This window comes from Chenopodium quinoa, unplaced genomic scaffold, assembly GCF_001683475.1.
Source record: "Chenopodium quinoa cultivar QQ74 unplaced genomic scaffold, ASM168347v1, whole genome shotgun sequence".
Taxonomy (NCBI): Eukaryota; Viridiplantae; Streptophyta; class Magnoliopsida; order Caryophyllales; family Amaranthaceae; genus Chenopodium; species Chenopodium quinoa.
In genome coordinates, this window is record NW_018745540.1 from 1,286,443 (window position 1) to 1,430,621 (window position 144,179).

At 37.0% G+C, this 144,179-nt stretch overlaps 9 protein-coding genes across 12 annotated transcripts in view; 6 read left to right on the forward strand and 3 right to left on the reverse strand.

Moving 5' to 3' along the window:
* Positions 1-1,596: 1,596 nt before the first annotated feature.
* Positions 1,597-15,875, reverse strand: LOC110716051. Of its 2 annotated transcripts, XR_002510370.1 has the most exons (9): positions 14,882-15,875; positions 13,050-13,190; positions 12,777-12,872; positions 12,545-12,671; positions 11,646-11,755; positions 9,688-9,768; positions 6,647-6,729; positions 6,208-6,484; positions 1,597-2,236 (listed from the first exon to the last, which is right to left on the reverse strand). XR_002510370.1 is itself a non-coding variant. In XM_021894686.1 (8 exons), the coding sequence occupies exons 1-8, from the start codon at positions 15,254-15,256 to the stop codon at positions 6,268-6,270; spliced, it is 1,230 nt and encodes a 409-aa protein (XP_021750378.1). In that variant the 5' UTR covers positions 15,257-15,875; the 3' UTR covers positions 5,869-6,267. The 2 variants fall into 2 exon arrangements, 1 of the variants encoding a protein (XP_021750378.1); XM_021894686.1 differs by lacking the exon at positions 1,597-2,236 and having other exon boundaries at positions 5,869-6,484.
* Positions 15,876-19,013: 3,138 nt separating this feature from the next.
* Positions 19,014-20,378, forward strand: LOC110716080. The gene is made up of 4 exons (XM_021894715.1): positions 19,014-19,439; positions 19,552-19,806; positions 19,887-20,238; positions 20,320-20,378. Exons 1-4 carry the CDS (start codon positions 19,014-19,016, stop codon positions 20,376-20,378), a joined length of 1,092 nt encoding a protein of 363 aa, XP_021750407.1.
* A 5,532-nt stretch (positions 20,379-25,910) lies between these two features.
* On the forward strand, positions 25,911-32,155 carry LOC110716038 (protein trichome birefringence-like 10). Its single transcript, XM_021894672.1, has 4 exons — positions 25,911-27,126; positions 28,866-29,255; positions 30,858-31,016; positions 31,431-32,155. The coding sequence occupies exons 1-4, from the start codon at positions 26,642-26,644 to the stop codon at positions 31,804-31,806; spliced, it is 1,410 nt and encodes a 469-aa protein (XP_021750364.1). The 5' UTR covers positions 25,911-26,641; the 3' UTR covers positions 31,807-32,155.
* A 10,256-nt stretch (positions 32,156-42,411) lies between these two features.
* LOC110716029 (NEDD8-activating enzyme E1 catalytic subunit-like) lies at positions 42,412-56,823 on the forward strand. The gene is made up of 9 exons (XM_021894662.1): positions 42,412-42,799; positions 42,955-43,118; positions 50,022-50,224; positions 51,348-51,580; positions 51,671-51,733; positions 51,812-51,868; positions 52,371-52,492; positions 52,590-52,707; positions 56,149-56,823. Exons 1-9 carry the CDS (start codon positions 42,638-42,640, stop codon positions 56,428-56,430), a joined length of 1,404 nt encoding a protein of 467 aa, XP_021750354.1. The 5' UTR covers positions 42,412-42,637; the 3' UTR covers positions 56,431-56,823.
* A 1,881-nt stretch (positions 56,824-58,704) lies between these two features.
* Positions 58,705-60,611, forward strand: LOC110716031. The gene is made up of 2 exons (XM_021894665.1): positions 58,705-59,298; positions 59,968-60,611. The coding sequence occupies exons 1-2, from the start codon at positions 59,161-59,163 to the stop codon at positions 60,256-60,258; spliced, it is 429 nt and encodes a 142-aa protein (XP_021750357.1). The 5' UTR covers positions 58,705-59,160; the 3' UTR covers positions 60,259-60,611.
* A 1,521-nt stretch (positions 60,612-62,132) lies between these two features.
* Positions 62,133-78,681, reverse strand: LOC110716030. Of its 3 annotated transcripts, XM_021894664.1 has the most exons (3): positions 77,818-78,681; positions 75,108-75,403; positions 62,133-62,535 (listed from the first exon to the last, which is right to left on the reverse strand). In XM_021894664.1, the coding sequence occupies exons 1-3, from the start codon at positions 77,865-77,867 to the stop codon at positions 62,501-62,503; spliced, it is 381 nt and encodes a 126-aa protein (XP_021750356.1). In that variant the 5' UTR covers positions 77,868-78,681; the 3' UTR covers positions 62,133-62,500. The 3 variants fall into 3 exon arrangements, 2 of the variants coding, with proteins under 2 accessions (XP_021750356.1, XP_021750355.1); XR_002510367.1 differs by lacking the exon at positions 62,133-62,535 and having other exon boundaries at positions 73,806-75,403; positions 77,805-78,681; XM_021894663.1 differs by lacking the exon at positions 62,133-62,535 and having other exon boundaries at positions 73,806-75,403.
* A 1,321-nt stretch (positions 78,682-80,002) lies between these two features.
* LOC110716081 lies at positions 80,003-83,283 on the forward strand. Its single transcript, XM_021894716.1, has 7 exons — positions 80,003-80,006; positions 80,233-80,295; positions 80,343-80,599; positions 80,765-81,279; positions 82,196-82,254; positions 82,479-82,709; positions 82,811-83,283. Exons 1-7 carry the CDS (start codon positions 80,003-80,005, stop codon positions 83,281-83,283), a joined length of 1,602 nt encoding a protein of 533 aa, XP_021750408.1.
* Positions 83,284-129,412: 46,129 nt separating this feature from the next.
* On the reverse strand, positions 129,413-130,575 carry LOC110716082 (peptidyl-prolyl cis-trans isomerase CPR6-like). Its single transcript, XM_021894717.1, has 2 exons — positions 130,197-130,575; positions 129,413-129,615 (listed from the first exon to the last, which is right to left on the reverse strand). The coding sequence occupies exons 1-2, from the start codon at positions 130,573-130,575 to the stop codon at positions 129,413-129,415; spliced, it is 582 nt and encodes a 193-aa protein (XP_021750409.1).
* A 9,179-nt stretch (positions 130,576-139,754) lies between these two features.
* The window catches only part of LOC110716024 (peroxiredoxin-2F, mitochondrial-like), a 7,530-nt gene continuing 3,105 nt past the window's right edge, over positions 139,755-144,179 (forward strand). The window contains exons 1-3 of the mRNA XM_021894657.1: positions 139,755-140,083; positions 140,164-140,193; positions 143,766-143,924. Coding sequence (XP_021750349.1) covers positions 139,874-140,083; positions 140,164-140,193; positions 143,766-143,924 — 399 coding nt within the window. The 5' untranslated portion in view covers positions 139,755-139,873. The remainder of the gene's footprint in view (positions 140,084-140,163; positions 140,194-143,765; positions 143,925-144,179) is intronic.

Below are 144,179 nucleotides of genomic sequence, written 5' to 3' on the forward strand. Positions count from 1 at the left end.
CCAAACTATCCTTGTCACCCATTATCTACCCACCAGTGAAAAACATATAAAACATATTAAAAGCCATGTAACTATACATGCACAATACGAATAAACAAATCCATCACAGCCACACAAACAAACACATAAAAAAATTGAAAATAAACATATACAAGCCAATGTAGGTGCTCAGTAACATAAATTAATCAACAAACCACACTTGCTAGTTTAATTAACAATAAACCACCTTAATTAATCTCTACTTTCAATTACGAAATCCAATTAACCTAAGTCGCATAGTCAGTTACAGAAATTGATTTATCAAGGCTTTCCTACTGTGGTCCCAAAATTTACCCTAATTACCCAATTATTGCAAGGTTTACAGCAATGAAGCACCAGTAATTGACGAAATTGCTATCAAAGGAGAGCAATTTTACCTTATTTTCTGTGAATTTCAAGCGGCTTTCGCACTTTTGTAGTTGAAGAAGATGATGAAGAAACCCTCCTGAGCTTATCTTCTCCAACGTTGACACCACCCTACACTCCACTTCTCAGCCAAGATCTCCTTTGGTTCAAAAGCGAAATCAATGAAGGTTCAGAAAGAATTCAATGCAGAAGGTTGCTGCGAATTCAATGAAGAAAGAAGTTTCGTGTTTTGCTGGGTGAAAATTGAAGTTCAAGCCAATTTGTGGGACCCACGTTAAATTTCCGTGACGGAAATCGTTAACTGGTGTTAACTTCCAACTTTTATATTTTTGGGAGGTGTTAAAATAAAAGTTTTTTTTTCGGGGGTGTTAAAAAACATTTTCAGCCTTTTGTAAGGTGTTAAAATCCAAAATATCCTTTATATAATTTTACCAGCCACAGAACACAAATTTTTAGATTTCACCAACTAGTAATTATTAGTTCCATTTTTTTTAAATATCAATTTTACGCCAAACTTGCTATATTATGGTTTTGGAGTGATTTTGGTCTTTTGGAATTGATTTGAGGTTAGAATTTAAATAATTTATATGAAAATGTCTCGTTTTATGTGCTGAGAATTACCAAGATTTGCGAGACATACATAAAATGAGACATTTTCGATACTTAGCTGTTTTGACCTCAAGTCGGATCCAAAGGGTCAAAATGATCCCCCCAAATCCCTATTAGAGTAAATTAGGCACCAAAATCGATGATTTTTGGTTAAGAGGTGGCGAAATCTAACTTCACTAGTAGAAAAGCACATTCGTAATGGCAAAAAGGGGATATCCGTAACGAGAATTGGTCGTTACGTACGCGGCGGTTTTGAATAACCTCTGTACGTAACGATTACGTATAAGGGGTTATTAGGAACACTATTTGTAACGGACAGATATCCTGACAATTACTCCCTTCATGTTTTAATAAGTGTTACACTTACCAAATGTGGTCGTGTTTTAATAAGTATTACATTTGTTTTTTTTGGCAAAAAGCTACATTTTATTGTTACATCTCTCTCCTCTCTCCTCTCATGATCCTTACCCAAACCTACTACTACTTTTTTTTATTATTTATTTCCTCTCACATTCATTACTTATCAATAAACTATTAATCTCACTATCTTTCTTTTACAATTTTTTAATACTCTAACTACTCCACTTATCTCTTATTTTATTTTAGTCAATTAAATTACCTAAAACTATGTGTCAGTCGAAGTGTAACACTTACTCCGTATTAAAACACAGAGCGAGTACAAATAACGAGGTTATTCGAACAGACAAAACATGTGCCTGTTACAATTAACCCCGTTATTTGTAATCGTTAGGATATTTACCCGTTACAAATAGTGTTTGCCCCAATTTTCTTAAAAAAAATTCCAGCATATGCTGGACAGCTAGTTAGCACAATCATTTTATCAATTAATGATAGAAAATTATATTTTATACAAGTACAATATACACTTAACTCCACTTCATATACAAGCAGCAAAAGCTTGCATTCATAAATTCAATTACCTAATAACTAAAAAACTACAAAAAAAAAAAAAAAAAAAAAAAAAAAAAAAAGGAAATCTCAATTATTATAATAATAAAAGTTGACTAAGACTACGATTAAGATTAGTTTTAAATGATTTTCCGCAAAATCATATTGAATAATTTATATCTTCCACCATTTTTCTGAGTTGTTGCAATTTTGATCTCAATTCCGAGGATGCCTTAGGAACATGCAACACCCACTACACACCTTAGCACATAGGAACACTCAATTTAAATTTTGTGTTAATGGCTTTCTAAACCTGCAAAGTGCAAACAAACAGGGCTTAACACCATCTTTCAATTTCGAATAGATTGCTAAGGAACATTTAACTTAGAATTAGTCAATATACCTAAACAAAATAGCCCAAACAATTTCATATCCAATTATTACATGCCTATCCAATGATAGGCTGCCAACTTTACAAAAATTGAATTAGTAATTCTTAAGAAATTGACATAGGTTCGGATAGTATTCGGTCCATAGTAGAAAAGCCCAACCTCATCATTTGTAAAACCAAAAATCCAACCATAATGAATGCCTACCAAGAGCTTAAGAGAGAACTATGTATGCCTGGTACTTCAAGCATAATCATCACTCTGATTTTAACATCATTGGCAACCCATGCATTACCATGTCAAGGTCTACATCTAGGGCAAATCAGCCACACATCACCAATTCATCCATGCCACCAAAGTAACAATTCCAAATTCCCCGCGAAAATTTTTAACTATATCAAAAATAATGGTCACGATATAGTGCCTAACCATATTGTTCAGGCTTCAGAACATGAACTAATCAAGAAGAGGAAATATCCAATAGCATGTATCAACAAACTAATTCATCCAAGATATGATGTGCAGACTGCTTTAAGAAAACGAAAAAAAAAAAAGAAAGAGAGAAGACAGTGCATTGACAACAGCCACTATATTGTTGAACAGTTATCAAGAATTAACTAGAGGAACAAAGACAACAGCCCCAGCACATCCATTGATACATACTCAGCTTCAAAAGACATAATCATCAAGAGAGAGAAAAGAGGGGTTCTCATGGAGGTGTAGCACAAAGGTCAATGACCAAAAACTCTATCCGAGGCACTAAATACATCCCTGGATCAGTGGATCAGGAAGTGATATTGTCAAACAGCTAATATATCATGCAAGAAAATTACCAAAATACAACAATGAACACCAAGCAAGCTATAGTGTGTAAGCAGACTCAAAACTAATAACAAGATACAGAGTTTAAGAGTTAAGACACTAATTTGGTTATGATAATAGGCAGACTCAGAAACAGGCAAAGCAATAGTGTTGACTGTTGAGCCTTTTTTGGACGGCACAGATTACTCTGCGATTTACAATGGGTGTTTTACACTTAATTACACAATGCCCACAAAGTGTTCGTATAAAACCTCAATGAGAAAAGGAAACAATTATAGAGCCAGACATTGATTAACCCTAGGAGAGACGAAAAAAAAAAAAGAAGAATAATAAGAGCATGTCACATAAAAAGATAAGGCTGTCCAACTCCAGACTAAACTTATTGGACTGCTGCAAGACTTGTTTCAAATTTATTTGACTTATTATTCTCCCTAATCTATCCACATTAGTTAACAATAGTGCATCTGTTGGCTCCATGAACTGCTTACTGATATATTAATAAGATATTTAATTTATCATGTTAATTAATTATTGTAAACTATGGATAACAAATGATCAAAGTCATATCACCTATGCAGCTCCTCTAAAGCACAGGAAATTTGCTGAATCCTAATTGTACATTTTGTTAATTGCTATGTTACTCGGACATTGATTAAGTGTCTACTTGGATACGAGTGTCCAAGTATCGGACTCGGCCATTTTGTAGAAAAAAATCTAGTTTTTAGTTAAAAATGAAGTATCCAAGTAGAGTGTCGTGTCAGATACGACACGATACGACACTCGATTTTTGAGATAAATGAGGGTGTCGAAGTAACAGTGGTTAATTGTATACATGGATTAAATAACACTGAATAATTTATTATTCTGCAAATAGAAGGCTTTTTCACATGATCAAAAACATGATATGCATATCTAGATAAGACATTACACTCGATCTTCTATCAAAGATACTTGTATTTGAAAGGCGCTTTAATCTTTATTCTTTTATTAAACTGCTTCTGTAATTTTACGTTAGATAGGACTTGTGAAAAGAGTTACTAAATGAAACTAATTTAATACATAAGTGATTTTTTTATGAATGACGGGGAAGTGTTTAAACTGCAAGTCTTTTCTTTTACATTCACTTATTCTTTCTTGTTAACCCACCTTCTGAAAATATGTCCCTTCTATAAAAATAAATCTCACGTCTTACTGTGCCATTACCCTATTGGAAAGTAAATTGATAATACTAACATTCTATACTCCGTAGTAATAAAATTCTCACATCACAAATTTTTTTATAGAAATCGGCACAATTGGGTGAATGTTCTTTTGATTTTGAGACTTAAATCTGAGCCTATAGATCTTAAACATGCTAGCATATCATGTTTTTTTACAATCAAATCATTTAAAATTCAACGAAATCAGGTTTAATCAATCCATCGTAACAAAATCATGCTACAACTTTATTTCAATCAAAGAAATGAGACGACATGATTGAACATCACATTAATCAACATCTTAGTGCATCTTCAATAGTATACAAATAGGGATTTGCTTGCAAATTAATTAAAATTGCAAGCATGTAGCTTATCATTGGAGTGAAAAATTAATGTAGCTAGATCTAGCAACCCTGCTCAAACAAGCTACGTTGCTTGATTTTTCAAATATAACATCACCCACTTAAAATATGACATGTGTATAATAAAAACTATTTTATTTATTTATTTGTCTTCCAAGCTACAATATGCTGCAATTAATCATTGGAGCACTTTGTAGCTACAAAATATACTAGCTTGAATGTTTGATGTAGCAAGGTAAGCTACAAGGTATTGTAGCTTACCATTGGAGATGCTCTAAGAGTTTGAAAGCTCAAATATACGAATATATAAATTTAACAGCTTTGATCTGAAAGCTCACACTCCGATGAATTACATACGATCTTGAGTATTTCACCTCCACAGATTAAAGAGCACACCAAATCTAGATGCAGCGTGGTGCGGCGCGCATTTAATAGTCCAGAATTTTGTTTTCTAATTATTTTCACGATCTTTTGCCAATTTTAAGGTGGTTTTTTTTTTAATGCTAAAATCTATGTGGATAAATTCCTCGTTGATAAAAGTCATAAAACGAAATAAATATATACCATAATTATGAAAATCAAAACAAGATCATGGGTTAGGAAAAAGAAAAGCACATCAATCATGCACATGTAATCAAGTAATCACAAATGAGGCAAGGAAGTTCGCAACCTATATTTTTGGTTCTAAGTTCATACTAATGGTCGGTTTGATAGTGTGTCAAAAGGGTCCATGGTTTAGAGTTTAGGTGCACAACAAGGTGGCCTCCCATGAGGGCGTATGCATACGGACTAGAGGTGATCATTGGGCGGGCCGTGTCGGGTTCGGGCCGGGCCAAAGCTAAAAAATTATGCCTATTTCTTGGGGCGGGCCGGGACAAGTTTCGGGCCGGAAATTTTGTGCCCAAACCCGCCCAAAATGGTCGGGCCGGGCCTAAAAAAATCAACTAAATATGCATTAAAACGCATTCCCAAACCCGCCCAAAAAAAAAAATTTCAGGCCGGGTCCAACCCGATTTCAGGCCAAAAATTCTACCCAAAATCGGGCCGGGCTAACTTTGATCACCTCTAATACGGACGGCTCCGCGAGTTCATGATGAATCGAACACGACTCCATGGTTTGGTGAACTTAAAATCTTAGACGTACCCGTATTCTATAGGCGGATCTAGATTACTAAGTTTGGAGGGGCATTTAGTAAATAATAATTATGCAAACATAGCCTTTTATATCATCAATATAACTTAATTTTAAACCAAAAAAAAGAAACTAAAATATTTTTGGTGGGCCTCGTGCCACCAAGGCACGCATCTAGGTCCGCCATTGCCCGTATTACCACAAGCTTTTGGGTAGGTAAAGCATAAATCCCCATACAAAACACTATGAGACTGTTATTCAGAAAAATTAGTAATTGAACTGTCTAGATCTGAATTATTGACCTTCAATAATAAAGTATGTAGTCGCAATATATTCAAGCAAGTTACAACTATACAAGTATACAACAAGTTTGAGAATACCTTGACTAATGATGATTCCTGCAACATTCTGGGAAACAACTGTCAATAGCATAGTCAATTTTAACAGACATAGCCACTCCTCATTTTGCGCGTAATGGACCTGCCCATTCGAAGGCGCCGAGTAGTAAGAGCCTCTAGCAAAACATCCAAAGTATCTTCTATAGCTTCACCCTGTTTATCGAGACAATATGAACTGAATTGAGGAATAAGCTGTAATTCAGATAGAAGGCCAGCAGCTGCTGCTGCTGTGCAAGTGCGATCCCATGATGGTTGGGGCCTGCACTCAAGACAAAAGGACCAGTCAGAAAAAGAAACAAGATACCCTATGAGGTAGTTAGTTACAAGTACATACAAAAAATTTTCTTAGAGAAATTAAGGAAAGAATCAGAAGGCAATAATGTGGTGGGGTAAAAGCATAAATCAAGAGTTTACAACTCACCTAAGTCTGTGCATTGCTGAAGCACCTGTTGCAACCGATATGCAAGTTATGCCATCCTCTCCCCACTCAAGTTTTGCTCGCTCCTGGATGATTACATAGTTATTACTTATTGCATATACTTTTAAAATTAATGAAAAGATTCATAAATCATAAACATACAGGAAGCTCAAGGATCTGTACAATGAAAGAAAAAACAGATTCATCAAAATTCAAGTGTAATTAGAATATGAACTGTTTACAACTTTACATTATGAAAATTTAAGCTAAATCAGAAATACATATATTAATGCTCAAGGGCTTGGAGTTTTGACAGTGTAGCCACTTAATAAAATTGCATTCATGGTGTTAATAACAGTTGCTGATCATTAAAGTTGTATTCCCAAGTGATTACAACCATTGCAACAGAGGATATAAGATTTTGATTAATCCGGGTGATCCAAATCTAAATTTATTTTCAAAAGCTGCACTTTATATGGACCTCTGAAACTTCCCTAATTAGGTGACAACATAGGGTCTATATATAATGAAGCTGATAGAATCACAATTATATAGCTTTGAATTATGATAAACTGCCTTTATTATGAATCATACTCACTCTGTTTTATAAAGATGTTATACTCTGCATTTTACACGGTCTCAAATGCATACCTTTCACCTTCAATATCTATCTTTTAATATTATTAGTTAAAATCATGAAAAATGTACATTACAAAAGTACACATTGCAACAAATCTATCAAGATCTCCCATAATAATATTTAAATTGGTGAATTATAAACTCCGGACAAAGTTTTATAAGCTTGACCACATGAATAATGTTGTAGCTTCTTTATGCAACAAAGGTATATAAAATTCAGAAACACATAAAATGATTAGGATCTTGGAGTATAGTCTTCTTTCCTACAATTATAGAGCTGGGGTGTCAAATGTCTAATGAAAACAACTTCTTTCAAATTTGCAATTGTAAAGCTGTTTAGGTGGTCAGGTGTCTACTTGTTATCGCTAGATCAAGGATAAAAATATTCTTTTAATGAATCTGAAGCCAAGCAAAGATGCATACAGGAGACCTTTCAAGACCCTTAAAGCCAAGTAAAGCTGCATATAAGAAACCTTTCAAGACCCTGCTAGGACCCTTGTATACTAGGTGCTTGTTTGTTTGATATGGAAATTTACTTCCCATAGGAATTTGTATTTCATAGGAATTAAATACTTACATCAAATTCCTAAGAATTGCCTAAAGTTGTTTGGTTGGTATGAAGGAAGTTGCAAATCATGTGAATTTTGACTTACCAAGGGGGGATTGGGTAATTAACTTCCCATTTTTGTTGGGAAGTCACAATTCCCATGAATTTGCAATTCCTACATTTACACTTCTTATTGTCAACCAAACTACTCATCCATTTTCAAATTCCCAAGATTTTCCACTTTCCTCATTTTCTTTGTGCAACAAAACAAGCCCTAGGAACAAACTTTATTTCCATGTTCTTTTATTTAAGGTTGTGTATGTCCAACAGGCAACAACACCCTTAGGTATTGAAGTCTCATCAAAGGCATCCTGGTGATAATTTTAATGTTGATAAATTAGGTATTTAGGCTACAATTTAGTGTTGGAATAATTGACAATAACAATCCCACGTTTCCTCTATCTTCTCTAAACATTCCCATCTTTTGATTAATTAAAAATAATCCAATATAGAGTTTGGTGCACATACAAAGCCCAAGATGGTTCCTTACCAAAACGATGGGTATGGAAAGAGTAACTCCTATGCTTATAAAGTGGTTCATCATCTCCTCTTTCTCCAATGTGGGACAACTTAGAAGTGCATACATATGGGTTCCACCCTCATCTCACTTGTGAGTGTCCTTTAAATCCAGAGCTAAGTGGAAAGGTAATCACAAACATTTCTCTTAGAAGCTAGACATCCCGTTGAAGTATATCCTTATCTAGTTGCACCAAAGACCCAGTTTAGAAGAGACCCACAACTTGGGCTCTAATACCATGATAACGAAGGGTTCAACATCTTCTCATATGGTAAGTTTTGACTAGCAACCTCCGTGATTTTGATCCATCTCTGTGTTCTCACTCTATTTCTAGATTGTTACCCATATATGTCAGCCATTACTACCACGACATGTATGTCATCATATCATAACACCGCCATGGCCCATTGCTATTTCAATCCTAATCAATTTATATTTTACAACACTGTTTTCTAGCTTCTGCTTTTGCCTAGTTTTATCTACCACTTCCCCTTTTAATACTAGGGGCATGAGCTCCAATCGTCTAATTGAGCTTAAAGATGAAGAAATTAGAAATATTTTTTGTATAATAACTCCATGATTGTTGGCGGCTAAAATCAATAAAACCCTCAGTCTTCTCATCAAAATGGAATAATATTATCTGGGTTGCAATGGCCATGTATATTAGGTGGCTACTGCTTTCAGAGTTCTTATTATCTCTTTTTTTATTATTCACATCCATTTCAAACTTAGACCATCTTTTATGACTTGCACGTAAGAAAAAATGTATTGATGAGGATTCACTCATCACACTTAGACCATCCTTTATGACTTGCACGTAAGAAAAAATGTAGTCATGCGAGATCTTATTTGATTTGTTTCAATATATAGACTATAGATCATAAATACCTGATTCTTATGATTTATACAAATGCATTACTAAGTTATAAATGGTTAAAAATGTGTCTCAGCAAATGTGAAAAGTAAAATATTGCAACTAAAATAATGGAGGAAATACATTAAATTTGGTCTTGGAAACCAACAGCAATACACCCAACATTCATCCAATCACAAAACTTTCAGCACATTTAGAGACAAGATAGACCATTTTAAACATAACAATATGTTTTACTTAATTTAAAGGGGAAAGATGAAGCTCATAGGTAAGAGAGAAACTTCCTCATAAAAAAAATAAAACAACCTCACAATAGTTGGTTCGTCTTCTCGAATTAAAGGACATTCAACAATGAATAATTTATTCTCTTAATGAATGATAATGATGAGTAACGAAGACGGTGCTACCTTTAACCGCTTGAACATTGCCGTAGAATTGCTCCATGTTCCATCTATAAGAATGAAATTCAAGATATTATCTCCACTTGTCTGTGGAGCAGCAAAAACATGGACAAATAAATTAGCGTGGTGGATTCAAACGAATAAGTGATATCCACAATATAGGGGAAGGCTCGTGAGAATTTCTCCTTTATGTGAGAACCCTTTCTTATATGAGAACACTCTTTATGTTTTAAATTTTTACTCAGGTGCTCTAAATTAGTACTCATATGTTCTAAACCATAAATTAGTTAAGTTAGATGTTATAAATTTTAAATAACTTGTTCCAGAATTTTAACTTACATGTTCTAAATTTTAAAACGTGTGCTCTAAGATTTTTAATCATATGTTCTAGATTTTAAGGCATATGTTCTAATTTTTATTTCTATGTTCTAAATTTTTACTTACATTTTCTATATTTTATATCAGGTGTTCTAAATTTTTATTCACATGTTTTAAATCTTAAATCAAATGTTCTGATTTTTACTCATATATTCTAATATTTTATAAAGCAGATTTTCTAAATATTTACTCACATGTTCAATTCTTAAATCAGATGTTCTAAATTATTACTCACACAGATGTTCTAAATTATTACTCATATGTTCTAAATTTAAATTTGAGTCACGTGTTCTAAATTTTTATTCTACTCGTATGTTCTAAACTTTTACTCACATGTTCTGAATTTTAGATCAGTTTGTCATATAAGTATGGGTTCTCACATATGAACCTATTCTCACCGGATCCCTCCCCTATATATAAATACTAAATAAAAAAATTTAAAATAAAATAAAACAAAAATTACTAAGATTGAGCATTTTGTTTTGATTTAGGAACCGTACACGGAAGAATATAATGTTAACATTTAGGAACATGTGCCCCTAAACGGTAACTATCTAATGTTCCCACTTTTTTCAACTTACCACCTTATGAAAATTATTATTTATTTTACCGCCTTATATCTGCATACACCCTATAAATTACCACCTTGTAATGAAAACTGTTAAAAAATTTCCGTTTGTAGGACCCAGTTATGGTCCTATAACTTCTGTATTCCCTCTTCCACAATAAAATTCAGCTTTAAAAAAAAACACAAAATAAACATAAACACAAATGATATTTTCTTATTTGGCTTGGATGGATAGAAGGTTGGGATAACAAGGATCTGCGGAGAGGTAGGGGGAGACCAAAGATTACTTGGATGGAAAGAGTTCAAAAGGACATGGTGAGGATGGGTATACAATCTTATTTGGCAGAAGAAGGAATACTATGGAAGACTATATGAGATGAGTACTGGTTCATACAGCGGACCCCATATTTTTGTGATTAAGGCTTTGATTATGATGATGATGATGATGACAAATGATAATTTCATAACGAAGTCGATTACAAGGTGGTGATTTGTTAGGTTTATACAAAAATAAGGTGGTAAAATAATTACATGTTTTCATAAGGTGGTAAGTTGAAAAGGTGGAAACATTAGGTGGTTAAGCCGTTAAGGACAAACTTTCCTAAAAAAATACTCCTTTTGTTCTTTGCACACTATTTACAGCAAATGGAGAAACCATTGACAATATATTCTCATAGATATATAAGAAATAACAAAGAGGTTTAAAAACAATATTTTAGGGGTAAAAAAAAACTATTATTGAGTGGATGGCAAGTTAGCAACGGGTCAGATTGGAATGGATTATGCACCATAATCCGACACCGACTTTGACTTGTAGTTGATGTCCAATTTCGTATGAATCCAACATTAGACTCCCCTCACCAATGTATGATTCTACCCTCTTAATTCAAACATCACTCCTCCCTTCCCTCCCTATAAGAATCTATAACGTGTACCAAGAAACAATCCATCATTCGCCACCATATACAATAGATTTTATAAAACATGAAGATATTAAAGCATAAGTATGCATAAGTACCTTGTCCAAATTGCTATCTTCAATACTTGGCGTATCACATAAGAAGTAATCCTTTACGGACTTGGGAATTCCAGGCTTACTAGGATACATGCACCACACCATGTTTTTTCCTGAATGTGTTTTATCAGCTCAACTGCTCAATAACCTGACTAAAACAAAAACTAATAGACTAGAACAATTTCCACACACCAAACTTTAACAAGACAGGCAACAGTCAAGTTTCCTTTTCGTATATTACAATTTATTTAGATTACTAATAGCTAGTCATTTTGCATCATCAACAAAAGATTGCAAAGCAGTTCCAACATCAATATAACAATTAACTAAGCTATTGCATAACCGTAACAGCACATTATAAATAAACAAAGGAAGTAGGTCAAAAGTCATTATAGTACAGCAAGCCTAATCAAAATCATAATGAATGGAGACTATGGAAGCCATTTGCTACTAGTTGAGTTCCTAGCTACCACTTGGAGGTTGGAGCTAAACTGCGGGATGGAGAGAACGGAAAATATTACTTCTTAATTCAGTCCCATTACCCATGATAAGGATCAGCTGGAAGATATGTGAAAATTTAAGCAACAAAAAAGCAAAACATACAAGTAGAATAAAAGATATGGAAATGGCTGTTCTAAACATGGCATGTTGGCAATGAACAAGCTATATGAGAAGCAAGATGTTGGTTCCACGTAATTTATGAATTTGTTTGCAGCAAGAGCAATTGGAAACACAGGAGGCATGGCAACATAGAAAACAATTTTACAGAGTTGCACACACAATTAATATGAGACAAATATCTGGGTTGGGCACCAAACTAACACAACTCTATAAAGTCAAAAACCAATCATTAAGTTACAAAAGATGAACAATTACCCTAGAAGATGCCATTAAAAATAAACCTGCTTTCTTAAATTCATTCCACATTATGTCTTCATGTTCAGCAATACCATAGAGGCACAATGTTGCTGCCTGCACACCAAACACTTGCCATAACACCTTTCCTGTGTTGTTTTGCCGCAAAAAATCCTAGGAAAATAAGGTAAAAGACAATTAATCATAGATATATTCCATCTGCTATTGCACAGTTACTGAGGCATGTTCATATAATGAAACAGAAAAAGAAACACAAACCTTAGGATGCATGTACAACCAAAATCGTATCCCATGCCAAAGTGGGCTAGGTTTGACTTTCAAGCACATGCAATCTTCTTCATATGGAAGCCAGCACTGGAAGCAGGGTAGACGTCAATAACTAGGTAAAATGATTTGATAATGCCAAAAAGGATTACCTAACATTACTTATACGGAAAAATAAAGAGGTAGACCCAAAAGAAAGTATCTAATAAGTACAAACTAGCATTCAAAAATTACAATAAATGCTAATAAGTTACAGAAATCAAGTACCTTCTGACAAAGGTATCCACGACTGCCAAGTAAACGACAAGCTATCTGTCGTGCTGAGAAAAACTGAAGCTTCATTTCTGAGTCACTCAATGCCTTATAGGCTGCTCTATGCTTCTTATCCTCTTTAATTTTGAATTCACCCTGAAACATACATGAATGAACAACTCAATAAACCCAAAAATCAAACATAAAACAACCCTCCTTTTTGTCTCTGTCATGATTAGTGCAAAAAAGATAGGAAAGGTCAATTCTCAATAATCTATTTTTCACACCAATGATTTATGTAACAACTACTTTATTGACATACTTGCAATGTATTCAATGTGTTGCCTTTTTGAGGTCAATCCAGAACATTTATTATTTGTAATTTTCTTTTACAATGCAGAAGCAAATTTTGAGAGCAATAAACAGATGGCGGGAAAAGTAGTGTTGTAAAAAAAAATGTGTGAATACCAAAGTAATTAAGCTCTAAATAGAAAGGGAAGATAATAGTCAAGAATGTTTCCATTATTAAGAAAGGGCAAAGGCGTACTTGTGACATAATGACATTGGTATAGCAATGCTCTTTTTGATGTAGTTTCCCTAAAATCTATCTTAATGATGTAGCTCAAAAACAAAGCTAAGACCTCCAATTTGGATTAGAATCAAATTTATTTACTGAAATGCCATACACGGATCAGAAGCACCTTATTAGAAATCACTACTTAAAGGAAGAAATCACACCCACGATTTATGATGTACTTTGCAATTAAGGATTGAATCACTATAAGAGCAATTGAAGTCTTCGGACTTTCTACCTTTTTCAATAAGATAAATTCTAAACAAGAAACAAATTAAGACAGCCACATGAAGTAGCTATTCTGGTCTGACTAGTTGATGAATTGACTTTGTGATAAACCAAATTATCAATTCTAAAAAATCCACTAGCCACTTTGGGCTAGCATGAACCATATATCTAGCAATGGCAATTAGTTGGACTTGGGTTAGATTCAACAAATTACATATCATATTCGGAATCCACTTCACATATCAGGATCAGGCTCTAGTTAGATGTGCCAAATAAAGTTTTATAGGGCAAACAAAAGCATCATATTGTTTGTTATTTAATTCAATTTGTTGATGACTTAATAGTAGTAATTGGATTCAAATAGGGTCATTCATAGGATTCAATTCAGACTTCACATTTTCAGCTTCTAGGAAATATCATTCAACATAACCTAAAAAATATTTTAGAATGAACCATACAATCGCCAAGAATAAACCTAGTTAAATTACACAAAGCGCCCTAGAAGATGAAACAAATACTCCCTAGTAGAAAATACTACAACAGTACAACACCTCAAGTTCACCAAAAGTATGTCACAATCTCAATTTCTATATTTGATTGACGTCACAATCGTAACTCGACTCTTATCAAGTTATCATACACAAGGACGATTTACCATTTAGGCTCTATCCTAGTTTCTTTCATAATCAACAAAACTGTCACTACCCCAAACTACAAATTAGTCAATCAGGCTCACCCAACACACCCCACCCTTTTCTCCCACACCCATGTTCCATAATTCCACCCCCACCAAAAAAATGAAATAGGGGTTTTATCCCCACCATTCAAATTGACAAAGCTATTACAGAACAAATTTAAAATCCAATTACAGAACAAACTGAAAACCCAACTACAGAATAAAATGAGCAAACAATTACATAAAAAGACATTAAAAATTTATATCACCCAATTCAATACATAATTACCACAACAACAAATGATAATGAAACAGAAATCTGAAAAATTCAGAAAAAACACAAGAAATGAGAAAGCAAGAATAACATACAGTGAGTCGGCCACCATTGCCACCAAAATCCATCTGAACATCAGTTTCTGTTTCCAAAGCCTTCAAGTAATGAATGGCATCAATAACAGAAGCAGGAACAGGGGAATTAGTGCCCCAATTCTGCCACTCTTGCAATGTGAGAACCCCATCAATGGGGTCTCTTGTTGAAGGTGGAAGAGAGAGTGACCTTGTTGTTGATGACCTTGAGAAGGAAGTGATAATGGAGGTTTGACTTTTGGTTCTACTAAGAGTTCTTCTAGTGATTCTGTGAGAACGGTTCATTGGAATCATAATCAGGGTTTTGAATGTGGAAAAAGCAGAGGAGAAGAAGGGAAGACTGCATTTCTGTGACAAGGGTCTGGTTTGTGACCACATTGGCTAGGCTAGGGTTTGGCTTGTGTTTTGTTTTCTCACTGTAGGGCGCACTCTCTGCTAATCCTAAAGAAAAAAATAAGGGTCATGGTGGCGTGGGTCGTATCAGTGTCATGATTGGTGGTGGTTGACTTGGTTGTTTTAAAAGTGGTGGATGGACTAAAGTTAGAGAAAGAAAATAGGGAAAAAATTTTGTAAGGGTAAGGATATCTCTTTGCTTAAAATGATGGCAATTTGATAATTTGTTATGGCAGTATTTAGCAATCTATAAAAATAAATCAAATCTCATGTGGGATGGTCTGATGTGAGCTTGGTGGCCAAACCGTTCTTGTAAAACTTTACTTGCAAGTTGCAATATAGGTTAGGAAGTAGTGTACTGAAATTCTCCTCAATGTACGTACAGTTTTATGGGGCGTTTGGTTTAGATGGGGTAAAGGGAATGAAATCAAGAAAGTGAAAGGGTGAGGAAGGAAAGTGATACCCTTTGATGTATTGTGTTGTTTGAGTGGTACGTAGTATCCTTAATGAATCGCTATATACCGTTGACATTATTTATCAAACCGCCAACATTTCATGTAAACAGAAGCTATACGCTTACTAAACCCCACTTAGCTTTCTCTCTCCTAAGTAAATCAAACCACCACCATAGCAACCATTAACCACCACAAAAGCAACAACCACCACCCATACCACAACAACGACCACCACCACCACGTTCACCACCACCGTAGCCGAATTGTCGGCAACCTACTAGAAGGAAAATGGATGGGGACGAAGCTGGTTCGAACCGCAACATAAAAAACTATATGTTGCTATTCTTTGGAAAACCCGCTGCATATACTCTTTATCAATTTTGTTTTAAAAAAACATGCACTATATGTTGTGGGTCCCAAAGGCCTGCTGAAAATATAGTGCTGCATTTGTCTAGTAAGTTTCGTTCAATTGATTTTCACTTATTTAAATTGGTAATTATTATCAAAATTTATTTTTTCCTGAATTAAACTTATTTAAACTTAACAAAATTTATTAGACATAAGATAAGTGAATATAAAGTGAACAAAAATACACTCTTACTTTCATTAATTTCCAACAACAAATTTCCGTCTATACTCTATATTCTATACCCCATCTTAATTACCAAATTTCCATTCCCACGTACCAAACACCCTGTAATATTTATTCCAAAAAAACAATCCAATATTATTAACTTACTTTGCATTTTACTACCTTTTAAAAAGTTCTAGCAAACATTTATGATTAGTGTGCGTATATTTGTCCTTAATGATGTTAACTGCCTCTTTTATTAACTCTATGATCGATGTATGGATATTTATACTCAGTCGTCCAGGGGTTACTCGATCAAGGGTTCCCGGTCAGTGTTTTGATGTGTGTCAGTTGGCCACACAGTGTAGTCAACCGTACAAAAAATGTGCTGAACTTATTAAACATATTAAACTTATTGGAACTTATTAGAACTTATCTTATTTTAATAGACTTGAAACATTTTTTTAAGGTGAAGAGAACACGCCCTAAGCCGAAGGAATTTTGCAAGTCATATAAAAAAGAGCAAATAAGATCATAGAATCATGAAGAATCAGACCTGAAACTTATTCTTTTGGGAAATTCTCTTTGGTAACACTATGGTTTTTATTTTTCTCAATGGTGAATTGCAAAAAAGTTATTATCTTTGGTAAACTCCAATTAATTAAACTAAGCCGTTGGTAACATTAATGATGGTTATTAGGGATTTTTTAACCATGGTTAACATTTTTAAGTTAAAAAAATGTTGTGATGCCTAAAATACCCCCATTTAATTTGCCCAACCACAAATGTCTAATCAGTCATTAAAATTGGAGGGTTTAAACGATCGAGCTTTCTCATTCATCACCCTTTGAAATTTTCAGTGAGATTATCTCACAATTGCAATTCAATTTTTTGCGTGGAAATTCTAGGGCTAGTTGCATCTTAGATCTGGGAATATTACTTGAAGTTGGTTGAGTGCTAATTGAAGACAGTTTGAGTGCGTCATTGAGGGAATTTGTTCGGGAATTCTGGGTAATTGAAGTCGTGTGTGGGGTGAAATTTGATCGATGCTACTACATCGGCATTAAAGTTCAGACTTTTGGGGAAGTATACAATCAATGAGTTTGAATTGAACCAGGTATGTGATTCTTTGTGCTTTTTTGGGTTTCTTGGGGTTGGATATGAAATGTTGTTGATGACATTGTTATTTTTGTGTGATTGATGATGTTAATTGTTAACGTTGTCATTTTTATTGTTTAGTTGTCTGATTATTAGGTTAATGTTGTTTATTATTGGATTGTTATGCTATTTCACGGCAGATTCTTATGCATGTGTGTATTGGTTGTTCATTTGTGTGTTTGATGCAGAATGGGTGACAAAATTGTGCTACAGTTTCAGTATAGGGGTAGAGATGTGTCTGTTATGGTTGATGATGTTGATAAGGTTAACTTGATAGACCTTATTGTAGAGTATTGGGAAAAGGCTAAGGAGAACAATGTTAAAACAGCCCAAAACCCCACATTTCAGTATGTGAATAAAATGAAGCATGTTAAACTTGAAAGTGATGCTGATTTGATGAAGATGTTTGCAAATTTGGCTGATAAAATGGAGATATACATATGGGTTGGGGATGGTCTTAAGGATAGTAAGGTTGTAGCAGCAGCAAGATCACTTATGAAAGGAAAGCAACCAGTTAATGAACCTGAGGTAGTTAACACTAGGAAAAAACTCACACCTAGGAAGAAAAGACAACCTGAGTTGGTGGAAGTTGATGTTGTTAGTAAGGTTGATTTTGATAGACATGTTCAGGCATTAGGTAAATCAACTAATGTGCCTGAACCTAAGATTATTACTTATGACCTAGATGAAACCTTGGATAATATTCTAGCAGATAGGGAAGCAAACCCTCTAACTAAGGGTAGAGGGAGAGGGCGTGGTTCAGTAAGAAGGAGAGGGAGTGGTTCAGCAAGAAGGAGAGGGAGATCTTTTGAGAGAGGGAGAGGTGCTGCTAGAAGTAGAGGTTGAGGTCTTGGTAGAGGGAGAGGGAGGGGAAGAGGGAATGCCTTGGAGAATTGGTTACTCCGTGGCAAACTAACCAACCTAATCAACCTGATGAACCTGACCAACCTGTCTCTAAAATGAATACCATATGCCTCCTAACATCCTCACACAAGACATCCAAGCCAACCATCTACCCAATCATTGATACCTCCTTTGCAAAACATTGGTGAGTTTGGTACTAGGAATAATTCTGGTGAGAATAATTCTTCTAAGTCCTCTAGAGTCTCAGCCTTTTTTCAAAGGAGATTGCCTAGGACAACTGCTAAGAGAAAAGGGATTTGATTAGCACTAGTGCACGTGGGGGGGGGGGAGAGTGAACATCAAACTAGGATCATAATAGGAGAAGGATTGTGTCTGTTAGCTTAAGTGAAGATAATGTGGGTACAAGTATTATTTGATGCAGTGGATGACAGTGAAGATGTTGGCTACAATCCTACTGCAAGGTCTATTAAAGAAATAAGTGAGGAGTCAGAAGATGAGAGTTTAGAGGATGAAGATGACTTGCCTAAGGATGATTGTGGGCCAATGATTGAAGACTCTTATGACCCTTTTGAGGATGAACAATTTTGAGTGTGAGAATGAACAGGACACTTATCTAACCAAGTTATATAACAATGGAGAAGTATATAAGGATGAGGGATTTGGGAAAATAGATTTGAAGCCATGGCAGTTGTTCATGGACAAGCAACACCTTAGGGATGTGGTGAGGGATTACTGCATCCAGTGTGGATTTGCGGTAGTTATAGACTATGCTAGCAATATTAGGTATTGTGCTAGATGTTTAGATGTGAACTGTGGCTGGAGATTGCATGCATCTGTGCTTCCAGATGGAATAACTTGGGCAATTAAAAGCATACAAAACCCAGAGCATACATGCCAAGGACTTGAGACCAAAAACAGTATGGTGAATGTGAAGTGGGCTATGAGGGTGTTACTTGAAGATATGAGGGCAAATAATGACATTCCTGCCAAGTCTCTGAATGATAAATTATGGAAGAGATATGGAGTTACCATGGCACAAAGCACTCTGTACAGGGTCAGGACTAAGGCTTTGGTGGATATTCATAGTGGGCATGATGTTTCGTACAAGGGAATTGCATATGTATTGTGATGTTATTAGAGAGCTAAACCCTAACTCACTAGCTTTCTGTGCTTGGAGAAATGTTGGTCTGGACAGGCCCTTGATGTTTAGTAGCATATTCATATCTTTTAAGGCTGCATTAGATGGGTTGAGTGCTGGACGCATAAGTCTAATTAGTGTGGTTGGAGCTCATCTCAAGGGAAATTATGGTGGGTTGTTACTGTCTGCAGTTGCTCTTGATGGAAATAATGAGATATTTCCTGTAGCATGGGCAATAGTTGGAGCTGAAGATGTTGAAAGCTGGAAGTTCTTTGTGTGGCACTTGAAGAATGCTTTACAACCAAGTGGCAAGGGTGATGAGTGGTGCATAATTTCTAACAAGCAAAAGGTATAAAGTAATGTCATTACCTTATTTTTCTTCCTTGTATACAACTATGTCAGTACCTTATGATTTCTTTATTTGTGTAGGGTATTGATGTTGCCTTTAATGACTTGTGGCCAAAAGTAGGCAGAAGGTACTGCTGCAAGCATTTGGTGAAGAACTTTAAGAGTTCTTTTCCTAGTTTATTGATGTTCCAATTATTCTGGAAGGCTGCTGGAGCATTCAATCCATTCACCTTCAAAAAGGCAATGGTGGCTTTACAAAAGGCTAATCCCCTAGCTCTTGTTTGGCTCTCAAAGCTTGGACCACAATCAAGATGGTCAAAGCATGCTTTCAATCCAGCTGTGAAGTGTGACACCAACAAATCAAATTTTGTTGAAAGCTTCAATGCTACCATGGGCATTGATAGATGCATACTAGTGCTGACTCTGCTTGAAGGTAAATAACTTGCCTTTACCAGTTTAAGTTAGTGTTAATTTTTAGTCCCAATGCTTATCTTTGTCATCACTGTTACTGCAGGGATTAGAAGACTAACTATGGTTAGAATGGCAACCAGAAGGGAGGCATGTGAGAGCTAGAGAGATGATATTTTCCCTAATATCATGAAAAGGCTGCAAGTTATTAGCCATGAATCAAGGACATGTAAGTGTTTGAAGTCTAGAGATGGAGAATTTGAAGTGTTGGATGGGAAATTTGTACTTCCTATCAACCTAAGGGAAAAGACATGTGTATTTAATGCTTGCCAACTGACTGGATTGCCTTGCAAACATGCTATGAGGGCCATCTTGCACTCAAATGAAGACCGCAGGACCTACATCAGTGAGTGGTACTCAGTCAGAAGGTACAAACTAACTTATGCCAACTCTATCAAGTCCATACCAGATGTGGAGCAATGGCCTGACAGTCATTATCCAGTGATTGACCCACCAACAATGAAAAGAGGAATAGGGAGACCTGCTAGGAATAGGAGGAGGGAAGAGGGTGAGCAAGCCAAAGGAAAGAGGTCAAGGACTGTCAAATGCAGCAAACGCCAACAATTTGGGCATAACTCACAAACATGCCAAGGTGGCTTGACTAGAAAACAAAAGGCTGCCTTAGGTGAAACCTCAGCTGGTCAGATAAAAAAAAAATGCCACCAAAGCAGAAAAAAGGAGTATCTATAAGCCAACCAGAACCATCAATAGTGGCATCATCATCACAACCACTAAGAGTCTCACCAAGGTCAAAAAGAGCCAAAGGAGGTGTCTCAACGTCACATCCTGCATCTTAGTGTCTTAGAACTAGTTGTCAAAACAGTGCATGGGTTTTAAGTATTCAGACAATTATTTTGCTTCTTAGTTAACTGTATGTGTCATACATTAATATTATGTGTTTTTGCTTGTCAAATGCTGTTTTTTGGACAAACCAATGAGCTTATGGGTTAATGTAATGTTTTGCTTTTGACAAATCAATGATATATTAGCATTATTATGAAGTAAAAACATAGCAAACACTAATATATTGTGCCAAACAGTAGTAGTAACAATTTTATTCATTAATTAAGATAACCAAAGTACATCAGTTTTCATTCATTCCCCTAATACATAACCTTCAACATCATGAAAGGAATGGTGTCCTTCCAACTAGTGTATTATTCCGATAGAGGGTTTGAGATTATTAGAAAGCTAATTCTTCAGTGAGGTTAAGTGATCGGAATGCCTAGGTGGAGGCTGCTTCCGATCAGTAATATTAATGCATAATTAATATTATAGCTTAATCTTGACTGAACCCTTCGAGTCACACCCCAATCGAGTAACCGATCCGAGGCGACGAATCAATCCGTAGGATTAGATGAGTCATAAGAGTATTATGAACAAAGACGTCGGATATCGAGCTTAGAGCATCGTAAGTCGAGTCGAATTTAGAATTCGACGAGACGAGAAATCAAGCAAACAACAAGTTCTAGCTGAGCCGTAGCCTCGCATTGGCCTAGCCATGCGAGTTCTAGGCTAGCACAGGGCACTAACCGCATCGCATGGCTATGCCGCAAGCCAAGCATGCATTTGCGTGCTAGGCTCGCTGGCCGAGCATGCTTGCGGGGTTGGTGCGCCTAGTCGCACCTACGCTAGCTCCAGCATCCATGGCTAGGCTAGTCAAGGCCTTGGCAAAGGCATCAAGGCCAGTTCAAGCATCCATGGCTGGGCTAGTTAAGGGCCTTGGCGAAAGCATCAAGGGCTTGGAAAAGACATCAAGGCCTTGGCGTAGGCATCAAGGCAGGCTGCCAGCTAGCTCATGCGTGTGCCAGCTCTTGCGTGCGTGCGGGAGCTTGGTTGAGGGTTGCTTGGGGAGCAAGGGGTGGATGGTCCCCTCTTGTGGTCCTCACCTAACCCCTTGCTCACCTCTTGACACTTGGCGTTTGTTGATTCACTTGCATTTTCAATTTGATTTTTGAATTAAAATAAATTGAATAAAGTGCATTTTTTACCATTCTCCCACATTGATGGGAGATTGGAATTCAAGGCTCCCTTCCCTATAAATACCCATCATTTGGGATTGGGAAGGGACACTTGAGTTGTGAATTTTAAGGGATCTCCAAGAAGAGAATACCTTAATTCTGATACTCTAAGTTTCTTGGTCTAGCCCCGTCTAACCTTCGGGGTAGAGACCGTTCGGGTCAGGTCTCGAGGATGTGAGCCGTCGGAGGCTCATGCGCTTACGGAGCTAGCGCATTCAAGTACGAGCTCTAAAGGAGCGAAGCACGTGTCGAGGGTGAGATCCACTATTAGAAAACAGGCAAATTCCGACGGACTGGTTCCGACGGACTTTTACTCCGTCGGAATATATGTGCTTTCCGACAGAATTTTCCGTCGGAATTTACAATTTTCGACCGAAATATTGTCCGTCGGAAAATTCCGTCGGAATTTAATTAAAAAAAATATATTAAAACCCTAAGATCCGGGTTCCTCTCTTTCCCTCACCGCCTCTTCCCTTCTCTTTCTCTCTCCTTTTTCCCCTTTCTCTTTCCCTCACCGCCTCTTCCCTTCTCTTTCTCTCTCCTTTTTCCCCTTTCTCTTTCCCTCACCGCCTCTTCTCTTTCCCCTTTATCTTTCTCTTTCCTCTTCTCTTTCCCCTCTCTCCTCTCAACAACATCAACAACCACAATTGCAATCGCAACAACCAGCCACGCCATGCGTCGCTTCTCCTCTGTCAACCAGCCACGCCACGCGTCGCCTCACCTCTGTCCACCTGCCACGCATCACCTTCAATAACCAGCCGCCGCGTCAAGCACCGTCGTCCACCGTCAAGCACCGTAGAAGGCCAAAAATATAGGTTAAATATTGGTTAGTTTGTAGATCTAGGTTTATTTTTCACAAAATTTATGATTATAATTATTTTTTTGATGAAATTGTAATGTAAGTTTATAAATTATTTTTTTGATGAAATTGTAATGTAAGTTTGTAGATCTGGTTTTTCGGATTTTTGGACTATGTAATGTATAAATTGTTTTTTTTCGATTTTTTGGTTTTTGTTTCGATTTAGTTTTTACGATTTGGGTGTTCTGGATTTTTTTTCGTTTTTTTCGATTTGGTTTGTTGTGGTGGTGGTGGGAAGGGGTTGGTAGATCTGGGTTGTGGGGGTGGTGAGGTGGAGATACGGGTTAGGTGGCGAGGTGAATCTGGGCTAGGTGGCTGATTTGGGTTAGTTTTGATTAGGGTTCGGTGGTTGTCGTTGGTGAATCTGGGCTAGGTGGCTGGTTTGGCTGATTTGGGTTAGTTTTCCATTAGGGTTCGGTGGTGGTGATACGCCGTGCCGGTGGTGGCACGACGTTTTTTTTAATCTCTAAAAATCAGTTTCCGACGGAAATTCCGTCGGAATTTTCTGGCGGAACAGTATCCGTCAGAAATTTCCGACACATTTTTTCAGTGCCGGATTCTCTTCCGACGGAATTTCAGTTGGAAAAGTGCTTTCGATGGAAATTCCGTCGGAAATGGTCATTTTTCCTACGAATGGTTTTCCGACAACCAGTTCCGATGGAATTTCCGTCGAAAATGTGTTTTCTGACGGAATTCAGGGTGATTCTGACGGAATTTTTCTGTCGGAAATGGCCTGTTTTCTAGTAATGATCGTCTTTTCTCTCTCTTAGTTAATTAATTATGTGATTATTAATTAATTTTCATGTTAAGTTACATTAATTTGTGTGCGGGTCTTAGGAGGGTTTCATTCCGCGTAGTGTCGGACACTACGAAACTCATCACATCAACATTCTAATTCACCATACTGAACCTAATTAATTCATCACTTGGTACAACAAATAACATAACAAAGTACATAATCAGAGCCATCTTCACAATTAATTTGATGAAATTCACCAATTCATCCAGCCTTGAATTAATAGCAACAATACCACCTTGTTCAACCTCCAATTCATCACCGACCCTGATTATATCCTCCTTCTTCAACCAAGCGAAATAATCGCAGCCCCTACACTTGAAAAATAATCTTCTACAGTTCTTCGTGGTCTCTGAAATCTTCACCGCAGCTACTTGGGGGGAACACAATCATAGCGCCCATGCTTAACCCAAGCAATCTAATCATCCAAGGTGATTGGCTTAACTGAGGAAGATGAACGAGTGTTTTTCATTGTCAACAGAGAGAAATTGGGGAAAATAGTGTAAATTAGGGTTTATATGAAAACGGGGAAATCGATTAGGGGATATAAGAAGGGGGAAATATATTTGGAAGGAAAGTCAGGTTTGTCATTAGGGAAAAATTAGGGTCAAATTTGTCATTAGGTCATTAGTTAACCATAGTTAAGCTTAAAATCCCTAATAACCATCATTAATGTTACCAATGGCTTAGTTTAATTAATTGGAGTTTACCAAGGATAATAACTTTTTTTGCAACTCATCATTGAGAAAAATAAAAACCATAGTGTTACCAAAGAGATTTTCCTTATTTTTTTTAGCGGCTATTTCACAAAATGCCACTGAGTACTTAAAAAATTCACCAAATGCCATCGCGTTTTTCAGAATTCACCAAATGCCACAGAGGTTTAGTATAATATCACCAAATGCCATTTTCGTTAGTTGACCGTCACTGTCAGTTAGTTGACCGTTAATTGACCCCACCACTTGCCACGTGTCACCTTCTGATTGGTCCGTTTTTAAAAAAAAATAGTTATACAAAAATTAAAAAAAAAAAACAAAAAAATTTAAAAAATAATAATAATAAAAAAAACCCAAACCCCAACCACCACCCCAGCAGCCACCAGCCCAGCCATCCCTTGCCGCCGAAGCCAGCACCGAAAGGCACGCCGGCGGACCCCGACCCCGACCCCTCTCCTCGTCGCGCCACCCACCCTAGCCCAAACCCTTAACCCGCGAAACCCCACCCCCCTTCCTCCACCACCCCGAAACCCCACCCCCCTTCCTCCACCACCCCGAAACCCCACCCCCCTTCCTCTCCCTTTTCGATTTCCGGCCACCCCACCTAAAACACCCTTCCCCTCCCCTTTTCGTTTTCGGCCACCCACCCACACAACCGAAACCCCTTTTCGATTCGTGGGTGCTCGTTTTTTGGCTCGAATTCCGCTGGTTTTCTTTGCAATTTGCGTGTATTTCTTCTTCTCATTGCAATGTAAGTATTTCCATGTATAATCCTTGCTTCATTGTCGAATTTCATGCAAATTTGTGAAAAATTCGAAAACCCCCTTTGAAATATCGATTTGGGGCTTTCTTGTGTGATGCTTGTTTGATAAAATTGTTTGTCCCTTGTTATTGCATTTTTTATTGTGAGCATTTTGATGGTAATTTTGTAGAAAATAGTGAAGAAATGAGCATGTTGTGTTCTTGCCTTCGAGCTTGAACGTGGGTTTTAATGATGGTGGAAAGATGGCGGAGAGGGAGTGAGGAAGGGGCGGGGCCGCCGGCACGCCTGCCGGTGAGGGACGCTGGCGGCAGGGGCTTCGGTCTTCGGCGACAGGGAGGGGTTTAGGGTGGGGTGGACGGCCTGCTGATGAGGGTGGTAGAAGGGGTGGTGGCTGGGGTTTGGGTTTTTATTTTTTATTTTTATTTTTTTTTGTTGTTACTTTTTAATTTTTTTAAATATTTTTGATTTTTTTTCTTTAATATTTGTATAATTTTTATTTTTTAAAAACGGACCAATCAGAAGGTGACATGTGGCAAGTGGTGGGGTCAACTAACTGACAGTGACGGTCAACTAACGGAAATGACATTTGGTGATATTATACTAAACCTCAGTGGCATTTGGTGAATTATGAAAAACGCGATGACATTTGGTGAAATTTTTAAGTATTAAGTGACATTTTGTGATATAGCCATTTTTTTAATGTAAAAAGAACACTCCATTGTCCATTAGCCGAAGAAGAGCAAATAAGATCATAGGAATGATAGGATCATTGGATCATAGAGAATGAGAGAGTATAAAGTCACATAGATCATCATCATTGACAAAGTTTATTTAAATAACGACCGACGAAGTCTCTTTTGAAACAAAAACTCAAACAATCGCACAATTTCCATTCTTTTCATTCCACTCACAAACCCCAAAACTAATGATTTCGTAACCAAACACTTATCTCCCTCCCACTCCTTTTAAAACCCCCCAAAAAGGGCAAGTTCAGTAACCGCCATGAATACTACTTTGCTTTGCTAATACCCATGTCTTTTTTTCTCTCTCTCCTAACTCCCATACTCATACTCTATTCTACCTTCCTACTTAATCCTTCTCCACTACTTTTATTTCCCCCATTTTTTCTTATTTTCCTTCATTTAAACTCCAGTAATGCAGCTTTCTTCCAATAACCCACTTCCCAAAATCACCTTATTTCACCCTTTTAACAATGTCTAAGATTCAATCTCAAGAACAAATTAACACCCACCAAATTAATACCATTAATCACCCAAATAACATGGACAATTTCTCAAAAAAGTTGAAACGTTTCAGATTCTTTGAGCCTTCATTAAGCATTACTGGGTTCTTATTTGTAACAGTGGGTGCTATTATATGTTGTTACTATTACTTAGATTACAGAGTTTTTGAAAGAGGGTTGAATTTTCCATTTAAATCACAGAGGTTTCAATGGCTGCAATATGATGAATTTGCTGGTGTTTCTGCTGGTATTAAGAAAAAGGTTGAGTTTTTGAGTGAAATGGGTGATGAATGTGACGTGTTTGATGGTGATTGGGTGTGGGATGAGAGTTATCCATTGTATGAATCAAAAAATTGCGAGTTTATGGATTTTGGGTTTAGGTGTTCTGAGAGTGGTCGACCTGATAATTTTTATACCAAGTGGCGTTGGCAGCCTAAACTTTGCAATTTACCAAGGTATATCTTTTGTTCCTGTTGGGTTGTGTATAACCTTACGTTTGCTGCTTTTTTAATGAAAACTGATTTTGGTACACCATTTTTTATATTGACCTTCATGTGAAAGGGGTATAGAATATTGTGCTCTAGGTGTGTCTAAATCACTTTTTGTTATGTCAAAATCATTTCCCCTTTTTAATGGTTGGTTTCAATATGTGTTGCGTGCTTGTATTTTTAAAATATCTAGTATGCAACGGGTGTATTGTATGAAGGTTGGTCCTTGTAAATTTGCGAGAAAAATATGGAGAGACCGTATGTGACTTAAGGGTGATTGGGTGCAATATACTCGTTATATGCACATTTATTTGTCATTTCTGTATTTCGAGACATTTGGTATACAATGTTGCACTAACACGGGTGACTTTTATTTAATTTGAGGTGACTAAGCTTAATACACTCGTATAGTTATATACAATTTTTTGCGTTGTGTTTTTTTTTCAATGAAAATGTTGTATTTAATATTGACGGTTAAAGTTGAGCACCATGAGGGGAAACGTTGAACTACGAAAATCAATTTGTTTTAGTTAGATTAAATTTTCTTTAATTTTGTTATTATCTTTAAGTTGGTCCTTAAACAACCACCAATAATATAGGAAATGCTTAAATTGCCTAATTTGGGTCAGTTGGTGTATTTTGCTGGGATAAAAAAGTGTGTACTCTCTACTTTTTATATGTTTCTTTTACTACGATTTAATCTCACTAACTACCATAATGGCTCCTTATTAATGTCTTTGTTTCTTATTGTGTTGCTTTTATTGTTTGTAGGATATATACTTCTATTTTTATGGCAAGTTTATAGAGATTGATTTTTGATATTTTGCCAGTAGTTTCCTTGTAGTTGGATGTACTTGAGTGAAAGTGTATGCAATAAAGAGTTTTTTTTTTTTTTTTTTTTCGGCACATAGTTATAAGATATTGTTGGTTAAAAGTTGGTAAAATGTCAAATATTTATATAGGTGTACATTGAAATGGATTAAATTTAGCATTGCCTATTAATTTCAATATTATCCTCCCTAGTGAACTTAGGCTACTATACTTTTTATCTCTCTCAATTTTGACAAATTCTCTAACTATTTTTTTGCTCACGAGCCACATTCAATTTTTTTTATCCACAACTAATATGCAAAATGCCCTTGCTTTTTTTTCTTAAAATTCGTGTCTAAGAGGGGTTAGTTTTCTTTATGTAATTTGATTATTAGACATTTAGATGGTGTATATTACTAAATTAAGTAGTGTTCACTTTACTTGAATTTTACTCATCTTATCTTAATTTATTAGCTCTAAATTTTTAGTCTATTATCTAAACTTATTTGAATCTACTAGTCCTAACTTTATTGCATATGGACTTTTTTTATATTATTATTATAACTTCTTAAACCCAAGATAAATGAAAATAAAGTTGGGAAGGGATTGGGGAGGGGAAGAAGGGTTGAGCTTATATAAATTATTATAGATTTGAACTTGTAAGCTGAACAAATTTTATCAAAACTTGTTAACCCTAAACTCATATTGTTTGAACTTATTAGATCTAAAATAAGTGAAAATAAGATTGGTTATCTATCCTGCATTGAACTGAACTTTATCAATGGTGATTAAGTTCCAGATTTCCAGTGCTTTCACATTTCTACTCTCCTTTTTTGCTGTTATATATGGAATTGAATTCTGATCACTAACTTCTCTTGGCGTATCACCATTATCAGATTCGATGCAATATTGATGTTGGAAAAATTAAGGAACAAACGCGTTGTATTTGTGGGAGACTCTATTGGAAGGAACCAATGGGAATCGCTTCTTTGTATGCTTGCTTCTGCTGTTTCTGATCAGAAATCAATATATGAAGTGAATGGAAATCCTATTACAAAGCACAAAGGCTTTTTGATTTTCAAGTTTGAAGACTATAATTGCACAGTGGAGTATTATCGGTCTCCATTTCTCGTATTGCAAGGACGTCCCCCTGCAGGAACACCAGAAAAGGTCAGGTCCACTTTAAAATTAGATCAAATGGACTGGAATGCTGGGAGGTGGAAGGGTGCTGATGTTCTTGTCTTCAATACAGGACATTGGTGGAACTATGAGAAGACTATTAGAGGGTAATTTGATAACTCATGATTATTAGATATCTTACCTTGCATTCGAGTTTTGCTTTGCTAGTTTTACGTCTGCTCTGCCTGTCTAGCTTCACAGTTATCCATTTTTGTTTCGTTTCGTTTCGTTTCCTTTTTTTTGTTTTTTAACATTTGGCAACTCAATGTTTATGTTACTGAATTCAAGTTTACACTTCCCCTGCATCACATGGCCTTAAAATGTATCAACAGGAATAGGTAAAGTAATATCTTAGCACCAAAAATCCAAAAGCTAGAACAAGTACTTCTATTTCTGGAACTGAATGTCTCATTGTCTTATACCCTCATATTCTTTTTAATAATAGTAGTGTCCTTCCAATATTTCATTTTGAAACAGGATTATTTCAAATTAGTAAATCAAAATCAGTGACAATTATATTTGAACTGATAATATTTTGTAAAAATAATTTCGTAAAGATTTCAGCCGTTTTAATCCATCTTCTAACAACTTATATCTTGTCTGCTGCTACCCTGCATCGTCTCTTGACATCTTTTGTATCTTCCCCCTGATACCCCCTTTCCCGTCCCAATTTATACTTTATAATCACCTTTCTTTCACATGTGACTGTTTTAGTTGTATTTATTACTTATGAAAATCGAGTATTTCGATGAGACTCCTTATAATTCTTTATTATCTTAAAGTAGTAGTAGTATATAGTAGGAATAAAATGTCAGTGAATCTTTTTGAATTGCTAGTATAGTTTAGTAATCTCTGTATTCTAGAACCGCTGTTTGCTGTAAATATTACTTTAATTTTTTTCGTTCTTTTTCCTCCCTATACTCTTTATTACTTTTCCTTTGACATTTCAACCAAACTCAAACCAGTGAAGTAGTATTTGATATCGGCTTCATGCAAAAAGCCTTAAACACAATTTTCTTTTTTTTTCTTTTGTAATATTGTTTATTATTTAAAACGATTTCTGGAGAGCCACCTCTATATAATATATATGGGCATGATAATTCCAATAAATAATTTGTCAAGGAATGGACAGAATCTGTATCTGGTTTATAATATTAATGTGTTGCTCAGACCACATGCATTGCTTTTCTGGAATATTTGGCGCCACATTGTGTTTGTGCCTCTGCCAGTCATAGACTGATGACATTGAGCTGCTTTCTAACGGCTTTGTAACTCCTAGTACTATGGTCGGCAAGGGGTTTATCGGTTTCACCAATTGGACGCTTGCTTAATTAGGATGAACTAGTGAGTTCATGTATATATCTTGGTCCAATTTTGTTATATAGCTCAATGGGAGTATTTATGAAGATGTGAACAGCTACTTAATTATTAGTGGTATCTGAATAAGTTGCTTCACCCTATGTAGCAATTTTGAAACTTTTGAACTACGTGAAAATGGAATCATTTATTTCCGTGCAGCAAGCTGAAGGAAAGCAATTAAATTATTGTATTATGAGATATATTTTTTTCATTTTTAACCTTTTTTTTTTTTTTTTTTTTATTATTATTATTATTTTCCTACTATACTTGTGAAGCTCTCAAGATTACATATTTTCTGAAATTACTTATATGCAAGAGCTGACCATTGGAATTGTATTTTTGTCGGGCAGGGGTTGTTACTTTCAAATTGGGTTAGAGGTAAATATGAATATCACAGAAGATGACGCATACCGCAGATCCCTGGAGACTGTTCTTGACTGGATAGACAGGGAGGTAGATACAAGAAAGACACAGGTCTTCTTTCGCACCTATGCCCCTGTACATTTCAGGTTTGTTATTTCTGTTCGATCTTCTTTGAAACCATTATATTATTATGCTGCTCAAACTGCAGTTAAACAAGCTCTGACTTTGGGTATAATTTATGTTTGATCCACTCCTTCCATTGTATCCTCTAACTCTCGAGTACCTTTAGATGAACATGTTAAGCTTAAAGTTGATTCTTATAATTGAAGCATTATTATTGGTTCAATTAACTTGGTATCTTCATGTTAAAGAAAGGCCTTATATCATTTTGTGATCTTTTTGCTTAGGATATGTTGTATCCTTTAGCTTTACCCCCAAATACTTCACAAGTACTCTACTCGTGTCATTTATAATAATACCCTGAGATTGTCCATGTTACCTTAATACTGCACACAGTCGATCACTATACTTATGATGTTGATGACATTTGTGGTTGGCAGAGGTGGTGATTGGAGAAGTGGCGGAAGCTGTCACATGGAAAACCTCCCAGAGCTCGGGGAGTCTCTGGTCTCATCTCAAACATGGTCAAAACTCAACATAGCTGCAGAGGTATTGGGATCTCACAGTAACAATCCGAAACTTAGGGACATAAGCATGTTGAACATTACAGTTATGTCCTCTCGCAGAAAGGATGGTCACTTGTCGTTGTACTACCTGGGTCCTGGTGCTGGTCCAGCATCAATCCATCGGCAGGATTGCAGTCATTGGTGCCTACCTGGGATTCCTGACTCTTGGAATGAGCTGCTTTTTGCTTTGCTAATTAGACGTAGTGTCTCTAAGACATCAAATTCGACTTCTCAAACACAGGCCGTTTGAAATGTGATTGGTTTGTGCAGACTTTGATAGTAAAAATTACAGCTAAAATAATGCATATTGTGTAGGAGGTTCTTTGCAGGAAATTACAATCAGTGAGTGGTAGATGCAAAGAAGACTTGTCATTTTAAAGGGTAATCTGATTTGTGAATATATGGTTAATTATACAGAACGAAGGAAACAACTCATCTTCTATTTCATGTTTTGTGGATTTGGAGGAGAGCAAAAGGTGCTTCCATTTGCAAATGCCATTTATATATAGCATAATTTTATGTAATATTTATAGGACATTTCCTCCCAATTCCAAAGTTCCAAGTTTAAGTAATCTAATAATTTTTATTATTCTTTGTTATTTTTATATTATTTTTTTTCCCTTCGATTGATTATGTTTTACAATAATAAAGGGTTTGTTTGGCCAAGCTTATATAAAACAATTGTATTCATAAATGTGATTTTTCTAGAAATCGTTTCTAGTGAATCATTTATTAAAAAAGAAATAGGTTAAATGAATTGTGTTTATAAATGTGACTTTCTAGAAACTGTTTCTAGTGAATCATTAATTGAAAAACGAATAGTGTTAAATTTTTGAGATAATATGAAATGGGCCTAAGTAACCCGAATTAGGAGGAGAGTTTGGTTCACAAACAAAGCTTAGTTGATTTCATACTAAAACCAATTGGCAATAGGAGAAACTAATCTACCTTATGAAGTGAAACTATCTCTACTCTTTTTGAGAGTGAAGGATAGTTTAAGTGGTTAGAGTTTCCTTCCCGATTCTAGGAGATCTTAGGATCGATTTTCATCACCCGCTCTTATGGCTCTCTAAGCACCAAAAATAAAATATCTCCTCTTTATCCAATGTGGGACACTCACAAGTGGGCTACAATGGGTTTCAACACTCCCCTTCACTTGTGAGTGTCATTAGAATTAGAGCACACTAGAAGGTACAATATAATCCTCATTGGGAATGAACATCCAATAGAGGCCCCTTAACCAGTAGCAATTGATTACACCAGAGCACACCAGAAGGCTCATTGTTTATTGATCAAGGTTTTTAGACAATTAATTACACATAAAGGACATGCTTGGACTTGAGTAGTGTATTTAGGAGTTATAAAATCAACAATATGCTATATGTAGCCCTTAGACTAAGAATAAACATTGAACATCTTTCCTAATTTGGTATTAATTTAGAAATGTATGATAAAATCACATACTAATTATTGTAATTAATGTTGTCTTTTCATTTATGTATTCTATTTTGAGTTTTATATATATAACCCTTAGAACTATGTATAACATTTTTCTAAAGGAAAAATTGATTTAAATAATCAAACCTTTGTTCCATTTAAATATAATATTCCAACCTTTCGATTATTCATTAATAATCCAAATTTTAGGGGGTCTTCAATTTTATTAGGCCAAACGATCGGATTTTTTTCCAAAGTAAGCTTTATTACAAAACTATTTTGTAATGTAGACTTGTGGCCAAACTATTTACCAAACTAAACTTCTAGGGTAAAACGCTGTCTCGGACAGCGTTTTATACCCTGGTTTTTTAAAAAAAAAAATTCCATGTATAAAACGCTGTCTCAGACAGCGTTTTACATGTTGACTCTTTTTTTTTTTTTTTTTTTTAAATTTCGTAATTTTTTATTTTAAAATAAAAAAATAAAAATAAAAAATTTAGTGAGTCAGCGTTTTTAGTGTAAATATATTTTTTTTCTTAAAATTCTTATTTTATGATCTTGAGACCACTGCTTCCCTCAAATCTTGATTGTGGGGGGTCTCTATCAAGATATCAGAGTTTTTGATGAAGGTACGAACCTTCAAAGAAGAGTGTGTGTAGGAGTGATACAGATACAACTTCTTTCGTTTTGATAATTTGGCCATATCTTCTCGAGAAATTTTCATGCGCATGTTTGGTTTTCTTTTATTGACAAAGGTAGCTTTCCCTATCTGTTGTACTCTGTGATATGGGTTGTTTGAACTCGACTCCTGCACATTATCGAGCTCCATACTCTCTTTGGTTCCTTCTTCCAACAACTCTTCTTCATTACCACAACTTCTAGATGAGCTTCCAAACCTTTTGTTAATATTGTTAGTAAGTTCCGAGGCTTGAGGCTTGGTGTTCAATTGCTTCCCTTCTACTTGATTACCATGATCTTCAGCATCGAATTTTTTCTCCGTTGAAGTGATACTCATCAAAGTTGATAACTCCTTTTCTAATTCTTTATGTTTTTGGTTCTAATGACCTTAGCTTGCCTTCTCTAACCTTCATAAGCCTTATCAAACTTCCTTGATTTCACTAAAGCCTTAGACATTTCTCTTACCAATTCCCAACACCATAGAGCAGTAGACAATAGCTATATTAAAGTCATGAAGTTTTATCTCACAAGCAGCAATATTCAAATGCAGAGCTATCACTAAATCCTTGAGTAATGGGTATTTTTTTTTTTTTTTTATAATAAAAAATTACGAAATTTTTTTTTAAAAAAAATTCAACATGTAGAACGCTGTCTAAGACAGCGTTTTACACATTGATTTTTTTTTTTTTTTTTTTTTAAATCAGGGTATAAAACGCTGTCTGAGACAACGTTTTACCCTAGAAGCTTAGTTTGGTAAATAGTTTGACCACGAGTCTACTTTACAAAATAGTTTTGTAATAAAGCTTACTTTGGAAAAAAATCCCAAACTATCACCAACATAGAATATCAGGTCGCCATGTCACATGTCACATTCTGATTCGTCCAAGTTTAATTTTTACATTTTAATTTTTTTTTTTTTACCTTTCCACTTTTCATTTGCTTTCCCAAACCCAACGCCACCTCCGTTGAAGCAACCCCCCCTTCCCCTCCCATTTTCGACTGCCCCCTCTTTTTCCATTTCATTTTCCGGCCACCCCCCTCCCCATGAAACCCCCAACTCGAAACTAACAACCCTGAGACCCAAACAAAACATAACCTCAAAACTTGCTACCCCTAAAACAAAATTAAATCAAATAGGGGATTGTTATGGGGGATTATTAGTGGTGGCTAATGTGGGCATCTAACGAGTTTTGGTTGGTGCAGTGGTGAGGAGGCTCGCAACTGGCGATGGTGCGGCTGCAGTTGGTGTTGGGGGTGTTCTGGGCGATTTTAGCATAGGTAAAAAGTTATTTCATAGAGAAGAAAAACCATTTTCCTTATATAAAGAAGCTCTGTCACAAGTTTTTCATGACTCCTAATTATTTCCATGGGCAGATCCACGGTGGATTCAAGTGGGTTCATTGAACCCACCAATTTTTGAAAAAACATCGATAATTTTCTTTAAAAAATAGGGTTAGAACTAATATTCATGTACAACTGTACATTATGTAAAGATATGACAGTGTAGCTCAATGGCATTTTTGACCTTTCGTCATAACTTTTATTGGCCTCCTGAGATTAGGGGTGTTAAAAAAAACCCGACCCGCTTAACTCAACCCAATGACCCGCAAAAATTCTTATCGATCTTCCTATCTCTTTTTGGGGACACACACTTCTAACCGCGGCACTAACACTAAATCGAGCTTCGTCAAAAGCTGTTGAAAAGACTCCATATGAATTATGGACAAAGAAACCTCCACGGTTGTCTTTTCTTAAGATTTGGGGTTGTGAAGCATATGTCAAGAGACTTATATCTAACAAGCTTTCACCAAAATCTGACAAATGTTTCTTTGTTGGGTATCCAAAAGAAACAAAGGGGTATTACATCTACAATCAATCTGAGAACAAAGTGTTTGTTGCTCGAGATGGTGTCTTTTTGGAAAAGGAGCATCTTTCTAAAATGACAAGTGGGAGGAAAATCGAACTTAATGAAGTTCGAGTAGATAAGCAACAAAGTCAATCTGACAAAACTGACAATCAAAGGGCTTTTAAAGCAGCTATTGATAATAGTCAAAATCAAACCGACAATGTTCAAATTCAAACCGACAATGTAAATGCTTAATCTATTACCCTGCGTAGGTCGCAAAGGCCAAGATCTCAACTGGACAGATACCTCGGTGTCGTCTTAATCGAGAATCAAGACATCTAGTCATGGATGAAGATGAGCCGGCGACATATAAGCAAGCTATGACGAGTCCCGACTCTGCTAAATGGCTAGAAGCCATGAAATCCGAGATGGACTCCATGTTAGAAAATCAAGTATGGGACTTGGTTTATTTGCCCGAAGGTTATACACCTATCGGTTGCAAATGGATTTTCAAGTTGAAAACCGACAAAGATGGAAATGTATATGTATACAAAGCAAGACTGGTGGCAAAAGGTTACAGGTAACGACATTGATTATGATGAAACCTTTTCGCTAGTCGCCATGCTTAAGTCCGTCCGGATTATCCTAGCAATTGATGCATATTACGATTATGAAATATGGAAAATGGACGTCAAAACCGCCTTCCTTAATGGGATTTTGGAAGCAACTGTGTACATGACACAGCCCGAAGGTTTTATAGATCCAAACAATGCTGGGAAGGTATGCAAGCTTAAGAAATCCATTTATGGATTAAAGCGGGCTAGCAGGAGTTGGAATCTGCGATTCGATGAAGCCATCAACAAATTTGGCTTTATCAAGAATCCAGATGAGTCTTGTGTATACAAGAAGGTTAGTGGGAGTGACATTGCATTCCTTGTCTTATATGTCGATGACATATTGCTCATTGGAAACAGCATTCCAATGCTGGAGTCTGTAAAGACTTGGCTTGGAAAGTGTTTTTCAATGAAGGACTTGGGAGAGGCACAGTACATATTGGGCATCAAGATATATAGGGATAGATCCAAGAGGATGATTGGATTGAGCCAAAGTACTTATATTAATAAGGTATTAGCACGATTTAATATGGTGGAAGCCAAGAGAGGCCACCTACCCATGTCTCATGGCATAACTCTCAGCAAGAAACAGTGTCCGAAGATACCTGATGAGCTAGAGAGAATGAATTAGATTCCATATGGTTCGCTTATTGGATCAATCATGTACGCCATGATATGTACAAGGTCGGATGTATAGTACGCCTTGAGTGCTACGAGCCGATACCCATCAGACCCAAGAGAGGCGCATTGGATTGCGGCCAAGAATATCCTAAAATACCTGAAAAGGAACAAGGATAAATTTCTGGTCTACGGTGGAAGTAAGGACTTGGTTGTTGAAGGTTATACCGACGCAAGCTTCTAGACTGACAGAGACGACTTCAAGTCGTAATCAGGATACATGTTCAGTCTAAATGGAGGAGCGTTCAGTTGGAAGAGTGCTAAGCAAAGCAGGACTGCAGATTCTACAACTGAAGCCGAATAGTTGGCAGTTTCAGAAGCAGCTAAGGAGGCAGTTTGGATTCGTAAGTTCGTTGGTGAACTTGGTGTTGTGCCCTCAATAAAGGGACTAATACATCTCTATTGTGATAACAGTGGGGCTATTGCAAAGGCCAGAGAGCTAAGGGAACATCAGAAAGTTAAACATGTCATGAGGCGATTTCACATGATAAGGGAATGGAAAACCGAAGGTGAAATTAGAATTTCCAAGAGTGGAACAGGCGACAATGTAGCCGATCAACTCACTAAACCTTTGCCTTAAGTGAAACACAAGAAGCACATTGAGGCAATGGGAATTAGGCATGTTGGAGATTGGCTTTAATTTCCTTGTTTATGTGTTTTAATTAAGTTTTGGAGATCTTAATGTAAAACACTAAGTTAACCATTCATATATGGAGTAATTTTAATTTTTCGCAAATTATTATTCCATTTGTATTTAATTGTAGTTTAGAATTAAATAATGAGTCCATTCGATTTGAGTATATTTAAAATAGGGTATTAAGACAATGTCTTGGATATAGAAACACCTATTAAGTGAACATTGAATATCATATCAAAACTATCCCTTTGAAAGTTTGATATCTAATGACCACGCGAGATTAATGTGTAGTATGATTTCTAGCACCATTTCTTGTGCTACAAGGACAAGATTGTCATAAATCATTTGCACGGGTATTAGTTTGGAACTATACCGGATCGACCTATGAGAATACTTTAAGAGATTTAACAATCGTCATAAGTATATCACTCATTATGGCTATCGAAACCTCTTTCCTCAACCATGAGTATTGTTAGTTCTCTTGTTTGAGTACTAGTCTGTTTTGATGTTGTCAAACGTCTGCCGTACAAGGGGATTATAAAGGCAACACTCAGGCGGCTAGGGCCTCCTAGTAAGGGAAGCTAACAATGCAAGATTGGGAATGTCCCCCTATTAACAGTAGGGAACATGTCTTTGTTGTTTACAAGGCCTCTTGAAGAGCGAGACTGTGAAAATGCATGGCCGTGCTCAGATGGATTTTAGAAATCATTTGCTTATTGACAGTTGAACTCGGAAATCGAGAAACACTTTTGGACGTAATAAGGATGACGATGAATCTTACCTTATAGTTCACGAAGAGGCATTAAAAGGGCTATACGTATACAACACACTTGTTCGGAAGGACAAGTGGGAGATTGAAAGTAATGGTGTCCTTTGAACAAGTGTATTATTCCGATAGAGGGTTCGGAATTACTTAGGAAAGCTAATTATTCAGTGAGGTCAAGTGATTGGAATGTCTAGCTGGAGGCCGCTTCCGATCAGCAATATTAATGTATAATTAATATTACAGCTTGCTCTTGATTGAACCCTTCGGGTCACACCCAATCGTGTAACCGAACAAAGGCGACGAATTAATCCGAAGGATTGAATAAGTCGATAGAGATTTTACGAACAAAGACGTCGAATTCCGAGCTTAGAGCGTTGAAGCCGAGCGTCAAGCGTCGAGGGTTGATTTTAGGAGTCGACGAGACAAGAAATTAGTCAAACAACGAGTCAAGGATAAGTCGTAGCCTCGCATTGGAATAGCCATGCGAGGGCTAGGCTAGCCAAGCCCACCAGCCGCAAGGCATGGCTGTGCCGCAAGCCAGCATGCATGTGCGTGCTAGGCCTGCTAGCCGACATGCTTTCGTGCTCGTGCGCCTAACAGCTCGCGTGCCAAGCACCAGCACGCATCAATGCGTTGTTGGGCTGGCAGGCCTTGCCGCAAGCAAGTAGCTCGTAGTAGCTTACCAGTGCGCAGGCTTGCTTGCGAGCAATGGGTCTTGTTAGCGGGGCTACTGCCGCGTGGGCCGGCTGGCAGGCTAGCCAAGGCACCAGGCGCCAGCAAGGCAGCCCGCCAGCTGGCGCGTGCTCATTAGGGCTGGTTGGTGGGAGGGTTTGCCTTGGGGAGCAAGGGAGGAGTGGTCCTCCCCTTGTGGTCCTCACCTACCCTCCCTCTCCTCTTGCCACTTGTTGTTTGCTAATTAATTTATGTATTTAATTTAATTTGGAATTAAATAAATTACTTATTTTTCTCAGCTTATCATTTCTCCCACATGGAAAGATGATTGGGGTTTTTGAGAGCCTTTGCCTATAAATACCAACCTTGGGAAATGGGATTATTCACTTGAGTTGAACTCAATAAGGTATCTCCCAAAAGAGTGAGAAAGCCTTTAAGTTCGTAATACTCTAGTTTCTTTTGGTCTAGCCTTGTTTAAGTTATGAGGTAGGGACCCGTTCGGGCACGAGGGTGTGTAACGGAGGAGGGCTTGCATTTGTGGGTCTAGGGTTTTCCACGTTCGTGCTCGGGGTTCGTGAGAAGCACGCGTCAAAGGTGAGCTAGTCTTATCCTTACTTTCTCTTCTTCCCTTTATGTGTTTATGCTTTTAATAATTGCATGATTAAGTTGTTTAGTTGTATTAATTATGCATGCGATCCTTTGTCGGTTTTGTTTCCGCGCGGTGTCGGACACCGCAAAACCTAACAGTTTTACAGCGCCTCGAGAATTGGGCCCTTGAGGGTCGCCATTTTCCTAATGATAGGCGATGCCACGTGTTAGCTGCTGAGTGGTCCCATTGGGATAACTCCTGAGTTGACACGTGTCACCTTTTGATTGGTCCATGTGGCTAGGGTATTTTTACCCTAATCAATATTGTTTTTCTTTTAGATCCATCATTCTCTTATTTTATAAGTTTTTTCTTTATGTGTAGCGAAGCCGCCTAAATTTTTTGGTAGAATATATGGGCATTATTAATAATTTAACTTTTCAAATGAAAAATGAAGGTAAATATATAGCAAGGAAATGGCAGGCGATATTCTTAAGCATAGTTATAAAAAATAAAAAAAAAAGTGGAAAAAAATAGCTATATATCAAAATGTTTGATCAAGGATTCGATCCATTAACCTTAGGTCCTAAAAGAGCTACTATTACCATGTAGTATGACCAATCAGGCTAAGGAGAATTGCATTTATTGTTGCTGAATAAAACAATTACATATAAAAACAATGGGTTCCAGCTTAGATAACAAAACAACCTACGAATTTAGGGGGTGAGTTTCGGGGTGAGTTTCAAGGGTGGGGGGTTAATGGTGGTTTTGGTGTGGGGTGCGTGTTTGAGTCATAGAGGTTTTGGGGGGTGGGGGTGTTTTCAAGGGCTAGGGTTTAGTGTTATGGGCGGTTTCGATGGTGGGGATGGGGAGGGGGGTCGTTTCCGGTTGGGTGTCTGGGGTGAAGGGGGTGGTTTGGGGGGTGCGGCAGGGGGTTGGGGTGGCGGTTGGGGATGGAAGGGGTGGCTACCTGAATTTTTCTTTTTTCTTTTTAATTTTTTTTAAATATTTTTAGACCGCCACTCACATGCCGATACGGCGACCTATAATAACAGGTTCTTGACTAGCTTTGGGATTGTTAGAAAAAACCGGAGGTGAAAGTTGGTATTATTGCAGAATAACTGAAAATTGAGATTATTCAAATTAAATTGGGTTAATCAAAGTAAATTGGGCAAAGTTGAAATTATTAAAATAAATTTATCCAAATTATTTATACTTTCTCCGTTTTTTAGATATATCACTTTTTATATACAGAAGTTTCATTTAGGTACAACATGTTTCTTTTCAATTACACGGAAGTTGAGATTAATTGATTTTATTAATCCCAACTATGAGCCATTTACTATTAATGATCCTAATTTTCGATTATTTTAAATAATCCCAACTTTAGAGGGCATTTTCTTTTAACAGGTCAAATAACCGGTGACTTGATTAAATTGTTACTTTTTTATTTTATTTTTTCTTAAATGTCACGTGTCTTATTTTAATTAGTCAAAAAAAAAAAAAAAAAAACTAAACTGAAACCAGCACCAGCCCCATCCCCTCCTCCCACCGGAAACACTCCCCACCCCTTCCTTTCCCCCAGCTGGAAAACACCCTACCTTCTTCTTGCCCTTCCCTTGACCCATAGAAAACGTTGACTAGCCTTTCCTCGACCTCGTGAAATGCCCCCTCCCTTCCCCCCCACCCCGTAATACGAGGCACTGCCCCAACTTTACCCTGTTTTCGAAGGGGGTGGTTGGCGTGAGTCAAATTTTTAAAGGGGGTGGCTAGTTGGGGTCAGATTTTCGAAGTGGTAAGCGGTGTGTGGGTCGAATTTTCAAACGGGTTTGACGGTGTGGGTCGAATTTTCGAAGGGGGTGGGCGGTTATTGGGCTAGCGTGGTTGGATTTAGGTGGAAAGGTGGTTGATTTTGGTGGTTTCGAGCTAGATGTGTTGTTTTGTGGTAGGTTTTCGGCGATGGGAGGGTAGGTCGGTGGGAAGGGGGTGGGGTGTTTACCGTCGGGGGGGAGGGGGAGGGGTGGGGGCTGGTGGTGATTTGTTTTTTTGTTTTTCATTTTAAAGAAAAATTTGTTAATTATCACCTCAAAAATGGCGTCTTGCAAATTACTACCCGTAAAAATAAAAATTGTTAATTACTAACTTAACAGTAAATATGTTGTAAATTACAACTTATAAAAATGATAAAATTGACAATTAATACTTTTAGCCATTTTTCGGCAAATTATCCCACTTATGACGTCACTTATTATCTTAAATGTAAGTTTATGACATTCTAGTCCCATCTTTGTGACCTATTAGTCACCTTATTAGCCAAAAATGTAATGTATGACGTCACTGTTTAGCAAAAATATGTAATTATGCCTATTTTAATATATTTTAATCACTTATCAATGGTTTTCCCTTGATAGTTTTGATGTAAATTAGAGTTAATAAGGTGATAAGTGACGTAAATATTGGGCTAACGCTGAAAAATGACTAGAGAAAGTAATCATACAAATGAATCACTTTTTAAGGTAGTAATTAACAATTTTATTTTTTAAGGGTAGTAATTGATGAAGCTTCCTTTTTAATGTGATAATTGACAAATTTTCCTTTTTTAATAAAATTTTTACAAAATTGTTTATAATTTTTTTATATTTGGACCAATCAGGGCTGCCGGTTTGATTAATATTCCGATCAAAAACTTTATTTCTTAAAAGGAATTAATCCTTAACATATGTCAAGTAACTTGTTATAATAAGTCGTTGACTTCTGTTGACTGGTCATGACTTATGAGAAGAAAACGACCCCAAAATTGAAATTATTTCAAAATAATTGATAAATGAGATTAATAAAAATAAATAACCCAAAATTGTGATTAATATTACAAATTTTTTCTATAAAATATAGAAGAATTAAAAAAAAAAATGTAATATATTGGATTAGGTGTTTTTAACGAAGGCACAGGTTCGGAATTTACCCCATTGACAACCACAATTCGACAAGGAGCTGCCGGAAAAATACAGAGTATCCCACTGCATTTTCCAACAGTACAATCGAGATGAAAAAAAAGTGATTTTTCTGAAAACCCACAAAATAAAATACTCTGTAAAAACAAACAGAAAAACCCTCAAAAGCGTATAAACCAAGCCAATTATAATTCTTCGACAATCCAACCCAAATTTATGCATACTGATTCAGATATTCTTCAACTCGAGGACGCTCAGCAAGCTTGCACTGACGTTCCAATGGCGGAATCTACTGTCAACAGCCGCACCAGAGACCTCGACCGCCTTCTGCTGCGCGCCGGCCATCTCGTCGATCCTAACTTCCAACCCAGTATTGAGGTCTGTTTCTCTCTCACCCCTTTTGGTTTTGTGATCGATCAGTTTTGATTTTTGTTTAGGCATTTTTACAAACAGTTGGTGTGCGTAAAGGTTTTGACTTTGTTTTGTTTGATGGGGTTGGTTTAATTTTTGTGGGTTTTGATTGAATTTTGCAGTTGAAGGATTATATTCAGGATTATGCTAGAGTTTTGGTGGTTGGTGCTGGTGGGTTAGGATGTGAATTGTTAAAGGACTTGGCTTTATCGGGGTTTAAGAACCTTGATGTTATTGATATGGACCGTATTGAAGTTACCAATCTCAATCGTCAATTTTTATTCAGGTTTATGTTCTTATTCATAATTCTCAACTTTATTTGATGTTCTAATTTCGATTCTATTGTGGATTTTGCTATAAGTTTCGTTGGAATTAGAATGCTTTCTTTTGAGTGCATTAGTTGTGTTGGAATTAATATTTACTGGGCAGGTTTTGGTGTTAGACTACTATTAGGAAATGATAGGTTCGTAGTTCGTAGAGTTGGGAAGATAACAAACTATACACTTCTTGCTGAAAATTGAGGTTTATTGGTCTTTGGTGCCATTGCCATTTGCATCAACACATCTTCATTTGAGTTCCATGATAGTGAAAAAGCTTCAGTGTCTGATACAGGGATCAACTGAATCCCGTGATTCTTAGTTTGCATAATTGCTCACAGTAGGCTTTTGATGTATGATTATGCTACCAATGACAAATTCAAACTTATATCTTCCATATTAGTCAGAAGCTCCTGCCCCTTTCAAGGTAGAAGAATGTGTAATGACTTTTATTGCTGGAGCGAAAAGTTATCTTGTTTCCTGAATAGGCGATACATTAAAGGTGTTAAACCGCCAAAAATTAAGCTTATTTTCTCAATTGGTTTTGAATTACATGACTAGGTATGGTTAAAATCCTGGGATTGTGAATTATATGACTAGGTATAGTTAAACTCTTGGGATATCAATGAGATTCAGTAAATCATTGGATGTTGTGTGTGGATACTTGTTTAGATTTAAGTGAACTTAGAGTCCTTACAGTTAAGGCACACATTTAGCTCTAGGGTACAAGGTTTCTCAACCTCAAAATATGCAATAAAGTCTATTGGTGGTTGTGTAGAAACCTAGTTTCTTTCTTTCTACAAACTGTAGTTTGGGTACACAACAAACCTTAATGACCAAATCACTAGATTGACATTTGAAGGAGGGGGCGGTCACATCGATAATGAATATACTTTGACAACAAATTCACATATAAAATAGGCATGAATATCTATTTAACCAAAAAATTGGTCAGCAATTGGTTATTGAGATCCATGTATAGCACTTTTTGCCCTTTTATTTTTATTCTTATATATATTTTTTATATTCACACCTTTTTTTTTTCCCCCTGTGTACAGCACTCACTCTCTTACTTTCCCTTTGTCTTACTCTCATCTCGACATTTGGTGTGGAGTAAATGGCTTGGATTTTGGATGAAAGAGGTAGTTATGAAAATTGTATTAATGGAATCATTGGTGTAATGAGTTAAAGTTAGAAGAATGGATGTTATAACAAAAGATAGGTTTACTAAAGTTGTGCTCTATTGTCTTATATCCAAACAAATTTTGTTTCATTCTTCATCATATCTTAGTGAATTAACAATATGCTAACCTTTATATATATAATAAAAGAACAAAGGTTTCGTATATATATATATATATATATATATATATATATATATATATATATATATATATATATATATATATATATATATATACATATATATATTGCAACAATTGCATGTGGATGGCTGCACAAATTTAAAAAAGAGTTAAAGGGGAAGTTTCGGATAAAAAGACCCATGTGATTGATAAAGAGAAGAGAAGTACAAGTGGTTTTGGGTAAGGTCGTAAGGACAAACCTGTAAGTTATATTGTGAACACATACCAAAAGTAGAATTGTTGCCATAGTTTTGAAACTTCCTAAAATAAATAAGTTGCAATGATAAAAGAATAGAGGAAGTATATATGTTAAAAGTTTTTAGAGGCAACTCAAATCTTCACAATCTCTCTAATTAATCAATTTGCAAGGTGGTAAGAGAGATTTCGTATTTCCTAGGTATCTTGGCAATCCTTCTTGGTGAAAAATGCTCTATTGCAGTTTTCTAGGACTTGTTATGTTATACAAGTATTGTTTATAGTGCAAATTGTAGCTTATCTATCTCTGCATACACGCTGTGATTATCATCTTGTTGTAGCCATGTCAACACCACTGACAAAGCATGTACATGTAATACGGGGTGGATTCCTTGAGGAGAAAGAAGCTTCAGTTATGTAGAAGGCAGAGAGATACCTAGGAGTGAACGATTGCAGAAGAAAGGCAGTTTTTCCATAAAAAAAAGGCCAGCTGAGGGTCAGTCTGCCCTTAATTAGGGTCATGTGCTAACAAATAAGTCTCTACTTATCTCTTGTTTTCTTAACCTTTTGCTTTTGTCTGAGAGCTGATTCCATTACCCTTTATAGTCATATACTCATTTATTTATTTTTCCCTTTGAAATGAGTTGTGACCTACTAACTAGTTTTCTTTATTTCCCCTTACATAAATAACCCTATGTGAGATTTTCTTTTTCTTATAATTTCACTTAAAAAAAAAATATCATTCTTGTCTCTGAAGTCCAAATGTAAAATTTTGATACTTCTCAAAAGTGTGTTTGCGTTCTTAAATTTTCTTTCCCGTATTCAATACTTAACCTGTATTTGAGTTTGAGTATCATAGCATACACATGCTCCATGATCGTGTGTCTACTCCACCCTCCGTTTTAAGAGGTTAACTTGAAAAGATACTAGTTATTCAAAAGCAAGGGATGAAAAAAAAGACGTAATAATAAAAATAAAAAAAAAAAGTATATGGAGACCGTGAAAGGAGAGATGTAATTAAAAAACAATAGAAAATTTTTCAATAAAAGGAAGAGATGCACTTAATAAATGGTTAACTAGAGAGAGTACTCTTTTTACCCTCCCATTGTGCCCCACATTACTTTGGGTTCTTTGTTCTGAATTTAGTCTTAGATAGCGGGTAACCTAAGGGGCTATGTTACTGGGACCCAAATTGAGTTAGACATGGGTATGAATTTAATGGATGTTTGTTTAATGCATAATGGGCTACTAGATACAACATACGGATATTTTTATACGATTTTGGTCCAAAATGAAGTGCCAAATGTCCATATAATGTTGGAGCGTTGAGGATGTAAAATATCTTTGAGGTGGAATAAAGAGTTCAAGTGACATAGATGGTGGATAGGCAAAAACTAGTCTATAACTTCTTGGTGCATAAACCTAGTTAGATGAAATAATGTACTTTTGATTTTCTTCCCTCTAGTTTGTTGGTTATAGATTATTCTAGGTTGAAGTCATAGACTAAGGCCCTATTTTTTTCCCATTATTTTCACATATTAGAGGAAAAATAAGTTTCTATTGAATTAAATAAGCTAATATAAATTAAACTCAGAAAAGTGAATTTAGGTGAATACTGAATAATTAATTTTAGAAAGCGCGAAAATTGCACCCGCTTTTGGATATATGGCGTGTATCAAATCTCAAAAAACCACAATAATCACAATCTGTTTTTGAAACAACATACTTAATATATAATTAATGTTTTGACAAAAGGAAGCACGATTTATTACCAACCTCGAAGTGAAAAAAAGTACTTATTATCGACTTAAAGTGAGAAACAAATCTTACGATCAAAATGAATAATAATTAGAGAGAAAAGCAAACATTGTAGCTCTTCAAACTTGTTAGGCGATCTACTAAAACATCAGTAATTTATATGATGAATATTATCATTAGCACAATTTGTTCACGATAGATAAAGTTATAAGCTTAGTGGCTTTACCAACCCACTTCATGTCAAGTCCTCACCATCATACACAAAATCATCATCATTGTCACCTATTCTCCCAATTAGCCACTTAATAGAATGGGATCAATGGTGTCTTTTCTTGTGTATCGGCACAGCAAAGCTGTCATAAAGACCATGTCATCAAATCGACTTTGTGACAAATTGGTTTGTCTTCTTTATGTTGTGAAAAATAAAGATTCTAAGTTACATCACCCATGAAATATTATCATATGTTTAAGTAAATTGACATCAGGCTACTTACAAGCTTAAAAACTCCTCTATTTTTCCCACAACCAGTAGTTCTCCAAGTCCTAAGAACCTTTGTGACAAAACTTTCGAGGTTGGGACTTGAAGATCTATAGCAAGACCACCACTCTGATATTGAAAGTATAGTAAAAGGTTAACCTTTATGTACCTTTTGAGATAGAAAACTTCGATTTCCTTTTTAAAATTGTAACAGTTATTACCTGATGATTTGGTGTTCATTTGTGTAATAGACTAGGATTGATTGAACAAGCTTGCTATATAATTAAGAGAAGGATGGATAATTCGTTGATTGATTAAGTGAAAGGATTACAAAAGCAGTAGCTTGAGGCTACCAATCTCCTAGCAATTTGACGTTACAACTCTCTAATGTATTCTTACTCAATTTCTGGATACTCTCCTTGTTGCACATACTACCATACTTATTCTAGGATTACTAATGGTCAAAGTTGACCTTAAGGCTAACATGTGACTACTTAACATAAATAGAAAAACCATAAGAAACATAATAGAAACAGATTGCTTTCTTTTCTTTTCTTCTTAATTAATTTTGTCCTCTACTTAATTGGAGTTGTCTTGACGCCTTGAAATGCTCTTGCTGTTGCTGCCCTTTACTGTTGCTCTTGTTGCTTGACCTTCCTTCTAGCATATACCCGAGTAGGCTGTGGTTGACCCGGATCCATCACAATTTGTCTTATTGTCATATAATAGCCAAAGAGAGTGGGGGAACTTTAGAATGAATTCAACTTTAAAAGTATCTTGTCTTAGTGTTTCCACATTCAGAACAACCTTGCAATGCAATCATACAAACCTTTCTCAACTTCCTCACAACCTACTTGATTGGGATTGTCACACCGCAGTGCACTTCCACTTTGATCATGGTCTTTGGAGCTAGAGTTTAATTGAGTAAGTTATTGTATAGATGGGATCTGTTAGGAATTTTTAAAAATGAGAAAAAAAATGAGAAAAAATGGCAGGTTTAAAGTTCTTTTAATGATTAGAGATGTGAGAGGAAAGTGATAGTAAAGTAAGAGTGGGTGGTAGGAGAGAAATATAATAAATACCAATAGAAGATTTCTAAAAAAGAAGCGATTGCTTTAAAAAGGTCAATGCACCTTATAAAACGTAGAGAGTATAGAATTCTGGATTTAGATAATATCCGACTTGTGCAAAGATTGATGAAGTAGATAATTTTAGCCTTTGACTAATGTAAAGATTTGGGCAAGCTAAATTTGACTATGAGTTCATTGGTAGTGTCATGTAAGTACCAACTATCAAACTCTGATGAAATAGAACTTGCTTCTCTTCTCAAGAATCACTTAGTTTTCATTTAGAGCACTCCTCAAGCTACTTTTGTAAAGGCCCCTAGTTATTCATAGAGATACTAGAAGTCTTTAATTGTGAATTTTTATTTTAAATTATTTTTTTGTAATGTAGTTAGGCTCTCCTCTTCACTTGAAATTTTTTTAAGTTGATTGAACATTTAAACATAAATCTTTTTTGGACTTGTTTGAACATTTTCGGTTTTCTCTTAGAGTGATCCTACTGAATCTATATGAACTCATAACTTATTTGAATGTTTACTATTCTTGAACTTTTAAAGAAAACTTAAAATTTTGGTAGAAAAGATGAACGAAATTCAATTGAATTTTGCATGCTTATGTGTGTCTGACTTTTTAGTTTTAGTAAGCAAGCAAAATATCACGGCTAGGGTCCTAATCAACAAGGGCACATAGGCTGTCTACCTCAATAGTCCCTTAAGAACTTGATGATGTTGACACTAATATAACGCTCTTTATAACAATCTATATGAAAGTTGAGAAATCCTTGATAGAATGGTTTTGAGAAGTGAAATAGACTGTAAATATATTGGATGGGGAGAGAGGCATGTATTTTTTTGGACAATGGAGAGAGAAGCATAGTAACACATTGACATCTTCTAATGGGCATTTCTTTAATGTCCGTGCATTTTTTTAGTATAATATTAGAATTCATGTTTGTCTATTGTGGTAGATGTCGTTGAGAAAGAGACTATAGCTATTCTCCCTCTCCAGTGGCCGAAAACCTTCTCTTTGCTTCTCAGCCATGGCCCCATGAATATAAACCTTAAATAATCACTTGGAAAACTGAACCTGATTAGAGATGGGCTTCATGCATAATAATGAAACAAAATGACAGAGAGGCCATTATAAAATAGTTTACCTATGTATGTGGAATTTATAGGAGACAATGCAGTTTTATTACACTATTTCACTACTTAGTGACATGAAATTTTGCTTATATAGTGCTTTGACCCTTTATATTCCTTCGTTACTTAATTTTCCTAATCTGTAATATTCTTAAGACACATTCTCTTATATAGTGCTTTGATCCTTTATATTCATTCGCTACTTAATTTTCCTAATCTGTAATATTCTTAAGCCATCCTTGTTTTTTGGGGGCTAGGGCTGGTTAATAAGCTTACATTGATCTACATTAATATTACCATGTTTGGTAACTTTAGCTGACCAGTCTGTTGTTAGTTAATTGATTGCAATTTTATGCTTATATGTGGCACTTTAATAAATACAATTACATATAGGATAAATGGATAATAACAAAACATATGACTCTTAACATAGAATTGTATGTAGCTTTATATTACATGTTAACTTTGGAGCAGAACTAGTAGATAAAGTGAATTGCAGCTCGGGATTCTTTTATTTGCTGAAAGTCAATCCTGTATATTTGGTTAGAATTGCACAACCAAGTTGGCAGACTCAGCAACTTTTTCCTGTCCAGATAGAATAACAGCGATGGAAAATATTTGAGTTTTAGCATTCAGGCTGAAATTTGCTGGAAATAATTGTACAATATTATCTCTTCCTAATGCTTCTCCTAAAGCTGCTTTTGTTTTGCTTATTATCTTATGATGATAACTGAATTACGTCCAATCTCTGTTCTAGGAGGGGGCAATACAGATGTTTACAAGGCCTTATTTTAATACTGCACCTGTTATAACACTCAAGTCTATGAATTCTGTCGAACTAAAATATTTAATTCATCTCTTTTCTACTCAGGCTTGAAGATGTGGGGAAGCCGAAGGCTGAGGTTGCTGCAAAACGTGTAATGGAAAGAGTTAGTGGTGTCAAAATTGTTCCACACTTTTGTCGGATAGAGGATAAGAATATTGATTTCTACAATGATTTCATCATAATTGTTCTTGGGCTAGACTCTGTTGAAGCAAGGAGCTATATAAATTCAGTAGCTTGCAGTTTTCTAGGTATGTCCCTTTCATCTTTGTAATTTTTATCTGCTCACAGAAGATTTAACAGCTACCTTGCTATGCTGACCTTTTTTTGTTTCTTTTGTTTTTTTTGTTTTTGTTTTTTGTTTTCCCCACTCTTGTATATGCTGATTGTAAATTTGTAATCATGTATTTGTTTGTTGTACCTTCCTTTCTACCCAAATCTCGAACTCTGATAATGAGATCAAAATCTTATGATATTCTTATTCCCATCTAATTATAGGAAATGATTAGGTACATGCTGAAAATTATGTTATTGATAAAAATTATTTTGGATTATATTCTAGATGAACCCTTTATTGAATTTCTTTTGAGATTAGAGGAGAAGTTACGAAATCAAATCTCTTTGTAAGAGGTAATCAATCATGAAAGCCTTGGACTGGAGTACATACACATGGACCACAAAAGAATGTATGTTTCAGATACTATGTATTCAGTTTTCAGGAGTGGAGAGGAAAGGAGATTATAGTTGGCTAGGGCAAGCCTTTGTAGTTATCATGCAAACTCCATCATTTTTCTGTTTCTGTGATGTAATTATGATTGGCCTCCTATTCTTTCATGATAGCTGTTGTCTTAATCACGCTACAATAATTATCTAACTGCAGCTTGTAAAAGAGTCATGTTGCTATTTGTTCGTAAGGAAAGTGGGCTCTGTAATGTCGGGAATTGGTATGTATAGCAACCTGTACAGCTAACATATCGATGAAAAGGCTGAGAAATTTAGCTAGTGTGATGGTTCAGGAAAGTCATTTGTTGTTAATTTTTAATGTTGAGTGTGACCCTTATTTTGGGACAAAGGCTTTGTTGTTGTTGTTGTTGTGGCCCTTAATTTGTTGGGCATTTAACTCTGTAGAATTTATTTTGTTGTCTCTGCTGCTGACTTTTAAAGTCTCTTCTATAAAGACAAGTGGTAGATAATTATCAGTTAGAAATTCTCTTGCTTCCTGAAGTCCACTTCCGGAAGAATTCTTCTGATGGTTGCTTACTGGTCATCAACGACTATATATACTTGCTGGAATTTATTTGTGGCCTATTTCTCTAATGTGATTTTTTTGCTTCTTAATACCTATGCTTATAGTGGCGTTTTTTGTTGCTACAGAGTATGATGAGAATGAAAAACCAATAGAGGAAACTGTTAAGCCTATGGTGGATGGTGGAACTGAAGGTTTTAAGGGTCACGCTAGAGTAATCATACCAGGAATGACACCTTGTTTTGAATGTACCATCTGGCTTTTCCCTCCTCAAGTCAAGTTTCCGTTATGCACTCTTGCAGAGACGCCTAGAACTGCTGCTCATTGTATAGAATATGCCCATTTAATTAAATGGGATGAGGTTGCAAACTTGTTCATTCTCATCTTTTGTATCTTTGTACTCCAGCTCACAATTTTGTTGCTGTAATTGGACATTTTGATCAATGTTCAGATTCATAGTGGCAAAACTTTTGATCCTGATGATCCTGAAGATATGCAATGGGTCTATAAAGAGGTATATTAGGTGTAGCCATTTTTTAATTGATTAGAGATTATATCTCTTCTTTTGTCTGATCTTTCTTGTACTTTGTAGGCTCTCAAGCGTGCTGAGCTTTTTGGCATTCCTGGAGTCACATATTCTCTGACACAGGTATGTGGGCCTTTAAAGGAAGTAAGAGCGGGAAGAAAAAGGGGAGGGAAGGGAGAAGTCTAACTTCTTTACCCCTTTTCCATATTGTTACTTTTCTTTTGTTTTTGTTGCCCAAAATGAATCGTTTGGTATATTCTATGCCTTAGTTTATAACAGGACCACAGTAAAAATAATAATTTACCCGGTATATCCATTCTCCACTGTCTCTGTATGTCCTTTTTTTAAGTTTATTGCCGAGTGACAACTACTTACTATTGTCTCCAACCCTTCTTCCCTGTGAAAAATATGGAAGTGGCTGCCCGCTAAAAAGGAGCTTTTTTTTTTGTATGGTTAATCAGTTTGTGATGACACCTTCCTGTCTTGTTAAATTAGACATGTTTTTTGAGGAACTGCAATTTCAAAATGTACAAGTTCTCTCTCCCTCCTCGCTCAAAAAAGGAGCCTTTGGTGTTAATATCAGGATTGTGTTTATGTGTAATTGATTTGCTCTAATTATTTTCAGGGAGTTGTAAAAAATATTATACCAGCTATTGCTTCAACTAATGCTATTATATCAGCTGCTTGCGCACTAGAAACACTGAAGATTGTATCTGGATGCAGTAAAACCTTGGACAATTATTTGACGTGCGTTCTACATTCCCCTTTTTTTTCTAAATATTTCTTTGTGTTCAATTTATTGAATTACATGCGTCTTACTTGTAACATGTTATGATTATTGCAGGTTCAATGGAGTTGAAGGTCTACACACTAAAGTAACACACTTTGAGATGGACATCAACTGTATTGTTTGTGGTCCTGGAGTTCATATGGAGTTGGATACTTCTTGCACTCTGCAGAAGGTTTATTCAAAATATTTCTCATAACCTTTAAGTACTTTCCTTTACTGTGAAGTTCATGATGTTGGGTTCCATGTCTTTATTGTGTGACTGTCTGAATGCTGATGTGATGGCTTCCATTAGGCAATGGGACAGTTAAGGTTATTTTCCCATTTGCATACCCACTTACAAGTTTCATAGTGCCATCTGCAATGTGTACAAACCCCACATATTGGTGGCTACAAAACAGGGTACAGATCTGCCTCACTACCCGTTTGAACATTTGTTACTCACCCATCCGTCCACCTGCTCTAATTATAGTATACAATATCTACTTTCCACCATAATCCAATAGGAAAAAAGTTTGCATAAGCTGTGCAATTCATGCATGTCATGGTGTATGAGCTCTTGCTTTGGTTATGATCTATTAGTATACTTCAATTCTATAAAAATAAGGTCGGGCAACTGGGTATGAGGTATGTACTTTCATTACTTAATACCTGACTTACCCACATAGCCACCCAAATATGGTGCAATATCCCTATGGAAAGTGACCTTGTGTTAGCTCTAGATTGTTTGTGTACCTAGGTCCCAGTTTTTTCATGAATGTTGGAAGAAGATGAAAGAGGACTTAATCAAGGAATATTACAAGTTTTTATAAATGGGATGTAGTTTAGAGGAAAAGGTTTTTACTAAGAATTTAGTTGGGTTATTTTTCTCACTATTCGGGGATCTATCTTTGACAATCTTAACAGTCGATAGTCCCTTTGTGGAGGGTAGACATATTTTGGATTCGTTTTTGTGGCTAATTAGGTGGTAAATGATGCTAAATTGACGGAGCATGCCTATGAGGGTCATATTATTGAATAAGTTAAATTAATGTAGATTAGATAATGGCATAGAAGTATTGAATCTTTGTGGAGGAAGTGGATATGTGGCTGCTTTTTCTCACTTGTCAGTTGGTCTTAGTGAAGGATCAGTTGAAGAGTTTCTTCGGGGCATAACACAGAGGGATTCTCATTATATTTCCCTTTTTGGTTATTTATCTTTCAAATCAATTTTCTTGCTAAGGTGGAGATGTTTATTTGGTTTCCCAACGTGCATTGCCAGGTTTAATAATCAAAAGCATCTCCCAATCTTGTTGGGATTTTGGTTGTTTTGAGTCCTGACATCATTCAAGGAAAATCTTGTATCCTTAAGCCGTTAAGCCCCCTGCTATTGTGCCCCTAATGGATTTGTAAGTCACTAAGAACCTGTTGCTTACCTAGTTTCTTTGAGTGGTTGTAGAGGAACTATGATTAGAAATAGAGGTGGGGTATCTTATGGGTTAGCCATTAATATTGTAAGCTTAATTCTTGGTGGTTTGGTTTCTGGGGAAGAAGAAGAAGAAATGGTGGGGAAGTTATGGTGACATCCACTCATACTGGGTTCCTTGTGGCATAATGAAAAGCTATTATGGACTTCTGCTTGCAGAAATTTTTCAGTCATGGGAACTTGTATCCCAGCTAGTTTCTATTAACTAATGATCAATGGTAGTGCTGGGATAGTTAATGAAATTGATTTTGATGGGTCCTTAATTTTTTTTCCTTTCTCCTTTACTACAGATACTTAGTTTTTTTAAAGGTTATATCTTATCCAGTTTTAATAACTGGAAATTGTCTCCCCCTTTTTTTTTTATTAATATTTGTGTGCGTGGATTATGAGTTTTTTTTTTCTTTGGACCAAATTGTTTCCCTACCTTTTGAGATAACTCTTATAAATAATGTTTGGACAATTGTAGCCTCTAAAATATTTATTTACCTATTTGCCCTCAATAATGTTAAATGCCTATTTTTTTGAACTCTTAAGAATAGTGTGCGGAGTGTGCGGACATTTAAACTCCTTCTATTTTATTTTTTTTATTTTTATATTAGTATAATTCACTCTATTGAACCCCTTTTATTAGAATAAATAATTTATTCACTTGCCCCTATTTCACAATATAATTATATCATCCAAAAACTCTTTACACTGTATCCACACACATTATGCATTTTATATTTTTATATAAGAAAGGAGGGAATAGTGTACCGAATTTCCAAATTTTGCCTATTGTTCGGGACTTCTCCATATGAGAATTTTTTTTAATTGCATCTCAAGTTGGAAATAATAGTAGGTTTATATGAAGTTCAGTTTTCACCAGATTGTATATATTGCATCAATGATACAAATTTTACACTTTTTTAATCGATTGATGTAAAAAATACTTTTAATTAATCACCATTGTACTGTACAAGTGTACAAGCATAATTAGATATGTGATCTTTGTGTTTGACCTTTGACTTTATGTGATAAACACATTACAAAAGAGAAAATTATAAATGTGCCCAAAAACTGGTTTCAAAGACATCAACTTATTTTAATTATTATTTTGATAACATCTGCTCCCTCATTTATTTATTTATTTATTGTTTTTTTATGTACCCATTTGATTTTGGGGATCGAGGAAAATATGGTGTTGGATAGGGTGGTGTGGAGGGAGAAAATTCACGTCAACGAAATGTCGTGATTATATATATACTTTTTATATATATATATATATGTATTTAATTTTATTTCACTACATGGAATAATCACTTTTGGTTCATGTAGCCGACCCCACTAATGGGATTAAGGCTTCGATTGATTGATTTAATTTTATTATTTTAGCCCACTAATGTTTTATAAATTGTACTATTTCCTTTGTTAAAGTTTGCTCAAACCTTTATATTTTTTTACTCCAACGTTTTAACCACTTTTGTAAAACTTTCTTGAATTTTATCCTTGGTTCTCTTTTAAAATTCACCCTAATTTTTCTTGAATGCTCTTTTGTTTGCTCACTTCACTCACCTTTTTGAAACTCTTTCAAATGATTATTTTTGTTATCTCATTTTCTTAAGATTCCTTATGACGATTCATGTTAGCCGACCACAAACCATTTTGGGACTAAGGCTTTGTTGTTGTTGTACCCCTTTTTTTTTATCACATTTTTCAGTGTGCTTTTTTAATTATCAATATCTTTATTTCCTTACCATCAAAGTTAAAAAAATTGCTTTTTAGAAACTACATATTGAGCAGATTTTAACCAGACTCCACTTGACTATGTATTTTCTTGTATATTGGTGAGAATTTGTGAAGACTGTAGTAAATGTGTACATCTTTTAATAACAGGAGTACAAACTTTGACTTATCATTTGAATAGGACAGCTTTAGATGGAGTGATTAGTTCTTTTTCACGCTATAGAATTGCAAGGATTATGAATGTACGATCATGCTTGTCCTTAGAGTAGATTAACTGTTTGCTTGTGCACTTGCATTGTCTAGCACAAACCATGAACATTTCTGTTTGGTCTTGGAACCAGTATTGTTCCTTCCCTTTGCTGTCTTGTTGTATCTTGAAATGGGTGCTTAGGCTAACTTTTTTCTCATGGTTCTATGGTGCAACAGTTCCTTGAACTACTCGAGAAACATCCAAAGCTGCATCTGTCAAAAGTCAGTGTGATTTTCGAAGGGAAAAACCTGTACATGCAGGGACCACTCGAACAGGAGACGCGATCAAATCTATCAAAAACATTATTTGACTTGATGGGAAGAGTTCCCAGTGGCACTGTTCATGTGAATGGCACATCTAGCAAGAACGACAAGAAAACATCTGGGTTAAGAAAATTACGTGTTTTCTTCAAGGGAGCCGATGGGATGACAGATATGGATACCGCTGGTGGTGCATAGTTATATTGATTCTATATGGTAGATACTATGTGAACTATATTAATCTTGTTACCATCCTCTTCCTGCCCTAAATTCAATTTTTGTCCATTGATCAATGTAATCAGGACCCTATTTGGAGCCCTGACCATCATTTTTTGGCTGGGTAGAGCTTATGCTTGGGGGTGGTACTTAACTACTTTTCTGCCATTTTACTTTTAGAAGGGGTAGATTTCGTAGCTGCTTAATCTGTATGCTGTTCACGGAAAGAGCCTTAAGTAGGTTGGTTCTTCCGTTATGTTGCTGGCAACAGGCTTTAGCTGCTTGTTGCATATCCTTCTAAAGTAGTGGGACTAGTGAACATCTGATCAACAAACTCATCTACTAGATTGATATATGTACATCTTTTTGGTACTAGTTTGAGCTGTTTTTAATAATTTTAGCAGTTGTTTCTCTTTGCTGCACTGTGTCAGATGCTTTTTAGTTCTGCCGTGACTCCTGGAGCTTCATTGAGGTTTTGGATTCAAGAAAAGATGGGAGTTATTTCAACAGGGTCTTTTATTATTCTTTTGAAAAGTTGAAAGGAGAGGAACTTAGGGGTCGTTTGGTTGGAGGTATTTATCAAAGGGAAAGGGAATCAATTTTTCTTATTTCCTTTGATGTTTGTTAGGCCTATTTTTCCATTCCCTTTATCCTCCTCATTCTCCCATAGTCTTCTAAGTTGATTCCTCACCCCCACTAGGCTTTTTCATTCCCTTTCCCTAGGCACCACTATACCACAACCCTTCTACCCTAACCCCACCACAGAACCACCCAGCAACCCCTCGCCGCCCCTTCCCCTCTCCCATGCTGCCCTTCCCTTCCCCCCAACCACCATCTTTATCCCGAAACCCCCCTCAAAAAAAAAAAAGAAAAAAAAAAACGTAAAAAGTTCTCTCCTCTGCATTTGCATTCTGTGCGGCTAAGACCTCTCTCCACGGGCATCTTCAATCAGTTGATGGTAGTAATTAATTGTATGGTGGTTGCTTTCCTTGTCAAATGTATATTTTCAGTCAATTGTGCAACCATTGCTAAGCTCTCTCAACGGCTAGGGTTTCGAGGGTGGGGAGAGGGACGACGATGGGTTGCGGTGGGGTGGCTGGGTGGTGGGATCTTCACAATGGTCGGGGAAAGAGGGAAAGGAGAAGTGAATTGGTAGTTTTGTGGTGGTTGTGAATTCTTTGGCCGTTTAAAACAAACAACATTGTAAAACAAAAGGAGTTTCATTCTATTCTTCTCCTATTTATTCGTTTAAGTATTTCTACATTATATTGCTCCAAAATTTAATAAATCCAGTTAAGGTTGATCTTATAAGGATGAATTGTCAATTAAATTTATATAATTATTCTTTGGTATATGTTCATAATAGACCTCGCAAACGGGTCATTTGAGTTAGGTACGGGTCGGGCTAATTTTGAGTTGGGTCGTTTTGGGTTGACTAACATTCGGGTCGAGTTGGGTCGATTCGGGTATGTTTTGAGTCAGGTGTCGAGTAGATATCGGGTTAGGTAAATTTCGCGTTGGGTTTGTTCAGGTCAGGTTAAAATCTGGTCGAATCATGTTCGGGCCGTTCATTCTGTGTTGACATTGTGGGTGAAACTCAAATCAATAATTTTATATGGTTAGTAAGTTTGATTACGGTTGGGGATGAAACCATTTGAATCATTTATGGCACCATATATAGTTAAAATCAGTTCGGGTCAACTTCGAATCGGGTCATTTCAAGTATCGGGTCAACTTCGAGTCAGATACAATTGGGCTTGGTCATATCGGGTCATCTCCACTTTTGGGTCGAGTATGAGTTAAGTATGGTAGATTTTGGGTTTCGGGTTAATTTCGAATTGTTGTTTTCGAATCAAGTTTTGGGTCATGGATTGGGTCATGATTGTCAGGTCTACTTCATAGTCATTAAGAAGTTTACTAAGTTAGTTCAAAGCTAATATGTTTCATTCAATAAGTGAAGTAAAGAGAAACCCATCTTCACCAAAAACAAATTACACAAATAATACTCAAATTAAACCATTATTCTATCTAAGAGTATTTCCTACTAAATTTGATGTAGTCGCACAAAATCTTATACCACATTCATTGAAGACCAAGACTTTTCCTCAATCAACAATCAACATACTATACACTATAAAATAACATAACTTCTTCACACCAAAGTAGGACCCACTTGGGTTGAATATTAAAAACCACAATCAATAATTCAAATGGATATGAAGGATATAAAAACATCAACCTACAACCAAGTATTTAATTACACAAACAAGATAGATGATGAAGTTCTATCTATCTATCTAATATCTTTAAAAGATCAGATGGATGTAACATCGTTGTGGAGCTTTGCCGGCTACTTATCACCATCTTTAGCAATCTCCAACTGGATATAATATCCCCCAACTTGTACCCATCATTTTTGTGGGCCCTTTTTTCTGTAGACAGATCGTCCAACACCCTCCACCACACTCCCCTCTTGCATTACCGCAAATTTAAACCCGACCCAAACTCGACCCCGAACACGGCATTTACCACTAGCTGATAGCTATACCCCTCATGTGCTCCAACTCACATGACCCCCCCTTCATTTATCATTCTTATTTATAAGTCTCATTTTATTCTCCTCTCCCATTCAAAAAAGATCACTAATATAATCTAGAACAACAAAAGAAAAAGTACTAAAAAGAAGCAAGAAGTTTTTGAATTGAAGTTAAAATGGCTTTGGAAGTTGCCTTAGAAGATGATCTTTATTTTGCTGATTTAAATAGGCAAATCTGTCTTTTGATAGATGACGACGACAACGATAACAACGATCATTATCCGGTTGCCCATTTTCATTCGATTTCTCATCAGGTACTTCTCATCTTCAATCCTTTGTTTTGGTGTTTTTTTTTTTTTTTCTTTTTTTTTTTTTTTTTTTTTTTAATTTTCTTCTGTTTTTTCTCGTAAATAAGATTCATTAATCAGTTGAGGAAAAGTTGTTACCTGTCCTATGATATACTCCATAGTCCATACGAAGTAAGCATCGAAATATATAATAAAATCATTATGTACTTGAGGCTTTGTAATTAATTAGTTATAATTAAGTGGTAATATATATCCGGTTTACTAACTTGGGGCTTGTTAACTTAATAATCTTATCTAGAAAAACAAGGAGTCAAATTATGATTTTTTTCTCTACAAAATGATAATATTGAGAAATTAATTTGTACATTATAAATGAACTAAAATTCAAGCTCGAACAGTTGACTAGAAAGACTTGCTAATGGTCTGTTCTTAATTACGTGCTTAATATTTCATTACACTTCCTTTATTAAACGACTATTGCTTTTAGTTTTTATAAACGAGATATAACCATTTATTTTTCTCAAAATACAGTTATTTGTAAATTCGAGTTACTAATTATCCTTATACAAAGTACTCTGTTCGTTTGGAAAAGTCTTTTAGAAATGAAGGGAGTAATATTTTTTTACAAAAGTGCACGTTTTAATTAATTTTTTTTGTTATTGGTTGGATTTACAGGAATATTTAGGATCAATGATTCATCATCCACCTATAATGCCATCACAATACTTGTACCAACAAAATTGTAGGAGAGAAATTATGAGCAAAGGAACTGGTGTATTTATCCCACAATCATCTCAGCCAAGGAGGAAATCTAGACAACCAAAGCGTTCATCACAATCGTATACCGCGAAATCGAACAACAACAACAAACAACTTAATTCCAACAGAAGGGTGGCAAACACGGTTGCTCATAGTACTCTATCTCCGCCGCCTTGTTATGCAACTAATTACGTCAATAGGTATTAACCAAGTTAACTAATTGTGACTTGGAATTTGTAGTAACTACTAGATTATGCTAATTAATTTAATGGCTAGCTACTAATAATTATTTATATGATTAAGGATTGAAAATCAATAATTAATTATATGATAAGTATTCTTTTTAGAGGATATAGCTTGGTAAGAATAGTGCTAAGGGGCAGGGCAAGGAGTATGAGATTTGGTATATGCAAAAATAATACTAGCTACTTTATTAGTTAGTAGCCGCAGCTTGATTTTGTAACATTTATTATAAGAAAGGTCTTAACAAGGACTTTTAAGACCTATCATGCAAAATCGTAAGCAATTTTCCTTGCTCTATATAAAACTTCATTTTTATATATTTTTTGCGCAATTACTTTATACAAAGTATATCAAGTAAATAAGGTGTTATATTATTTGCAGTGAACATAAGAAGTATGATATGGATTACATGAAATTTAGTTTGAAATGTCGATTGTGGTAAGTCCACTCTCCCAAGTTTTCCTAGGATGTAAGATTAAGGTCTCATATCTCTGTAGAATCGAGTTTTTTGTGTGCCCCACCGTGTACCTTCATACAATCTTCTCTAATGAAGTATTAAAATAAGAAATTCATGCACTTCTAAGAAAAGGAATATCACTGTCGACACTTTATAGACCCTTGCTAGATCAATGTCTCACCTTTACAATGATAGAATTGCACTACTCAACTAACGATATGAAGGAAATATTTTCTTATAGATCTAGATCGATTGAAGATGCTCTTTACTTTATTGAATTCTAATCAAAACCGTTATTATAGAACCGTTACATCTTTTGATTTCTACGTACTTCTTTGGTGCTAATAAATAAAGTATATCTTGTGTATCTACTTTTTGTTCCATGATCTATATTGGAAAGGTGTAGGAAAATAGTAGTGATGATTTGGGTCAAACTCAACTTTAATAAAATAGGAATATAAGAATTATATAAAAAAGTAATGTATTTTGGATTTTTGGAGGACATACATACATATTCAAGATGTATACCTGTCTGAAGGATGGACCCCAATTAAGGGAGATAATATTTCCTCCATCTTTGAATACTAGTAAGACATATTGATCATGATACATGTTTTAAGGTATACATTATCAATCAATTGTAATTTTATTATAAAGAAAGATTTAACTAGCAAGAGTGAATTTTTTTTGTCCTTTTATTGGTTAATTGAATTAGAGTGTGTGAGATCGTCTTTAACTAATTATTATTATCAAAATATATGAATAGATGCAGAAAATTAGGATTGGGTTCAGTTCTATAAATCCTAACAAAAGTGTAAAAAATGTTACAGACTAGTAGAATATGAATATTGTAACGAGTAATATGAACAGAAGGAGTATTATAAAGTATAATCCTATTAGAAAAAAATTACGATACTAATTAAAATATATTAAAACCAAGTAATACTTGGCCTAGTTGGTAGGAGTTTCATCTCATAATCTCAAGGTCATGGGTTAGATTCCTACAAGTTGTGGTTCTTAGGGGTGGAGATTCCCTTATCTTCCCTCACCCCCTCCCTCCCATTTCTCAAGAGCATGGCCTACATAACAATACTGGTTTACCTGTGAGATGATTGAGTCTAGTGCTAATAACTAAAGACTGACGAGTATATTTTAGTTGATATTTTACACTTTTTTATAATTCTAAAGAGATAAACAAAATTACATAAAATATTTTACTAAATGACAAAAATTTTAATTTAGTTCTTATTCCTTTCCCAATTTCCTCTTGTGGTCGGATCTATACAAATTATAAATTACAAAGTCACAAAGGTGAAGAGCATAGTATAAGTAATTAGATAATGATAGAAAGCTTTAAAAACGAGTGGAAGTGGTATAAGTATAACGTAAGACGCGGGATTTTCTTGGTCTTAACATTAATTGTCTTCATCAGGCACAAAGACGAAAGACCCCACTTAAACATAGTGTAGTGGTGCCAGATTTTTTTACAAAATGCAAAAATCCAGTTCAATAATAATATTCAAAGTCTACAAATAATGAGGCTTAAAAGCTGGCAATGTGCTGCTGATTTCCAACACATTACGACCTGGAATTACACGGCCACCCCGTGCCCACTGGCTAGGCGGTGTGATTGTGTGATCTTACTTTGTGTTGTTTTGAGTATTGAACTAGTTGTACACCTTGCTATGTCGGCTTATCTTTATGGTGCGCCTCTTTCCCGCAATTTCGGGCATTGATTTTTCTTCACTACTAATTTAATCTTCTCAGGGTGGAGCATGTATACCCTGAAAAGATTATTGAATTAGTCATCAACTATATTTATACAATAGATAACCTACGGAGTGTCGGAGTAATCAATATCAGTTATACAATTTCCTAATAGGAGAATTATAAATTATCCTTGTTAAATTTTAAAATTATATGAAAGGGGTCTAGACAACCAAAACAAGAAAATGGAGAGTTTGATCCACAAACGAGGTTCCATACCCAATTGGTGATAGCTAGTTAGGGGTGTCCATAATTCAGATTGATACTGAAATCCAATCCGAATTATTAATTTGGATCATATACGAACTTCAAAACGGATTGAGATTTTTTGAAAATTCGGATTTTCGAATAGGATCTGATTGACCCTAACTATTGGATCCGAATAAAATCGAAAACCTAATTGTAAAATTAAATTTTTATGAATATGGACTACTCTGTTTTATGATTAGGCTTCTGAAGTTTAGCCCAAATACTCACTATAACAATTAAATAAATTATTGGCTTGATGTTGACTGTTTTGAAGACTTGTATTAATTAATTAATGATTTGATGTTGAACTATTTATTTTAATTATTAATATTGAAAACTTGTATTAAAATTAAGGTTAATGCATTTTTATTTTTTTAATGGTAATAGGCTTCAAAAATTAATGTATTTCAATTCAAATTTTCGGAGTGGGTCCAAATAACCGAATCTTAATTCAGATTGGATCGAATTGTATTGGGAGAAAAATTTGGATCGAATTGAAAAATTGAAAACCGAATTATATTTCGGATTGGATTTGGCCTAAATCCAAACCGAAAATCGAACGGATATGTAGACACCTAAAAATGTCTCCCCAAAACCAAACCCTCAAACAGTTCTACCTTTCACGCCTTGGTTTAAGTTTAGAATTTCGAGTAAAGTACGGACTTTAGGGAGTGCTTAAGGTATGTATTATGGAAGAATAGGGAAGGTTAGTATTTAGGCTAGAGTATAAGAGAGAGAGAGTGTGATTTTTAGTGCCCCGAAACTGAGAAATCAGCCTCGTATTTATAGAGAAACTGTGAGGGGTGAGGCACAAAACCCTAGAAATGAAAAGTGCCGCAGAGAAAACCCTAGAAATTGCTGTGTCATGGCGTAAATTGCCGTCAAATTGCCGTGACATAGTGCATTTTGTCGTGTCACGGCAAAATCTGCCGTGGTGCGGCAAACAAGGTTTCCTGTTCAATCTAACTTCATTTTATCTTTTTATTAAGCATCAAGCACGTGATAAATTAGGCGCCGTTTCAGTGTTACGGACTTATTCTAGCCTTAGGGCTTTAATACTTATTAATCGAGCTTAATTAATAAACATAACGAAATGGATTAGAATGTTTTGGCTGATATGAGGGTTGGACTGTGCTTTGACTAAACATTTGGACTGATTTGTTGACTGATTTGTAAGCCGTGTTTGATAGAATATGGATTTTAAGCACTCTCGAGATTAAATACTCGCCCCAACCAATAATGGCGGTGAAAGGTTGTTCATCATCGGGTTTGATTTTGGGGAGACATTTTTAGATGTCTATAGAAGCCCCCACTTTGACTGAGTTTGTAGAAACGTGAGTTTCGAAAACGATAGTCAAAGTAGTCGATTGGGGCGGAGAATGATTTAAGACGTTCTGCGATCCTAAATCACTCTGTATACGCCGATACCTGCAGAAAAACGTTAGTTCCACATATAAGAGAGTAAAGGGTATAAAACGCGTATCTGACACCAGTGCATGGAAACAAACACGTTTGGTAGTTTTCTACACCTCGAGAAATCCACCGGATGATAATTTTTCACGCCTTTGAATTTCTATTGTGAACCACTATGCCTCGAGCGATCCACTATATAAAAGGTGACAAGCTTCCACGCCTCGGGAAACATGTCGTAGACTCCTACGCCTCGAGCATCCTACTGGGATGGTGATCTTTTGCGCCTCGGGAAGACTGATATAAGATGGTTTCCACGCCTCAGGAACCTTATCGTGAGCTCCTACGCCTCGAGCAACTCACAAATGAAAAGTGATAAGTTTCCACGCCTCGGGAATTATATTGTAAACCACTACGCCTCGAGCGATCCACTAGATAAAAGGTGACAAGCTTCCACACCTCGAGAAAAACGTCGTAGACTCCTACGCCTCGAGCAACCTACTGAATGATGATCTTCCGCGCCTCGGGAAGATTGATATGAGATAGTTTCCACGCCTCGGGAACCCTATCATGAGCTCCTACGCCTCGAGCAACTCACAAGTGAAAGGTGACAAGTTTCCACGCCTCGAGCAACATGTCGTAGACTCCTACACCTCGAGCAGCCTACTGATTGATGATCTTCAACGCCTCAGGAAGACTAATATGAGATAGTTTACACGCCTGGGGAACCCTATCGTGATCTCCTACGCCTTGAGTAGCTCACAAGTGAAATTCCATACTCCGCGAATAACACTAAGTGTCCACGCCTTGGGACACAATCGCCGACTTCTACGCCTTGAAAAGTGTGCAACGATTGACAATTTTCCGCACCTCAGGAAAAACTTGTCTGTTGATGAGAAATTACAAGTCTCTGTGTCTCGAGAACCTTGCAACGTGAATCGTCCGCGCTTGGGAGATGATTGCTAGGTGTTTGATAAATGTCTGATTGATGATTGTTCGACTGCAAAATAGAATTTGCCAAGGGACTCGCATAGATTGTGATTGACTTGACCAACTGACTTGACCAAGGTTGACTTGACATGACATGACATGTGTATGACTTGTGATTGTGTGTGTATATGTATAGTTTGAGTGAGTGCGCAGACATAAGCAAATGAAAATGCAAAAGCAAAAAATTTCCGTCATTTTTTGTCATGAGTGGAGGGTACTGACTTTCTCCTGAAAGAGAAAGACGTGAAAAATGAAGTAAAAGTTTTCGAACTTCCCTCGATGAAAAGTTTTGAACTTCTCCAAAATAAAAAATTTTAGAAAATTTTTTGAACTTCCCCAAAAGAGAAACTGATTAAAAATGGGAAGAAGGTTTGAACTTCCTCCTTGAGCAAAAGCGCGTTGAATCGCATGGATTTTCTTCTTGTCAAATTGAATCACTCGTCTTGAAACTAATGTATGCATGATGAATGTTCTTAGGCCAGGAGGCTAAGGACAATTATATCATGTGACACGATCAATGAATGCATTTAGGTCAGGAAGCTAAGCACAGTATAATTGTAGTTTCACTACTACAAAACCCTTACTTTTCTTACAATTTTTTGCCGACACTATAAATTGTCGCTGTTTAAGTTTATTTTCCTTGTAATTCCGACACTTTATTCCTCACTTTATAGTGTCGATGATTTATCCCAATTAAATTTTCAAGTTATTAGACGGGACATGAAATTTAAATTGGCGCTACAACTCTAATTGCCAAAAAGAGGCGGCACTTATTTATACTACAACACAAACAAAAAATAAAAAAAAAGGAGAGAGAGATAGAAAGTGGTCTGGTGAAATAACCCTAAAGCTGGGAAATTAGGGGCGATTATTTTCATTCAATTCCTAAAATTCAACAAGTCAAGATCTCTACAACCTAGCTACTGAAGACCAATTCATAGATAATTTGGGGTTTCTTTGCCGAAAACGTCAAAATTCAGTTCAGATTGAGAGGTAAGAAGTCATTTTTTTTCTTTTCTTGAATTGATTTCTGGGTATCTAATTGTTTAATTCCTTCTTGTGAATTCTATTTTTCTTTATTTTTTCTACATGCAATCTGTATTTGATTCATTTTGGGCTTCTATATATTTCAATTATCTATCCTTTGTCTGTTAAAATGAGTAATACATCTTAAAAAATTACGGTCTTCAATTAAAACGAGTAATACATGTAATTTGTATTGAATTTAGCTAAACTTTGTCAATTAAAACTTGATTGCCGATTTTTATTTATTTTTTATTATTTTTATAATTTTTTTCGCCCATAGAGCGATTTCTCATGAAAACCTGATATGGCATGTTGATATCTGTAGCTACTAGTTAACAAAGTAGTGCAACCCAGAAACCATTATAGACAACAGAATGTCTGAAAACTATTAGCTTTGCCTCATTTAAATATCAACAAGTAAGAGCTTAGTAGAAATAACTCCAAGCAGAATTGTAATTATATGAGATTTATGTGATGGAGTTGTGATACCAAAGTAGGAAACACGTGTTACTCTAAGTTATCCTTGGTAGTAGTTATGCCAAACTTTGGTGCTTGTTAATTGTGAATAAAAGTTGGGGTTCATTGTTAACTAGTTTGTATATTTAAGTAATGGAAGGCCTAAGATTGTGGTGGGTAATATAATTATTATTAGAGCATAATTTGACTGTTGCTCCGTAACGAGTTTGATTTCATCTTTTTAAATAATTGCAAGTATAACTTTCATGAAAGTTAATGGATAATATTCAGTAAAAAAAATGATTGTGAGCATGAGTGAAATTATCTAAGTAATTGTTGTATTATAACTATATGCTAATAATTTTGTCCAATAAGCTAATTTATTATAGCTAATAATTCAAATTTATTCATGTTTCACTTTATTTAATTTATATGCTTAACTCTAATTTGTAAAGCTGATACATTTTCATTATATAGTAAATTTATTCACACTTCCTTGTAATTTTTTTTATATGCTTAAGTCTACTTTTGTGTAGATTATACTTGTTCATAATATAGTAACTAAAATAAATATTTATGCTTCATTGCTTGTTTTATTTATTTTCAATTTTTTTATGTAAGGATAGTATTATTTGGAAAAACATGGATATGGATACAAGTTGGGTAGAATTTCCAAATAATCATCCAACTTATTGTGCCGGAACTATTAAATTCATTGAGTTAGCTAAAGAAGGTCTTGTAGAAGGAAAAGTGCTTTGCCCTTGTAAGAAATGTAGGGTAAAAAAATGGCTTACAATACAAGAATAGAGGAGCATATATTGTTTAAAGGTTTTGACAAGCAGTATAGGAAATGGATTTTTCATGGTAGAGGAGGTGCTCTTGAGCGAATATTAAATGATCAGCGTAGGTTGGTTGGCAAAGTTGCTGGAAGCACTAGTCAGGTAGCCCAAAGTGGCCAACACGGGGTTTTAGGTAGAGATGATATGAGAGGCCTATTAGGAGATGCTTTTGGTGTTAATATCCCCTCTGTGAATGAGCCTGTACAGCATGATGCATCTAGTGATCAAATGTTAGAAGATCAAATTGAGCAAGAGCCAACCCCATCCCCAACACAAGTAATGAATGATAAGGAAAATGATAAATTTGGGAGACTATAAGAAGCTTCAAATAAGGAATTATATGTCGGATGTAGGACTTTCTATAAACTTTCTTTTCTTTTGCGCATGTTTCACATAAAGTGTATGCATCATTTGTCTGCCGAGTCCCTTACAATGATTCTTGAACTTCTAATTGAAGCATTTCCTCAAATCATGGAGTTCCCATCATCCTATTATGAATCTAAGAAGTTAATTAATAACTTGGGTCTTGGGTATGAAAAAATTGATGCTTGACCGAATAATTGCATTCTCTATGGGGGTGAATTTTCGGACAAGGATAAATGTCACGTATGTAATGCTTCAAGATGGAAGTTAACAAAGTCTAAAGAAGGAAATACAGGTGGTGGGGAAAATAATGATACAAAAAAATATGAACCCGCAAAAGTATTTAGATACTTCCCATTTAACTCGAGGTTAAAAGACTTTTCATGTCATCTAAAACCGCAGAAGGTATGATATGGCATGAGAAGGATCGCGAGAAAAAGGAAGGTAAACTAAGGCATTCGGCAGATGGTTTAACCAGGAAAGACTTTGATGATAAATATCCTGAATTTCTTCTGATCCTCGAAGCGTAAGGTTAGGGCTTGCTTGTGATGGGTCTAATCCTTATCGCTTAATGAACACCACATATAGTACATGGCCAGTGGTATTGATGATTTACAATCTTCCACCATGGTTATGTATTAAACGACCATCAATTATTCTTTCCTCTATAATTCCTGGAAAATCAAGTCCAGAAATTGACATTGATGTCTTTTTAGTGGATGAGTTGAAATTATTATGGGAAGGAGTAGATGCATTTGATGCTTACAGAAAATAGAGTTTTAAGCTCCGTGTTGCTCTAATGTGGACTATCAACGATTTTCCAGCGTATGCAATGTTATCAGGGTGGAGCACAAAAGGTTATCGTGCATGCCCAACATGTGCCACTGATACTTTGGATGGTAAGATTTGTTACAAAGGGTATCGCAAGTGGTTGCCCATTAATCACCCTTATCGATCTCAAGCCCATTTGTTTGATGGGAAACAAGAGTATGGCCTTTCTCCAACACGCCAACCAGGGACAGAACTAAAAATTCAACAAGAAAGGGTTGAATATACATATGGAACAGGGAAAAAGAAATCCAAGAAAAAGAGAGGAAGACAAGAGGATGATGCTGCCGATGATGATGATGGCGACGATGATGTTTTATGGACTAAAAGGAGCAAATTTTTTAATTTGCCTTATTGGGAGCATAACACTCTTCGTCATATTTAGATGTTATGCACATTGAAAAAAATGTGTGTCAATTTTTTGTCCACTTTACAAAATATAGATTTTTGTCCACTTTACTAAATATAGATAAGAAAAGCCGAGACACTGAAAAAGTTAGAGAGAGAATGAAAAATGAAGGAATTAAGCCACACCTTTGGATTCAAACTAATCCTAATGGGCAATCAATTATGCTTCCTGCCACTTACTCCATGTCTAAAGAGGACAAAGAAAGATTCTTGAAGGTATTCCAGAAATTAAGAGTTCTGGATGGATATTGTTCTAATCTGTCTCTATGTTTGAATATGAAACAAAAGAAACTTCAGAATTTAAAGAGTCATGACAACCATGTTATAATGCAAGATCTTTTACCTGTAGCTCTACGAGCATCAAGAGTTACATAAATTGTAGATTTGGTGTTAGACTTATCATCCTTTTTCAAAATTGTTTGTTTTACAACTCTTGATGTGAAAGAGTTAAATGGATACAAACAAAATTGTTTTAACTCTTTGCAAGATGGAGATAGAGTTTGTGCCAACGTTTTTTACAATTATGGTTCATTTAGTCATTCATTTAGTAGAGGAGGCTAAGATTGGTGGACCTGTTCAATATAGGTGGATGTATCCTATTGAAAGGTTAGAGATTTAAATCTATATATTCAATTTATCTAATGGTTATATGTAATTGTATTTCTCATGCTTAGATTATATTTGGTATAGGTATTTAGCCCATCTGAAATCGTTTGTGATTAATAAAGCTCAACCAGAAGGGTCAATAGCAGAAGGCTATCATTTAGAAGAGACTATTAACTTTTGTTCAACATACTTGGAAGAACTTGAGACCATGTTTTATAGGGTAAAAATAAATGATCATATTCTAGACACATGTGCTTACTTATTTAATTCTGGTGGTCGAGTCATTGGAGCAAAGATAAGTGCTCGTTTAGATGCTAAAAGTCTAGAGCAAGCACATCGCTATATTCTCCTTCATTGTGACGAAATGACAGATTTTCGTGATTAAGTGTTAAGATAAATATCTTAATACAATTTTCTTTTTCTTCTTATAGTGATTACGACTATAAGATAATTGTTTCAATATGATGAGTGGCATTTATGCCACTATTTAGCCCTTTTTATTAATGATTTTCCCCCATTTGTCACTTGTTTGCGCCTTCTCTAGCCGTTTTTACAATTGTTTTGGTTATTTTTGTTCTTTCTCGTGATTTTCCTCTTCTTTTATCTTTTTTTTTTGTTTTATATCTTTTCTTTGTTGATTTTGAAGGTTTTTGGCACTCTTGGATGGAGTTAAAGGAGCTAATGAGATGCTCAACAGAGAAGGCACGCAGCTCTGCAGGGAGCTGCGAGCGCGGGTATCCAGGCCACAGGCGCGGACATGATGCATTGGAGCTCATCTTCTGAACCTATAGAAGGCTGGCCGCGCCCTTGGAGAGGGCTCTCCCTAGTCACCCGCGGGCGCGGCTCATAAGGACACAGATGGGGCTATTCGTTGCTTTGTTTCCCATGTTTCACAGCTGCAACCTCTCCCCAATTGGGAGATGACTCTCCAACAGTATCCTGCGGGCGCGGCTTCGTGGGTTTCGCAACTTCGTACCCAGCTTGGAGAGGGCGCGACATTGTTTGAGAGGGCTCTTCTTAGTTCATTATTTCCGATTTCTTTAGGAACTATAAATAGACTTTTTCTTGAATTTTATTAGGGGGCTATTTTCCAATTATAATTAGAACTTTGTAGTGAGAGAAACTCTAGTATTTTTAGAGAGAGAAAGTTGCTTACTCTTCAAGTTTCATCATTGTAATCAAGATTTCTTCAAGTTTTCCTCAATTCAATGCAAGTATTTCATGTTTTCTTCATCAATCGAGCTTCATAGTAGTAATCTATTTACTCTTAGCTTTTGTTTGGGTTAATTGCTTTTGACGGTGTTGATTTCCATCCATTTCCTTGATTTTACTTGTTTGATTGCTTTTTCCTTTGAATTTGAATCATGTTTAGCTTTGTTAAGATTGAATCCATGCTTAGTGTAGTTGTGATGGCTATTTTCTCTTTACTAACTTAGATTTCTAACTAGGGAAGGGGGTGAAGATCATAATTGATTGGGATTATATTGATGATTGATTGGATTTAGCCTTGAGTTGATGATTTTGTGCTTAAATTGCTTGGAGTTATTGATGTGCACCTTTAATTCTAATCTTTGAGTTATAAATTAGATGCATGGGAATGATCTAGTTTAGTTTTGATCTATTTCATCAATTTGCTTGAGTAATTGCATGGGAATGAATTATTTGAGTAGAATTTGTATTCCTTGGCATGAATCCATGTTTATTTCATTGTTGTCTTAGTTGATCATGATTGAAACCCCCTCTCCCTAGTGTTTTGATCATATTTCTCTCAAATATAGTTTTCCATCCTTATTTTAGTGTTTCTAGTTTGAACTTTCTTGATTTGCTTGCTTTAATCTTTCTAGCAGTTAATTTGATCATAGAATTCACAAAAACAATCAAAATACCCCTTGTTACTTTCTTGCAATAGATTCTTAATTCCACTTTGATTGTGCAATGTCCCGTTTCCTTGTGTTTCGACCCTAGCTTGCCACTATCTAGTGTGAGCTTGATAGAGTTAGGTTAGGAATATAAATTGTTGATTTGATTTAGGATAGTAGACACGACCGATTATCCGGCGATCAAAATTTTGGCGCCGTTGCCGGGGAAACGACTAGTTTTGCACTCTTATTATGTTGTTATTGGATTTGTTGCTTTTCGTTTTTGTTCATTTACTCTCTTGCTAGTCATTGCTAATTGTTTGCTTAGCTTTAGTGGATGCTAAGGAGGTCTGAAGGACCACCAACACATTACATTGACCACGAGATCAACATACATTGAGGCAAGTCCGTAAACTTTATCAAGAAGAGACGCGAGGACTTGGTGTTATTGTTAAGAGTGAGAGTGATTCTTGGTCTTCGAGTTCTCAAAGTGAGGCAATGACGGCAGAAGAAGATGATGTTTTGTTTCGTGAGTTTAGAAATCCAGAGGATTACGAGCTCACGGGAGGGATTTTTCTACCCGTCGCGGAAACTAATTTCACCATTCATCCCCAATACACAAGGATGGTACAAGCGGAGCAATTTTCGGGTTCTCCAAGTGAAGATCTTATTGAGCACCTTGATAGATTCCCTGAGCTTTGTGCCATGATTCCAACCAATCAAGTTTCTCAAGAGTATATCTGTATGCACTTATTTCGACAATGTCTTTCGGGTAGAGCAAAGAAGTGGCTCAAGCAAGTCAAGCCAAATTCTCTCATAACATAGAGAGAGATAGTCCAGACATTCTTGAAGAGGTTCATTTCCGAGGAAAAGACCGCCAAAATGAGAAGGAAGATTGCATCATTTGAACAAGAAGCGGATGAGAGTCTTAGTGAAGCTTGGGAAAGGTTCAAAGAGTTGGTACAAGCATGTCATCACCATGAATACAATCAAAGTTTGCTCATGCGATTCTTCTATGATTGATTGGAACCTATGTCTAGAGCTAACTTGAATGTGGGGGCGGGTGGACAATTTATTAAGATCCCCCAAAATCAAGTTGAAGCAACAATTGAAGAGGTAGCAAAGAACTACTCTTGGGGTGGTAGAAGGAGGAATGCACCAAGGAAAGGTGGGATGTATGAATTGGAGAAGGTTGATCAATTGCAACATCAAATTGAGCTTTTGACAAAAGGGCTTGCAAAGTCGAATACGAGTGTTAATAGTGGGATAAGCTCATCTCAAGTCAATTCTTTCTCTTGTCAAAATTGTGGTGGTACAAACCACGATACATCTTATTGTGGAGGTTTAAGCCCCGAGCATGTGGCAGCATAAAACACAAGGCAAGATGGATATAGGGGAAGTGGTAGTGGAGTAGCTTGGAGGCAACCACCACCCGGATTTGCATCTCAACCTCAACAATGGAGTTAACAAGCTCAACCATCATATAACTCCAATCCTCAATACCAAAACCCACCTCCATTTCAAAACCAAAACCCAAGAGGTAACTACCCAAGGAACAACCAATACAACAACCAAAACCAATACAACAATCAAAATCAAGTGTCTCAAAGGAGCCAAGGGCAAGCATCTCAACCCGATTCTACACAAACCCAAATTCTTCAACAACTTCAAGCCATGAATCAACAAATGCAAGAGGTCAAGGCTCATAAAAAGATGGTTGATCCATAATTAGCTCAATTGGCCGAGATAGTCCCTTTCAATTCACCTTCTACTCTACCCTGACAACCACAAACTAACCCATCCCACAACATAAAAACCGACTCTTGCAAGGCAATCACATTGAGATCGGGTACATCCTACGAAGGTCCAAAGGAGGGGGTTAGTGAGGAAAAGAAGGGAGGAGAAGAGAGTGTAAGTGAAGACAAGAGAGTTGAGGAAGAGAAGGTTGTTGAGAAAGAAGGAAGTGTGGAGGAGAAGAATCTTAAAGATGAGAAGACAACTTCAACTCCTAGTGAGGCTAGGAATCTTGATGGGCTGGTTCCATTTCCCAGTCGACTTGCGGAGAGGAAGTTGAATGATTAGTTTGCAAAGTTCCTTAGTGTGATGAAGAATTTTCATATCAATTTCCCTTTCATTGAAGTTGTCACACAAATGCCTTCATACTTCAAGTTCCTCAAAGATATTCTCACCAACAAGAGGAAGCTCAATGATGAGCTTATCACTCTTCCCCATCAAGTGAGTGCACTTGTCCAACATAAGATGCCCAAGAAGGAAAAAGATCCGGGAAGTTTCACTTTGCCGGTAAAGATTGGGAACATGGAAGCTAGGGGTGCTTTAGCTGATCTAGGAGCAAGTGTTAGTTTGATTCCTCTATCCATTGCTCAAAAACATTATAGTGATGATCCCTATAAGGAAGACAATCCAATTGGCCGATTGTTCGGTGAAGTCATCCTTATAGGGATCATCATCTATAAAGTTTTTGAGCAATGGATAGAGATGATCCCTATAAGGAAGTCATCAATTGCAAGAACAACACCATTACATGTGAGGTGGCCGATGAGAAGATTGTTTTTGAGTTCTCTAAGTTACTCAAGACCCCCATGGTTAAAAAATGCTATAGAGTTTTTGTTGTGAATGAGGAGTTAGATCACTTGGGAAGGGTCATTGATAAGTGCATAATATAGGTCCAATTTGGGTAGTCAATTGTTTTACTAAGTCCTCTAATGATGAACCAGATTGTTGTTGTGAATTTTGTTGAACAAATGGCCTAGTTTGATTAGATTGAGAAAATGGTGGTCTAGGTCCATACCTAAGGTTAGGATGATCACGCCAACCTTCATTATAAGTATTAGAAAAAGGGTCATATTTCCTCTGAGATTGACCAGGAAAGTTATTTAAAGCATTGACATCTTCACTCTGTAGAGTAGGACATTCATCAATAGCATGAGAAAAATCTGAACAAACACCACATACTCTAGCTGTAGACTCATTACCAGGAACAATTTTAGACACTAAGGTGGTCAGAGTAGCAATTTGTTGAGCATTTTCTTGTAATTGACTTTTAATTCCACTTAAGTCCACATCATTAACTCTTTTAACATCATTTCTAGTGCCAAATTGTTGAGTATTTTGAGCCATATTAGAAATTAACTTCCTAGCTTCGGTTGGTGTTTTATCTACTAATGCCCCCCACTAGATGCATCTATCATAACTCTCTCATTAGGTAACAACCCCTCATAAAAATATTGAATTAGTAGTTGCTCATTTATTTGGTGTTGTGGACAAGATGAACAAAGTATGTTAAAACGTTGCCAATACTCATATAAAGATTCGTTATTATTTTTCCTAATTCCACAAATTTCCTTTCTAATAGAACTAATACGACTACCAGGAAAGATCTTTCAAGAAAAACTTTTTCCATTTCTGCCCAAGAATTAATAGAACTAGGTGAAAGTTGCTCATATAGCCACTCTTTAGCGGGATCTTGCAAAGAAAAAGGATTCATAGAAGAGCATACAACCTTAAATTCTTTTAAGTGTCTATAAGGATTCTCACCTGCGTTCCCATAGAATTTAGGGAGAAGATTAAGGAAACCTGAATTCAGCTTTAGAGGATTCTCTAGCTCTGAAAAGACAATGCAAAGTGGATCTTCTCTTGTTCTCGGGGCTCCCAGTTCTTTCAATGTTCGTTCTGCCATGCTCTTGTATTCAATCGGTAACAGATCTTCTAATTCAAGTGCTGGTTCAGCACTGAAAATGTGAAGCAGTTTCTCTGGTTCAGCCTTGTTTAGGAAGCCTATGTATGCTTTAATGCGCAGAAGTCTTGCTTTTGGATCGTACGCGTTCACACACCTATAAAGAAAAACAGAACTTATGAGAAAGACTTGAAATATTTACAGCAGAAGTTTTAAAAATCCATTACTGGACAAAAATTTTAGTAGCCAAGATAAGATGATTTAGATGCAACTAGCTTCTACCAATAAATAAACTGCATTTTCATTAGCATTTAAACCTCATATAAAGAAACTAGCAATCTTGTAGAAAGTTAGTAGTCTGTCAAAACTCTGTTAACTTGGATCTTAATAGCAAAAATTGATTTCATGTTCAAACTGAGCTAGTGCCGGGGCTGGAATTAACTTATAATGCAAACTATACCATATATCTCATTACCCCTATAAGTTTTGTCTAGTTATAAGCTACTGGATTCAGAGAATAGTTATTCAAATAAGGCAGTTAAGTTCAGTAGTTATGGACTTATGGCAGTAAGTATACTGAATTTTAGTAACAATTAAGCATCAGGCAGCTGGGTATATCAAGATATATATTATGCAATTCCATTAAATTAGTTCATATGAAAATTCCCAAAATAAATCCTGCTCACATTTTACTAAAAAATAATTCCAATCAGATTATATTACTCAGATAACCTTACTTTCAGAGATCCCTGGAAATTTCATAGCATATGACCATGATGTTGGACAGATAAAATAATGCCAAAGAAATCAGCAAGTTACTTATCATGTCAGACCTTCAGAAACTTTTTTAAGCAGAATCAGACTTTAGAATTCACATATCTTTGGAAGTGATCATAGTCACTTCAATAGCAATTAAACATGAGGTAATGAATTGCTAGTCCTAAGTATGCAGTTAAAACTTTTCTACTCAAATCACATAGCATGTAAAGATAGAATCTGTTCAAATTGGCATCTAACCTATTTAGCAAGATGGCTCTCCTGATTTAGGACTAGGTTTACCAACACTAATGTATCAGTCAACTTTTAGCATCTCATAGGACTTTTCTGTAGATTAATAACTCAAAGTTCAAGTGCAAGAAATATCTTTTACTCCAGTTTATACACTGTCAGATGTTTCTGGAAACTCCCAGGACATATGATACATGCATGATACATCAGCTAGACCGATCCACACATGCTAAAATAGAGGTTTAAGAACAATTCTTACAATATTATACTCTGATCAAACACAGAACATCAAGAATAAGGGCAAGATCATAAAATGTTCATTCAATTAACTTTTCTACGTGAACAGGAACTATATGGTGATATTTTTCATTGGTGGAGCCCAATTACCTCAAAGATACAGGTATATATCATGCAAAAACTGATAAGTAAACATGACATATTCTTGTCTTCGTACCCACTTTTATATGAGTTAATAAAAATTGGCCAGTAAACATGCAATATCACTATGACTCATTTGCATATCATTTATATTTCCATTGGTTAATAAGCTAAATTCACGAGACATAATCAATCGTCATACTAGCAAACAATAGCAAATTAGTAAAACTTTTTTTTTTTTTTAATTAAGAACTAAAATTAATCTCCCCGACAAAGGCGCCAAATTTTGATACGTGTCGTTTACCGTATAAAATTAAATATTTATTTTCCTAACTTAACCTTCAAAAATATTAACAACTAGTAAAAGGGTAAGCAAGGGTCGATCCCACGAGGAGACTTTTAACTCTTAAATCAACTTTTAACTAAATTACAATATATTACGGAAATTTACATACTATACATTTATTTACATATGTACATAAAATGGGGGGGGGAGGGGGAGGGTTTGTTTAAGATGATACTAAACTAATAAAACTAATACGGAACCAAACTACTATTGACGACACAACTAACCATTCCATTGAATAGCTCTTACTTGATATAGTTTATTGGCAATAACATACAATTCGCCTTGAGTACCACCAATTATAATTACTAGACTAACTTTAGAGCCTAAGATAACAAAGACTCCCTATCATCCCTTAAGTTTAGTTAATTACGAATTAAGCCAAGTTGACTCTAAACCATTCTAACTTATACAAATATGATCGCAACTCATATAATTTAGAGGTGGAAGCATTATAAACTAGGAGACATCATTAGTCCTAATTATTCTAATCACATAAATGCCTAAAATAATTAGATTGAACTTACTCTCTAATCTAAATAAAACCATAATCGCAGATCTCATATAAATTAGGTGTCACTTGACTATATGATTTAAACTAAGCCAAACCATATAGAAAACAATAATTAACAACCATACACACACTAGAAACATGTATAATCGTAATTTAATCAATAAATTACAAGCAAGTTCAAATAATAATTAAACAAAACTGAAAAATGACTTAAAATCAAATGTAATACTAATAATCCCATCAAGTTTTTCATCAAATTATCAAAATAATTTAAACAAGAAGTAATATGAACAATAAAGTAAAGAAGAAGACTTATAAATTATACTCCCAAGAACTGTCGAATAAACCCGGCTTCGACCCCAAATTCACCGTCATTCTTGTTCTACCTTGGATTCGAGACTAAGATTCCCTCCAACGGCTATCTTCTCTTCCCCAATTGCCCAATTCACGAACTCACTTAAATTACTTTGTAGTTGTTATATTTCGGCTAGGTTGTGTGTGTTTTTGAGATGATTGTTTTGGGGTTTTTATAGCCAAAAACAGCTACCGATTTTTGGGTTCGGGAGGATAAACTTTTGAAATAGGATAAGAATTCATCACTTTCCTTGAATTTCAGATGTGTTGAAGAAGGATTTTGAGCTTGATGAAGATAAACATGGAGTTGAGATATGTTGTTTTGGAGCATCGGTTTTAACGAAATTTCATCTTTGTTTGCTGGTTGTTGTTGTAGCTTGTTGCTTTCTTCAGGAAGTCATGTGCCCCATTTGTTTCTATTTCTTTTCCTTTATTTATTTTTTATTTTTTTATTCTGCAAGTATCTTGCTTCCTTCTTCATATATTTTGATGATAGCAAATGATTCTTTGAATAGCAACATAAATAGGATTTATTTTCCTCTTGCTTTCCTACCAAAAACACACAACATAAAATTAAGTATCAATTATTATAAAAATAACTATAAAATAAAATAATGAATAAAATAAGATCTAAAATAATAAAAGTAAATAAAATCATAAAATAACCAATATAAAGCGGCCATTGGACTAATATTAGGGACTAAAAATATAGTATATTATGCACTTATCAAATTCCCCCCCACTTAGTCTTTGGTCGCCCTCGAACAAATTAAATAAAACTAACCTATAAAAGCAATAAACCTAACTCACAGTCGTAGGAATCACGGTTACACTTAGCACGTTCAACAAGCCCTTTAAACCCCTAAGTCCCCCTAGAGGACGAGTAAAGTCTCGTGAGGGTTTGCAGTTAAGTACGTGTGATGTTTTTATCTGTTGATTGAGTAGTTCGAGTAAGTAGATCCTTAGGGGTATCTTAAAACCTAGTGCCTTGGTCCAACTGGACTGGGAGCCACTGGTCGAACACTCGTTACATGGACTATTCAACATAGATTGAACATTAAGATTCATGAAACTAAAAATGAAAAAAATGGAAAAAAAAAAGAGAAGGTGGCAGTGTACATAAAAGTTCAGTGTGCAATCAAGAAATACTTTTTATAAGGAATATTTGATATTATTTGGTTATAATCATACTATGCTCTACTAATTTATAGATTATTACCACCACAATCCCATAATTATCGTCATATCCTTCATTTACCAAAACCCCCCATGATATCCTTGAAAAGTCCTAATGATTTCAGACATGTAAATTGGTATAAGTAAGGAGGGTGAGAAATGATTAAAGTCAATCGAGCAAGTCGTCAAGTTAAACTGGGGAAACTTCTATAAAAATGATTTTTTAAAATTGTTTACTGCTATTTAGTTGAAAATTTCTGAATAACAGACTTTGTGGGTATGTCTACTGCAAACCCTCACGAGACCGTACTCGTCCTCTAGGGGGAACTTAAGGGATTAAAGGGCTTGTTGCACGTGCTAAGTGTAACCGTGATTCCTACGACAATGAGTTAGGTTTATTGCTTTTATAGGTTAGTTTTATTTAGTTTGTTCGAGGGCGACCAAAGACTAAGTGGGGGGGGGGGAATTTGATTAGTGCATAATATACTATATTTTTAGTCCCTAATATTAGTCCAATGGCCGCTTTATATTGGTTTTTTTATGATTATATTTACTTTTATTATTTTAGATTTTATTTTATTCATTATTTTATTTTATAGTTATTTTTATAATAATTGATACTTAATTTTATGTTGTGTGTTTTTGGTAGGAAAGCAAGAGGAAAATAAATCCCATTTATGTTGCTATTCAAAGAATCATTTTATATCATCAAAATATATAAATAAGGAATCAAGATACTTGCAAAATAAAAAAATAAAAAAGGAAAAGAAATAGAAACAAAAGGGGCACGTGACTTCCTGAAGAAAGCAACAAGCTACAGCAACAACCAGCAAACAAAGATGAAATTTCGTTAAAACCGAAGCTCCGAAACAACATATCTCAACTCCATGTTTATCTTCATCAAGCTCAAAATAAATCCTTCTTCAACACATCCGAAATTCAAGGAAAGTGATGAATTCTTATCCTATTTCCGATTCTCAATGGGTAAGTCCTATACATGTGGTACCTAAAGAGAGTGGAATAACAGTTGTCGAAAATAATAAGGGAGAATTTGTCCCCACTAGAGTTTCTAATGGATGGAGAGTTTGTATTGACTATAGGAAGCTTAATCAAGCTACCAGAAAAGACCATTTCCCTCTTCCATTTATTGATTAGATGTTAGAAACACTTGTTGGGCAATCTTTCTTCTGTTTTCTTGATGGTTATTCAGGTTACGTACAAGAACCCATTGCCCCTGAAGATCAAGATAAAACCACTTTTACCTGTCCTTTTGGTACATTTTCTTTTAGAAGAATGCTTTTGGTTTATGTTATGCTCCAGAAACTTTTCAGAGATGTATAATGAGCATATTTTCTGATTTGATTGAACAAGATATGGAAGTGTTTATGGATGACTTTACTGTTTTTGGTGATTCATTTGATAGATGTCTTCATGCTTTAACTCGTGTTCTGAAGAGATGTGTTGAAACTAACCTTGTTTTGAATTTTGAAAAGTGTCATTTCATGGAAGAACAAGGTGTGGTTCTTGGTCATATTGTAAGCGCTAAAGGTTTAGAGGTAGATAAAGCTAAAATTGAGGTAATAAGTTTTTGCCTTATCCTAAATGTGTTCACGAAGTTAGATCATTTTTGGGACATGCTGGTTTTTATAGGCGCTTTATAAAGATTTTTTTCAAAAATTGCTTCACCTTTATGTGCTTTGGTTGCTAAAGATGCTGTTTTTGACTTTAATGATGAATGTAAGAAAGCTTTTGATGATTTAAAAGCCCAGCTGACAAGTGCTCCTGTAATTAGACCTCCTAATTGGTCGTTACCTTTTGAAATAATGTGCGATGCTAGTGATAAAACCATAGGAGCTGTTTTAGGTCAAAAGAAGGGTAAAGAGTCTTATGTGATACATTATGCTTCAAAATCACTTGATCCTACCCAATGCAATTACACTGTGACCGAAAAAGAAATGTATACTGTGATATTTGCTTTGGAAAAGTTTAGATCTTATTTGCTTGGTACTCATGTGATTGTTTATTCTGATCATACGGCTCTTAAATACTTAATAAAGAAGAGTAACTCAGCACCTAAGTTGCTTAGGTGGATGCTTCAATTACAAGAGTTTGATCTAGAAATTAGGGATAAAAAAGGTGTTGAAAATCAAGTTGCTGACCATTTGAGTAGGATTGTCCCTAGAGAAGATTGGCCTATGATAAGTGATTTCTTCCTCGATGAACAATTGCTTTCTTTATATCATGTTAAAACTCCTTGGTATGCCGATACAGTTAATTACTTACTAACTAGGACGTTTCCCCCTTTTCTAACTAAGGCCCAAAGGGACAACAACCTGCTGTTGGCGGCAGGCTGGGCGTTGTTCTGGTTGCAGACCGGCGGGCGACTGGTTTCCGTGGCTGTGGGGTTCAGATCTCAGGTTAGTTTACAATTCCAAAAAAAAAAAAAAAAAAAAACAGAAAAAGGGCAAAAAAACGAAAACATTTACTTAAAAAAACAAAAAAATAAAGGAACACCACTTACCACTCGACGGCGGTGGCTTTGAGTTGAAACCCGGTGGTGGTTGTGGTTAAATTCGGTGGTGATTGTGGTGAAATCCGGTGGTGCCTAGGTGACATGGTGGTGGTGGTTAGGGTTTTCCGGAAATTTTAAATTAAAAAAAACGAAATAGCTTCACTTACCTACACCGGCAGCGTACTTGCGGCGGAGCGGTGGTGCCGGTTGCTCTTTCTCCCTCTCTCTCTCTCTTCCTCTTTCTCTTTCTCCGATCCTTCACTTTCTCCCTTTCTCTCTCTTCCTCTTTCTGTTTCTGTGCGAATTATGGATGTTATTTTTTTAAGTGTTTTAATATTCCGACGGAAATTATTCCCTCGGTATTGTATTCCGTCGAAAATAAATTTTCCGATGGAATATTCCGTCGGAAGATGAAAATACCGAGGGAAACAAAATCCGTTGGAATATTTTTGACGGATTTTCCGTCGGAACGTACCTTTTCCGACGGATTTTTCCAACAAACCAAAATTCCGCCGGAAAATTCAAATTTTCTGAGGGAATTTAAGTCCGTCGGAGCAATTCCATCGGAAAACAACCTCTTTCTAGTAGTGTGTTCTGACCAATTAATTAGAAGGTGTGTAGATAAACCTGAATATGATTCTATACTAACATTTTGCCATAGTCTTGAAAGTGGAGGACACTTTGGTCCTCAAAGGACTGCTCATAAAGTCTTAGAATGTGGTTTGTATTGGCCTACTATTTATAAGGGTGCTTATTTCTTTTGTAAGGCTTGTGAACGCTGCTAGAAATCTGGAAATCAGTCTAAAAGGAATGAAATGCCCCAATCTGAATTTTAATTTGTAAAATATTTGATGTGTGGGGTATTGAATTTATGGGTCCCTTTCCCTCTTATTTTGGTAAAGTTTATATCATTCTTGCTGTTGATTATGTGTCTAAATGGGTAGAGGGGAAAGCTGTAATAACCGATGATGCTAAAACGGTTGTTAAGTTTGTTAAGAGTCATATATATAATAGATTTGGCATGCCTAAGGCCATCATTAGTGACAGAGGAACCCATTTTTGCAATAAAACGTTTGGTGCCCTTCTTGAAAAATACCACGTGACTCACAGAGTATCCACTGCATACCACCCCCAAATTAGTGGACAGGTTGAATTGTTGAATAAGGAGATAAAGGGTATTTTGGAAAAAATGGTTAAACTAAGTAGAAAGGATTGGAGCCTTCGATTAGGTGATGCCTTATGGGCATCTAAAGAACTGCATATAAAACTCCTTTAGGAATGTCTCCATTTAGACTTGTTTTTGGAAAAGCGTGTCATTTACCTGTGGAAATCGAGCATAAGTCTCATTGGGAAGTGAAGCAATGTAATTTAGACCATGACCTTGCTGGAAAAGAAAGGAAATTACAGTTACTTGAGTTGGAAGAATTGAGGTTAGAGGCATATGAAAATGCCAAAATCTATAAAGACAAGACCAAAGCCTTCCATGATAAAAACATAGCTAGGAAATCATTTCAGGTTGGAAAGAAAGTTCTTTTATTATTTAATGCTCGCTTGAAATTATTTCCAGGAAAATTACAAACTAGATGGCTTGGCCCCTTTGTTGTTACTAATGTTTTTCCTCATGGTGCAGTTGAAATCAAAGATTTCAATACTAACAAAACTTTCAAGGTTATTGGTTATAGGTTAAAACCATTCTATGATCAAGCTTATGTGACCATGATTGAAGACATTTTATTTGAACAAGCATGAAGAGAGGAATGTCGAGCCAACGACCTAAACCAAAGGCGCTACTTGGGAGGCAACCCAAGGATATTATGCTCTTTTCCTTGTTCATTTCTTTTGATTTCAGTTTTATTATTATTATTATTATTATTATTATTGTTATTATTATTATTATTATTATTATTATAATAATAATAATAATAAAAACACACAAAGTCATACAACCTACAATAAATTAGTGGGAAGTCGAGATACTATCTGGGCCCCCACTCCTCTAGCTATTGCAAAGCCTACCCTAGTGAAAATATGAGCTACAGCACGAGCCCCAACGTCTTGCGTCGCCGAGAACCTCTGAACCCGCTTCAACAACGCAATAGCCTCCTTCTCTTATTCCCCAAACGAAGAAAAGGAGAAGGGAATGAAACCATATCCAATCAACCGACAACTAGCTTCATACTTCACCCGCTTTCGATGAGCTGCATCAGCCACAACCCGTCCAGGAACGAAGTCAGATAGCCCTGTCTGTGTCAAAGGAGAAGACCCTGTTAAATCCACACAAACATCGCAACCACGATCCCAGGAATAAAGCAACACATCTGCAGGTCTGAGGGCCCCGTCATTTCCTCCAGCCAACCCTATGTCAACCTCCTTTCTTGCCGAAATACCAGATCTATTGCAAATATCAACAAGGGTATCCCGGACAACATTATGCCGATGCTTTATACCCACAATGCCAGCACAAGACACCGCATGATCATCGAAAATATCCCCGGTAAAAACCCAAGAACAAGCAGAGCACGACGCCGAGATAGAGAACAATAGAACAACCATCGGGTAGCACAACACACAACGGTAGGTCTTTGCGTTCATCGTCTGACCTAACCCAGAAATAGGGACCGCCCGAAGCCAAGAAGAGGAATGATCTCCCTGCTGCGATTTCCACAATGCTGATTGCCGAGGAGACAAAGAAAAGGCGGATTCTGCAGAAGCGGTAACCTTTGTGAAATATATATATGCCAATTTCTTCATGAGTTTAGGGGCAGCGACCTCACTAGGATTACACATAATGTCAGACTCCACCGTTTTATTGAACAAGCGTAACGCATCCTCAAAGGCTCGACCAAGGCCAACAACGCCAGCATGCCGTAAAAGCCTTGTCTGCAACCCAGCAGACTGTAATCGGGAAGCAAGAAAAGCATAATGACGAACATCACATGCTGAATAAACACCAAGCCCACCATACACAAAAGGCAAGGTAGCAAGCCGCCACTGAGGATCATCAAGCTTAGCAACCCTATCCATAAGCGCTATGGTCTTGGTCACCCTCTGCATCACAAGCTCACCTCCAAAACCGGAATCAGAACTAGCGGGACCACCCAGCAACTTAACACCACGCAAGGGTTGAGCAATATTAGGTGGAAAGACACCCACAAGCCTACTTCGAGGGTCCTCTGTAGGCTAGAAAACTTCAGACTTTTCCACATTAAGATGTAACCCAAACCGAGGCCCTTCCTCCATAATCAAATGCAGAACATCCCCACCACCAACGTGTCACCAATAACTGTACCATCATCCAAATACCAAGCCTGAAGACATACATCAAAGGTGTCTATGATTTTACACACCAGGGGCTGTAAAACCAAAGCAAAAAGCAGGGGACCAAGGGGATCACCCTGCTGCACCCCCTGAGACGACCATAAGGTGTGGTCCCCATAATACAATCTAGTTGGATTAGAGTAGTAGAATTCAACCCATCGTGAAAGGCTCGGACAACGACAACGAACTTCACTTAACATGACCGCACGATAAACTAGATTGAAGGTATTATTATTATTATTATTATTATTATTATTATTATTATTATTATTATTATTATTATTATTATTATTATTATTATTATTATTATTATTATTATTATTATTTTCTCTCTTTCTTTCCTGTGTTTCCTTTCTTTTCTGCAATTTTAATTGTTGGGGCACCATGAGATAAACTCAGTGGATTTAATTTGTGCATTCCTGTAGGAGCATCACTATCGGTTTAATCTCACAAGTACACTGCATTATACCTTTAACTCCAGAACTCCGGTCATGAGAATTAAGGAGGATAAAAAATTCAGAAATCAGAAAAGAACTATGAGTGTAACCGTGTACATGCAGCGGAATGAAGAGTTGCGCACATTGAAAAGCTGAGTGCTACGCAATGTGCAACAACGTCACAAACATTATGAAATCTCATAATCTACTAAACCAACTAAGTTTCTTCTTCTTTTTCTTCATTTCTTTTTCATTGAGGACAATTAGAGATTAAGTGTGGGAGAAGCAAAATACTGGTTAATTGCTGTGTGGCTTTGAGTTGTTTTTTTTTAAGACGACTTTATGTCAGGCAGTGGTCAATTTACTGGGGAGGTGCTGCCAAATTTTTTTTTTTAGATGTTAGATATTTTGAACTAATAGCAGTAAAGTACAAGAAAAAATAATTATTTGTTTTCTCCAATCTTCTTGATAACTTACACTCTGGGCTTGTGTCGTTTCTCCCTCAAATTGCAACTAATCCATGTTTTGAAAAAGATTTAGGCATTTAAAATAATGCATATGACACATCAACCAAAAAGCCTATCCCTGTTATTTTCCATGAATAAATCACAAATGTACATGTACTTACAAATAAAATGATTAACCTTTCTGAAATTAGTAGAGCATATTAAAGTGTGATGTAAAAATGGTTGTTGATATTCAGTGGTGATACTGTACTATAAAGTGAAATTTCAATATAAGGATTTGCGTACCAATGACTGGGTATATGTGTGTCATGATGAAGCCTCAAGATCCAATGGTTGAAGCTCTTACATGCAAAGAAGAGTACCACTTTCAAGAGGCAAAAGAGTTTGTCATGGCCATGGAAGAAGCTCCTAAGGAGGAAGAGGTTGAACAACAACAAGAAGTTGAGCTTGAGAAAAAGGAAGAGAAATTGGAGGAGAGTTCCAAGCCTCCTCCCAAGGTAGAACTCAAACCCCTTCCCCCTTCTTTGAAATATGCTTATCTTAGAAATAAAGGGGAATACCCTATTATTGTCAGTACTACCCTTGATGGTCTTGATTTGGAAAAATTGCTTATTGTGTTGAGAAAATATAGAGATGTGATAGGGTATAATATCAAGGGTATTACCCCCTCTTTGTGCATGCATCGTATTCAATTTGAACATGATCAATCCACCTCGATTGAACCTCAAAGGAGGTTGAACCCCAACCTCCAAGAGGTTGTCAAGAAGGAAATTTTGAAATTGCGTGAAGCGGGCATTATTTATGCTATCTCCGATAGCAAGTGGGTTAGCCCGGTTCATGTGGTTCCAAAGAAAGGTGGAATAACCATTGATATATGTATTTTACATGCTATTTTATCCCCCGTCCCACGGTCATTTTTATGCATATTTGAGCTTTTCGGGGCTACCTTTAGTACTAATGTGTGGTTTCGAGTGTTTTATAGAATAGGCATTTTTTTGTAGGAATTTCCCGGATTTGTTAATAATTTCTATGGTTTTCGGGCCACTACGAGATATCGAAGCTTTTGTCACATTCATGACCGTTGATCGTAGCCCAAGACTGATCAAATTGGTGATTAAGGGCTTGGTCCATGGAATTGATCCAAGCAATGAACCTAGGAATAAGAAGAATTTGGGCCTCAAGCAATTGAAGCCCAAAGGAAAAGAAGAAAGAAAACTCGGCCAAGAAAAAGACCCGGCCTGATCGGGCAAATGCCCAGAAAGGCGGTTAGAAGAAAAAAGGCGGGCCTGATCGGGCGGCTCTTTGCCCGATCGGGCGCGTGTTTTTCCTGGGAGTCTTAAGACTCGTCATTTTGGCTAATTTTAGGCTTAGTATTTAAGTTCTTTTTGTAAGCTTTAATAGCTATGTTTTCCATTATTATTTCTCTCATGCTTAAAACTTTTAGAGAGATTTTAGTTGGTGATTATTGTTGAACTTAAGTTTTCCCCTTTTAGTGCAATTTCATATTTCCTTCATTCGGTATTATTTCTCGCATCTTTTATTGCTTTATTTATTTCTTTGATTTGAATTGCTTTGTTAATTTGTGTTTTGATTTTAATCATGCCTTCCATATATGCTTTGATTAGTGTAGATTCAATTATGCATGACTAGTTTAATTCTAGGGTTCTTGGGGGATCCATAATTAATATGAAGGGATGAATTGTTTTGGTTGATTTTTGATATTGCATGATAATTTCTTATTGAACTGTTTTAATTCTTTACAATTGGATTATGAATCGAGCAGATGTGATTTGATTGTAAAAGTATAGCAATATTGAATTGATGAATCGAGCAGATGTTAATTTGATATTAAAGCCTATTTTCAATAGAAACTTAGATCTAGTAAATTGCGAGAGCCTGTTAGGTCTATGTTGATTAATAAATTGTGAGAGCCTGTTAATCATGTTATGTTTGCAATATTAATCGTTAATTGTTATGTTTTATCCGGGAGTATTAAATATTGGTGAAAATGTGACCCTAGGCTTTTTATTATTGATTGTTCCCTTATTTAATTATTATCATAGTATAATTCCCACAATCTTACTTGTTCCCTAATAATTTAGATTATAATAATTAATTAGGAATAGAAGAACGATGTTTCCCTGTGTATTTGACCCTACTTCCCTATCTATTATCAGTTAGAGGTCTTAGGAATTACTTTTGATTAGGTGATACGACTTTAGCCTGTCAAAATTTGGCGCCGTTGCCGGGGAATCGGTTTTATTTTTATTTCTAATTGTTTTTATAGTCTAGATTATTTTCTTTTGTCTAAGAGAACACAAGTTCTTTGAGACAGTTTCTCATATTTGTTTGTTTAGATCTGTGTTTATGCTCAGGAGTTCTAGATCAGGCTACATTCCATTTGATCCTGAAATCGAACGTTCTTTTCATAGACAAAAGAATCTTTTTAGACAAGTACGAGCTACTTCCAAGGGTAGTACACCTTTGGAACCCCCATCTGATTCTATTGACACATAAGATTTTTTAGAACCAGAATAAGAGATGACGGCTGAACCACCTCGCAAGCTCAGCGATTATTCGCAGCCGTCTCTAACAGATTTTCCACATCTTGCTCCTACACCTAATCTCAAGGGAGTATAATTTGAGATTAAACCCTAGTTTAATACTATGATCGAGAGGAAGCAATTTAGCGGAGCTAAGGGTGAAGATCCAAATCTTCATATCTTAGATTTTTGCCAATATTGCAACACTATCAGACAAGCTGGGGTCACGCAGGACCAAATCAGGAAGATTCTTTTCCCTTTTCTTTGCGTGGTAAAGCTAAATTATGGTATAATGGATTGAATAGAACTGCCCTTGGTATTACTAACTAGGATACTCTTGCTTTGAATTTATATAATAATACTACCCTGCAGAGATGACAACTTTATTAAGGAGTTCAATCCAAAATTTTGCCCAAGAAGTTGATGAAAGTCTATATGATGCTTGGGAAAGATTTAAGGATTTGCAGAGAGAATGTCCCCATCATGGATTAATTAGCGCAGTGGCAGATAATCGAAGCCTTCAACAACGGGCTTGGAAATTCATCTAGATCAATTCTTGATTCAGCAGCCAATGGAAGATTTATGAATCTTCAAGTAGATCTCGCAGGAACAGTTATTGAAGAGATGGCAATTCATAATTCTCAATACGGGAATCCTAGAGGTTTTGCAAACAAGGGGAAACATAATGTCGATTCTGTATCCTTTGTGCAAGCTCAAATAACCTCTATTTGCAAGAAATTAGATAATATTAGTACTGTTATTCCTACTTTTGTAGCTAATGTTTCTGTTGTCAATAATACTAACGATGCTTTTTGTGAAAATTGTGGAATTGTAGGTCATTGGGCACAAGATTGTAGGATTTCCATGGAGAAAGTTAATGCCTTCCAAGCTTATAGGCAAAATAACCCATACTCCAACACTTATAATCCTGGTCTCCGGAACCATCCATATCTTTCCTACTGGAGTACCAATGTGCAAAACCCTCCACCTCCACAACAACCTCAACAACAAGCACCACAACAACCACAGCAAAAAAATTATCAACCACCCAACCAAAGGACCCAACCACAAACTCACCACCATCTACTGACCCTGCCTTGTTAGAAATTAAAACTATGTTGGCCATTATGCGAAAGCAAATGCAAAGTAGAGATGCGTAAATTGACTAATTGATAGCACATAATAAAATTATAGATAATCAAATTGCGCAACTCACCTCTACTCTACAAGTTAGCGAACAGGGAGCCCTACCATTACAGCCAGTACAACCTACAGATCATGCATATGCAATTACTTTGAGGAGTGGTTCACACTATGATGGGCCTTTTATGCCCAAAGATGATGATCTTGTTTTAACAATAAGTTGGTTTGGTTAGTTGTTGGAGGTTGTCAAGAATTTGCAGGTAACAGTTCCTTTCATTGATCTAATTACTCAAGTTCTTACATATGATAAATTGATGAAGGATATTTTGACTACGAAGAGAGCCTTTAATGAGGTAGAGACTGTAGCTTTTACTGAAGTGAAAGGAATGGTGTCCTTCGAACAAGTGTATTATTCCGATAGAGGGTTCAAAATTATTAGAAAGCTAATTATTCAGTGAGGTCAAGTGATCGGAATGCCTAGCTGGAGGCCGCTTCTGATCAGTAATATTAATGTATAATTAATATTACAACTTAATCTTGACTGAACCCTTCGGGTCACACCCAATCAAGTAACCGAACCGAAATGACGAATTAATCCGAAGGATTAAATGAGTCATTAGAGTATTATGAACAAAGACGTCGAATATCGAGTTTAGAGCGTCGAAATGGAGCGTCATAAGTCGAGTCGAACTTAGAATTCGACGAGATGAGAAATCAAGAAAACGACAAGTTTAAGCTAAGCCGTACTTTCGCATTGGCCTAGCCTTGTGAAGGCTAGGCTAGCATAGGGCACCAACCGCATCGTATGGCTATGCCACAAGCCAAGCATGCATGTGCGTGCTAGGCTTGCTGGCCGAGCACGCTTGCAGGGCTGGTGCACTAGTCGCACACATGCTAGCATCTGGTGGGCCATGCGTGCTAGTGTGCTGGGCCTCGCACCCAGCCGCAAGCATAACAGCAGCTAGGTTGCGCCCAGCACGAGTATCGCATCAACAGTAGTAGCACGCTATGCGTGCGTGTGCTTTAGGCTATGCGTGCTTACGTGCTAGGCAGCGCCTAGCACAAGCATAAGCAACACAGCAGCAGCAGTAGCCCGCATGGCGTGTGTGGCCTGCTGGCTGTGCGTAGGCATATGCGAGCTGGCTGGCATGCCAAGCCATGTTGCTAGACGCCACCGAGGCTGCCTTGGCAGCCAAGCAGGCTGTCAGCCAGCATGTGCGTGGGGAGCCCGATTTTTGGTGGGTTGCTTAAGGAGCAAGGGGAGGATGGTCCCCCCCCCCTTGTGGTCCTCACCTAACCCCTTGCTCACCTCTTGACACTTGACGTTTTTTTATTCACTTGCATTTCAATTTGATTTTTGAATTAAAATAAATTGAATAAAGTGCATTTTACCAACTCTCCCACATTCATGGGAGATTGGAATTCAAGAGCTCCCTTCCCTATAAATACCAATCATTTGGCATTGGGAAGGGACACTTGAGTTGTGAATTTTAAGGGATCTCCAAGAAGAGAATACCTTAATTCTAATACTCTAACTGTTCTTGGTCTAGCCCCGACTAAGCTTCGGGGTAAGGGCCGTTCGGGTCGGGTCTCGAGGGTGAGAACCGTCGGAGGCTTGTCATTTACGGAGCTTAACGCTTTCAAGTACGAGCTCTTAGAAAGGTTGAAGCACGCGTCAAGGGTAAGATCGTCTTTTCTTCTTTCTTTCTCCTTGTTAATTAATTATGTGATTGTTAATTAATTAATATGCATGATTAGTTACATTAATTTGTGTGCGGATTTTGGGAGGGTTTTATTCCGCGTAGTGTCGGACACTACGAAACCCATCAGCGGTATCGGAGCCGCGCTCATTTAATTATTGTAACTAATAATTAATTAAGGTGATTTAAATGGATTTAAATTTCTGATTTTGCTTTCTAATTAGATTAGAAGCTCATTTTAATTAGTTTTAATCTCGTATTTATTCTAATTTTGGCTCAAGAACAAAGATTTCGACCCAAAAGTAGTGAATTTTGGGTGGAATTGATGTTCTAAATTAGTTTTCATCCTTTTGAGGACCGTCCAGATGCCAAAATCCACCTAGAAACATGTTTTTCGAGGGGTTTTTCGTTTTGACGAAAAATTTTAAATCTTTAAACCTTGATTAATTATGGCATGTTAATGTTAGATTATGTGTATGGTTACATCATTAATCTACTGCAATAATAACCCTTATTAAGCATGTTTATGAAGTCATATTTGGTGCTTAATTTGGTGAGTTCATTTTTCACATAAACTTGCAATTTCACATTTTGCAAAAATAATTGCTTCAAGTGTGAATGTTGATGGTGAATTTGTAATTTTGAAGTCCCTAAAATTGTTAAAGATCCAATCTTTAATTGTTTATTTGGTTGGAACTTTACTTTCTAAACTACATGTTGAACTAATTGTTGGATTTAATCATTTTTGAGCTGATTAAAGTCTTAAAAGTTCAAAACTTGTAATTGAAATTTAATTAATCTTCAAATTGGAAGATGTACATTTTCAAGTTTACACAAGTTAGTGTTGGAAATTTTTCATTGGATGGCTGTGTTTATTTTTTCCAACCCCTTTAATTTTGTTAAATCTCATTATTAATTTATGTTCGGTTTAATTCATTGTGAGAATAGCCCTCAATTTTGTAGCATCAAGTTGAGCCAAAAATAATTTAAAGAATGGTTCTTGAATTAGTTTTTGTTTCTGCACTAAAAAAAGTAAAAAATTAAATTTATATAAGTCGGACTTATTTTATTTTTGCTAAATATTTGTTCTAAAATTAATTTAGAATTAAATGTTTATGTAACACGAAATTAGGAAAAAATCCCGAGGCCCAAGCACGCACATCGAGGCACGAAACCCCAAGAATCTTTCTCAGCCAGCCAGGCTGCTTCCGCAGCTCACATATGGCTGCTAAGGATGCGAGGTGGTGCATCGTTGATGCGGTGCTAGTGGGTGTGTGCGATTAGCCATGGTGCGCTGCTTGGTGCGAGAGTAGTGTTGTTGCGTGGGCTGTGGCTTGCGGCTTCTAGGCAGCATGCACCTCGCACATAAGCCGGCATAACGCACTTGGTGCAATGGTATCAGCCACATGCACTTGCTGGCACAACAAGTGGATGTGCAAGGGGAAGCAGCCACGCAAGACAGCCAAGCCTTGGGCCTAGCAAACCGAGCCTCGTGGCTTGGTGCTAGGCACTCGGGCATCGAGGGGCTATACAATTTTGCAATTATTGCCGTTTTAATTATTTTATTTAATTATTTTAACAAGGTTAGGCCTCGGTTTTGCCGGCACTTGCAAAATAATTTGGCAAAATTTGGGTAAACCGGCTTAATTAAATTGATTGGATTAATTTTAATTAAGTTGGATGCGGAATTTAGTGGGAGCTTCATTAATTACTTGAGCTAATTTTATTGCATTTTAATCACATAATAAATTAACAACTTTGATTAATTTTAATTAGGTGCGTTAATTGGATTAACCACCTACGTTAGTTACTAGTTTGAGCATGTTATGCATTGTTACTTGTTTTACGTTGTAAAATGTATGGGCCATTCACATATAGTGAATGGATGAATGGAATGTCTATTCTATCACAGGTTTTGTGAAAATGGAAACTAGTGGGGCCCGATTAGGATAGTAAATACGGACTGCGATCCGTTATGTATTTTTGTAAATCTAAATACAGTCTGCGTACCGTTGCGTACTTTTGTACCTTAATATTTAGATTAGTCTTAGTCATAATTACTAGTAGTTGCGTAATTAGTGGAGATGTCTCGAAGGCGGCGTTTCTAAGAAGACAAGCCGATAGGATGCAACGAAGACCCTTGAAGACTTGAAGACTCAAGGGGTCATGCTAGTTGCCAAATGCATCTTTTACTTATGTTTTCTATGTATAATTATGCCTATATATGTGAATTATATGTTGGATGCATGTTTAGGATTTCGAATGTTGCGATGATTAATTAAGTTCATTTATATCAACCAACATAGAAACCCTAGGTCCCTATAAAATTGAGTCAAATTTGCCATTCCAAGATAACACTTATCGAACTAATGCGCATAGTGATGGGCTATGCCAAAGCAAGGCATCACTATCTCCCTAGGAACGTAAGGTATACTAGGTACACAAGTTGATTTTGGTTAAGCTCAACGATATCAATAAGGAGTCATTAAATGTCGTGGCAATGGAGATAAAACGTCAAGAAAGCATCAGATGCGATGTTTTATCGAACCAAGAGTAGCTTAGAGCTATTACCAATTGGATTGCTTACCTTAAAATATTAAGTGTTAAGACAAGCCAAAGCATGCTTAATCACTTTTTGATTTTGGGATCTTGGAATCGTAATATTCTTGCCTAAAAGGGACAAATTTTAATGTGTGGATAAAATGCTCAATAAGATTGAAAATTTGCATGTATGCATTAAATTTCATACTTATTGGTTTTATGAATGGTTTTTCATTGCAAATTCTGTTAATTGTATAATCATGTCTGGAACTAACAACAACAACAACAACTTTATGTGCCCGGAACTCCCCGAAAAGTTGGCTTTTAGCCTAAACTTGGTCAACTTCAAGGAATGGGAAGAGGAACTCCGGAAAACTCTTCGGAATTGTTCCATGGATTACATTCTAGATACTCCCATTCCAAGCTTTTTCTCTAAGGGTATCATGAGTGATGAAGCTCATGATGCATGGTCTTCCGATTGTAAGAAAGTCTCACGACTAATGGCTAATTCCATCTCAGAAGAATGGAAGGAAAAGTTATCCTCCTATATTCCGTACATGTTCCTCAAAGCACTTGAGGACATTGTCAATGTAAGAGTCACTAAGAGTCTCAATGGCAACTATGATGGACTCGTGTTTGATGTGACTAGGTCACTCTGTAACATGAAGATAAAGCCACCGGAAGAGGGTTGCCTTGCTAAGGAGAGGTACCGGCTTTGGTCAAGGGTCTACAATACCAAATTGAGACCCGGTATGCCCTCCAACCTTATGTGATTAGAATGACTAGGCTCTTCAAGTACATGGAGCTTCTCAGAATCCCGTTGGAGGATGAGATGGCGGGTCATATCTTGCTTGCCTCACTCCACTCGGGCTATGATGCACTCAGGATGTATATAGCTGCGGGAAAGGAGTCAAACTCTTTAAGAGATGTGGTGCAGCTACTTCGCCAAGCCACCTCCTATGGAGCAACCAAAAGGCCCTTGAGAGCAAAGAAGAAGGAGTTCAAGAACAAAGCGAAGATGCGTTGCTTCTATTATGGTGGGAAAGGCCACTAAAAGAGGGAATGCAAGATCTTTCAAAGGGATGAGGAGGAGAGGAATGTTTCATCAAGAAACTTCTTCATGACGGTATTCTTGACTCATTCGACTTAGTGTCGTTTGAAAATTGCGAAGGATGTTTATTAGGGAAGATGATAAAGCAACCATTCTCCAAGTTGGGAGAAAGGGCTAGTGACTTATTGGGTCTTATACACACGGATGTATGTGGACCAATGAGTACACCGACAAGGAATGGTCATCGCTATTTTATCACTTTCACGGACGACTATAGTAGATATGGATATGTCTACCTTATGTCGTACAAATCTGAATCTTTTGAGAAATTCAAAGAGTTTCAGAGTGAAGTGGAAAATCAACTTGGCAAGAAAATCAAAGCACTTCGATCGAATTGACGTGGCGAGTATTTGAGCCACTAGTTCAACGATCATCTGAAAGAACATGGTATTCTCTCAGAGTTGACACCTCCCGGAACTCCACAATGGAACGGAGTGTCCGAGAGGAGGAATCAAACCTTGTTAGACATGGTCCGCTCGATGATGGATCTTAGCGATCTTCCTATCTCTTTCTGGGGACACGCACTTCTAACCGCGGTACTAAATCTGAACCGAGCTCCGTCAAAAGCTGGCAAAAAGACTCCATATGAATTATGGATGAAGAAACCTCCGCGGTTATCTTTTCTTAAGATTTGGGGTTACGAAGCATATGTCAGAAAATTAATTTCTGACAAACTTCACCCAAAACCAGACAAGTGTTTGTTGCTCCGAAACTAAGGGGTATTACTTTTACAACAACTCCGAGAACAAAGTGTTTGTTGCTCGTGATGGTGTCTTTTTAGAAGGAGCACCTTTCCAAAATGACAAGTGGGTGGAAAATCAAACTCGATGAAGTTTGAGAGGACGAGCAACAAAATCTACCTGACAATCAAAGTGCTTTAGAAGCAGCTGTTGACCAGAGTCAAATCGACAATGCAAATGCTCAACCTATTACCCTGCGTAGGTCGCAACGGCCAAGATCTCAACCAGACAGATACCTCGGTGTTGTCTTAACCGAAGATCAAGACATCCTAAATATGGATGGAGATGAGCCATCAACGTACAAACAAGCAATGACGAGCCCTGACTCTGCAAAATGGCAAGAGACCATGAAATCCGAGATGGACTCCATGTTTGAAAATCAAGTCTAGGACTTAGTTCATTTGCCCGAAGGTTACACACCTATCGGTTGCAAATGGATTTTCAAGTTGAAAACCGACAAAGATGGAAATGTATCTATATACAAAGCTAGATTGGTGGCAAAAGGTTACAGGAAAATTCACGACATTGATTATGATGAAACCTTTTCACCAGTCGCCATGCTTAAGTCCGTCCGGATTATCATAGCAATTGCTGCATACTATGATTATGAAATATGGCAAATGGATGTCAAAACCGCCTTCATTAATGGGATTTTGGAAGAAACTGTGTATATGACACAACCGGAAGGTTTTGTTGATCCAAGCAATGCTGTGACGGTATGCAAGCTTAAGAAGTCCATTTATGGATTAAATCAGACAAGCAGAAGTTGGAATCTGCGATTTGATGAAGCCATTAGTAAGTTTAGTTTTATCAAAAATCCAGATGAATCTTGTATTTACAAGAAGGTCAGTGGGAGTGACATCGCATTCCTCGTCTTATATGTCGATGACATATTGCTCATTGGAAACAACATTCCAATGTTAGAGTCTGTAAAGACGTGACTTGGAAAGTGTTTCTCAATGAAGGACTTGGTAGAGGCACAATACATATTGGGCATCAAGATCTACCAGGATAGATCTAAAAGGATGATTGGATTGAGCCAAAATACTTATATTTATAAGGTACTAGGATGATTCAACATGGAAGGGGCCAAAAGAGGGCACCTACCCATGTCACATGGTATAACTCTCAGCAAGAAGCAATGTTCACAAACACCTGATGAGCGAGAGAGGAGGAATCAGATCCCATATACTTTGCTTATTGGATCGATCATGTATGCCATGATATGTACCATGCCGGATGTATCGTATGCCTTGAGTGCTACGAGACGATACCAATCAAACCCAGGAGAGGCGCATTGGATTGCGGCCAAGAATATCCTAAAGTACCTGAAAAGGAACAAGGATAAATTTTTTATCTATGGTGGAAGTAATGATTTGGTTTTTGAAGGTTATACCGTCGCAAGCTTCCAGACTGACAGAGATGACTCCAAGTCGCTGTTACGGTACATATTCTGTCTATATGGAGGAGCATTTATTTGGAAGAGTGTTAAGCAAATCACAATTGCAGATTCTACAACTAAAGCTGAATACTTAGCAGCTTCAGAAGCAGCTAAGGAGACATTTTGGATTCGTAAGTTCATCGGTAAACTTGATGTTTTACCCTCAATTAAAAGGCCGATAAACCTCTATTGTGATAAAAATGGAGCTATTGCTTGGCCAGGGAGCCAAGGGAATATCAGAAGGTCAAACATGTCAAGAGGTAATTTCACATGATAAGGGAATGGAAGTCCGAGGGTAAAATCAAAATTTGTAAGATTGGAATGGATGACAATGTAGCCGATCCACTCACTAAACCTTTTGCCCAAGTGAAACACAACAAGCACGTTGAGGCAATGGGAATCAGGCACGTTGGAGATAGGCTTTGATTTCGCTGTTTATGTGTTTTAATAAAATTTGAGGTTTTTAATGTAAAACACTATGTTGAACCATTCGTTTTTGGAGTAATTTAATTTTCAGCAAAATTATTATCACTCCATTTCTATTTAATTGTGGTTTAGAATTAAATAATGAGTCCATTCGATTTCAGAGAATATTAAAAATGGGTATCAAGACAATATCTTGGATAAAGAAACACCTGTTAAGTGAACATTGAATATTTTAATCGAAAATTATCCCTAATCTAGGTCATTTAAATGACAGACGATTAATGACCACTTGAGATTAGTGTGTAGTATGATTTATAGCACTGATTCTTGTGCTACAAGGACATGATTGTCATAAATCATTTGCACAGGTATTTGTTTGGAACTATACCAAATCGAGCTATGAGAATACTTTAAGAGATTTAAAATCGTCATAAGTATATTTCTCATTATAGCTCTCGGAACCTCTTTTCTTGGCCATGAGTATTGTAAGTTCTCTTGTTTGAGTACTAGTCCGTTTTGATGTTGTCAAACGTCTGCCATAAATGGGGATTATAACAGCAATACTCGGGCGGCTAGGTTCTCTTAGTAAGGGAAGCTAACAATACAAGACTGGGAATGTCCCCATATTAACAATAGGGAACATGTCTTTGTTGTTTACAAGGCCTCTCGAAGAGTGAGACTGTGAAAATGCATGGCCATGCTCAGATGGATTTTAGAAATCATTTGCTTATTGACATTCAAACTCAAAAACCTAGAAACACTTCTGGACGTAATAAGGATGACGAAGAATCTTACCTTATAGTTCATGAAGAGACATTAAGTGACATAGGAAATGGGCTATACACTACGCACTTGTTCGGAAGGATAAGTGGAAGATTGAAAGGAATGGTGTCCTTCGAACAAGTGTATTATTTCGATAGATGGTACGGAATTATTAGAAAGCTAATTATTCAGTGAGGTCAAGTGATTGGAATGCCTAGCTGGAGGTCGCTTCCATCAGTAATTTTAATGTATAATTAATATTACAGCTTAATGTTGATTGAACCCTTCGGGTCACACCCAATCGAGTAACCGAACTAAAACGAAGAATTAATCCAAAGGGTTAAATGAGTCATTAGAGTATTACAAACAAAGACGTCTGATATCGAGCTTAAAGCGTCGAAACCAAGCGTCGTAAGTCGAGTCGGATTTAGAATTCAACAAGATGAGAAATTAAGGAAACGACAAGTTTAAGCTAAGCCGTAACTTTGCATTGGCCTAGCCATGCGAAGGCTAGGCTAGCATAGGGCACCAACCGCATCGCATGGCTGTGCCGCAAGCCAAGCATGCATGTGCGTGTTAGGCTTGCTGGCCGAGCATGCTTGCGGGGCTAGTGCACCTAGACGCATGCATGCTAAACGTTGGCGCTCCATGCATGCTAGCGTGCTAGTGTGCTGGGCCTCGCACCCAACCGCAAGCATAGCAGCAGCTAGGCTGCGCCTAGCACGAGCATCGCATCAGCAGCAGCAGCACGCTATGCGTGCGTGTACTATATGATATGCGTGCTGGGCAGCGCCTAGCACAAGCATAAGCAACACAACAGCAGCAGCAACCCGCATGGCGTGCGTGGCTTGCTGGCTGTGCGTAGGCTGTGGTCCTCACCTAACCCCTTGCTCACCTCTTGACACTTGGCGTTTGTTGATTCACTTGCATTTCAATTTGATTTTTGAATTAAAATAAATTGACTAAAGTACATTTTACCAACTTTCCCTCATTGATTGGAGATTGGAATTCAAGAGCTCTCTTCCCTATAAATACCAATCATTTGGCATTGGGAAGGGACACTTGAGTTGTGAATTTTAAAGGATCTCTAAGAAGAGAATACCTTAATTCTAATACTCTAAGTGTTATTGGTCTAGCCCCGACTAAGCTTCGGGGTAAGGGCCGTTCGGGTCAGGTCTCGAGGGTGAGATCCATCGGAGGCTTGCGCATTTGCGGAGCTTAACGCTTTCAAGTTCGAGCTCTTAGAAAGAGCGAAGCACGCGTCAAGGGTAAGATTGTCTTTCCTTCTTTCTTTCTCCTTTTTAATTAATTATGTTATTGTTAATTAATTAATATGCATGATTAGTTACATTAATTTGTGTGCGGATTTTGGGAGGGTTTCATTTCGCGTAGTGTCGGACACTACGAAACCCAACATGAAGAATGTAGTGCATTACTACAAAATAAATCTCCACCAAAATTAAAGGATCCCGGTAGTTTTTCTATACCTTGTCATATTTGGAATGTCGTTATTAATAAAGCATTATGTGATTTAGGTGCTAGTGTTAGTGTAATGCCATCGTCTGTGTTCAAAGCTTAATATGGGTGATTTAAAGGTTACTAATATTACCCTACAAATGGCAGATTGTTCTGTTAAATATCCCTTAGGTATTCTAGAGGATGTTCTTGTTAGGGTTGGTAAATTTTTTATCCCTGTTGATTTTGTTGTTTTAGACATGGCTGAGGATACACAAATTCCTATTATTTTAGGAAGACCTTTTCTTCATACTAGAGGGGCCATAATTAATGTAAAAAATGGAAAACTTACTCTATCTGTTGGGGATGATAATATTACCTTCAATTTAGGGAGAGTTATGAAAGGACCTATGCTAAAGGAGAAATGCTACAGTATTGATGTCATTGATTTTATATGCCATGATAGCTTACCCCAGGTCCTCTCCCGAGATCCCTTGGAGGAAGTACTATGTTGTGATCTTACTGCAGGTGATGCTACATATGGAGGAAAGAGGTGGATGAAATTTAGCGTGCTCTATCAAATGAGCAACTTAGCCTGGATGAGAATGATATGGTAGAAAATTTAATTCAGGAATCGTACTCTGCAGAGGTAAAGAAACCAGAACTTAAACCTCTTCCTTCACATTTTAAATATGTATTTCTTAATGAGCAGGAATTGCACCCTGTGATCATTAGTACTGCACTTGGTAACCCACAAATTTCTTAGCTTCTAGAGCGAACCCACAAAAGGGCAATTGGGTACAGTATTGATGATCTAAAGGGTATTAGCCCCGATTTTTTCATGCACAGGATACACCTAGAAGATGATCACAAGCCATGTATTCAACCACAGAGAAGGTTGAATCCTAACACACAGGAGGTCGTAAAAAAGGAAGTTATGAAACTACTTGATGCAGGTATTATCTATCCTATCTCTGATTCAAAGTGGGTAATCCCCTGTGCAGGTAGTTCCAAAGAAGGGTGGGATGACAGTAATAAAGAATGATAAAAATGAATTAATTTCCACTAGAACTGTAACAGGATGGCGGATGTGTATCGATTATCGTAGATTAAATTCCGCCACTAAAAAGGATCACTTTCCCCTTCCTTTTATTGATCAAATGTTGGAAAGATTGGCTAACCATAAATTTTTCTTTTATTTGGATGGGTACTCGGGATTCTTTCAAATCCCAATTCACCCTGACGATCAGGAGAAAACCACTTTTACATGTCCTTATGGTACTTTTGCTTATTGTAGGATGCCCTTTGGACTATGTAATGCACCTTCCACTTTTAAGCGTTGTATGATGAGCATTTCTTCTGAATTCATAGAGTCTATTATGGAAGTCTTTATGGATGATTTTAGTATGTATGGATCTTCATTTGATAATTGTCTAGCTAACCTCGCTAAAGTGTTGAAAAGGTGTGAAGAATGCAACTTGGTCTTAAATTGGGAAAAGTGTCACTTTATGGTGACACAAGGTGTAGTGTTGGGTCACATTGTTTCTGACCAAGGTATACAGGTAGACAAAGCAAAGGTAGAAGTGATTGAGCAATTACCCCCACCAGTGAATGTTAAAGGGGTAAGGAGTTTCCTTGGTCATGCGGGGTTTTATCGCCGTTTCATCAAGGATTTTTCTAAAATTGCTAAACCACTAACCCAAATTCTACTTAAGGATGCTCCATTTGATTTTACTGACGAGTGTCTTAGCTTGAGTCTTGTAACAGGATCAAGCAAGCCTTAATTTTGGCTCCTATCATATGTGCTCTTGATTGGAACCTTCCATTCGAGATCATGTGTGATGCTAGTGACTATGCAGTAGGCGTCATGCTAGGCCAAAAAAAGAACAAAGTTTTGCACGCTATTTAATATGCGACTAAAACTATATATGAGACTCAAGTCAACTATGCCACCATAGAGAAGAAGTTTCTTGCTATGATTTATGCCCTAGAGAAATTTAGATCATACTTGGTTGGTTCTAAAATTATTGTTTTTACTGACCATGCAACATTGAAGTATCTCATTGCCAAGGCAGAGACCAAGCCTAGACTTCTTCGTTGGGTGCTCTCACTCCAAGACTTTGACATTGAAATTAGAGACAAAAAGGGAGCAGAAAATGTAGTTGTAGACCACTTGTCTAGGGTCATGTATGATGGAGGTAAGGACTCTACACCTATTGATGATTCCCTTCCTGATGATAACCTCCTTGCAGTTGTGTCACAAGGACCTTGGTATGCCGATTATGCCAATTATTTGGTGGGCGGTATACTACCTCTAGATATGTCCTATCAACAAAAGAAAAGGTTTCTCCATGATGTTAAATATTATTTTTGGGATGATCCTTTTTTGTTTCGTGAGTGTGAAGATGGACTATTTCGCAGGTGTGTCCCCAAATGGGAAGTGAACTCTCCATATGGTGGGCACCATGGCCCTTCTTAAACCATAGCCAAGCTTAATGAGTCAGGTTTCTTTTGGCCTACTATGTTCAAGGATGCGCGGTTATTCATCATGTCTTGTGACTCTTGCCAGAGGATCGGCAATATTTCGAGGAGGCACGAGATGCCCCAAATTGGGATTCTCGAAGTTGAAATTTTTGATGTTTGGGTATTTACTATATGGGACCATTTCCGTCTTCCAATGGGAATTGTTACATACTTGTGGCCATTGATTATGTGTCCAAATGGGTCGAGGCCATTGCTTCACCAACAAATGATGCCAAGGTGGTCATGAAGCTTTTCAAGAAGACCGTATATCCAAGGTTTGTGTCCCACGAGCTATCATTAGTGATAGAGGTTCTCACTTCCATGAAAGGCAATTGGACAACGTTCTAAAGAATTATGGAGTCTACCATAGGACCGGACTTAGTTATCATCCTCAAACAAGTGGTCAAGTTGAGGTCTCCAATCGAAAAATCAAGTCGATACTAGAGAAAGTGGTAGCTAAGTCAAGGAAGGATTGGAGTATGAAGCTAGATGATACACGTTGGGCATATCGGACCGCATTCAAAACACCAACTGGTACCTCTCCTTATAGACTAGTGTACGGTAAGGCATGTCATCTTCCCGTGGATTTGGAGTACAAAGCTTTTTGGGCAATCAAGAAGCTTAATATGGATTTTAAAGTTGCGGGAGAGAAAAGACTTCTCCAACTCAACGAGTTGGACGGGTTTAGATTGTCGGCATATAACAGTGCGCGAATTTTCAAAGAGAAAACTAAGAAGTGGCATGACAAGAAAATCCTACCAAGAGAGTTCGCATCAGGAGACAAGGTTCTACTCTTAAACTATAGACTAAAGCTCCTCCTAGGAAAGCTAAAGTCTAGGTGATCGGGTCCCTTATTGTCACTAAGGTGAATAAATTTGGTTTGGTTGAGCTAGTAAACAAAAAAGGCGAAGAATTCAAGGTCAATGGTCAACGATTGAAGGTGTACCATGAAGGAGCTACCATTGGAGTGGTGGAGGAAATCCACCTAACTCCACTCTCATCTTAGAGCTAAGGTACAAAGGTCGGGCAGAACCTTCAGAAACCAGTGCTTTGCGGAAGGCAACCCGTATTTTATGCTTTTTGGACTAGTTTTTATTTTCTTTCTTTTTAGAGGGGCGAGGAGAGTGCAAATTTTACATATGTGAAGTGAGTTGTGCAGGTTTTGAGCCATCAAGTAGTGAGACCTAAACGAGAAAAGTTGAAGAAAAGCATGGTCCGATCAAGCGCGCAAGAAAGTCTGAAAAAGGGTATTTTTAGCCCGATCGGGCGAAGCTGCCTGACTGGGCGCGTAACTCAACGAAGATCGAGCTGCTCATTCGCCCGATCGGGTGGAGCTCGCCCGATTGGGCGCGCAAGTAAATGTAGAAAATGAAGAAAGCTCTCTCGATCGGGCACATTTTTGGTGAAATCGAGCTAACTCAAAAGATTTCCCGGGCGAAGCTCACCCGATCGGGAGAGCCATCGAGACGAAACCAAAGGCTGGGTTCGCGCCCGATCGGGCGCGTCTTTTGCTCGGACCATCTTCTTATTCTTTTTTCCTTTTATTTCTTTCACTTTCTTCTTTATTTCATCTCTTTCACCTTCACTTTCTCTCTTTAAACTCCATTGTTAACCTTCAACTCCATCTTCCAATCAAGATCTTCTCCAATTCTCTAATAAAAACTCAAATTCTTTTACCATATTCTTAATCCTCTCACCTTTATCTACAATTCCAACCCAATTTCTCTTTGTTTTCTCATACTTTTAGGAAACCCTAGAGAGAGAAAATCTCAAGTTCTTCAAGAAACATCACCCAAATGGCTTCCAAGAGATCAAGGGGACAAAGAGGAGAACAATCAAGGCAACAACCAACACCAATGGTCGACCCGAAACTTCAAATTTCGAGATGGAAGGAGGTGGTGGTCACTAGCTAAGAACAAAGGGGGAAGATGCTCAATCTTATTCAACGGCAGGTAATTGCTACTCGTTTTGTGCATCATCCTTCCTTGATTACTTTAGGTATTGATAAAGAAGTAGAAAAATTGTTCAAAGGAATTGGCATGTCTAGTTTCTTCAATATGCATAGAGACACTTATGATTGTCTAACGGTGGAATTCATCTCTACTTTTAGCTTAATAAAATCGAACTCAAATGTGTACCATGTTCAATTTCGCTTGCTTAATAATGATGTGAGATTATCCTTGAAGGATTTTGGAAAATTTTTGAATTGAAATTCGATAAACCATCCAATCCACCTAGAGATTTTTGTGGTGAGGTTTACATGGCCCTCATGGGAGAGGTTTTAGATAGCCTCCAACATGCCAAGGGAACCATCATTCACCACCTCGTGCCAAATTTTAGGCAAAGATTTGTGGGCCTTGCAATTTTTGGGAGGCATGAACCGGCCAACGTTAGGGGGGAAGAATTAGAGCTCTTAGCCTCCTACTTGTTTTCCGAGTGTGGGAAGATAAACATCCCACTAAAGATGGCCCAACACTTCCAACGTAGTGCTAAGGCCTCCGAGACCTCGAGGGCAAGAATCCCTATCTATTTTGGTGGGTTAGTAACCCACATTGCGGTTAAATTGATGGGTTTTGAGCCTAATGACCATAGGAAGGTCAACGGGCCTACCTTGATGGACCTTAGCTACTTGGAAAGCCTTAATTGGCTTTAACCTACCCATAGCGTGAGTCGGCCAAATGAGGTTTGGGGGAAGATCCATAGAGAGTCGGGGAGGAGAGAGCGAACTTTCAAATTGCCTGATCTCGCTTTGACTAAGTTTGATAGGGGTAAGACCACCTACACTTTTGTACTAGGCAATGATGGAGAAGCTCAAGAAGCTCCTCAACCTCCACCGCAATTCCAACCTCAACCACAACCTCAATTTCAACCCCAACCCCAACCTTACATGCAAGACACCCCCTCCTCTTCTCCTGACTATAACATAGATCCTAATGCACCTTATGACTTTTCGACTTCTAGGAGCCAACTTGATAGGATCGAGATGGGGCAAAGAAGGGTAGAGGGAATGGTCCAATCCCTTAACACTAGGGTGGGGTCTCTTGATAGGAGGGTTGGCTATATTGAGCGAAACCTAGGCAGGGGTTTATACCCCATGTATGATGATTATGCACGCCGAGGGGCTATTCCCCCGAGGCTATGGTCCCCGATTGGTTTCAATATCCTCAAGGAGGATACAATACCCCCGTTTCTTATGGTACTTATGTGGACTATTCTTCCGTCCATGGTTATGGGGCCGATGTTCCTTTTGGTGGGATAGGTGGGAAAGTGGATCCTAACTATTTTGTAGGTAGTTCGGGTCAAGGAGGTGCCGGTTCTAGCCATGGAGGTGGTAGTGGCTATGCTAGGATGGATGAGGATGATGATGAGGAGTAGCTTTTCGTAGCTACACTCCCAAGTCAATGAGGGCATTGCTTGATTTGGCTTGGGGGGAGATGATTTTATATATATGGTATTCTTTCTCTCTTCTTTATTTTATGGTATTTTTTATCTTTTCTCTATTTTATTGTTTTCTTAGGTTAGATTTAATGCTTTTGAATAAAAAATGCAAAAATACGTTCCAATGAAAAGATGAATCATGCTTCCCTGCGCCCCTTGAAGAAAATTGTTTTGACTCTTGGTTATTGATGATGAACATTGTGGATAAGTTGGTAATGGTTTGATGCTTGATTGCCTAACTATTTGTGAATATAGTGCTTGACTAGTTGATTTGGTAAGGAATGTGTGTTAGTTCCTGGTATATCAATGAAGTTGAGTATTGGTCTTTAATTATGAGTAATGTTTATATGATTCATTATAATGCACAATGAGGAGGACAAAGACATTTGTTCTTTCAGGTTTCCTTATGACGATATTAGATACATTTGTTCCCTTCTTTCTACCCATGTTGTTTCCTTGACTTTTCATTGTTTATCTAGCCACATTACAAGCTTATTTTGCCCCGTTGGTTATTAGTCCCAAGCTTGGCTTGGGGGAGCTATTAGTTAGTGAGGTGTGGGAGTTGTAGTGTGCTCATAATTTGCACAATGTGGGTGAATAAGAGGAGTAGTTAGCTCTTTTGATTTTGTGATTGGAAAAGATGAGAAATTTGTTGCTCAAAGTTGAAAAAATTCCAATGTGAGATAAAATAAAAAAAATAAAATAAAATAAAATAAAATAAAAAGAGCAAAAGAAAAAAAATAGTTTCAATGTTCAAGTGTTCTAATGAAGGTTGCTCAAAAGAAAAGAAAAGAAAAGAAAAAAAAGAGTTTCAAGAAAGAAAAAAAAAAGATATAAGTTTCAAAGAAAAAAATTTAAGTTCAAAAGAAAGTTGAAAAGAAAAGAATTCAAAGTTTGTTTGTTTCACTCAAGTTTTATAAAGTCATATTTCTATGAGAGGTTTATTGTAAGTGTTGAAAAAATTTGTGAAATATTGGATTGGTTGTTTGGTGAATATTTTGTGGAAGTTGAGTGAGTTGGGGATGATTTGGTCATTATTTATTTTTGACCTTGGTTTTATTAGGAATTTGGCTCCCTTAAGCATGGCTTAGCTCTCACATTTTTCCCAAATATTATCTTACCCTTTACCTAAGACTTACATTACAAGCTTTGAATTCCTTTCGACCTTTGTGCATAAAGTTGTGTGAATGTGAAAGTAGTTGTTTATCAATGCGAAGAATGATTTGATGTATTTCGAGTCGACTACTAGGTTGAGTGAATGTCTTTTAAACACACGAGTGCGTGAGTTGGGAGGGCATTGTTCACATATAAAGGGTATGGGATGGAGAGCGAACGAGTACATCTTTTACTCGCCACATAATTGAGAGTTAAGTGTGTAAGCACTAGTCTTGAATTCTATATGCTCTTGTGGTTTACTCTACTTGACAATTGTTAGGGAAGATTGGTAATCAGATGGATTTGAGTGATTGATTATGATGCATGTTTGTTGGATTGGCTTTGAGTTGTATTATGGATTTTAAATTTGATTTGGGGTGAAGTTATGATTTGTTTTATTCATTGCCTTGCTTAGAGAAAATCAAGGGTTTAGCTTGGGGGAGTTTGATATATGTATTTTACATGCTATTTTATCCCTTGTCCCACAGTCATTTTTATGCATATTTGAGCTCTTCGTGGCTACCTTTAGTACTAATGTGTGGTTTCGAGTGTTTTGTAGAGTTGGTATTTGTTTTGTAGAAATTTCCCAGATTTGTCGATAATTTCTATGGTTTTCCGGTCACTACGAGATATCCAAGCTTTTGTCACATTCATGACCGTTGATCGTAGCCCAAGACCAATCATATCGGTGATTAAGGGCTTGGTCTGTGGAATTGGTCCAAGCAATGGACCTAGGAAGAAGAAGAATTTAGGCCACAAGCAATTGGAGCCCAAAGGAAAAGAAGAAAGAAAACTCGGCCAAGAAAATGATCGGGCCCGATCAGACGAATGCCCAGAAAGGCGGTTAGAAGAAAAAAGGCGGGCCCGATTGGGCGTGTGTTTTTCCTGGGAATCGTATAACTCGTCGTTTTGGCTAATTTTAGGCTTAGTATTTAAGTTCTTTTTGTAAGCTTTATTAGCTACGTTTTCCATTATTATTTCTTTCATGCTTAAAACTTTTAGAGAGATTTTAGTTAGAGAATATTGTTGAACTCAAGTTTTCCCCTTTTAGTGCAATTTCATATTTCCTTCATTCGATATTATTTCTCGCATCTTTTATTGCTTTATTTATTGCTTTGATTTTAATTGCTTTGTTAATTTGTGTTTTGATTTTAATCAAGCCTTCCATATATGCTTTGATTAGTTTAGATTCAATTATGCGTGAGTAGTTTAATTCTAGGGTTCTTGGGGGATCCATAATTAATATGAAGGGATGAATTGTTTTGGTTGATTTTTGATATTGCATGATAATTTCTTATTGAACTGTTTTAATTCTTTACAATTGGATTATGAATCGAGCAGATGTGATTTGATTGTAAATGTATAGCAATATTGAATTGATGAATCGAGCATATGTTAATTTGATATTGAAGGTTATTTTCAATAGGAACTTAAATCTAGTAAATTGTGAGAGCCTGTTAGGTCTATGCTGATTAATAAATTGCGAGAGCCTGTTAATCATGTTATGTTTGCAATATTAATCGTTGATTGTTATGTTTTATCCTGGAGTATTAATTATTGGTGAACCTTTGACCCTAGGCTTTTTATTATTAATTGTTCCCTTATTTGATTATTGTCATAGTTTAATTCCCACAATCTTACTTGTTCCCAAATAATTTAGATTATAATAATTAATTAGGAATAGAAGAACGTTGTTTCCCTGTAAATTCGACCCTACTTCCTTATCTATTATCAGTTAGAGGTCTTAGGAATTACTTTTGATTAGGTGTTACGACTTTAGCCTGTCAACCATTGTCAAGGGTGAAGGAGGAGAGGAGATATCCACTCGAACAGTGACCGGATGGAGAATGTGTATTGACTATAGAAGATTGAACAAAAATACAAAGAAGGATCATTTTCCCCTTCCATTTATGGATCAAATGTTGGAAAGACTTTCTCACCATGCTTTCTTTTGTTTCTTGGATGGGTATTCCGGGATTTTCCGAATCCCTATCCATCCAAGTGACCAAGAGAGGACTACTTTCACATGTCCATATGGAACATTCGCATACCAAAGAATGCCATTCGGGTTATGCAATGCTCCTTCAACATTCCAACGATGCATGACTTCCATTTTTTCCGAGATGCTTGAAAATGAGATTGAAGTTTTCATGGATGATTTTAGTGTTAGTGGCTCGTCTTTTGACATTTGTCTTTATAATATTGAAAAAGTTTTGAAAAGTTGTCAAGAGACGAGTTTGGTTTTGAATTGGGAAAAATGTCATTTTATGGTTTAGGAGGGTATTGTCCTAGGTCATAAAGTGTCAAAGAAGGGCATTGAGGTTGATCCGGCCAAAGTTTCGGTGATTGCAAAGTTGCCCCCTCCTACTTCCATTACGGGAGTGAGAGCTTTTCTAGGGCATGCCGGTTTTTACCGGAGGTTTATCAAAGATTTTTCATCAATTGCCAAACCTTTGACCGAATTAATCAAGAAAGATGTTGTATTTAGATTTAATGAGGCTTGTCTTGAGGCATTTTAAAAGCTCAAGTAAGCTCTCATTTCCTCTCCCATTGTGCAAGCTCCGGATTGGAGCTTACCTTTTGAGCTAATGTGCGATGCGAGTGATTTTGCAATAGGTGCGGTGCTTGGGAAAAAAAAAGAAGGAAGATCTTATGTCATCTACTATGCAAGTAGAAATCTTGAGAAGCTCAAAGGAATTACACAACGACGGTGAAGGAAATGCTTGTGATTGTGTTTGCCATGGACAAGTTTAGGTCCTATCTTATTTGCTCCAAAGTAATTTTGTACACGGATCATATAGCGGTTCGCTATCTCATGACCAAGAAGGAAGCAAATCCATGCCTCATCCGTGGGTTCTTTTGCTTCAAGATTTTTGACATGGAGATGAGAAATAAGAAAGGAGCGGAGAACTATGTGGCGGATCATTTGTCTAGGCTTCCTTTTGAGAATAAGGAGGATGTACCAATCAATGAGGAGATGAGATAGATTTGAAACTCTTATGGCTATAGCTTCAACATTTAGCCCATGGTATGTGGATATCACCAACTATCTTGCTTGTGGAGTCATTCCCCCAGAGTTCTCTTCTCAACAAAAGAAGAGGTTTTTCAAAGAAGTGAGGAGATACTTTTGGAATGACCCTTACTTGTTCGAACAGTGTGGAGATGGCCTTTTCTGGAAATGTGTTCCAAACCATGAAATTAAAGGAGTTCTTAAGCATTGCCACTCGTTTCCATGTGGAGGACATGGGGGAGTTGACAAGACGGTGGAAAAGATTTCTCAATCTCTCTTATGGTGGCCAACGATGCATAAGGATGCTCACAAGTTTGTTTATAGATGTGATAAGTGCCAAAGAAGTGGTGGCATAACCAAAAGAGATGAAATGCCTCAACAAAACATTTTGGAAGTTGAGCCTTTTGATGTTTGGGGTGTCGACTTTATGGGGCCTTTTGTTTCTTCATGTGGGAATTGATACATCTTAGTAGCGGTTGATTATGTGACTAAGTGGATTGAAGCCATACCTTCCCCTACCAATGATCATAAGGTTGTGCTTAAGCTTCTCAAGAAGATCATCTTTCCACGGTTTGGGGTTCCTAGGGTGCTAATTAGTGATGGAGGTTCCCACTTCGCCAAGAAGCAACTTGAAGCTCTTCTCAAGAGGTATGGAGTTCATCACAAAGTTGGTCTACCTTATCATCCTCAAACTCAAGGGAAAGTGGAGGGGTCAAATAGAGAGATCAAGAATCTTCTTGAAAGGATGGTGAACAAATCTAGGAAGGATTGGTCCCTCAAGATTGATGACACACTTTGGGCCCTACAGATGACGTACAAGACTCCATTGGTACAACCCCCTATCGGTTGGTCTATGACAAGGCTTGTCATTTTCCAGTTGAGTTGGAGCATAACGCTTGGTGGGCTATCAAAGAACTTAACATGGATATGTCATTGGCCGGTGAGAAAAGATTGCTTAAGCTCAATGAACTTGAAGATCTTAGATATGATGCCTATGAGAACTTAAGGCTATATAAGGAGAAGACCAAGAAATGGCATGACCAACACATAAGAAACAAGATCTTTAAAGTTGGAGACAAGGTGTTGTTATTCAATTCTAGGCTTTGTTTGTTTCCCGGAAAGCTTAAATCCAAATGGTCGGGGCCTTTCGTGATTTCATAGACTACTCCTTATGGTTCCTTTGAGTTAGAGGTGGGTGATCATAAGTTCATGGTTAATGGCTGTTTGAAGCACTATTTTTGCAAGGATGAAGGTGGTTTGATCGAATGCATGAAGCTTGATCCTATGGATCTTAAGCCACCCCTTAGATGATAATTTCTCATGGTCAAGCTAGTGACCTCATAAAGAAGCGCTTTTTGGGAGGCAACCCGAGTTCTCAACTCTTTTATTTCTTTATTTCCTCTATTTGATCGGTTTTAGTTGATTTTTCTTGTGGCACTTATCTTAGGTTCTTTGGCTTTTCTTTTGTGGGTACTTGAATTTTTGGGCATTGAGTTTGTGGTCTAGGAATCAAGGGTGTTCTAACCTCAAGGGACTTGTTTTCAAGAGCCAAGATTGAGTTATGAAAGAAGAAAAGGTCAAAATTTAGGTCTCAAGGCTTAAAGTGCAGCCTGCGCCCAAGGAGAGGCCTTTCCAACGATCCGCGGGCGTGGCACCTAGAGGAGAGGGCACGGACAGGGTTTAAAAAATTCTTCCTCGAGCTCCTGTAGAAGGCTCGCCATGCCCCAAGAGAAGGCGCGGCATGACTTGCCGTGGGCGCGGCAGTTTGACCCACGAGCGCGACAGTTTAACTCGCAGGCGCGGCACACGACCCACGGGTGTGGCAAACTAGGTTTCATAACCCGGTTTTTTTTTCGACTTCAAGCAGCCATTCTCCTTATTTTTCCCCTATTTTGACTTCCTTTTGTTTCTCTCTCTAACATTCCCCTTTCCCTCACACCCTAACCTCTCAAACTCATCATCAAAACCCATTAAATTCCCCTCAATTTCTTAGAAATTTCCATCAAAATAAATCAATTTCATTACTTTCATCATTCTCACATCAATTTGGGTCCGAATTTTTCGTGGGTTCTACATTAGTAAATCTTGAAGCTTGCTTGGGGTTTATGTTCTTGAGGCTAGTTGGAGTTGATTTTGATCACAATTGTTGGTATAATCACATATGGTTGTTTGTTGGTTGATAGTTTTGATTGTTGGTGGTTTATCTTGGTTGATTTGTGTTGTTTGGTGGATTTTGGAGTGTGTGAATTGTGAAAGTTTGGCGTAGTAAGTGGGATTGTTACTTATAATTGGAGTGGTGTTGATTGAATTTTGGTGATTGTGAATATGGTGATTGGTTCTAAGAAGAGAAAGAGTGGGAAGGAGCCTCAAAGTCCCACTTCTCAAACCCCTCAAAACAATGAGCAACCACCACCACCTTTGCCACCACTCAAATTCCATAATAAACACCATAAACCCATATACGACAACTTGTTATCTCGAAAAACCTGACCCACCAAGAACTACCACCAAGCAACAACAACCATACTCGGCATAGATGAGGATTGTTGGTTTTTATTCAACAATTTGAGGATAGGCTCCTTTGTGGCCAATTCAAGTCGAACCTACTGAGAACCTACCCTTGAATTTGACCTTTCCATCCCCTTCCAACTTTTCAACAAGAAAGAAACTAGGAATCTTCGTCAATTCAATCAATTCCTCAACCTTAACCCCGATACCAACCTATTCTTTCCCAAGCATGAGGCTTTACATGGTTATAACCCCTTTGCATGGTGGAAGAGCATCTCAAGAATGGATAATTGGCTAGTCAGATCATGCACCCTGCTCTTCGACTTCTACATCAAATTCTCGGGTACATGGTATTCAACAAGCAAGACTTAGGTAAGATAACCGCGGAGGAAATCCGGGTTTTGTGGCTTGCTACTCGGCCAGATTTGGGCCATAGGATGAATTTTGGTTACCTCTTCACCAAGTGTATTGAGGCTATTCTTTCGGGGACAAAACGGGGGAGATTCATTGTGGTGGGATGATCACAAGGTTGGCGAAAAAATTTGGGGAATAAGGATAAGTTACGTTCTTGCACCCCCGTTGGGAAGAGTGATGAAAGTGACATTTGGTTTGATATTGACCAATTGAAAACCATGAAGTTTATTGGGGACACGGAGGATAAGGGAAGGATGTGGAGCTTACTTGTCTTCCTTGAGCATCATTGTCTTCTCCCCAAGCCAAAGTTCACTTCCTTTACTAGGGAAGGAGTTAATCAACCATGATGGGTGAGAAAGGGTTCGGGTATCCTCCCGCGTGCAAGAAAGGAGGATGATGGAGATGATGAAGAGGGTGGTAATGAGGAGGAAGATGAAGATTAGGTAGAGGTGGTTCCTCCTATTCAACAGCAACAACAACAGCAACAACAACAACAACGTCAACACCAAGGAAGAAGGAGACGTCAACAACAACAACAGTAACAAGACTACCAACAAGAGATGGCGGCTATACGAGCACAAATGGAAAGCATGAAACTTAGCATGCAAGGTATGTTTGCCTCCCAACAACATAACTTCTTTCAAACAAATGCCCTTTATGATGCTAATGTGCGTAAAGGGGATGTCACTCCTCCGGTTAACTATCCATATGTGCCGGCTCAACAAGGGCCCGTGCCATCTTGGAGGGGTGACAACCAACCCACGTACCCTTATTGGTCGGGTCCCTCGGACCCCAATGTGCCAAGACGCGAGTTTCCCGATGAGTCCGGTCATTATGACTACCCTAACTACCCCTACGTTGATCCCTCTCATCCTTTGCCTCTAGTTCAACCCGAGCCATTTAACCAATTATCCGCATCCCAAATAGACCTTTTTAAGGGTCATTACGGGTGGTCTCCCGGTTACACCGGAGGTTGGGAACCCCATGGTCCCCCTTCGGAATTTTCATATGATAGTTAGAATGGGGATGATGGTGGTGCCGGCCCTAGTGGCCAATAGTTTCCCCCTTGGTTTGTTTGTTTTCCCCTCCCCCTTTTGGTCCCCCTTTCATTTTATTTGCATGTGAAGCATCGAGGACTATGTTCTTATCTAGTGTGGTGGGGGTGTTTGAGTTAAAAGGGAGTGTTTTTGGGTAAGTGTAGGGGAAGGCACCAAGGACTCATGGGAATGATAAAGGGATTTGTGTTTTGGTCTTGCTGGTGGGTGTTGATGTTAAGCGTTTGGTAGCATTGTTTTTGTTTATTGTTGGTCAATGATGTCTTGAATGATGATGATGATTGGATAATGAGTTGAGTTTTGGTATTTGGTTGTGCCCAAAGTTTGAGTTTGTAGATTTTCTTTCTCTTTCTTTCCAACCTTTTTTTTTGTATAATGTTTGTTTTTGCTTTTATCTCTCTCCATTGTAGCTTTGAAGAAAATTGGAAGCAACATAAGGAGCCATGGTAAATTGTAAGGTTGCTTTATTTGTCTTTAAGAAACATTTGGGTGAGATCTTTCCTTTACTCTTTTTCTTTCTTTTGGTGTGCTTATTTTATGTTAGTTTAGGAAGAAGTTGAATGGTTCAAGGTTGTTTGCATTTGGTTTTAAGGAACCTGGGATCGTTGATGTTGATATCGAACGATCATTGTATGAAGATTGGGAATTAATTGGATTTATATGCGTCGTTTGTGAACCTTTTTTTATTTCTTCCTCCTTCTTTTGTTTTATTTTCTTTTTTGTGTGACAAACATGACTATGACAAGATGAAATGAATATGTTTTGGAATTTACTCATACATTTGGACTCGATTGCTTTGATGATGTTCCTTAGAATGCTTGTTTCTTCCTAGTTGATGATGGAATACACGGTTTGAGTTAGACAAATTTTAAGCTAAGGTAGCAAGGTTAAGAACTATTGAGGACGTTTAAAACCTTAGTTCACGGGAAAGTGGTAAGATGGAGTTGCTCTCTATAGTGGATTTGAAGCCCTTTAGTTGGTATTTGCTTACTTTTCATTCCTTGTGAGGTTTAAATTGTTCTATCCTTCATCATTTTGTTGTGCCGCGTTATTAGGATCCTCGACTATGCATGTCTTAATCCTTGTGTTGTCCTCTAGCTTCCAAGATCGTGACCAAGCAACTTTAGGGGAGGAAAAGGGCACCTTTTCTCATTTTTGTTTATATTTCTTTTTATTTAGTTACAAATTTGACTTTCTATTTTGCATCAACCTACTTGCTAACCAATTTGTTTCCCTTTCTTGTCTTAACCACATTACAAACCTAATGGCCTATATTTTACCAACCCTCTTAGTTAGTGAAGCATTTGGCATGTTGAATATGAACAAGAAGCACTTTGAGAATTGGTTTAAGTGAGGAATTGAAAGTTGAGCTTAAATATGAATATGCAAGAAAAGTTTGAAAAGAAGAATGCAATTCAAGAAAATCAAATGGAGTTTCATAAAAAGTCGTCCATAGTTAAAAAAAGGCAAGGACACCAAATAAGAGTTTATGAAAATAAAAAAATAAAATAAAAAATTAAAATTTATAAAAAAAGAAAGCTTTGAAGTTCTTTTCCCTTGAATAAGTGTGGTAATGTAATGGAATTGAATTGATGGTTGTTTATTTGGTATTTGATTGTTTTCTTAAGTTTGTTTTTGAGAGTTGGCCACTCTTTTGCCTCACTTAGGAATTGCCACTAAATTTTCAAATTATTTCCATACCTTTACCTTTAGCCATGACATTACAACCCTAGTAAAGACCCTTAGACTTTAGAGGGGTGAGGTCAAATACCGGTGGAGGGAGATGGATTTCAACCCTATGGAGAGAGTATGCATAGTTTAGATGTCGGGATGACCTTATGTTTCCTTAAGATGTATCTTTTTCCGGTTCCTTCGTGGAATCATGAGAAGCTAACTAGGGGGTAATTTGAAGCTAGTGGGGAGAACGCGGACCGTTTTAGATGGGACTAGGGCGGAGATTGAAATCACTTGTTCTCTATGCTTAGCTTAAGTTTGTCTCTTTCAACCATGAGCATCTTAAAACGTGTTTTCCCTCGTTTAATTTAGAAAGGCGAGTATTCTTTGGCGCTTGTCTTTCTTTCGAGTCCGAATGGAGCATTTTCCACCCTAAAACTTGATTTGTTTTCCTAAGCCTTGTCATGTTGTGTTAGTCTTCGTAGTGTTTGCTTTTTCTATTTTCGCTTAGTTTTGCTTGAGGACAAGCAAGAGGCAAGTGTGGGGGATATTGATGAGTGGAATACATGCCACTATTTAGCACTTTTTATTAATGATTTTCCCCCATTTGTCACTTGTTTGCGCCTTCTCTAGCCCCTTTACCCTTGTTTTGGTTATTTTTGTTCTTTCTCATGATTTTCCTCTTCTTTTATGTTTTCTTTTGTTTTATATCTTTTCTTTGTTGATTTTGAAGGTTTTTGGCACTCTTGGATGGAGTTAAAGGAACTAATGGGACTATGGAAGAGGAGGAGATGCTCAAGAGAGAAGGCGCGCAACTCTACAAGGAGCCACGGGCGCGGGTGTCCAGGCCGTGGGTGCGGACAGGATGAATTGGAGCTCATCTTTTGAACCTATAGAAGGCTGGCCGCGCCCTTGGAGAGGGCTCTCCCCAGTCACCCGCGGGCGCGGCTTATATGGACATGGGCGCAACTATTCGTGGCTTTGTTTCCCCTGTTTCTTAGCCGCGGCCTCTCCCCAACTGGGAGATGGCTCTCCATCGGTAGCCTGCTGGCGCGACATTGTGGGTTTTGCAACTCCGTACCCGGCTTGGAGAGGGCGCGGCTGTTTAAGAGGGCTCTCTTTAGTTCGTTATTTTCGATTTCTTTAGGCACTACAAATAGACTTTTTCTTGAATTTTATTAGGGGCTATTTTCCAATTATAATTAGAACTTTGTAGTGAGAGAAACTCTAGTATTTTTAGAGAGAGGAAGTTGCTTAATCTTCAAGTTTCATCATTATAATCAAGATTTCTTCATGTTTTCCTCAATTCAATGCAAGTATTTCATGTTTTCTTCATCAATCGAGCTTCATAGTAGTAATTTCTTTACTCTTACCTTTTGTTTGGTTTAATTGCTTTTGATAGTGTTGATTTCCATCCATTTCCTTGATTTTACTTGTTTGATTGCTTAATCCTTTGGATTTAAATCATGTTTAGCTTTGTTAAGATTGAATCCATGCTTAGTGTAGTTGTGATGGCTATTTTCTCTTCTCTAGCTTAGATTTCTAGCTAGGGTAGGGGTTGAAGATTATGATTGATTGGGATTAAATTGATGATTGATTAGATGTAGCCTTGAGTTGATGATTTTGTGTTTTATTGCTTGGAGTTATTGATGTGAACCTTTAATTCCAATATTTGAGTTCTAAATTAGATGCATGGGAATGATCTAGTTTAGTTTTGATCTATTTCATCAATTTTCTTGAGTAATTGCATGGGAATGAATTATTTGAGTAGAATTTGTATTCCTTGGCATGAATCCATGTTGATTATCATTGTTGTCTTAGTTGATCATGATTGAAACCCCCTTTCCCTAGTGTTTTGATCATATTTCTTTCAAATCTAGTTTTCCATCCTTATTTTAGTGTTTCTAGTTTGATCTTTCTTGATTTGCTTGCTTTAATCTTTCTAGTAGTTAATTTGATCATAGAAATTCACAAAAACAATCAAAATACCCCTTGTTACTTGCAATAGATTCTTAATTCCACTTTGATTGTGCAACGCCCCGTTTCCTTGTGGTTCGACCCTAGCTTGCCACTATCTAGTGTGAGCTTGATAGAGTTAGGTTAAGAATATAAATTGTTGATTGATTTAGGATAGTAGACACGACCTATTATCCGGCGATCACAATATTTTATAGTGAGTTCTTACGAGCAAAGAGACGAGAGAATCAATTTAGAGGTGTACGTGGTGACACAAGAATTGAATATGATTGGATCATTAATGAATTCCCTGATTGGCTCAAAGCTCAGGTTGTATATATATGGCTTTCATTAAAGTAATTTTTTTTTTCGAACATAATATTTACTTTATTAGTTACGTTGTCATTATAGGTACATAACATAGACAATAGTACTGAGCAAGGGAAGCTAAGGAAAGCTTTGGTAGGTGGTTTATACAATCGTGTCATTGCGAATAAGGGGTTTGCAATTAATGGTTACAAGTTCCTTTAAGTAAATCGTGAACGCTATCGCAAGACACAAAATTCAGGAGTTATGGTTGAGGCAGATGGCCAATTTTATTATGGAAAAGTCAGAAACATATATGAATTAAGTTATTATGGGACTTATAAAGTTGTGGTGTTTTGATGTGACTGCGCTGATATTAGAAAGGGGTTAAATAAATATGAAAATGGTGGTACTTCAGTGAACTTCTCTAAGTTGATGCATAATGGACGACTGTTGCAAGATGATCCTTTTATCTTCTTATCTCAAGCAAAAACAAGTTTTTAATGTTGAAGATGGGATTCAAAAGGGATAGTTACATGTTATAGAATCTTAGCCTAGGGATTTGTTTGATTTAGGAGATTAATAAATAATGTGCTAGCATTACATGCATGAACTTTTGTTTCTTTTTTATTATACCTTAATGTTAAATTTTCTTCATAATCAATTTTAATTCACTGCATTGTGAACTTTTGTTTCTTTTTTATTGGAGCATGTAAATGGTGGAGGTTCTAGGAGGAATGCAAAAAGAGTAAGATGCTCCAATTCAACCACTGTAAACTCTGCTGATGAAGAAACCAAAGATTGGAGAGATGATATTAGCTTCGATGAAAGGGAGGATGTTCGTGCCATAGGTAAGTCAATTTAGGAAAGTTATTATTTTTGTTACATGTCTAGTTTAAAGATTTTACTGTAATTCCTAAAAAAGTTTATTGGGGGTGTACATGCAGTTCCTAATGCCCATTTCTGGTGTTGTAATGTTGTTGTGATATTGTCATTGTTGTTATGTTGTTTTTGTTGAAATATGTCAGTAGGTTAAACCTAAATCTAGTAACCAGTAGGTCTGATTTTATATTTGTTTAGATGGTCTATGACACTCTGAAAAAAGGAAATTTTCTATTAAACTTGTATTAGATTATTATATAATTATATTTCATATTTTTACAAATTCTAATGGAAATGTGCAATTGTGGAGAGGGGCTATACAGACACATGATGTATGGTTTCTTGAAAATGGTGTTAGGTTTGAATTTATATTCAATAGATACTACTAACTAATTCGAAAGGGTGGATCGGTTCTTGTGAAGTTTATTTCAAGTATTATATTGCTAAGAAAGATAATATTTGCCCTATTAGAGAGGTAAATTGGCAAAAGGTGAATGCAGCAATACTAGGTGACATTGTTGAATTGATTCACGTAAGTGATTTTAGTTTATCTATGTCAAGGTATGTTTTTATTTCAAATATTTAACCAGTATATTTCAAATACAATTGTTATGCCAATGTAGAAGTATGATAAAATCGGAAGAGAAGCACGTGCTTCTTTGGGTCATCTTCACACCAATGGTGCCACAAGTTTTGCTAATTCAAGAGATGAATTTGTATGATGCATATGCTTTCCTGCATCTTGTCTTTTATATATATATATATATATATATATATATATATATATATTATGTTTTGTTCAAAAGTATGAGTAAATTTATTTTTGTAGGAGATTGAACATGGAAGAGAGCCTGGTGCTTTTGAGTTTTTGATAAAACTCACAAACCAAAGGATGGATCTTATCCAAACAATACAAACACTGAAGATCTCATTGTATTCCTTCATAACATATCGCTGACCATTACATCTAACTTTATAATCAGTGTATATATGTGTGTGTATATATGTTTAAAAATTTATGCTTTCTTGTAGAAAACAGCAAAATCTAAGATAGAGGCTAGTGTTACAAATTCATCATCATCATTGGCTCAAGTTAAGATAGAGAATGGAATCTTCAATGAATTGATGTATGACAAGGATAAAACTAACCAGAGACCGATAGGTTACGGATTTGGAGTTAAGCGATATGATGTGTTTGGAGTACATGCATTACTGCGAAAAACAGGGGTAACTGATGATAAAATGGAAACAATGAAGACCAAAATATGAAAGTCGAGTTTGCAAGGTATAATAAGCATACCACAAACTTCCTTATGAGATTGACAACTCAAATGACTGAGGTTTTGGATGCTGTACAAAGAGGTAATATCTTAAATGAAATGTTAGATGCTACTTGCTCAGCATTACGTTCGATAAGCGCTCAAGTCAGCCTCCTTATCTAATTTTTTTTCCAATTGTTATTAAATGTTACCTTGCTTTCTGTGTTCATGAAAATTGCTATTTGGCTATGTGGATTATCTAGTTGAGTAGATTGGTCGTATATTTAATGGTGTTACTGTCCTATGTGTTGTATTGAGGGGGTACAATATCCTTGCTGGCTCTCTTATGAGCAAAGGTGGCTGGCAGATTATTCAATATGATATAAAGGAATATCATCGTTTAATATGCTTGATAGTTTCGCAACATAACTCTGCCATTGCTGTCATTATAGGCATAATCTATAGAGCAGTTAAACCAAACAGGATAATTGATTCTGAGGAAGTAGTAAGGTTCTTCCTAGAGCCAAAAGGAAGTAAGGGTGGTGTTGTAAAAGATTAAACTAAAATTGCCTGACTTTAACAATTTTGTTATAAGAAAAGTTAATAGATCTTGTATTATTGAGGCTCTTAATCTGACAGTAAAAGCTAGAAAAATGGCCTTAGTGTTTGTTTTGTATCCTTGCATTGGTTGTTAAAAAAAAAAAAGGCATTCAATCCTAGCAAAAAATCGAAGAATGTTTTTGGACTTCGTATGTTATACATTGAACCCCTTCTTGCTTCTCATCCACTATATTGGTACTACACTCCCTTGACATGCGATCTATTCCCATGTTATCATTTTGAAATTCATCACTACTGTTTTTGTCCAATTCTTAGCCTTTGTCAAAACACTGAAAACTTTCTTTAGAATTTAGAGAATCAGATCAGTTCTTGGTGTGGATATTTTAGATCCTGATTGTGTGTGTGTGTGGGTGTGTAATGTACTTCAAGTAAATTAATATGATTATTTTTGTTTATCTTTTTTCATTGATGGCTTTGTCTATCATACCCTAGTTTTTTTTTTGTTTTTTTGGTCTACTATTTTTTTGTTTGTCTTGACCTTTACTCAATTGACGTAATTGTCTATTTTCTTAAAATTAATACTAGCTTATTGTTTGTATTAACATATTTTTTTTTGGTAGAATGTGGGGGCTTCAAATGGAGAATTTGGCAATGATGAGGATGACTCGGATCACTTGGATGATTTAGCTTGACTTGCTTGGAAATATTAGCACAATTAACTTTTTCATCTAATTGTTCTTGTTGGCAATTTATCAAGTAGAGATGAAACAAAATTAGGTTTTTGTTTAGACTTATATTAATTTCTTAATTACGTACGTATGACGGTTGGATATATATTATGCTACTTTTGATGAATTTAAATTATTATTATTATATAAATTTATTTATATTATATCTCTTTTTTTTTGTCACTCTATTTCATTTGTCTGTTAATGCACTGTGTATACGACAACTAATTAGCAGGTAGAAATTTCTCTAGAAGTGTCTACATGATCCTTTCAATACACATGCTTAGGAAATTTCCGACACTTTAAACTGTCATAAATACTAGAAGCATAATTTCGACACTTTAAAGTGACAGTAATATTAGGAGGGAAATTCATTTGGAATTATCCTCCGAAAATAATTGACACTTTAAAGTATCGGTATGTGAATTCTCGATCCTTTAATGTGTCGGTATTATCGACATATTTATGTGTCGGTATTATCGACATTTTAAAGCGTCGGAAAATCTCAACACGTGAAATTCCGACACTTTAACAAAGCGTCGGTAGTAAAAATTCCGACGCTTTTATATATCATTGTAGTAGTGTTTATTGTCGATGTATGTTGCTTAGGTCAGGAAGCTAAGCAAGTATACAATGATATATAACCATGATGATGCTTGTTGGATGTTGTTGTGAAGGATGATGAAGCATGCGCGTGATAAAACAAGATTTCATGATAAGGGGTTCCTAAGGGAATGAGGATAAAAGGCATTGTATGTGTGAATGAAGTGTGTGAAAGTGATACTAAAGGTTGGCTGCGAAGGCTATGGTAGTGATTGAAATACATGTGAGAAGAGTCAAAGATGATGACTCTTTAGGCTAGGTAAGCTAAGTGATATGGGTTCAAGCCCCCAAGTCTAGCTCTATATGGGTAGGGATAAGCATTGGAAATTTTTTACTCAATCATGCATGAATATGAATGTGAATATGGCCGCACCTCAATGTGAAGTTGCCTACGTATCCGTTAAGAATCAAGCGGAATGTAGCTCTAGCCGAACGTTGCACAAGTGTATGTACACCTCAAAGAGGTCTTTCAAGGGTTGTAACGTGGTTAAGCTAGTGGTTTGAAGAAGAAAGGGTGAAAGGCTCAAGACCCGAGAGAAGCCTCCCAAGATGTGTAATTGTGTATCTGAAAATTTTTGAATTTTGCAAGTTTATTTTTCATATTTTTTTTTTCGCTTTGATTTTTTTTTTTCTTATTTTTATTTTTCATTCTTTTGAATCAATGTGGACAATCTCAAATCATGAGGTCCATCACTCACTTAGCATTCATGTTTCTCAGGCACGGTAACAAGCACTTGATGAGAGACGCAAATCGAGACGTGTTCATATCAAAGACCATTGGAACACTTGCCCTTAGACATTGTTTTATATTTCTCTTTTGTTTGTTTTTTTTTTTTGAACTTGCTTTTGCATATTACACCAATTATACACCTTTCCATCCCAAGGTTAGGTGAATGTGGGTTGAATAAATGAGGCAAAAAATGGTTACTATGTGTTTAATGAAAAAGTGAAGACGAGGCTCAAAGTGATTCATGAAAAATGTAGTGAAGACGAGGCTCAAAGTGGTTAATGAAAAAGTGGGATATGTGTTTGAATGGTAAAAAAGGGAATAATGGGTTGCAAAGGGTGCCTCAAATCATTGGTGTACCTTGCGTTTGGTTCAGCAATTGATTTTTTTTTTTTAATTATAATTTTTTTTACTAATGCAAAAATGACATGATTGAGATGGAAAGGAAATATGCTCATTCTATTAATGGAAAAGGTGAATAAACATATAGAAATTCATAATGGAAAACCTATGCTAGACAAAAATGGGGAAAAATAAAGGTAATGAATAAAAGAAAGAAATCATGAGATCTTGCAGAAGGACTCGCCGTGCGCCTTGTCTTCACTACTTCTTGTCGCCTGGAAGGACAGGAAGTTTGTTAGCATCAACCAAATCTTGAATGGCATCTTTCAAATTCCAGCACTGTTCAGTTGATTGACCTCTTCCTTGGTGGAACTTGCAGTGAGCATTAAGGTTCCATTTGGCACTCTTTTCGTTAGGTTTCGGCTCTAGAAATGGCCCAATAGGTGTGATCAAACCTTGACTGTAAAGGCAATCAAAAGCAAAATCATAAGTCATTCCCAAAGGAGTGTAATTTCTCCTTTTCTTGGACAATGGAGCATCAAGAGCTAAGACTTCATTGAGATCAACCTGGCTTACATTGTTGGTAGAATTTTCGGGCTTAAAAGACGAAGAAGAAGGAAGGTCGTTCTTCTTGTTTTTCCAAGTGTTATTGTTGTTATTACTACCAGCAGTATTTATTAGCTCGTCCTCAATATTGATGCCAATATCGTATACAACTTCGAAAGTGTTCATTGGTAGGAATTTGAGATGTTGCATGTACTTGTGGGTCAGATTTTAGATAATGAGACGAACCATCTCCTTTTTGTAGGGTTTCGTAGTGACCCGACACTACGCGGAAGGAAACCCACCAAGACCCGCCCCTTAATTAAAGCAATTAAACAAGCATAATAAACATAATCAAACAAGATTAAGAACAAGAATTATACCTTTGACGTGTGCTTCGCTCTCAAAGAGCTCTTACTTCAAAATCCCGAAAAGACGAGATCTCCGACGGATCGTACCCTCGACCCGACCCGAGCGTCCTAATTCTTGAAGGTTAGTCAAGACCCGGACAAAATAACTATGAGTTTTACGAATCAAAGGTTTACTCTTTTCTTAGAGTTGCCTTTTTAATTCCACTCAAGGTTGTCTCAAATCCCAATACCAAGCTTGGTATTTATAGGGAAATGATCCCTTGATTTTTCATCCTCCACCAATGTGGGAGAATGTATTTTTGCTAATTAATTTATTTCTAAAATAAATTAATAAACAAAACTAATCACAATGCAACAAGTGTCAAATAGAGAGAGAAGGTTAGGTGAGGACCATGAACCTTGGGGGGGACCCCACTCCCTCAAACCGCCACTTACAAAGGGGTTGCTGCGATGGTCCCCACTCCCTCAAACCGCCACTTACAAAGGGGTTGCTGCGACGCTGCTAGCTGCGATGGGCTGCCTGGTGCCAGTGTGGCTTGCGATGGCTGCCATGCGCACCCAGGCACCCATGCTAGCATGTTGCTAGCTTGCGATGGGCTGCCAGGGCGCGCCTAGGCTGCGATGGTGCCTAGCACACCATGGAGCGCCTAGCACACACATGGTGCACCTAGGCTTGCTATGAGATAGCCTAGCCTAGCTGCGGCTACGCTCATATTTGTTGCTTGTGATTTTGCGACGCTCGGTCTCGACGCCCTAGGCTCGATTTCCGACGTCTGTATTCGTAAAACTTTGCCGACTCATTAAATCCTTTCGGATTAATTCGACGTCTCGGATCGGAGATTCGATTGGGTTCGACGCGAAGGGTTCAGTTAAGATCAAGCTGTAATATCAATTGCACCTCGATATTACTGATCGGAAGCGGCCTCCACCTAGGCATTCCGATCACTTGACCTTACTGAAGAATTAGCTCTGTAATAATTCTGAACCCTCTATCGAAATAATACACTTGTTGGAAGGACACCATTCCTTTCAATTTTCCCGTGGTGGCTCAACCATTTGCGGTGTTCGAAACCGCGCAGAAACAAAACTCGATAACCGTATCGCATGCATAATAATTACAAAATAAACAAAATCATGCAAATAAACAAAACACGAGAGAAGAGAGAGAAGAGAGAGAAAGAATACTCACCCTAGAAGCGTGCTTCGCTCAATCAATGAGCTCGGACTTGAAAGCTTAAAGTTCCGCAAGTGCGAGAACCTCCGACGGCTCACACCCTCGCTACCGAACCGTAACCGGTCCCTACCCCGTAGTATAGACGGGGCTAGACCTAAAAAACTTAGAGTTTACGAACAAAGGTTTTCTAGCTTTTGGAGATCCCTTAAAGTTCACCAACTCAAGTGAAATTCCAAATACCCAATGATGGGTATTTATAGGGAAATATCCCAAGAATTTCCATTATCTTTCAATGTGGGATAGTTGGTAAAAAGGCAAAAAGAATGATTTGATTTAATTCCAAATTAAATTAAATATCAAAAGCAATAAGCAAACAACACTTGTCACAATATTAAGGAGGTTAGTTAAGGACCACTTACCATGCCTTGGAGAAGAAGCAAAGAGCTAACAACCCAAAAAATATCCCCATCCCAAGCATGGGCCTCGATGGCAAGTCCAACCGGCTGCCATTACATGCGGTTGGGCTGCCATGTCGTCGCAGCCCATATGCTAGCCAACGGGTTGCTCCTAGCCACCACACGCCCATCAACCATGCGGGCTTGGTGCGCTAGCAGCCTCGGCCAGCTAGGCTCGCTAGTGCGCATGGCCTGCTGGGCTGGTTGCCATGCTATGCATGGTGGCACGACCTAGTAGCCATGCTGGCACTTTACGGCTAGCAACCCACTGCCTAGCCCACGCATGATTAGCATGAGGCTAGGATAATGCAATGCCACGGTTTTAGGGTTTTGGCTTTAAATCTTGTTGCTTGATTATTTTGCCATCTCGTTGATTCATTGAAATGACTCGAGGCTTGACGTTCGGCTTTGATGCTCTAAGCTCGGAATCTTACATCTTAGTTCGTAAAATCTCATATCGACTTATTTAATCCTTCGGATTAATTTGTCGCTTCGGTTCGGTTACACGATTCGGTGTGACTCAAAGGGTTCAGTCAAGATTAAGTTGTAATATTAATTATACATTAATATTATTGATCGGAAGAGGCCTCCAGCTAGGCATTCCGATCACTTGACCTCACTGAAAAATTAGCTTTCTTAATTAATTCCTAACCCTCTATCGGAATAATACACTTGTTTAAAGGACACCATTCCTTTCAAGTGAACCCTTCATTTTCTTTCTACTTAAGGATAGAAAGCTCACGTTATGAAGTCCTGGTTTGAATGTTACACTTGTAACGATTCATGAAACTTTCAGTGGCATCTTGCCAAGTTGCAGTGTATTTGGTATATAGAGAATAAAACCATTGTTGGAAAGCATGCTCTAAGGAGAGAGGGAACACCATAGGGAAGAGTGCTACGTCCAATCCGTTGAGAGTCATGGTTGCAGAGAAGGCCTTCAAATGGAATATTAGATTGTCAATAGGTTCGAAATTGGGTATGTCAGAAGTGGATAATTTTTTACAGGGAGTTTGTCCGTCACAGCCAAAGTAGTGGAAGTTTGTTCCATGTAGGTGAACTCTTTAGAAATTCTGTTCATTTGTTCTTTTATCTTGTCAACTATAGCAACAGTGACTTTGGTTTGTTCCATGGTATTGACCTTGGTGGTAAGGGTTTGCATCATGGAAGAAACTCCCTTGATGGACTTGTGAATGCCCTCAATATCTTCTTTGGTGGCCATTGGAATGAATTGAAAGTAGTTTGAAGGTCATAGTTGATGTGGAGATGGTGAAGTTTTCTTTGAACGTCTCTTAGGTCTAAGAGGTTGTTGTGGTAGTGACTCAAACCGCACAAATCTACCCCTGCTCCTTGACAAAGTACTATGAAATAAAACAAATTCACTTAATGGTTTGACTCATTGCTCAAAATAAGAAAGAAAGGGGGAAATACAGAATTTTGAAAACAGGTGAGAGAAACTTCACTCATTTTTTTATTATGACAGGAAATGACACATGCATGAACTTAGTATACAATCATAAACAATATAGTGCATGACTCGAAGACAAAGTGTGTGCAATGACTCAACAAGTATAATTAGGTGAGCCTATTAAGACTCGTGATAGGATCGTATGGCTAGACATGAGGACGTTGTAAGAAAACAAAGGACCCAAGGACCAAATAGCACAGAAGACTAAAAGACAAACTAACTTGATTAATTTTGTCCAATTTTAATGTTTATGCTATTTACTATGCAATAACGATCCATTGGCAATCGTTAGATATAAATAAGATCAACCACAATCAAAGACAAAAAACACATGTTAAGGTTAGCACAATAATCACAAGAAACTAGGAAGAGGATTGGAATTCTAGAAGAGTAAAGACACATGGGAAAAGAATAAAAATAAAATAAAATAAAATCTAAAATCCTATGTTATACAAGTTGACATAGATTAAAGGAATAAGAGAAGTAGAAGATTGGCTAAGACTAGCTTGACATAATAATATATAAATAAAAAAATAAAAAAAAAGTAAAAAAAATTTAAAAAAAAAAGAAGATTGGACGCTAAAAAGAACTTCTATACAGGACAGGCTGTAATATTTTCGGTTATAACTTATCTCTGATTGGGACGAAATTAATGCTCAATGAAAGATAAAACTCGAGGCTACAGATCCATAGGTAGCACGCCATGTAACTCTTTCTAGAACTCCGGCTATGATCAAAACAAGTTGACGCTTGTGCAGGATACGGGGATAAAAATCCAGGTTGAATCAAAATAAAAAAAATAAATAAATAAAAAGAACTATGACTCGACTATGGTCAAGCTTATTTGGGTGTCAAAAAAATATTAATAAATAAATAAATCAATAAAAATATGCACATATAAGCACATTGTCACACATGATGCAATGAAGTTCGCAACCTAGAGTCTTGTTTAATGTTCGACTATGGTCAAGCTTATCAGGGTGTCAAAAGGGTACCATGGTTAAGAGTTTGGACGTGTTATCAAGGAAGCCTCCCTTGAGGGCGTATGCCAACGGGCGACTCCGCAAGTTCGTTATGAAATTGAACTTGACTCCATGGTTTGGGTGGATTTAAAAACTCGGATGAACCCTTATTGCCATGAGCGTTTTCAGGTCGATAGAGCTTAAATCCCCCGGGCTAGCCACATACGTAGAACACGTACTATTGTGGCAAAATAGGTAAGCTAAAATGTATATACATATGTAACAATGCCAATTAAATTGCAGGAATACAATTCAAGAATCTTTCAAGTCTCATCCACTCATCTCAATTGAATACCGATCACTCAAATCGATAAATAACCAAGAATCCTCCCTAATGGAGACATTTTTAGGTGTCTACAGGACACCTCTAATAGCTAGAGTGAATTCTTTGCCTTATAAATAGAGTGGTATTTACCATCCCTCCAATTTTAACCACCAACTTGATGCGAAATCCTGCTCCGCGACCTCGCTAATTATGATACTGTCTACATGACACAACATGATCGTTGATTGTTCCTTCTTTTTAAGGAACTTAGTTATTTTCGAATTCAATGACGTCTATATTTGTCAAAGGTGCCCACAACCTTGTTGCTTTAGGTAAATCCTACATCTTGATTTGCCATAGACTAAAACTATTTCTCCCTGTGAACTTATCAATTTTCACACTCAACCCTGATGTCTCTCTCACTGAGATTGAACTTAAGCTCTTGATACCAATTTGCTAAATCGGATGTGAAAAAGAACAAATAACACAAAACACACAGATTTATGTGTAGTGGTTCACCAACAATGTGTTGCCTATATCCATAAACAAGGCGAGACGAAATACTTTATTGCTCTTAAGGAATTCTATATCACAGATTGATAAAGAATATCAAAGTGACTAGGAAATAACCCTAAGAGGTTTTTATAGTACTCCCTACAATAAGAAATATATCCCATAAATAAGGAAATAATTCCCACGTGAAAACCGACTTAATCCGCCTAGGCCAGGGCATGTTTGTGCCCCAGTTCAGAACTTAAGGAAGATATTTGAAAACACAAATTTCCTGACCTGGCACGGACATGGCACTATGGACTCTATGCGGTATTTCATGAAACCTTTGATGATGCACAGGCGTGTCTCCTTGCTTTTTCCTACCCTGATTTAAGGCATATTTAACATGTATAACTCATTATTATACTTTATTATTCTTTTGAAAAAATTGATATTGTATTACACAAAGTAAATATTTTTTTTAACAAAGTGGAAAAAGGAGACTAGCTTCAATTCCAATCAACACGACACTACAATTAACACAAGAAGAGAGTTTAATTCTCTTAACTATACTAATACAAGACCTAAACTGGGGATTGAGGGTACAACATTCATTGTCTGCTTGGCAATAAAAATAAGGAGGTTGACAACTATCATCGCGGACACTAGTCATTGTCTGCTTGGCAATAAAAATAAGGAGCTTGTTCCTTTGCGCTTCTTGGACCTGTAAAAATGAAACTTGGAGTACATTTTACTTTTCTTGTTCTTCACTCAAAACATGTGATGCCTTCCATTCTTCCTAGTTATGGCAGATAACATGAAGATAGAGGGTGAAGGGAAAGATTGGACCTGGCCGGATTCAAAAATCATGGCCTGGGATCATCTTCATTAGATCCTATTGAAACCACTTTAGTAATATCAGTGGTATGATAGTCTCTTGCAAGAACTTCACTCCCCTCCTCAATGCTCGAAGCCACGTCGTTGTTATCATTTAGACATGGAGAAATAGTCTCATCTTTCTTCTTAACAACAGTAGTGATGGGCTTACCAGACCAAATAACATGGTTCACTGTACCACTTCAAGTACAGGAGAGAACTTGACCTTTTTACTTCAAATCTTGTTGTCGTGTCTCCTTCTATCTTGAATCACCATCCTAGTAGGCATGGACAAGGATTTTGGGCCTTTGAGGCCCATCGCCTAGTAAGTATCATAATACTTATCCTGTGTAGTCCTTCCTTCATTCGTACAATCATCCATGAGTCAGCAGAACTATTATAGAAACTCAAAGTCTTCCCTTGCATGAGTTTCAAGAAAGACAAGTCGGAAATCTTTAGGGACCGACCTCTGTTCATTTCATTGGAGAAAAAATGGGTTTTCCCCGGTCCCTTGTCCTTGGCATGTCTTGATTGTTAATTGTTTAGAAAGCTGCTAGATCCTTCTTCTTCATTTTCCAAATAAGCATAAGTATTGTGAGTAGAGATAGTGCTCTCTACTACCCCGTCACTAGCAAAATCCATGACAGACAAGCTCGTAACACTACTCTGATCGTCGCTACCACATAACCGGTTACACTCAAGGTTCGTTGATGGCTTACTGATTTCCCCTTTTTTTATTGTAGTTGGAATGAGTCAGAACGAAATCCTCAGTACCCCTCTTGCCATTGAACTTGCTAGCCTTGTAGCTTAGGCCCTTCACTTTGTCCAGCTCACGGAGAATGTCATGGTTATTAAGCTCGACCTTGTCTGCCTTGCTAAGGTCCTTATAAGCTTCTTCCAAGTGGTGGAGCTTGATTTTAGCTAGGGCCCTTCTATAAAGAGCTTTGGCATTACTACTATCAAGCATGATGACTAAGGAGATGGAACAAAGCTCCATAGTTTGGTCATAGTCACGAACCTTTAGAGCACAAGTTGTTAGATTTAATTCCAGTGCAATAACAAGATTCCATAGCATAACATTATCATCCTCATCCTCATCCCTTGTTAACCCAAAATATAGAAATTTTAGCCCCTCTATCATACTTAGCCCCATCACAAACAAACTCACTTCTTTAAAATAGGTTTTACCCTTCTCTTTCAAGACCTTGGCTTGATTATAAATGCTTGAAGGGAAAAAATTAGTTGCAAAATTAACAATGTTGTCATCATAATAATCATTCAAGTGAGTAAGCATAAGAGCATTAAGTAATTTATGCCAACCCGTTTAACCACAAAAGAGCATACAGAGAGTTAATCAAAGCAAAAGAAAACAAAACCCTTACTCACAATTGGTTAAACAAAGAGCAGGAGAATCCACACATTGGAGAAACAGAAACGGGGGTCGGTGAACCACCACTAGCGACCTAGCACGAAAGAGGGTCAGGTCGACCACTCGACAGGGTTGCTGTGAGGGTGACATAAAGAACAAGCCCCCCAGCTGACGTTCGATCGCACAAAGAGACAAGTAGCAGCCACACAAGCTGTTCCACCTAGCTTAGACTAGAATGGGCTCGTCGGTGACCAAGGAGGACCCACCCGCTCTGATCGCTGGCGGCTTGCCGCACGTACTACTAGTGGTTGGTCTAGGCTTCAATTAAATGAGTGGAAATTGATTTGGGGGTTTCAAGGAAAGGGGGGCGCGTCGCGCGTATGGTCCATTCTCTTCTTTATTCGTGTTCCTACACAAAGTATATAATACTTCCTAAGACAAATTTATATAAAACTAGTTTGGTGCCCCGTGCAATGCCCAGGTTATTTATTGAATTTTAAGATGAACCTTTTATATATATACTAAGTTTTAAAATATATCATTAATACAAAATTAGTTAGGAATTGATGTGATTTTGTGACGATTTAAATTATGTAGTACGCATGTAATGACTAATAATAATATTGGTGAAAATGTTTGATTTAAAAAATTATCAAAAAAATATAGCAAAGTAAGCTTGAAATTTTAGAAATTTTTAAAAATTAGCCAAAAATAAAGTAAAAAAAAAATAAAAAATTGTTCTAAGCCCATTGGGTGGCCCGAACCCGAAACTTTGGGCTAGCATTGAACATTTTTTGACCCGTGACATGAAGTGACTCGACCCAAAATGACCCTTGACCCGACCCGATTGTCAGGTCTACATACAGTAATAAAATCATATTAGATTGAGAAGTATTTAATTTCAATCGATTAGAACGTATTATAAATGAATGTTGTACATTTTGAACTACTTCCTTCGCTCCAAAAAATTTATGATTTAAAAATAAATTTATATGATAAATTATTTAAGTGTTGTATACGTGGCGCAACATTGAGTGAAAAGTTGAAATATTAAGTATCGCTGTCTCGTGGTCTGGCTAAACTTATATTTTACTAGATGAAGCCCGTGCGATGCACGATTTGTTAGTATTTTTTCAAATAAAATATTTTACTAATATATATTTATCTGATAAACTTTGTGATATTGGCTTGCTAACTACTTGAATTTTTTATTATAAAATGAATTATTAACTTTATTTCTCATATTTAGATAAAATTCGTAATATAAAAAAAATAATATTTTATTTCACAAAGTTTCATATGTGGCTGGTCACACCGTGTGGTCGGATTACTTGGTCGGGAGTTATTTGGTCGGTCAAGGGTTACTCAATCGACTAGGGGTTATTCGGCCAGTGTTTGGGTGTATCTCAACCGGCCACACGATATGGTCAGCCACACAAAAATCCTATGTAGCACTAAATCATTAATCCTAAGTGGCATAATCCAATTGTAACATTTTAAAATTATTAATCCTCCATGGCGATTTTTTTTTTTTTAATTATAATCCTATGTAGCACCTAAAAACAAAAAAACTAATCTTACATGGCAAAATCTAATTGTAGCGTTTTAAAAATATTAATCCTAAGTGGAGCTCTAATAATTTCTTAAAAATTAAAATCCTACGTGGCGCTCTAAAAACCAGGGAAAAAACTCCCTTTATATATATATATATATATATCAGATTTTGTACCCATGAAATATTGGTATCTTATCGAAAATAAAACTCTAAACCAATTTAATCCTATAAATCTATCCAAATTTTATTGAAAATATAACTCTAAACTAACTTTTTTATCCTACAAATCTATCCTTGTTTTTATCCTAATAAAAAAATACAAATTTTTTTATTCATAAAAAGTATTTCCAAATAAATCTTACGTGTCATACTAATATTAAATTTGTTGCCTACTATGCGCGACATTTGGCGAAAAGTTAAAATGTCAAGTGTCGTTGTCTTGTGGCCTGGCTAAAAGTTTAGCTTTATATATTAGTTACTAGTTTGGTGCTTGGGCGATGCCCAGTTGGTTTATAAGATTTAGGATAAACTTTTGGCGTGAATGTTAAATACGGTCATATAATCCCTTTTCATAATTTATATAGTATTGTACTTTTTGTAACTTTGTTTGTAAATAATCTATGTTACTATTGAGTTGAAAGTATTTTTATTGAATTAAATTATTCTTACTAAACTAAAAACATTTTTAGCAAACTAAAATTAATTTTACTGATTAGAACTTATTTTTACATATTCTTTATTTTTTAAAAAAATTAAATATATCTATGTTATTATTAACTTGAAGTTATTTTTGTTGAACTTAAATTACTTTTACTGAACTGAAAGTATTTTTTTTTATCAATATTCACTATTATTTTTAAATATAAATTAATATATTATAAATGAGTATTATTTTAAATAACTTTTTAAAATGATTTTTATAATGGAAATTGTTTCGGGGTTTTTTGATGTCTTGCGAGAGAGTTACAATTCCGGGACTGGTATCCTTGCGCCTGTACCTGCAAAACAACGGAGACTCCTTGTGGTGGGAGCTCCGCCTCCAACGGTCAAGTTAGTACTTGTTTGAGGAGTAATAAATGCGGAAAGTAAAGGTGGGAGATCTAGTTCCTCTAGGGGAGGAGTGATCAATGTGTTTAGACTTCTCTAGGTGAGATGATTCCCTTGTTTATGGAGGTTTTCTGGGAAAACCTAGGACTGATTGGGCTTGCCTCGGGAATTGGGCCTGCGATGGCCGTTTTCCAGGTTGGCGGATAATGGGCCACATGATGTGACCTGATTATTCCATGTTGGACCTCTTAGGGTGACAAGTGGCGAACGCTGATTGGCCCACGTGGTGGACACGTGGCAGGTCCGGATTGGTCCATTTGTCATGGGTAATTTTACCCTAAACATTTGCCCCTCGGAAGGAGTTATTTCTCTTTCCAGGAGGGATTGCTCCTTTCGAAAGTTAGACCCTCGAAGCTTTGCTAGGTCGGCATCTTGTCTAGTTCTAATGGGAGATGGACTTGATTAACTTAGAAAATTTTGATACCTTGGGCGGTATGACATTTTCAAAGTTAATCAATCATAATAATGATTGCCGCCGAACTAGACAGATGCCGATTCTTTGCCCTACTATGCAGATAGCCCCTGATCAGGTGGACTGTCAACTATTGCACAAGGGGTAAGCATTTAGCATTATTTGGCCGTTGGCCTCTTTTGATTCAATATACTAAGTTTGGTACTTAGTTTATTTCGTTGGGGGATGGCTGGTCGTCTGCTTTGGTGGCTGCATAGAAGCAGGCGTCAGACAGGACGTCCAACCAAAGTAGCTACGCCTGTTGGGTTACAGACGACAACTTTAAGTATAGCCAACCTAGTAAGAATAGTGGTCGAGTGCCTCTGTTTACCAAAAAACAGGCGGACTCCTCATACCTTTTAGGTTCCGTACTAAGGAGGGCGACTGGTTAACCTTGCGGTTAGTCAATCACTGCCTATTTTGTTTGAGTGGTAGGAAAACCAGGCGGCGGAGGCCGGCCGAACCTTTTGATTCGCCAATGTTTGTTGGCTATTAACTCAAGAGGTACCCCCTGCATTTATCCCAAGTAATACAGGGGGTCATCCGACTCAGATGTCAACTGCTACCACTGGTTTGGTTAGTGATAGAGTTATCCTTGTCTCAAAAACGGCTATGTGGTTGCCCTTGGGGACAGTCTTATAGGTGCCGTGTAATTAGTTTATAGAGCAATGTTCCACCCAAAAGGGAGCTGCTCTCTGCGACGAATTTCATCCGGAGGGATGCCGTCGGACGCCTGCTATAATGTTGGGACAGGTCGTATTAGTTTAAAGATTGGATCAGTTGGCTTGGCGCCTGGACTGATCATTCGGCTTGTGGCCTTGGATAGTTCTTGGTGAACGTAGGTGCTAGGTAAGAGGAGGGTAGCCGCCTGTTTAGGCACAGGGTCGGCCAGGCCTTGATCATTTTTTAGCTAAGTATAGGAGGGTGGCCGTTTGTTTTGGAACCAGTCGGCCATCTTCTATGGAGAGTAGCCGATTGTATGTCCAGACGGCATGCCCCCCTTGTGATAGAGTAAAATAATCAAAGCAGAGAGTAGCCGACTATAGAGGTACTGCGGCATGCCCCTCTGATCATAGAGTGAAATACTCAATGGAGAGTAGCCGACTGTAAAGGTACAGGCGGCATGCCCCTCTGAATTAGTATCAAGTATTGAAATAATTTCAAGTGTTAGAGTAGATAGATCACTTAGCTCCCTTCCATGGAGGATTGATGACTCTACTTTCTTCAAATGGGGACAGGTGGTCGTGCTAAACTTGTTTTAATGTGGTTTGCGACCTTGCTGTTCGGCCCACACATTTGCCGCCGGTCTTTAGCCCCTTAGTGAAATTAATGAGGGTCGACTGCTTTCATAGCTACGAGACTTCGTCGTATAGGGGGCCGACTACTATTCATGCCGCCTCTCTTGCTTGATAGACTTAGGCAATATTCTTTAAATGAGAATGACAAGTGATCACACTACTGGGATAATCATAATAATGATTGAGGTAGCTTTAACAAGGCTATGAAACCACGCAAACCATAGAACCAGACATTCGGCATGCCGCCTGTTTTGAAAAACATCCTATTCTTTGATGGATTTCATGCCGCCTGTTTTATACACACGAACTCGGCATTTAGAGTTGCTTGCTGTTGGTGTTTGAGCTTTGCACATGGAGGACGTTTGCTTTTCATTTTTATTCGGCCAGCTTATCTTGTCCGTATTTAATTTGAAACATGGAGCTTCAAGTGAGGGCAACTCGGACAACTAGCTTTAGTCAACCGTCCATTTATTTTGTACGGTCATACATTGTTACATGCTAGGAGGGAGGTGAGTTCATATTGCCCTTATAAGGAGTTCAACAATAACCAAGCCGAGTAGCTATGATCCGACCCTCCATGGCTTGCAAATTTATCCTGAATTTTGTCGACATATATACAATTTGCAAAGCCATATATTACTCGACTTTAACAATGCTTAACATGTGGAGCATCCGACCACTTAAGTCCGCCTGTTATGTTGGCCGAATGTTTAAGAGGTTTGGTAAGCGTGACACATGCGTTTAACTGGATTATGGGTAGCAGCATATGGTTAAAGCGCAAAGCTTCACACAATATGGTTAGGCTGATTTGCTAGGTGGCCGGCTGTTCTAAGCGAGTTGACACCGTTGGCTGTAACCATGCGGCTGTTTCTTTTACAAACAATCAAGCCTAGATGCTTGGAGCCAGCATGGTGTCGCTTGATTCACTGCTGTTTTCCCATGATACTTCGAAATTTCAAGAAGCACTTATCTTTAGCTTACATGTGGAGCATGCTGGCTGTGATGTTTCTAGCTGGGCATCTTGTTGATACACACTCCCATAATCGGCTTGTAATACATGAGGATGTTGGATGTATCCCTTTTGGACTTAACAAGCAATTCCAAGTTCGACGTTAAATGGCCGAATGATCAGGTAGCCGGCTGTTTTAAGCAAGCTGGTGCGTCAAGCTGGGACTGGGCTGGGGCCGCCTACTCAAGCCCCTGCTCAGTCCAAGCACAAAACTCGTAGCCTGAACTTACATAGCCTGAATTTACTCGACCAGGACCCTTCGAAATTCAAGAATCTCATAGCCTGAACTTACATGAGGAGCAGGCCGGCTGCTTTCATGGTTACAAGAACTTGAGCTTAGCTATGCTTTTAATAATCAATGGTTGCGAATGCCGCTTCGTTCTTTGCGAATGGTTTTAATGGCCGGTATCCTTCTTGTAGGCTAGCTGATAGTATGAGATAAGCAATAATTCTCTCGGCTGTCGTTGAATGATTATAGAGCCGATTGTATTGAACCAACCGAGTGTTGATTTTGGATGCTTGTATGCGTTCTGAAGTAGGAGCCATTAAGCTCTTGTTTGCAAGGGTCAACAGCGAAGAGCCGAATGCTTAGCGCCTGTATAGATGGCCGCTTGTATACTGGGAGCTGCATACTCTCAAATCGAGCTCACTGCATCTGGATGCTGCCTGCTCCTTCATCAAAGCATTCGGCCATCCAAATGCGAAACGCAAACAGCGAGAAGTGTGTTGCTTCGAATACATACAAGGGGCAGCCATCAACAATACCAGTCGATTTTAGCCTTTTAGTCAAATGCATGGTGATAGCTTGTAGCCGAATGTATCTCCAAATGCATAGAGATGGCCGTCTAAGCTATCAACATAGTACCAGTTGACTTGCTTATTATGCATTGTCTAACAAAATTCGAAGATTGCTCAGTTTTCATGGAGTTGAAACCTTTTCGCCTCGAACTCGGCATTTGGCCGTGTATTTCAGAGTTAGCTTGGCACATAATTGCCGCTTGTATTAATGTTTTTCTGATCGTGCTGGGCATTATTTAGACCAAAATGATCAGAATACTCGGCCCTCATTACAAAAGCATGAAGACCCACATTAGCTTATGTTCTTTCAACCGAGTGCCTGCTGTTTTGATGGTGGCTTGCTGCGTTAAGTGCCGCACATGGCTGGCTGTTTTTGTGACTGGGATGGGGCCGGCTGCCATCTTGAAGAGCACTTGTGGCCGCCTATTACACCTTGCGTTCAGCCATGCATATCAACACACACATGTTTTGCTTACGCTGCCTTTGTCTCGCATGATAATGCCATTTGTGCCTCGATATTGCAATAGACTCATGCTATTTTTCAAACAAGAACAAACTTTACTTGATCGGCATTGGGTAATATAATGATAAGACGGCTGTTTTAGGGTGAGCTTTGTTTATTAGCATATGATGATTAAACACATACGACTCCCACACATCACTAGCCCCCCTTTTTCCTGCGCTTAGTACACAAGGCCGACTGCTTGGGGCTTGTATAGTGGTGGCTGCTCATTGAGTCATGATGCCGCTTGTTTGCATGGAGCTTCATACTCTCAGATTGAGCTCACTTGTGATTTCAAATGAGGGATGGCGGTTCTTCCCAAAACAATATATTATATTTACTAAATATATTGTATAATGTATACTTGAGTAAAGCTGCATGCTTTAGTGAATTAGCTTTAGTGAGTTAGCTGGCTAAGACTCGGAAAAATAGGAGTAGATATGCGTGGCCTAATCTCCTTAAGAGATTAGTGTAGCTTGCATGCAAAGGAAATATTAATAATGCTTTGTGGTTATACGGCTAACAAAAGCATGCATCATATAATAATTATAAAGATGGTGATTCATGCAGGCCAAGTGTTTAAACATTGACATTGTATGCACGGAATCTCTTTTAGCTCGGCATTCCAAGCCATTCTGCTAATAGCCTCTTTTATTTTTATTTTTTTTTATTTTTTTATTTTTTTATTTCTTTTTACCATCATAATAATAATATGATAATAATAAATAGCTTACAAGCTTGACCGTCTGACTCTTTGCATTCGGCCGTATGACGCCTGCAGTAGTTGGCCGCCTGGCCGGATGCTCGGAGGCTGGTATATTGCCGGTTGTACCCAATAGTTTCATGCGAGGCGCATGTAACTTCAACTGGGAGTGGTTTGATCTGGCCGACTGTTCCTTTGGTGGAGCAGTCGCCTTTTTATTGACAAGCTCTTGGATCTTTCCCTTGAAAGTACTCATGAGACTCATGAGTTCTGTCCTAGTAATAGGAGTAGATCCTTCGGCCGCCTGCCGAGTCTCAGGCGGTGGGTCGGCTGGCCGACTGGGACCAGCCTCTCGTTCCCTCCTTTCGGTAGGACGGGTGCGTCGGGCCCTTAGGGTCCCGTCAGAGGCCGTGTGAGTCTCGACCTCGACCTCATTGTCAGTATCTTGGTCAGTGTAGACCCGAGGGTCGTCCATGGGACGCTTCTCACTTTGAGTCGGTACAGACTGTGGTTCCATCCCAAAAGTACTCTCCCCACAGACGGCGCCAAAATGTTTCGGGGTTTTTTGATGTCCAGCGGGAAAGTTACAATTCCGGGACTGGTATCCTTGCGCCTGTACCTGCAAAATAACGGAGACTCCTTGTGGTGGGTGCTCCGCCTCCAACGGTCAAGTTAGTACTTGTTTGAGGAGTAATAAATGCGGAAAGTAAAGATGGGAGATCTAGTTCCTCTAGGGGAGGAGTGATAAATGTGTTTAGACTTCTCTAGGTGAGATGATTCCCTTGTTCATGGAGGCTAATGACATGTTTATATAGCCTCGAAGTACGTGCCCAATACTAGGTTTTCTGGAAAAACCTAGGACTGATTGGGCTTGCCTCGGGAATTGGGCCTGCGATGGTCGTTTTCCAGGTTGGCGGATAATGGGCCACATGATGTGACCTGATTAGTCCATGTTGGACCTCTTAGGGTGACAAGTGGCGGACGCTGATTGGCCCACGTGGTGGACACGTGGCAGGTCAGGATTGGTCCATTTGTCATGGGTAATTTTACCCTAAACATAAACGGAATCGAGTTATAGGATATTTATTAAAAGTTATGATTAATTTTGTATATATGAAATATTAGAAGTATATTGACAATAAAACTCTATACAACAATTTTATCTAAAAAAATCTACCAAAAATTCGCTTACTTAGTATCATATGTGTCACAATAATACCTAGTTTTCGCCTATGTGGCGTGACACTTGGCGAATAACTGGAATGCCAAGTATCGCTGTTTCATGGCCTGACTGCGAGACCGACTTTACTTATTTTAATGATATAATATAATATTAATAACTGACCAAGTTATATTACTTAATTTCAATATATTTAGAGTATTTATTTTAAAATCTGAGCATGGCTCGGGTATCGTATTAATATACCCAAGGATGCCCAAAAGTTTTTGCAATAGTTCCCCTTCTCAAGCAGACAAGCACATAACATTTGGGCCAAGCTCAAATATCTATTGGACCATTTCTTGCTAAATCACAAGCTCCACCAACCCAAAAATAGTACTTCGTACTTGGTAGTTTGTAGAACTTCTCCTGAAAAACCATCTCCTATTCTTTTTCCATTTGACAATATCATAAACCGTAAAAGCTAAAAATAGAATCAAATGGCAACAATGGCGATGATGAAGAAATCATCAATGGTAAAATCAATATCTGGTGGGCTTAGAATCGCAGCATTAAGGGCTTATGCATCTCTTGCAGTGGGATCTGACATAGTCTCGGCCGCACCCAATGTTACCCTCCCTAAGGCTCGCCCCTACGATGAAGGAGTTTCTTCCAAATTCGCCACTACCCCTTTGCAAGACATTTTCAAGGTTAATTTCTATCATCAATTTCAATTGATTTTCTCTTTATATTTTGGAAATTATATTAATTTCAAGAAATTGTTTTTCAGGGAAAGAAAGTTGTCATCTTTGGCCTCCCTGTAAGTCTTCTATAATTCTTACTTGTTTTTTTGTTGGGATGGTTAATATTAATTTCTCGAAAATGTAATTTTGTTTGTAACGAAAAATGGTATCCAAATTTTAGCTATGATTATTACTCCCTTCATCTCTTTTATGTTGTTACTGTTTGTTTGTTTTTTTAATCATGAGGAAATTGGAATACTTTGTTTTGGAAGTTGAAAAAAATAATAGTATTGAATATTGATGATAATTAAATAACGGAACGAAAAAGAAAAGGCATTAACGAATATAAGTGGCAAATGAAGATTAAAACCAGGACAGAGAAGCGTAATTGAAATTAAAATTAATGCTAGCACAATCTCTTTGTGCAAAATGAGAGAAGTATAGGTAGGTTTTTGTTTTTTCTAGATAGTAAGATAATAAAGAAATTTGTGCCAAATGAGAGAAGTATATGTAGGTTTTTGTTTTTCCTAAGTAGTAAGATAATAAAGGAATCGAGGAAAGATGTTAAATAAGAGCAACATTTTGGTACTCCTTAAAATGCAAACACGAACAAAAAAGAGACGAACAATTTGTTTTGATTGAGAGAATTAGAGGGAAAGGAAGAGAAGAGAATAGAAGGAACCATCCTCCATGATTGGAAACCATTTGGTAGGAGAGAAGGGAAGAGAAGGGAAATGGAAGGGTTCATTTTCCTTTCTTTAATAAACCGAATCCTTCCAATGTTAGAAAGATTTGGAGGGAAAATGTAACCTTACCTTCATTCTGCCCTTCCTTCCGTCCCCTCCCTTCATCTTCCCTCCCTTCCATTTCCCTTCCACTTTGCTATATAAATAAACCTGAAGGGAGGGGAATTTTTTTAGCAAGATAGCTTGAGTTACTTAGTTCTATTTATTTTCTTGCATATAAAATTTAAAAGATATGCAATATTTTCATGCATATAAAATTTAAAAGATGATACAATCTGTGATACATCAGTAGGGTTTATGGAAGTTTTACTTTAGCGATTATGTGTAGATATTGGTTTATGATAGTAGTAATATTTGAATGACATTATGTTCGTACAAAAGATAATTTTGTAAATTGTTCTTGCCATCTTAAAATTGGAATAAGTGAAATAATTATAAACAATGTTTTATCCTCATGGGGTTATTACGCCGTTTTTAAATATTTGAATTATGAGAAGGAACTGTTATTAACATTGTTGGCCCTTAGCACAAGACAATTATTTATACATTGATATGGCATGCATTAGAGTTTTAATAAGTTTGTTCAAATATATACTTAAATTATTGGTTGTTTTGAATTAAGTGATTTCTGTAGGGCTAAATGTGTAAGGTATGCAAAAATGTGCACTACTCAGGCAATGAGCCTTAATATAAGTGCTAATGGCTAAGAAAAGGTTTATTTTGGAGCAGATTGAGACATTGACATCACTTTTCTAAATTAGATAGTGGTGTAACCGTGTAAGAACACCTCACTTACGTTAATATAGGAGGTTAGGGAAGTGGATCAAAGCTTGGAAGGAAGACAGTGTACTAATGGGGTAAAAATCAAAAGGTCGAACCGGCCAAAGTTTATACTTTATCCTTCTAGAAATAGTTATTATATTGTCTCAACCAATCACAAATAGTAAGAGAACATGAATTCTTCACAATAACGTTTCTAGTTGTTGTCCTTTCCATCTTCCTTTCATCACTCTTTTTATGTAGGTGCATTTTGAATCATGCGTAATTTACTACAAATTGTTGTATTTGGCATATTTTTAGCCTAGTCTTGATGTAACATGAGATTACTCTTCTTGTTATGGTTACATATCAAAATAAACTGCCTTCACAAGGATTGGTTATTATTTTGGCAACAATTGCAATCTAAGTTCTACAAAGTACCTAATGCTGAATAAACTTTCTTCAAATGAGTGTGGTTGTATTGGGATCAGGGTGATTTAACTGAAGTAATAAAAGATTTACGGTAACCCAAGTGTAAACAATCAAGGACGTAGCATAGCTCAACCTGGAGAATGGCTTGGTCTTGTGTTTAAGAGGTCTACCACATCTTTTTGTTGAGCTACTGAGATATGTGTACATTTGAAACTCATAAATTCCACCAAAAGCGTCATGTTATATGAAAAGAAAAGAAAAGGCTTTTCTATTTATGGTATCAACAAGGGGGAGTAGGAGACTACATACTGTATGAAGAATGATGTTTTGGCATGAGAAATTGAGAATTTAGCTATGACACCAAAATTAAGGATGTGTCCTTCAATTTTGAACCATTTTCCACACTTAGGTTACTGGAAGTTTGAAATTCTGAGTCATGGGTACAGGAAATATGTTGCCCCCCTTCTATCTTCGCTAGTAGTTATGGGGTATATTGCCTAATCTTAATGCCTATAGGAAAAGGAGAAATCAACAGTGCTTCTGATTTTCTCACTTTATGTACTTAGTGAATCTTGATACTTGCTCTGATTCTCTGAATAGTTATCTTTATTCTGTTACAAGTATTATGGCCATTTGTCAAGGTAAAACTCTTCTAGTCTATTCAACATACATAGGTGTGATGAGTGGTTGGATTTGGTGTTTTGGTCCTATTCTAGATACTTGATGATGTTTTTCAATAGAAAATGGTAGATGATGTTTTCAATAAAAAGAGGTGGAAAGTAGTTTTGAGGACCAGCAACTCTGAGAGCTTATTTTCTTTTTCTTTTTTCTTAGTTCGTTTTCCTTTGCCAATGTCATGTTAGTGGTGCTACACTTGTGCGATATTAGGGGTCTGGCAACAATGGCGGAGCCAAGAATTTTAGATCTGGGAGAGGGTGATTTTAGGATTTTGTTGATTTTATTCTCTCTTTATTGCTGCAAAGAAGACTGTATAAGAGCTCGTGGTATTTTTAAGGGTATACATTTTTTTTCTTATTTTTTTCGTGCATTGATATTTTAGTGTCTATTTTTAATAAAGGATTTTTTTTAATAAAATTTTATAAACTAAAAATGTATACTACTTTGTTAAACACTAAATGAGTATTTTTTTTTTCTTTAACTTGCAACACTACTCATTTCACCCTTGACAATGCATTATTTCGATCACTATTACTTTTAGTGGATTTTATAAATAGTATAAAAGTCAAAGTGGAGTTTATAAATAGTGTAACAACCAAAGTGATGCAAGTAAAAAAAAAATAAAAAAAAAATAAAATAAAATAGAGGAAGCATATTGTAATCAGTTATCAAAATCATTTGTATACATCTATGTTTTTAGAATTATAGTCCTACAGCCAAAAAAAAAAAAAAAAAATGAAGTTAGACACTAGTTCTAGAGAGTTAGGATTACTATAAATAAAAAATACGGAGTAAAAAAGAAACAAAAGAAGGTAAACTTAAATAAAAGAAGTAAGTCATAATCAAAAGAAGACTTGTTGTCACCGACCCGCGATCTTACTCTCCACATGACCTATGTGCCTTTAAGTATACCATCACTCATCCAAAACCAAGTTATGGAAACACACCGTATTGACTTAAAGTATTATTGAAGGGGGTGACGCCCCTCTTTTTACACCCTTGTGTGGCAACTCTAACATTGTAGTTATTTCCAGGGTGCGTTTACTGGAGTTTGTTCTGCTCAACATGTTCCCAGCTACAAGACTAACGCTGACAAATTCAAAGCTAAAGGGATCGAATCTATAGTTTGTGTTTCCGTAAATGATCCATATGTGATGAATGGATGGGCTGAGAAACTAGAAGCAAAAGATGCTGTAAGTTTCTTGCAAGTCTTTTATGTATACTATGCTTGAATTAGTCTTACAAGCATCATTACAGTATACTATGCAGTAAGATTTACATATACTAATTGCATCCCCTTTGTTTTTTTGTATAGTATACTGTAATGATGCTTGAATCTTATGTTAGCAATTCTCTAAATCCAGTGAGGATGAGGATGAAATCTTCATGATTCATGGTCTTAGATGACTATAATGTTTGTGCTTTTAATTTGATATGATGGAAGCCAG

Coding starts and splice junctions, on each gene's coding strand:
- LOC110716082 (XM_021894717.1), bottom strand. CDS start 130,575: ATGGGGCTAAGTATGATAGAGGGGCTAAAATTTCTATATTTTGGGTTA. Junction 129,616..130,196: donor CAAGTTCAATGGCAAGAGGG/GTACTGAGGATT, acceptor GAAGTGGTACAG/TGAACCATGTTATTTGGTCT.
- LOC110716030 (XM_021894663.1), bottom strand. CDS start 77,867: ATGACGGTGAATTTGGGGTCGAAGCCGGGTTTATTCGACAGTTCTTGG. Junction 75,404..77,817: donor TTATTCGACAGTTCTTGGGA/GTATAATTTATA, acceptor TTTTCTTTATAG/GTGTGTGAACGCGTACGATC.
- LOC110716081 (XM_021894716.1), top strand. Junction 80,296..80,342: donor CACTTTTACCTGTCCTTTTG/GTACATTTTCTT, acceptor GTTATGCTCCAG/AAACTTTTCAGAGATGTATA. Junction 80,600..80,764: donor TAGATAAAGCTAAAATTGAG/GTAATAAGTTTT, acceptor GATGAATGTAAG/AAAGCTTTTGATGATTTAAA.
- LOC110716051 (XM_021894686.1), bottom strand. CDS start 15,256: ATGTGGTCACAAACCAGACCCTTGTCACAGAAATGCAGTCTTCCCTTC. Junction 13,191..14,881: donor GCAATGGTGGCCGACTCACT/GTATGTTATTCT, acceptor TGTATGTTTCAG/GGTGAATTCAAAATTAAAGA. Junction 12,873..13,049: donor GTGGATACCTTTGTCAGAAG/GTACTTGATTTC, acceptor CCCTGCTTCCAG/TGCTGGCTTCCATATGAAGA.
- LOC110716031 (XM_021894665.1), top strand. CDS start 59,161: ATGGCTTTGGAAGTTGCCTTAGAAGATGATCTTTATTTTGCTGATTTA. Junction 59,299..59,967: donor TTCATTCGATTTCTCATCAG/GTACTTCTCATC, acceptor TTGGATTTACAG/GAATATTTAGGATCAATGAT.
- LOC110716029 (XM_021894662.1), top strand. CDS start 42,638: ATGCATACTGATTCAGATATTCTTCAACTCGAGGACGCTCAGCAAGCT. Junction 51,869..52,370: donor TCACATATTCTCTGACACAG/GTATGTGGGCCT, acceptor AATTATTTTCAG/GGAGTTGTAAAAAATATTAT. Junction 52,708..56,148: donor CTTCTTGCACTCTGCAGAAG/GTTTATTCAAAA, acceptor ATGGTGCAACAG/TTCCTTGAACTACTCGAGAA.
- LOC110716038 (XM_021894672.1), top strand. CDS start 26,642: ATGTCTAAGATTCAATCTCAAGAACAAATTAACACCCACCAAATTAAT. Junction 27,127..28,865: donor AAACTTTGCAATTTACCAAG/GTATATCTTTTG, acceptor CACCATTATCAG/ATTCGATGCAATATTGATGT. Junction 29,256..30,857: donor TATGAGAAGACTATTAGAGG/GTAATTTGATAA, acceptor TTTGTCGGGCAG/GGGTTGTTACTTTCAAATTG.
- LOC110716080 (XM_021894715.1), top strand. CDS start 19,014: ATGGACAAGCAACACCTTAGGGATGTGGTGAGGGATTACTGCATCCAG. Junction 19,807..19,886: donor TAATTTCTAACAAGCAAAAG/GTATAAAGTAAT, acceptor TTATTTGTGTAG/GGTATTGATGTTGCCTTTAA. Junction 20,239..20,319: donor AGTGCTGACTCTGCTTGAAG/GTAAATAACTTG, acceptor CTGTTACTGCAG/GGATTAGAAGACTAACTATG.